This window comes from Harpia harpyja, chromosome 14 (assembly GCF_026419915.1).
Source record: "Harpia harpyja isolate bHarHar1 chromosome 14, bHarHar1 primary haplotype, whole genome shotgun sequence".
Taxonomy (NCBI): Eukaryota; Metazoa; Chordata; class Aves; order Accipitriformes; family Accipitridae; genus Harpia; species Harpia harpyja.
Genome location: NC_068953.1, coordinates 35,265,093 through 35,385,305, shown reverse-complemented (window position 1 = coordinate 35,385,305; position 120,213 = coordinate 35,265,093). Strand labels below are relative to the sequence as shown.

Sequence of the window (120,213 nt, the reverse complement as noted above, 5' to 3'; positions counted from 1 at the left end):
CTAAGTTTCTGTAAAGCTGTGATTTATTTCTTAGCTCGGCCAAATTAGAGACTACCAAAGGATATCTGTGGATCAATTAACCAGGATGGAAAGGAGTAAGTATATTCACTTACATTGAGAGCTGTGAAGTCCTTTTTCTATTTTTGATGCACCACATAAAGAATGTTTTCAGGAGTTCATAGCTAGCTCATCAGTTCTCGCAGAGGAAAGAATAAGCCCTAGGTTTTTGTAGTCTATTAAAATATTTCTGCTGAGATTGTTTGGAACTTATCTTCCTAGAGAAACTGATTGGAAATACAGTTTACAGTACTACTCTTGCAGTAACAATTGACTTCAAGTGGAATTTTGATAGCATGTTTCCTTTCTTTCTGTTCAAACATGAACGAAAGACAGTGTATCAGTTGGAATAAATCTTTCAAGACTGCCTGAGGCATCAGAGCCAAGCTCTCCATTATGACACCCCAAGCATTTCCTCCATGTAGCCTTAATAAAAGGAGCAACAGTATTGTAAAAAGAATACAGCAAGAAATTGGAAAAATCAAACCAGTTATTCCTAAGTATCTGAGGCCTAACTCCAGAACTTGTTTCTACAGTTTAGATGCCAATGAGAGGGGAAAAGGTCTGCTTTACTTCAGTAGTAGTTTTTAACATTCTTTTTGTTTTAGAGAGGTACTACAGTCACACTGTTCTCTAAATTTAAAGAACAACATGTATCATGTTAGACATTTGTGACAACATTTAATAATTTGTTAAATAGCAATTTAAGAAGTCACAAATTCCAATCCTTAGAGGAAAAGCTAGCTCTTGTAGTCTTCCAGTTATATAAAAGATTAAAATGTAGACAAGTAGTAAGTGTGCAAAGCTACTGTTAAAGTGCAACAAAGCTATTGGATTATTTTAAACCATGATAGTCTTGATATACTTGAATTCCAGTGATGCGAGTTTGAGTTCATGTGTTTTTAACTAGCAAATTTCATCAGTGTTCTGTTACCAGTTCAGTAAGATTAATTATCAACAATTGTAGAGCCCCTCATGTAAATGAGAAACAGGCTTACTATGGTATATGCACATAGATTGCTGTAGTGACAAAGTCTTGAATAATCGTTATGTAATGGAACAGAAATCTTGACTGTCTTTATGCGACAGAACAGTATTTCCAAAAGTTAGTATTTCTAAATTTGCTTGAATTTTAAGGACATGCACACTCAGGTATTCCTACTCTGTGTAAGGTTTTAATTTAAAATTAAATTTAAACTGCGGTAGACTTCATTGTGATTTAAGCTGGAACTGTTCAGGATCCATAGTTTGTCAAACTGGTCTGTATGCAGCCTTCTGTTTGACAGCTAAGCTGAACTGACATCTGGTCCTCTAGGGGAAACTAAGTTACCGATAGCCAGATTTAACTAGCTGTCATTCTTAGTAAGTGTAAAGTTCTTCAGTGGATTGTATTGAATGGGAGAGAGATTTAAGGTAAATACAAGTTCAGCTGCAGAGTCAGCAAGAATGGGCAGGATTATATATTATGGTGTGCTCTCTAGGAGTCAGAATTCTGACTTCATATTGCTGACCAAAATGAAAAATAACGTAAAGCAGAACTTGAGGACATGCTCCCACATAGAGTAAAGCACAAAGTTTGAGATGGGGTGCTTTTTAAAAAAGCATGCTGTAGTTCAAACAAAAACCTGAGTAATTCAAACTGGATGATCACAGTGATTTTTCTGTATTGTTATACTGAAACAGACTCGACAAATAAAACTTTTGACAGGTTACTGCAGTACAGTTGACACAGTAAGGTGGCACTCAGAAATGTTTACCTTTCCTCACGCAAAAATCTGTAAGTGCATAAAGAGTTTTGAAATGTGATGTTACCAGTCCCGAGTACTTGATACCATGACCAAATCGCCGTGTGTTGTATCAAGGCAGATTTTATACAGCAGAATAAAACTGTGCCAACCTTTGGTGTCAAATTTTGTAGATGATGCCATAGCAACCCTTCATAAAAAAGAAGAAGAAAAAAAAAGGTTTCCCTTCCATGTAGCAGAGCAGCATGCAGGAAAGTGACAGCCTTGTGGTTTGGGATGAAAATTGCTATTTTTTTTTTTTTCTTTGCAGTGAGAAACAGGTATTCATAAAGATCTCTATTGTAGTGTGTTCCTAATTCAGTGTTCAAAGCTATGGGTTGTAAGTCACTGTCTTTTCCTGTGGGTTAGTACTGTCAGCTAGTTCATATTGTGCTTCTTTTAGTGTCAACTTTAAAAAATAACTTGGTGTATCTTGTCGACGTACATTACGCAGAGGGTCAAACTGTGTTTTGCATGTATTGCCATGCATCCCTCATTTAATAAATAAGCCTGACAAATCAGCTACAAATGTTAATCACTGAGGAAGTGATGGTTGTCAGGTACTGTGCTTTTGCTAGGAGGATCTTACATGGTGTGGTTACCACCCTTAGTGGATGGAACGACCATACGGATATATCCTATAACAGAAATTTATCACTCCTTCCCTGAAATTTGTGTAAATCATACAGTTACCCAAGCTCTATCTGCTGTGGCTTCGTGCCCTTTCCCATTACATGAGGAGTTTAGAAAGCAAGAGCGCCCACTCTGAACCTTGTGACTCAACAGGAGGGTCCTCCTTACTCTTCGTATCTCTTCCGTTAGACTCAAACCATTGACCAAGTCTAAGATTGGATCCAGCCGCACCTAGGCTCTATAGAGTTTAGAAAGCAAGGGGGTCCACTCTGAACCTTGTGACTCGACGGGAGGGTCTCCCTTATTCTTTGCATCTCTGGTGTCTGTGTGAATCATTCTAACTCAGTTCTAACTCAATTTTCCTTTGTATGTTTCTTCCATGCAGTAATTAATAAGGTGAACCTTGCCCTCAAAGTTACTGAACCTTGTCAAACCACTGTTAAACTGTTAAATTCCATCAAATTTATTGAAATCTGTCAAATTATTATTTTACCTCAATAAAACATACTGCTACTTCTCTCTTTTGAGTAGGTTGCATTCCACTCATCTGTGACAAGAGGGTATCAAAATTGCAGTTTTCAGCCTTAATCAGGTCTAGCATTTTGTGACAGCAATGCAGGGATTCCCACTTTCAGGGAACAACAGAAAGCGAACAGGTTTTTTCTCCTAAGACTGTCCTGGTGGAGATCTATGCCTTTTCCCAGTGCAGCCTTTACAAAACATATCAACCATGTGTTTGGACTTAAACCAGAATACAGGAAAGTAGCCACAGTTCGTTGAAGCAATGCTACCCAAGAGGAGAGTGGAACTAAAATAACCCACATTGACTGAGTTTATACAATTTGTTGCACTTAAAGCTGAACCCATTGTCTTGATGCTTTTTCAAGCATCAACTTTTTTTCTGGCTTATTGTCTGGAATCATGTTAGCACTCCTCTCTGCTCTGAGCATTACCGAAGGACATTTTTCCCTGACTCTCTCTAGACCAGTTTGTGTTATGTTCCGGCAGAAATCCACATGGAGCGTTTGCAGTGATCCCCCATAGAGGGTCACTGCTTCTAGTGTCTGGTCAGTGATCCGCACACAGTTTTCCAGTTCAAGCGTCTTGAGGTTTGGGCAGTTCTTGAGCAGAAGCAAGATGCAATCGTCTGTAACATGGCCGCATCCAGAGAGGGTCAGAGATAGCAGGTTTGGACATCTGAAAACATGATCGTTACAGGTGAGATGAGGGGAAAAATAAATAATAGAGCTTGGAGAAGCTAGTATCGTTAAGAATAATATGCAAGTTAGAAAAATACCTCCTCTTCCATCAAGAGGGGCAAGAACGCATGAGTAGGTGGGGGTATATGTAGATCTTTTGCTCAGCTTTACTAATCACAAAACTTACCTTCTTTTTCTGTTGGTAGCAACATCTATAGCTCAATTGGCATAGTAGAGAAGGGGACATGGATGCCTATATAAGCTGCAGCTGCATTGTTTTTTCTTAAGGAGTTGCATGGTGCTGCGCTTGGAGAAGCGCAGCGAATGAAGATCCAGTAGAGATGAGATTCAAGTCAGGTTGAATTTGAGGACAATTGAGTGAAGAGGCTGCTGTGTAGACATGCCGAGCATGGGCAAGTAAGACACACTCCCACTCTTGACTGTACAGGGATTAATGGGTGTATTTCATCTCCTTGGATTTACTGAAGAGATGCCAGCTACAACCTAAGAGTGTTGATGCTTGAAGCCCACACAACTCTTAAACCTTCCTTGAAGTCACTGAAACTGATAAGAACTCTACTGTTAAACAACAACGCATCAACTTAAAAGAGCTTTCTTTTTTATTGCTCGGGTAGACCTGGGAAAATACAGAAAAGGCCTGTTCCAAGTCAGTGTGTTGATGACTTACACTAACTATCCTTGTGTAGAAAACTGGAGCAGACCAGTTATTGCTAGTTGTTGTACTGACCAGGCATGTTTGCAAGGACCCTTGTGCGCTAACTTGCAAAGCCTTTTGTACAAAGCGTTTGGTTTCTGGCTTACACCTCTGTCCAGGGTGAAGCAGTTACGCTATCCATCTATTTAGCTAAATGCAGCTTCATGTTTCTCTGTTAGCACAGGACTTTAGGCTCTGTTGTTGTGGGGAGAAATGGTTACAGCAATGCTCATGTTGATCTTGTGAGACCTTTGGACAGAACTATTAGCCTGCCTCTGTCCTGTAAGAACCGTATGGTGCCCGTGAGCACTTCCATATAAACATTTGTGCCTACAGCCTGTATCGGGGTTTGAGGTGTACAACAGCAGTGGGGGCAAACAAGGGGCTCTGCCATCACTGCAGCGTTTTCTTTTGTCCTTAAAAATTGGTACATGGTACATTCCTCTTTCTCTACACCCCACCCCCCCTGTTGCTGCTTGACTTCACCTTTTGAGCAGAGGTAATTACGTTCATGTCAGCTGCATCATCTTTTTTTTTAATCTTTTCCTTTATGCTTATGAGCAGTTAGGAGAACAAATGTTTTAAAGCAGGCAAGGTCAAGAAAGGCTCTGACCTGCCATCGCTTATGGCTTCACCAACAGAATAAAAGTACTCCAAACTCAGGGAGAAAAGCTGTATAATTGTTTAATTTCCATTTTTCTTTGCAGAGAATGCTAGAATTTTGTTCGGATGGAAATGCTTTCAACGGGTTGCTGCAAAAAAGGCAGGAACTTGTCTTAGGAAGGCTAAAATGGATGGGGGGGTGAGTGTCAATATAATAAACTGTAATTTATAAGAGTTCGGTTTAACTTGTGGAAATGAATCTATGTAAGGCTGAAAGGCACTTGCTGAATTTTTATGGACTTTGAGATTGCTTACTACCCAGGCTTTGCTTTGAATTTTGTCAAGCAACCAGTCTGGGCTTATGGATTCTGCAGAGGAAAAAGGCACTTAAAACTATTTCTGCAGAGCTGTGGTTTTGCATACTCTTTCTGAATCCTAATTTGTGATGGCAAAAAAATGGAAATAAATAAGAGTGGCCTCATGGTAGACATTCCAGTGCCAAAATGAGAGAATACTTCCTTCTGCGCCCTCCTTTGTAGTCACAGATGTGCTTCCCTAATGATACTTTGCTAATTAATCCACATTTTTTATCAGTTGTTCTAGAACAGTTACTTCTGAAATTTTGTACTTGCAACTTAACGTTCTGTTTTGAACCTACATTTCAGTCCTTGTTTTGAGATTGCACTGTTGCTGGTTCTCACAAAGACGCTGTGTCCTGTCAGTATCCTGTAGTTTGTTGGATTTTTTTAAATTGTTATTTCCACATAGAACTTTCTGCCTTCCCTGTTGTGGCACAAAGGCGTGCCATTTCAGGACAGGTACTGACACGCCCCTTTCAGCTCTAATCTAGGACCACAACCATCCTCGGTGTTACTAAACACTAGGATTGGCTCTACCCCATTTGCTCCTCCTTATGTAATTTAACTTTTTTTTTTTTCCTTAAGAGTGGCTTTGTAGCAGTAAAGCTGTCGTAAGAAATTGTGTGTGCCCAGAGGTGCTTTTCCACAGTGGTATTTCTTTTCCTTTACTGTCGTTTATAAAAAGCTTAGATAATAAGAGTTAAATTTCAGTACAAAAGCAATGCTTACTTATTAGAATGGAACAAATTTTGGTGTTTAGTAACGTGTTTAATGAACTTGGTTTTGTTGCACCTCTTTCCTCTAGCCCCTCCCCCCAGGACAATGCTTTGCACTGCCAGAAGGGTATGTTTCAGTTAAGCAGCAATTTACTAGGCAGTACTGCACTTCTCTATATTAATTATTAATTCTTAAAAAAAAAGGGGGGGGTGGAAATAGGCTTAAGGAAAGTCGATATGAAGTATATGCTATTGCCACTATAAAACCAACTTAACGCTGTATTAAAACTGCAAAGTCAAAGCACTCAATTACTTAATGCTCCATTTCAGATAAATAGGATGTAAATAACTGACAATTGTCTCATTTCAAGGCAGTTAACCTTTACAGTAGATGTAAAAGTTCACACCCGAAGAACGTACCTGTTGCAAACTTCTAGTAAAAAATCATTGACAGTGTTTTCATGCCTGTTACAGAAGTCTTTCTGGAAATTGTTTTTCATCCAGTCCTCAATGTTACACACCTTGACTCTCTCTGAATACCAGCAGATGGATAAGTATTTTAAAGCAGGTCCCAGGAGAAAATTATCCTTCTTTAGTTCCGCTGGAGAATGAAAGTGTAACAAAGACCACAGTAAAGGATCCTGAAACACTTCCAGCAACTTGTGACATGTTTTTGCTAAACTCTTCCTACTATTTTTGTCCAGAAAAGAAAATAGATGTAAAAGGCATTCCCGATTCAGCTGGGTTATATGCATAGCCCGTCAGAGCGTGCGAGAAAGACGACAGTCTCCTGGCCTTGCGGAATAACTGCAGTGCTGGAGGGGGCTCAGAATCACCAGAAGGCTGTTGCACATATATGGTTGTGGAATGGTGTTTATTTTTAGCGAACAACTGCTGCAGAAGCTAAGAACAGCAAAAGGAAAAGAAACATGCATGCATGAACCTCTTGTTCTGTTTCTACAAGGGAATGGAATGGGCATGTACAATAGCAGCACTTGACTTTCATGAAATGCTTCCTTAAAAGGGATTTCTTTCCTTGTAGGCTCTCCTTAAGTTTAGCAAAGTTAGTTCCTAACTAGGGGGTGGGGTGTAGCTTACAGCTGCAAGGAGTAGCTTTGCCAGCCTCTCCAGTTTGGAGGATTTGGCTTTCAGAGCGGAAGTTTGTTTTTGCAGTGTACAACAATTTTAGCCTTGATTTCACTGATTTTTCTAAGGTTGCACTTTTCTTTCATGTTCAATGACTGTTTACACTGGATAATGAAATTTCACAAACACCTTGTAAAATGAGTTGAAAAATTCCCTGGGTGCTTTAACATGTGTACACACACAGTTTTCAGCTTCAATTTACAAGCCTCAGACTTAGGGCAGTTTCCTGCACACTGTTGTTTGAATAAACAAAGCTAGCTGGTTCCCTGCCTTTTGCATGGAGGAAAGTAATGATACACAGGAACAGCATGTCTATGTTTAGCTGTTTGTAGGTTTGTGCTTTTAATAGATGTCTTCTATTAGCTTGACTTTTACAAGTTTTCTTGTGTTGTTTATGGTTTTGTAGGCTTAGTTCTATTACTGTAGACTTGGCAGTTTTGGTGGGAAAAGGATATACAGAATTGGTTTTATGAATAAAAGCGTGTGTTTTCCAATAATGAGAGAAACTGTAGCAGAAAGTCTCTCCTAGAAGAAAAATAAAGCTGCAGCAAATGGCAGGTTGGAATTAAAAGCAACAACAAACAGCCCTATAACTTTCATGTTTGTGAAATAAAAATGCTCAAGATTAAGGTAGTTTATGCCCATCTTCTGTCTGATGGTAATACAGGAAAATAATACATTCAGCTAAGTAGCAGATCTTAACATCAAAACAGCCCTGCAAGAATTTTTGAAGTGGCTTGCACAATTTTAGTAGCTGGGAGATTTTATGTACCTGTGCATTTTAATTGGGTTTGTTTCAATATATGATAGGGTTGAGTGGGACCAAAGTTCATCTTTTCCTTCTTACCCTGAGAATGTAGTTTGAAATTCAACTCTGAAAAACAAGATTTGAAATTTGTTTGCAGTCTGCAACAATTATTTTAGCTTCTATCTGTGCTTGAGTAATGTGTATGCTTACACACAGTGACTCAAAAAAATGACAATTATGGATCTGTTTAATTCTTTGGTGTTAGTAATTTTCTATTACACATGGTAAGCAGTGCTTAACAGTTGCCAGTCTTTTTGGTTTCATATCCTTTGTCATTTAATATTATCCTTGAAACGAGAAGGAGATTTCTGCTCCCCACCCACACTGAAAAACAGGCTATGGACAGTGGCACGAGTACTTTATGAAGCCACAAAAGGGACAAGAAAAGTAGATGATTTCACATACCAGGTAAGCCGGTCACTGGAAAACAGCAGCTTAAATGGTGTACCAGCAGTTGTTGTTCTTCGTTCTCATACTAGCATTTTCAACTCTTGTCCCTTCATCCTTTTCAGAACTTACCTTAATGTTTGAGCAGGTTTAAATAGTTAAGACTGCTCAGAGTTGCAGTACATACACACAGGAATATAATTTATTTAAAAAACAAACAAACAAAACCCCCCAAAAACCCCCCACAACAAATGAGCAAACTTGAATGAGAAGGTTACCATTGCTAGGATGGACTCTAACTACAATCTGACACGAAAATTAACAGCTGTTGGGTGACAAGGCCCTTAAAAATTGAACAGCAGGTCCTCTTCGGGTTTAGAGGCTAAGTTTTGGTAGAGGTCTTAAATAGTGGGAACCCTTCAATTTGCTTTATTTTGTTTTCCCCCGAACAAGGTAAAATACTCTGCCATCTGTGTGCAGAGGATTTACACTAATGATATTCTGCAAGCCTGTAGAAGGACAAGAGGAGTTTCATTTTCTAAGGAAAGGAGACACTTTAATGGCACATTTTCCATAAACACACTGTGAATGAGAGAGAATTCACATTCAACCTGGAAATGCTCCAGAAACACACAAGATGAGCACAGTCAGTTATCCTCACTGAAAATTACACACTAGATTTTAATGGTAAACAATTACAACTATGGCACTACAGTACTTGAGGATATCCTAAAGCACATTGGAATCAATTTTCAAGGTGCTGATTACCTCATCAGTAAGACACAGACACATCAGTAATGAAACATTGTTGGGGAAACTTTTGAACACCACGTGTTACACTTTCCATTGATTTAGTAAAATCCTTGTAAATGGCCTCCTGCTTTTCATACAAGTCCACTGTCCCTGCCTGTCTGAAAGTTTTAAACTCTCCTCTCAGGCAGACATCTGTTACCACCCGGAAAGCACCTTCTGACTATACAATGAGAAGGAGCTCTGTTTGTAAGTGCATGCCTTAGAGTGTCGCATAATGCTGCACTTAACAGCTCACTATACAACACACTAAAGCAGAAGTATTATGCAAGCTGGAGATTTTGCAGTTTTGTTTTACATAAATCTTGTCTCCAGTTGTATACGTGGCTAAACAATTACTAACAAAAGGACAACCTTTGATGAGACAAATTTTGGTGAAAAATATGCAAGTCTTTGAACTGTAGAGAACAGTTGTTCCTTGCAGAGCAATCACAAGCAAGAAAAAAAATTCTTGCCAGTTAGTGTGTACTACGATCAGCAGTAAGTAGAAAAGAAACATTTGGCTTAAATGAAATGAGATATTCCCTCTCCCCCCAAGCTAGTAGATAAATATAGGATATACAAGTAAGGTTAAAAATGTAATACTAGGCCAGGTGCAGTATATGTTACTGGTTCAGTGCTCAGTTACTTTTTTTTTTTTCTTTTGACACCACACTGAATAGAATACAGTGGATAAGCAAAGTTCTCCACCAGGAAGAGAAATACTTGTGTTGCCACAACAAACTGTTCATACTGTCCATCTGGGTTTGCAGTGGGAGAAAGTTAAATTAGGAAAGGATTTACAATGTACTTGTTCCAGCAAAGCATATGGCCAAGCCATTACCACCACATGCTGCAAGAACAAGCCTGACGTGATTGCATTGTGTTCCCATGGCCGTGTCTCAAATGGACTATGCTGGATAGATAGATACCATTGCCCAAGACCTTAATGTTACAGAGCAAATGTTACTGAAAGGAAATACTGAAGTGAGAACATAACTCTGACCCAAGAAATTTACTGGAGAAGTAGAAGCTGCTTAAAGTGAGTGAATGAATGTTGCTGAAGATTACAAATTTAAGTTTCTACAAGTAGAGAAAGGCACATTTACATCGCTGGTTTGCGAGAACACTGCATACACCTGACTACTGTAAGTTAAACTGCTTCTGGCCCATAGCTAGTTGTGTATTTTAAGCTTTGTATTCTCAAAACTAAAATTCTAAAGCAATCCAATCCAAGTAGCATGCAGACAAAACGCAGCTATAGATGGAATCTACTTAACTCCCCAACTAACTGTGAGCAGTAAGGCTGCCTGCCCTTCAGGATAATCATGTGGTAAGATACTTCACTTGCCCCGCACACCAATGAAGTCAGTCAAATACCTTTTTCTGCCTTGTATAAATGATGACAGCCACCTATTCTGATTAGAAGAAAGGCTCTGGCTGCAAGAAGCGGAGAAATGGTAGGTGACAAACTATCTACAATTTAAAGCAATGAATAGTTCTATTTATTTTTCAACTTGAGTAAAAGAAGACATCCTTATATATATATGTCACTTAATGTATCAAATAATAATCACAATAGGTTTTAACTAGTGTACAGTTTACATATTCATATACCATTAACAATGCTGAATGCTTTCTGCAGTTTTATATTAAGCCAATTTCTCTCTTGCCTGGTTTAATATGCTGTGAAAAAGCTATGAAGGAGGACATTTTAGAAAACATCTGAAGACTCTGATTTTTTTCATACTTGTCAGCGTACAGCTAGCAGGTAACCCACAGCAAGGAAAGTAGAGATACTCCATATGCACCAGGTTGAGCTATGGTACAATCTGTAGGGAAATTTTTATTATGTGCTATATGATGTCTTTCAGAAGCATTAACTAAAAAAGGGTAATCACATTTTACTTGATTTCTTATGTGTTTTCAGACGACTTATACTGTTATCACAACTACAAGGTGCTGTTTGATTGTGTGACTCTACATTCAGTAAATTCTACGCTCCCTACCATGCTTTTAAGATTTTAGGAGTGTCCAGTTCCTTGCTAGGCACACAGGGGCTAGCTAGACAGGATGGGCCGGGGGAAGAGAAATGAAATGCAGCATTTGTCAAATTTCAGATTTTTTGGGTGCTCCTAGCTTTTGCAATATTGGTTTTCCTGTCCACCTTTTTAAAATCATATTAGCTGACTTCCACTCTCCGGAACAGCAGTACAGCCAAAATGTGATTATTTTTGTTTAAACATAAGTCTTTCTCCATTACATAGCCAAGTTTTAGAAATTATATCAAGCCACCAGTGTTCATCAAGAGACTGTAAATAAAGATCCCGCACTGGGCCAACGCGTAAATACTACAGCTACCTGAGTCTGCTCCAGTCAACAAGCAGTCTTGGCTCATCATCTCCCATCAGGCAGGCTATGCTGTGAAACTGAGCATCTTCCCTTTAGTTTGCATTTAAACTGATAATTGTCATAAGCAAAGGATCTGGAACACCATCCACTTCCTTTCAGTTTTAAGTGAACTGCAGGCATTTAGTGGATAGGAGCTATATATTTAGACCTAAGACTGTTCTCACAAACCCCAAACTTTGGGGCTGTACTCCCAATTCCCACCAGGAAGGAGGGTTGGGGTCCCATTGCCAGGAAGTCTCCAAGCAAGTAAGTGTTCACAATAGAATTTCAGGATGACAGTGTAAACCAGGAGATGTCTAAAGCAATTCTGGTTCGGTTAAAAAAACATAAGTCTCAATACAATTTAGACATGTATATATTTTAAAATATTTTTTTTTAAATTTGAAGGGTTGGAAGGCAGAGTATATTTGAGGAATACTTGAATTAAACTGCAGTATTGATACAATTGAACCAAGTGTTTATTTACAATGAGTCCTGAAAGTCAGCAGCCTGAATACACACCAATATAGCAGCAATTACCTGGTCTATGTAATGATGCCACATCTCCTCTCTTCTGCAGACAAAGAATGATTGTTCAGAGGTCGCTGTTTAGTTTCTTGCACGAGGGAAAATAGTACGTGCAAACAATTCCTTGATTTAAAGAGATTAATTCCTATCTACATAACAGCTGTGAGAACAGCATGAAGTTGTATTGCTCTTCATAATCAGAAGCACATTTATCTTGTTTGTAAGGAGGACAGAAAGCTTCTCTGATGTAAATGTGCCTTTAGAAAGTGAGAACTGAAAACATTAATATAAAAAAGTCAAATAACTAAGTATTTCATGAAACTATATATATAAAAATTGAGTTATCACAACTAAAGCAGCAAATCAAAATCTGCTGAGGTTTTCTGGTATAACTAAAAAAAAAAAAAGTTAGTTTGTGTCCAAGTTCAGTAAGTCAAATGCTACCATTGACACAACAAAACTAAAACCCACAAGAGGAAATTGAAAAGTGCACAATGAAATTAATAGTCTTGGATCAAGTATTTATGGAAAAATGGAAATGTTTTGTCCGGTGGACTTGATAAGTAAGAATTAAAAGGAGGTATTAAAGTTTATCTGATCCGGATTTGGCTTGCCGTTCCACGTAGAAGAGGATGTAGGCCTTGGCCTTTACCACAGTCTCCTCGTCGGTCAAAGTTACAGTACTGTCATTGAAATGGAACCAACGGCCTTCATGAGCTGCGTATGCGGTGTAATGTCCAGAGCCAACGCTGTCAGCAGGGGGGAGGCGGGGAAAGAAAGGACAATCAGAAGGAGACAGACCACCTCATTCTCTGATGCATTTTCTATTAGGGCTAAGAGACTTCCAGGAACCAGAGGAAGAAAGAAACTGACAGCCCTCCACAACAGTTGGTAAGATGCTTCCCTTCTTAATCTATGGGGCTCAGTTCTCCAAATTAAAGTTTTATGTTAAGGAAAAGAATTGCTTCCTGGGGTGAGTTGAAAGGTTTTTTGATACAAACTTATTAGCATCCCAGTTTGTGTGCAAGCAAGGCTTCTTGTAACACTGTACTTCCATGTTTGCCTACATAGCTATAATAATTTCTGCTATGCTCTATTTTCAGAAATCATCTCCATTTAGGTCTAGAGTCACGTAGTCTAAATACAATCAAAAGTACTCACAGCAAAACTAATCCCAGAATACAAAGAAAATTTTTCAGGTTCATCTTAAACAGATCCATGACTTGGAGCCGTATTTCTTGAATCTAAGAACATACCAGAACTACAAACCCATCAGTTTTCATTACCCTGCCACCCCAAGATAAGGCCTGCTTTCACTTGCTTATACATTATAACATGCACTCAATGTTTCAAACCATCTAATTCCATTCTAATCATGACCAGCTGTCCATAGTTGACTTTGACGCACCAGTCAGATGCACTGTGGTGCTACAAGGGGTGCCTTGAGTAGTCAGATGTTCCTAAGAAAGAGTCCAGACCATTCCTCTACAGAAAGCAAAAGGAGGGGCTTTCTGGACAGAACTTTTGGTTATGTATCTTTGAATTAAATTCAGGTATCAGCAAGGTTTTGATTAATGGGGTTTAGTTTTTTTAAGAAAACACCTTTCACAGCTCATACCCATAGAGTGATTGCCTAAACAACAAGAACATGTTTCTTTCAGAATAAACAGTTGTCTTGTCCCTACTACCGTTACTCTCAACAGATCCGACCAGGGCTGGGAGAAGGAAAAAAATACAAAAACCACACCCAGCAACTTTACTTCAAAACATGAACACTAGCCAGCCTTGTGGCATGCCTATTAGCGTTCACTCCTGTAGGAGAGAAGGTAAATACAGGTAATTACTTTCACTGGCTAATCTTAAGTCTACAGTTGTTCCAAACATACACGCACCTTTCAAAGTGAGGAAAAAACATTTCTGCTTCATACTAAGGATTTCAAAATGATGCGCTAACTTCTGGAAGGCTCCTTGATTCACTCTTTTGGTTTAGGGCTTTCCATTCCTAGAGGAACTAGACTATTTTCATTCCGTCTCACACATCTAGTCATTGCCCCCAAAGACTGCCAGTGGGTATTCACAGGAGTAACTGTATAGATCTATCTGAAGTTAATTCAGCTTAGCTTAGTTCCATGTAAGTTTATAAATTACTGCTTATTTGCACCAGTAAAAACACAGACATTCACTAGGGACAGAAAAACATTAATTAACTCTGCATGTACTTCAGTGGGGAGGAGGTCTCTGCCAATAAACAGGCTTACTCCATGTACTCACCCTGAACCATGATGCACAACAACAGCCGCAAGGTCATACAGGCAGCTTTCTGGGCCACTGTTTTCAGGCTGTAGTTAAAAAGACAGAAAACTCTTCAATCTCAATAGCACCTACTATATAATTTGTAGTAAAGGCATAGGTCACTTACTTTACTTAACAAATTTCTACAGAAACTACGGGTGAGTCTTCATACCTCTAACAAGTAGCATTTCATGTCTAGGCCTCGTAAGGGAAACTCAACATAGGTATCAACCTTGTTCCTCAGATATGCTGTCCAGTGAAATCGTTTCAAGTGTAAGCATAGCACCTACAAGATTAAAAAAAATAAAAAATACATTCATTAGAGGAAGAGGTTGAACTTGGTGCTAGACATCTGCAGTTGCCTACGGGAGGGGTTTAGGTGTTGGTCTACTGTAAATGGTTGAATCATTATTTCCTTTGACATATTGTCACACTGTTACTTTTCATGCTTATACAAACCTTTGGTAGTTTCTGAATCCAGAATTTTTTGGTGGACTTCTGTTTCTTTTTGCATTTGTGACACATATACAGCTCTGTCTCATCAAGTTCTTCCAGGTCTGTAAAACTGCGAAGACAATCTAAAAAAAGAACAAGATACAAAAAACCAAAACACCCACACAAAGAAACCTGATGCAAGATGACCTCAAGTGATTTTTGTAACATGAAATACAACAAATACAGCAGTATAGAAAAGGTGTGCATATCTGCTGCAGTCATTCTAGTTGTTATATACATTTGTGCAGCAAAAAGCTGTGTAATAATGTGTTTTAATAGGATAACATTTTTTAACATCCATCATTCCCTGTTCCTGAAAACACAGCTATAAGCAGTTCAAAAGAAAAAAAGGCATTCACGAAATCGCCATCTTTCAAACAAGATTCTGTCCTGACATTCAGCACAACTATTTTCAAAAGAAATGAAATTACTTTCTAACAAAAAATATTCTGCTTTTAAAGGTGATTTGGTCTTAGGTACAAAGTGAACACAGAAAATAATGGGGTTTTGATTAATATTTCACAATCTGCAGCAAGTATATTCACAAATCTGTAAAAATTAACATTCTTTAAAACAAGGTCAGTAACGGCACTACTGCCCAACTTTGCAGGGTTGTGTTTATGTTGTTCAAAAAGCAGAACACCCAAGAGCCATCCTTACTATGCGCAAGGGGTGCATACTTCTCAGCACAGAGCCTTAAGCAAATGCCAACAGGCAACAATGCAGATGAGTGTTGGTTGGAAAGACTGGCATACATTAGAAATACTCTGACCACAAAGAAAAACCTCTGCTGGAATCCTCCTTGATATTTAGCTGACCTCTTGAAGCACTTTGCAGCCCCAGTTTATCAAAGTAGTATGTCAATACACAGTGACTGGGGTAAAAAACCTGCATGGAAAAATTATTTTGGCACCTTCTACCACAGAATCTCATAAAATTAGATGGCATGCACACCAAGTCACACCCTAGGTGAAAGCCTGGCTCCTCTGAAGTAGATACTCTGAAGAGTATATATACTCTTAGTCCTGGTAAGGATTTCATTATCCAAGCACTCTTACCTCGTAGTGTGCACATTGGTCCACTTTCCTGATTTTTAGTACGTTTATTTCTGAACTGACTTGGAATATCTAGTGAAAGGTCTAGAAAAACAAAGATTAAAAAAAAAATTAGGGCTGAATAAAACAATGCCCAATCTTTTCAGGTTAAAACTCTGGTTCAGTCATGTGACATCAAAATATATCAAGTTTCAGATTTATTTTTCTGCCTTAAGTCACCTGGTATTTTGAAAGCAAGAGGCACCTTACCTAGGAATGGGTCAAACTTTCTAGATTCAGTCCCACATATTAGGCAGTTGACTTCATTTTGAAGAATGCCTCCAAAAATTGCTGTGACAACAGTAGATGCTCCATTTCTAGACAAACCACATCAGAGATAAAAAGTCAGTCAGAATGTCTGAGCTTAATTTTCAGTATCTCTTATATGTTTACTGCTTACAACTCACCACTACTAGGCAGAGCGGTTTTGTCCATGTGTAACAAACAGTGACTGAGTTCACCCACCAGGCATTTCATTGACCCCAGAATTGTACAGTGCGAGTATTTAGCTGCTGAAATACTTTTGCTTTATTTTGTACCTAAAGAAATTTGAGCCGCGCATGCTCTAAGCAGATGCTGAAAATTTCAGTGTTGAAAGTATTCCAGTTGATTGCATTTCTATAGTGGAGAGCCGATGCCCACAGGGGTACAGTATTTTAACCCTGTAATTGAGGCTGTTCCTGAAACAAAAATTCTTCCTTCTTAGGTGGGTTGAGCATGTTTTTGTTTTAATTCTACACCCTTTGTTACAAGTAATTTTGACTTCTTAAAGCATATTCCTGCACTTCACTTCCAAAGACAGCTTAAGTTGCACTAAGATGTGAGAAACAATATGCATCAATCATCATCATTGTTCTCTATGCTTTCATTACTCTCTTAATCTCTTGAGCAGATTATGTAATGGACTTACTTCTCATAGTCCAATTAAAAAAAAATAAATTTTTAACTTCTTATATTATTACACAACTTCTAAACTTGCTAGTTTGTGCTTGCAGATCTGACACTACAAGCCTGCAGAAACCTGTGTTCCTTATCTGCACTCCACCTACATCTTTACAGTTAATTTGAATGCTTCTTGTTGAGCAGAAGGAAATGGCTACCCCAATAAACTGGCACTCAAGAAGAGAGTGTTCACAGCATATTTATTACTTTACTGTAGGCATTTAAGTGTATGTGACCTTAATTTGCCCTTGACAGAAGGCAACTTACTCCACCTCACCATGCATTTGAACAGCCATTCTCAAGACAAATTTACAGTAGATATGTGAACAAAGTTTAAATTCTCCTTGGGTTTTGACATTCAGAATGTTGACAAAACATTGTTTAGTTTAGTTTAGTTTTCAAATACACTTCAATTTTAAGAACACTTTTAAGATTCTTTTGTGGGATTTTTAAGCACCAGCAAAGCAATATAAATGTGGTAAAGAGCACAGTCTGAACTCCAGGCTTTCCCTAATGAAGCATCTGTAAAATCCAGATCTCTCAGACCTGCTTACTATGTCCTAATCAGTATAGGAAGGGAAAACTCACTCAACTCTTACATAGGGAATCCAAGGACTTAGGGACCAAATGTGCAGGCTGAACTGACTTAACATTCCTTCCTGAAGCAAATTAAAATGTTTTCTCTTTGTGACAGTTTCAGTCTGAGAGAAAACACACCGGGGACAGAATTCAGAAACAACAGTATTTTGAGAAGTACAGAAAGAGAAGGGAAACACATGGATTACCTCTATTTCAAGACACACAGTAACACGAAAAATCAAAATTACCAGGAAAAAAAAAGCAACAGCTTTAGCTGTGTTGAGTGATATGCAAATATAACAAGATCATCTGCAGGAAAATTGGCCAAATACTTGGCCATCTTTTTTGCCTCTGTACCATTCAGGCCATCTATCACCCAAAGACAATGAGATTGTCTGAACAGAAGAAAGAATTCTATATGGATATAGAACAGAAAATACAGAGTTCTTGGGTTTTATTTCTGAAAGAGTAATGAATTAAAAATGTGTTTACAACTTTTAGCCTGTATGCTCACTCACACCTATGAAAATGTTGATCTAAGACACTTCCTTTTGAACAGAAGCAGCACATCCTACAGGATGCTTATCCTTTATGACCTGTAGCTTTGTAATTCATAACATTACAGAGGCACTAAAGAACACTTAAACAAGGAACCATGAATTTGGAATTTCAGATCCACCACACACAGACCCAACACAAATCATTAATGTTTTGAAGAAATTAAAAAACACTTCTTACATGCAACATTTGTTGCTTGCAGACAGGCTAGAATTTTCTTGCAAAATTACTGAACGTGAAACACCATTGAAGCCACCCTGGAGTTCCAGGTGTAGATGGTCCAAAAGGTAACGCATGAACTCGTGGGCATCCTGTTGCTGGTATCCCCTTAAGAGAAAAGGAAACAGCAACAAAATCACCATATATACGGGTTGCTTTAGTGCCGACACACAGAGAGCACCAGGGTCACAGGAAGGAACCTTTGCTTATTTAGTAATACTGAGCAGGCTTTACAGAGACATACGTATTTTGTACCAAAAAAGTTTTCCAAGTAGCCTTTGGAAAGGTACAGCTATGTCTAGACAAACTAAGCAATTTTGGTCCTTTGCGGCTCGCTTGCTCTCTGCACATCTTTTTTCGAGGATGGAGAAACAGTTAAGAATATACATTTGCTCACATACTCAGTTAACATTGCTGCCATGTTAATTGGCCTCACCAAACTCAGTCTGTGCTGGTAACATCCTAGGTCTCACACACATTAAAGTACACAATGGTAGCAGTGATTTCCCCTCACTTACACAAAGCATTTCTCCTTTTTCTTTGTTATTGACTGTTACTTGATTAGTTCTGCAGAATTGTTATTAATCATGTTCAGGCAGCCCACTATTCATCCCTACTTTGAAACTACTATAAATTATGGTCAATATATTGACATCTCAAACCTGGCAAGGTTTCAAAAGAAAGACACCACAAAATGTGTTGTTCATGTGGGATTCAGAGTTAGTATTTCTGAGTGGTTTTCATTCAGCTACTGATCCTGCTCACTTTAGTAGTTCCAGGTGTTAGCTTGCCTGTTTGTTCCCCTCCCCACCAAAGCCAGAAATTTAATCTTTGGGTTTGTTTTCCACATACATCTTTCAGCAACAGTATGAAGTTTGAAATAATAATTAGCATGAAAGAGAGATTTCTTTCCTCTTCTAGGATGAGATCTATAGCCATGCTTAGAATTACACACCTCCCCTACATAACCCACACACCATTTGTTGGGAGAGGGAGGTAATGGTGGGGTATCCAGAGCCTCTCTTGAGCATTTGGATTTGGTAGGATAGGGCTCCAGTCTCAGATGTGTCATGCTGTCAGCAGCAATGCCGCTCAAAGAGTCACCATTATTATTTCACCACTAACAAACTTAATTGAAGGGAACAGAGAAGCCATCAGGGTAAAAATATGCCTTTAAAGTTATTTAAGCTAAATCACGCATCAAATTTAACAAACAACTATTCATTTGCCATAAGATGTATACTGAGATGAAGTAGGAAACCATACATAGTGAAACAGCAAAAGCTTTGTGCAACACTGACATAATTATGCAAGTCTTTGTAGGCCTAGTTACAAAAACCCCTACATAGCAGAGTTGGCTTTCCCCTCTTCCTCTTCTCCGTTCTTTTAAGCTGCTTTATCATGCCTCCCCTGCCCCTTTTCCTGCTCGCTACTCCACATAAGTAGTGGCAGTGACTGTCACATAGGAACGTCTGGGAAAGAGCAACAGAGATGGGGTTTTTTTTATGCTACTGCTCAGGGGCGGGAAAATGTCCATAAGACTCATGGCACAGTACCCACAGTTGAAGAGAAATGAGAACAGACTCGGTGCAACAGAAGTATGCAATGTAAGGCTGATGTGCTCAGTGAAGAACATAGGTATGTCCTACAAAAGTATTGCTAGGAGGTAACAAAATAAAAATAAAGCCTTTTCATCTTGTAGAATTACAGTAATGTTTTCTTCCAGACTAGCAGCTTTAAAAGAAATCACTTAGTTTGCATGTAGATCTTACAGCACCCTGAAAAACATGGGCAAAACTACCTACCTTTTACAACAGAAAAACTGGCACACAGAAACACTGCTGTGCTTCAACAGGCCAGAGTGCCGTACAGCCAAAAATAGGACTTATTCTACCAAAGTTGCAAAATAATTATACATTATTATGGAACAAAGTAGTAAAACAGAACTCAACTTCAAAGCTGCATGTTAACTGTGCATGCTATAGGATAAATTTGAAGTTGCTGAGATAACACAGGATTTGCTTAGTTTACTGAATACAGGTATCTTCAATTTAATAAACATATAAGCAATCATAATAAACAGCTAAAGATGAAATTTATAGAAAGTCTTTGCTTCAAACACCTTTTCAACATTAAATTCCTCATAAAAGATCTCTGAGGTATATGGCACACTTGCTCTGCAACAAATTCAATTAAATAACCTTTGGAATCATTCCACATTGTTGGTTGTGCTCATGTGCTTATACTTGCATACAAATACGTTAATTATAGAGGAAAGATTCTTTGGATTTGTTAGAAAGCATAAGTATAGATACAGATCTTTAAAAGAACATGACGATATGGACGATGCACTGTTTAAAATAAACTATGATCTTAAAGCCCTTCAGCAAAAAGCATAGTTTCTCTGATAGTCAGCTTGTGTAATAAAACTGATCTCCATCGACCCGAAGCAATTCGATTCGAGCCCACCTCTGACACTCCTTTTCCTACTGGCAACAAGGTAGGATATAAACAGGAACAGTTACTAGGAAAATAGAGCAATAAATTTATACAGCAGTAAATCAGCAAAATACACATCTTGCAACTCAGTGTGAGGCTACAGCTATCTCTGCTGCTGTCATTCACCTGCATGCTGATTTTATCCAACAGTCAAGGAGCAGGACTTCCACAGCAGCGTTAGAGCCCAGAGGCAATCCACTCGTGCTTATAGTAACTATAAATTACATTCTCTACTCCCTGTATGCTATAGAAGACAGAGGGCCATGGAGTGCATCAGCAGCAGTTTTTTCTGTAACCTTAGCACTTGCAGTCCGTGGAGGCAGGCACGACATGCCTTTAACAACTGAAATCTCTCTGGGCTAAAACAATTAAACTGTGTTTCCTCCCCCTGTCCCATCACTTTGGGCTTCATAAGCACAAGCCAAAGTGTTTGCTGTTAACATGCTACTGGCTCTGGCTGTCTTTCACATGTATGTCCATCCACCTTCTCCCAATCTCACAAGCAGCACACAAGGTAGAACTAGAACTGTAGCATCATTAGCTTTTACAGGGTACAATTAAGCACTCAGCAAATCCAAATTTTCTCCCTGGATCATGTGGGAGCAGGGATCTACCAAGCAGCTGACTCTATTCTCCATGTGATTTAATGAGTTCTCTTACCAACTAATCATGGACATGCTCCCAGCTAACTGGAAATAAAAAGGGGGAGAACCCCAACAAACAGCACTTTTAAAAGCTGTAACAGAACCCACAGTGCTGAAAATCTGCTTGAGGAACTTTAATGAACTCATTTCTCACTTAGTCTAATGAGAATTATAGTGAAGACTGTAATAGGGAAACTGGTCAAGGACATTATGGATGATGTTCATTTGCCTGTAATGTTTTGGTCGCTGCTTGCAACTACTGGTATTAAACTTCCTTGATTCTCATAAGCCAAGTGAAACATATTAGGCAGTGTGAAGAATAGAAGAAACAGATTTGGGTTACTCAGGTTACTCATTGAGCAGATGTGTTCACAGCATCTTTTCAGCACTGCTGGAGATGTAACAGATAACAGAACATCTTTACTACCTGAGAACATGGAGCAACTTACCTTCATCACAATATATCCTAACAGGTTTCAGTGCTCCTTTGAAAGAGGTTCAGGGGCCAGGACAGGGAGACCTTGGAGAGGAATGATACTTTGATTTACTTGGGTAACCTTCTTTTTCCCTTTCTTTTTATCGTCTTTTTTGTCAGTATGGGCACAAAATGCCTATTATGCACAAGATTTTTTTTCTTATAGCCCTTATTTCATGTGCAGCTGGTGACTACAGTATTTTGAGAGAATCAAGGAAGTTTCAGCCAGTATGTTTGCATTTAGGCCTGCAGGTGCTGTACCTTTTTTAATCTGACTACATCACTTTCTTATTGCAGCCAAGCTTGAGTTCTGTCAACACCACGCACTTGGCACTTGCCTACCAGTCATTATCTTGATTGTTCTGCCTTTTGGAGCACTGGCTTAAAGGTGCAACTACTACTATTTTAGTATTGGAGATATTTGTCCTCTCCGACACTGCTACACGTAGCATGTGGTAGAAGGGCGGGGGGGGGGGGGGGGGGGGGGAAGCACTACCAATGAACACAAAACTGTCCATCAAAGTGAAGATCCTTTTCAAAGCATATTTGTGGGCATATGGGAAAGCTGCATAGAGTGCATCCCGTGGATTCGGCAAATTTTAGGGTAGGACACCAGCAATGCAAGGCTGCAATCAAGAATATTGTTCTTATTTTACAAAACTTACCTAAAATTTGGCATGATTTTCCAAACAACGTAAAATAAAGACTCTGGACTAAATGCAGTTTGGCTTCCTTGCCATAAAGCACAGAGCGTCTTTCTGAATTCTTCTACCAATGAACTGGAAAGAAAGTAAAAGCTAGTGATTAATATGGGTTTGTGTTACAACCCTTAGAAGTTTACTAGCTCAATGGTAGAAATATCAGACATTACTTTGGTTAAGATTGTAATGATTGGGTAAATATCCTTTCCAGTACTTCAAAGATTTTATGTCCAAAAACCTACCCATAACGTCAGAGACACACAGGTTAGGAAAATTACATTTCAGATGTTGAGGAATCACCTGGAAATCCATCCATGCTTCACCATTTTACCATAGACTTTGCTAACATTGTCCCTTTAACAATTGCTCAAACAAGCTACAGATTGTAAATTGCTTACTCTGCCTTTTTTTTTTTTGGTATGTTCACTTGCAGACACATTCCCATGACTGTATTTTAGCTGGAATTAAGTAACGTAATGCCTGGAGTACATATAACTAGCACTTCTTAACCTTACTTTAAATGCAGTTACACTCCAGTGCTTTCTGATGTGTCTGACTGCTTCCCCCTGCAGCACCAGACCTATGTAAGCAAACTGCAAGTGACACAAGTTTCTTTTTTTGTGCAGCCAACTATTTTTCTATGGCTTTGTTTCCCCATGAATCATTTTTCTATGATTCTGCAACACTGAAAGCCTATAGTGGCTCTACTACCTAAGCATTTGCTGTTTTCTGTAAAGTTCAGTGCTAACAAGGAACATGCAGCTTACACATTGTTATCCCCCTGGCTCCTGGTATGGTAAGTTCGCCTGCCTGCTGTCTTCCCATTCCTCAGCTCCACAGCAGGCAACTCTTTGAAGTAACAGCAAAACTGTTGAATGTTACTACAGAAAAAGGAAAAATGAATGAAATCCTTAAAGGGCACAGAATAGAGTATTATGTATTCTGGAGCCTGTTTTTTGAAATGCGTAAACACAACTTCATGCAGTGATAGAGGATGGCAATCACGAACAGTTGAAGGTACAAGAAATACTGTAGCAAATACTCATCTTCTGTAAATGACTGAGCAGATCTGTGAATATCATCATCCCAACTACCTGAAATAATTACATTTTGGCTCTGCTTGCACTAAGAGATACCATGACAGACTGAAGTATCAGAAGGCATTCCCTAACAAACCAGACTGCATCTGCTGAGGAGGTTAACTCCATGTCTACCACCACCTATCAATTCTAACCTCTGCTACCACAGTCCCAGTAATGGACCATATGAAGCATGTGCCTCAACTCCTGCCAGTGAACCCTGAATGATGGAAAAGAAAATGGAGACCGGTTAGTCCTGCTATAGCCCAACTCAGTAGTCTCCGAGAGAAGCAGGCAAATTCAGAAATGCAAAAGGACAATTCCAGAGCAGCAGTAGTCTTGGCAGCAATGAAATGAAGCCTAACATCTCAGCACTGCAGAAACTGTTCTCCCACCCGCTTCCATGAGACCCCATCCCTCAAAGCACTGTCTCTGCTTTCACAGTGACCATAAGCATCAACATGTTTCAACAGCCTCGGCAATGAAAGGGCAGTCTCCTTTTCTGCTGAGGATACAGCAGGCTTCCTCTGGAACACTGCATCACAGGAAGTCCATCACACTACAACGCAACTTTATGGTACCTGCACACACCTGTTCCTGCAAATCCAGGTACTCTTATGTACAGTGGTAACTTGCCAAATTCACTTGCCTGACGCTACAGCACACAACCACTCTCACAGAGGCATGGGGAAAGCTTCAGAGGTACCTGAGCGACTGAAGGATTGCATTCATGAAACACGTATTCCCCAAGTTCCGAAGGCCTGTGGCACAAAGGGCAGTGGTGCTTCCCTGGAAATGAGAATGATTAAGTTAAAGAAAGACTTATCATTGCTCCCCCACTTTCTCCCCACAGAGCTGTTACTGGTGTATCAGCATAGATTTAAACAATAATAAACTACACTGTTTGAAAAGTGCAGTTTCAAAGCCAAAGCAACCACTTCACCAGCTCAAACTGCCTTGAAGCTCCATCTTGACATGAAACCCGTTTCTTACTCGTTCCTGTCAACAGAAAACTCTGCGAAATCTTTTCCTGTGCAAATAAATCTAGAATAGGACAACACAGAGTTAATCACAGGCTTTTATTGAAAAGTATTTGTGGGTATATATGTTAAATAATCACACTCTGATAATGTTCAGTGAGAACTGGACAGCAATTTCCCTAAAGTGCCTTTGAAAAGTGAAAATACCAATCCTTATCCATCTAGTCCCATGTCTAATATGCACAGCGTGGCAGCCTGCAGGTTGTTGCTAAGTCATCAGCCCTAGCCTGCTGTCTTAGTGGGGTTACGTGGTGGCCAGGAGGATTTTTGAAAGACAGACAGCAGCATTTATTTGGGAAAGAAGCAGTCAAGTTAGACTGTGCAAAGAAAAAGCAATGTGTTGAATGAAGAGAAGCAAAAATATACACCATTTACAGTCTAGGAGTTTCAACAGGTTAGAGCAATGTTACCCACAGATAAGCTTGCTTTTCACCAAATAATCTTCCAGGTGGGCTGGGAGGAGAAGGAAGAGAAATGTTGACAGTGTTGCATTTATGATTTCTAGAATCCGCAACACTTGGACACATTCCATTGTCTACAAAATATCACATTGGAAGTTCAACAACTTTTGGGGCGTTATTCATTGTTCTAATGGAATTTAAAAGCTAGACTACCTTTTAGTATTAGTATCTCAAAATGAATGTATTACTTGACACCAAAGACTGCATGCAAATCCAGGTTACCAAATATGTATTCAAAGTGTTCCAATAAAACTTATTTTCCTCCCCAAATCTACGACAAACAATATCTCTGGTGAAGAACTAATGACAGCAGGATATTTGTGTATATGTTGTTAAAAAAAAAAGTAGCATTATTTACATAAGCAGTTTACCAATTCGGTAAGAATTATTTACAGAGACACCTGTTTTCCAATAAAGGAAGAAAGCTTTTAAGTACAAACACCACAGTGCCCTTAGCATATTCTTTTCTCACTCTTGCCCAGGGGAAGACAGCATGGTATTAATGCAAACAGCAGTGCCCTCTCTTTTCTAGATATGGAACCAGTGTGCCAACAATAAAAAGATCATCTGTTGCTACGGGCAATATTTAAGTATTAATAAAACTGAGAAAACAGCACAGACTACGAAGAATAAAAGCAGCATTAAGTTCATGCTTTCTAATTCTGTCTTCTCCATATCTAAATGTTGCCTAGAATTTTCCTTCTGGTTTTTGCTGGCTTTGAGTTTTCCAGACAATGATGCTGTGTGTTGCCATAGCAAAAAAAAACCCCACTATTTCTCCGAGGCCTCCTCAATCACCCCAAAATCAGGACAGTACAGGAAGCATACACAGCTCATTCAGAGGACCCTAAACTGCCTGTATGCAGCACATTTTTAAAGTAACTAAACCCCTAGAGACTTTGCAAAACAGTAACTGGCTGCTTTGCTCCCACCCCACCCTCTTATTTCCATTCATACTCCTCCCTAGAACTTTTCTCTTCATAATCAGGTTTGTCATAGCTGAAGACAGCTATTACTTCAGCTCCCTTTGACTACGTTGCTGTCCTGCAGCCGCAAGGGCCAAGGAGGAATAGCTCTGCTCTACCACTCCTTCTGGCCAAGGGTGAAAATGAAGCAGTTGCATACAACTGGGTCTGTATCTTCCCTCTCCATCCCTAAAATCTGGGAGAAATTATGAAGATTAGAAACTCCCTCAACCCAAACTGTGGAAAACAGAGACTTTTGGTTTGGGGCATTCTTTGTCTGGAAGGAACTATGCAGCCCTTTCAGCTATCTAGCAAGGGCTGGATCATCCTCTCCTGGGTGGTGTTCTGCAGATGTGAAGTTAAAATAGCAGGAAGATGAGAGACGAGAGTGAGAAAAGCTTTCATAATAGTCCACAGTTCATTTTCAAAGCAAGTTTTACTAAGGTCTTCTAAAAATTTGTTAAGTTTTTTTACTTTTTCCTAACAATTACTCTCTTATCCCCCTAGAAAAAGACAGTGCACCTGCTTCTTTGCCTTCTGCACTGTAAAAACAAACAAACAAAAAGACAAAAACCCCTTGTCTGCTCAGAAAAGTCTTATGTCTAGCCCTGTGTTAATCTCAGTAGGTACTAGCTCCTTCCAATACTGCTGATCCTAGCAAGCTCAAACTGCCCTGAAGTTCCATCTTGACATGAAACCCTTCTTAAGCACAGGGAAGCTCAAAGTCTAGGTCAACAGAAATGCAGCAGAATATCAAACGTTCCTTTGTGAGATGGGGCACTTCTAGCTGTGTGGTCAGGAGATGAGAAAGACAAAGTGCACCAAGCAGAATTTGGGTAACCGACTGTACATATTTGAAGTCTAGGCCAACTATAAGCCTCCACAGGTTTAGAAAAAACCCTTAAACTCACTGTACCGGATCTGTTGTACTTACATTTACTTTTAATAACTTGCTGTTCAGAGATGAGTTTTCTAATAGTTTTCTTTTCCTATGTCTGTCTGATGGAAAGGCTGAACTGTTGGAAAATAATTAAAAGAGGTTACTTACTATAAAAACAAAATACTGTGTGAAATGGACAACACAAGCATCCTAACATTTAACATGGTGATTACACCTGCCATCAGTTGTCATTAAGACAGCAAAGAGCTTCCTGACTGCAACATATGCTTTTCATAGTCTTGAAATAGACACCACCTCCCTCAGAGTACAGACGCACATCCTATTTTCAACACTAATGTCCGAGTTAATGACATTAAGTTATGCATGCTACAGTACGCGCCCTGAAGAGTGGCCTTATTAGCATGCTACTTTTCATCTAAAATATTGATCTTTTCCCTTAATCAAAGGAATACTTAGTGCAGAATTTTCCATAAAATACTTCTGTCAGAAGAATCATCTAAGCCTTTAGAAAGACAATTTCAAAAAATCAGGACAAAGTTACAAAAAATCAAAAATATCTCAAGTGCTAGCACTTATATATTATAGCTGACTTCTCTTACTTAAGTAAAAATCATAAGGTTATAACATTTGTGTAATACTAATACAAAGTTAGAAGAACAATTAGTTATTCTTCTCCACATCACTGGAGATTACTGGCCTCTCAATTCTACCAGTTTATTATTTCTCTCTAATCTAATGGCAAAACCATAACTTCTTCCAGATTTGGGGGGGGGGGGGGGGGGGGGGAGTGGGGAATGGGGTGTTTTGTTTTTTTTTTTAATTAAAAAGCCCTCCAAACATTCAAAAGCTGTCATTACACACAACAGAAGCCTCCACTGTATCATTTACCTCCTAAAGAGTTAGATCTCCTGGACCTTTCCAAAATACTAATGTGCACTTCTCATTATGCTTAAACATCTTTACTTCTCATTACGTACCTGAGAAGCCCATCAAAAAGAGAAGGGAAAATAACAAAACTGTTAATATTACCTACAGAGTAAGTGAAAAAGATTGTAATATCAACTTTTCGGTGGAATAGCACCAGATAAAGGCAGAGGAAAAACATGTCTCTTCTGTATGATTCCAAGTTCATAAGCCTTCTTAATCTTTTTGTTTGGAAACCAAACTATGCAATTAGTATGAAGACTACTTCCACCTGCATTTTCACTTCAATGTCTCTGCTCCAGAAACCTAGTCTGGTTTTGACAAAACTATTATTTTGTTCTTGAAATTCTCTCCCACATACATGGAAAAAGACCGTAATTATTGGCTAGGTACCAAGAAAGTTAATAGGTATCTAAATTCCTTTATCACCATATGCTACTTCTAATAAGATTCACTGTATAAGAAACAAAACATATGAGATCAGTCAAATCCATTTGTTCTGCACCTCTGCTTCTCAGTGATGAAAACAATATTTAAACATACACAGTATCACACACATAGAAGCACCAAAATATATATATTAAATACGTATATACATAGAAATGCCACTTAAATGATGCCATATTACAAGTCCACCCAAAGCAGTCTGGATGTAAACAAACTACTTACTTTTCCAAGTTCTGTAGGTGCTCTCTGACCTTCTGTACCAGGCCCAGCTTGGTATCATTGACTACAAAATCATCACAGCGGTAACTGCAAGAAAAACATTTATCAGAATGTGCAAAGGATTTCAATGAAGTACTCCAAAACAATCATGCAAGCCTACGTGTGGCAAGCACTGAAGTGATTCAGTGGAAGATTATGAGGGGAACGGGGGAGCATACCTACATACTGAGCTTTGTTCTCTGAAAACTAGCCTATAGCAAGAGAAGGTACAGGCACTATCTTATTACATGTTTTTTCTTCTAGCTCAGTTCTTTATTAGGAATCGGAAGCATGACGTACTGCTTGTCCCAATGCAGAATTCCAGTTCAACAAAAGCTCAAACATACAGTGTAACCAAAAGCAGCATCAGTAGACAATCCATAGAAGACTCATCAGATTTATCCAAAGTCACACCAGAAGTCTGTGGCAACTCGCACCTCATGCTTTAACCACAAATATCACTCAATCTCTCATATAGTTTTTATATATACAGAAGCTCTTACAAAACTTAAGCTAGTATTTTATGCTTTTCCGGGGTTAAGCGTGCAAAAGTAAGTAACTGAGCTGAAAAAGAGAGAGGAGCTGATCCCCCCACTGCCTCACAGCAAATGTAAAGTGAAGGCAAATCAAAACGTCCTCTCAGCAGAAGCAAGGGTTACAAAAGTCTACAATCCTATAATGTCCTACAAAGATCTCACATTTCCCAAGAAGCAAAGATATTAATTACAATTTAATATTCAAACTCTGGGCTTCTAACACCTCATATAGTGCACAAAGACAAAGGTTACAGACCATTTCTAAAGAGGGAAGAGGAGGGTCCTTTAGGGAATGCTGAAAAAAACCCCCACACCTTATTTCACTATTTTCCTGAGTACATCTAAATCCACAGGGCACATGTCGATTTAAAGAAATGAGAGAGTAGCAAAGAAAGCTGTCATAAGGAGAACAAGATGGAATTAACTTCTGCTGCTTTGCTGTATTTTTAAATCCCCTGCATTTCTTGCCCTCACAAGAGCAAATACAGGTCCCAGAGTGATGTGGACCCTATTATCCATGCTCTGTCTTCCATTTATGAAGGAAAGATGACACCTGTATATAGGGGTGGGATAGTAGAAAGGGGAGGGGAAGGAAGGACAAAAATACCTTAAAACCAAGAAACACAAATGCTGCAGTCAGTAAGGAAGCCCAGCCCTGCAGAATCCACACCTGCACATCAGTAAACCAAGAATTCCATGCAGCCTGCTCGAGTCTCTCTCAAAGGAGGCAGTCAGTAGAGTGGAAGCTTTACTGCTATGCACAGGAGCTGCAGATGACGTTTCACAGTACTCTTGCAGGCTTAGCCAAGAGCTAGCTCAAGAACTAGATAACCCATATTCTGGCATGAGAAACAGGAAGGTAAGAAAAGACTTAACACCACTTGTACCAGCTCTTTTGAGAGCACTGCGACAAAAAGGGAGCAGAGACTTGTCACAACTTCCCTTCACCCACATCCCACAAAGGTAACTCAGCTCTGAGCAGTGTTTGTCAGCCAGCCCCGTGCTTACTATGAAGCATCAAATTGCAGCTTCAATTTCTGCCAGGCAACTGAACGCTTCCTGTGAAGAAAGCTAACTTACTTTGGATATGTTTAATATCAGAACAGTAGCTATTTCTCTCCCTTTGCCACAGGACTGACTCAAAAACGAAATACATCCTCATCATCTCAGGTTACTCCTTTGCTGGAGCAGATCCGTGCTTCGTAAATTAATGAAGCTATCAACTTCAGGCACAACTGCAATTTACAACATTCTTTGTTGCTACGTCTGTGATGTAGTTCAAAGGCAACAGTATTGCTAGTGTTAATTCAAACACTGAATTCTTGAAGAGACTACAGAGTTGAGAAAGTAAAGGCCCTTGCCACCAAAAGGAGTCTGTAAGACCAGTCCGTCCAGGATCTCTGTTGATTTTTGCCTCCAAGAGGAGAAATTAATACAACACTCAAGATTTCCAAACACTGAACACAGCAGCTGTGGATACTTACACAAGATCTAGAAATTATTGAGTTAGCTATTGCCAGATTTTTTTTTTTCCCCAAAAGATTGCCACAGACCTAGTTAGTTTGGGAGGGGGAAGAAGTCTGTAAACGTGCTTATTTTTCAGCCATGTTTTAAATAGTCCTATTCAGCTTTATCAGCCACCTACAATGAGCTAATGAAGTGTTCCTACGTTTGCCACTCTCACAGGACACCACACCTCAAGGACAACTATCAGAGCAAACTACCCAGGCCAGCTTTGCTGAGAGGTAAATAGGGTGCAGGTGGATACAGTATAGTCCGACTCCTCCTCAATACCAAATGTGTCCACACACCCAGGTATACTAGCACAATTTTATTGCTACTCTAGTTGTGTAGCGACTAACATTTACAAACAGGGAATGAAAGCAGACACAAGCTCACTGAAAGCCTCTAAGCCAACTTATTGCTGCAAGACGATTTAATACTTGCTCCCGTGCCCTAAAGATCATGTTAACCTTTTTTTTAGTCTGATCTCACATACCAGTTACATCTTTACATAAAACTGCAAGTTAGCACTTTCCCCAAGATGGAGGAATAAAACCAAATACATCATTAAACGTCAGGGTCCTTGCAACAGTGGAAAAGTAATTTTAAGATTCACTTAAAAACAAGACAAGCTGCTTTTATTTCTCTTTTTAATGGGCAGGTTTTTTAAACTACCTCCCTTGGAACACTGAGGGTTTAGCACTACTACTAGAAATAACAGCACTACAACCAATCTATTTTGGATAAACGAAGTAAACAGCACAGGACATAGTTTATGCTTTAATAGCTTAAAGTTTGCTGAGCCCACACACCTTAAAGGTAAACTGCTGAGAGATTACTTCCTATATGTGAAGCTGACATTCAAAACAAATGTTTAATTTGTGATCGTCGGGGTTATCACAAATTAACAATATACCTTTCTGAATACAGCAGTTCTACAATATGCTTTTAACAGCAATTGTACAGAACAAATTCTATACTTCAGGGAGGGTCCCTCATATGGATTAGCACAATATCTTCCTCTCTATACACTTTCTATTTTTAGCACCTCTGCCACCTCTAAGGCCTGGTCTTTTCGGGCCTCCTTTGTTGCTAACGTGGCAGCAAGCCAGTGAACGTATGCACTGCTCTAGGGAATACTTATGCTTAGTTCTGGCTGTTTCAGTAGGTTACAGAATTTCATGCTATGTTTAAAAGCCAACTGAAGAATTACAGAACAAGAAAAATTAAGAAATCCAAGTTTCCTTACTTGTGCTAACTCCTTATATGAATAAACTAAGAACTCAAGTTTTACTGTCTTGATAAAAGGCTTTTTAATCTCTTTAATTTCCCACTGATTGTAGAATGCAAAATAATGGTCCTAAGCAATCTCATTTTCAGATGCTCATACACTAGCACAGTAAGTCTGTTTTTTAAATAGAACCACCACCACAAAAAGAAAGACTAAAAAAGAATTTTTTAAAGTCCTCGGCATTTAGTTATTTTTACATCAGCCTGCAGGGGCTGGGGGGCACACAGGACTGGATGAGGACATTTGCACAACCATGTGCCTTTAAGGAGGCTAATGGGTCAGAAATCTGACCTGCAAGTTGTGTATGGGATTAAATGAACACGGGAAACATATTATGCAAATACATAAACAGGGCAGCCTTTCTTCTTCTGTGCTAACCAACTGTCTTTGCACTAGCACAGAGAAAACAAATTTACAAGAGTCCTCTTTCAGGAAACATATTTCTGAAAGCAGGCTTCTTATACATATCATTCTACTTCTTGTGCACAGAAAAATGACCACTAACACAGCAGGAGAAAGCACCATATGATAGCTTGAAGACAAAAAAGATCTGTACTTCGTGTAAACTCTTTGTGCTTAGTACTTTAGAACTAACTGAAAGGCTGATTACCTCCAAAAAGTGGAATTCAGGGGTCTGTTTTTCTCAGTGCTTAGGGTCTCAAACATAATTCAGTCTGAAGATTTAGTATTGCATCTACTGTCTCAAAAGTGACCAAAGAATCAAGAGAATTGTACTCTCATAATAAATAAAAGATTAACATCCTCTCAACTTTTCCACTGTGAAGACTGAACAGGTGAATAGGACATAGAAGAAAGATCAAAATCCTCTGGAAAGCAAATCCCTAGTTGCCTAATACTTGAGGATACCTCAAGCATGCCTGTATTTTTCAAAACATTACCAAATTCCTAAATACAATAAAAATCTCACCTCAGATTAAAAAAAATAAAAATTAACCACCATCCCACCAGAACTGAAACATTTTCCTTTCAAAGCTATGTTGAAAGCTTGTGATCACGTAAAAGAAGACATCCACACCTAGACTTCCACGCTGAAATGCAGTTACAGGAGACTGCTTGATCTCATTTTGGTTTACAGCAAGACTGCATGTGAACTATAAACAAAATTCAGTAAACCACAGTAGGTTCAACAGTCACATAGTATTTCTTCCCTTTGGGCTGACAAGAATAGCTAAGGCAAACCATGGACTGTGCTCTCATGACTGCATGAAAGGTTATGACAAGGCCAAGGAAAAGCAAAGGATTAAACGTCTTCTGCTTCGAAAAGAGCCCATACAGGCCTGTTCACTGCTACTATCAAGCAAGCTAAGGAACACAGTAAATTGGGATCCATAGGATAAAAATGGAACAAGAGTATTCTACTCAACTCTGTGCAGTAAACAAAATGGCAAATAGAAATATAAAAGCCAGCACTGCATCAAAATACCTCCATTATTTTTACAGTAGAAGTAAAATTCAATTAAGTCTTAGAATGGTATTTTCTTGACTTTCAAATTATTGAGGATGCCCACATTGCTAGCATAAAATATTATTCTTTAAATAAAAATTCACTTAAAAGAAACATCATTGCATAAACATAGCACTGTCTACTGGATTCATGTCTACACTGAAGAAGCTAACAAATAACACTTCAAAATTCAATCTCCAGAGTAGATAGTTACGACTTGAATTCACCCAACTATTTGCTTTAACTGGCAAGCACTATTTGATAGCAGCCCCTGCAGTACTGTCTGAAATAAAGGGGCAGAAGTTGGCCTGAATTCTTTCTGCTTCATCTTTACACATCTAAGCTCATTTCCACTGAAAAAAATGGGTGCAGTAACAAATCCAGGTATCTTTTTCTGATTATCAGGTGGGAACAAACTGAAATATCCTAAATGAAAGCAAAGATACACTGCTTTTGAAACTTGTTCAGCTTCACATTAGCATGGGAGAGTTACAATTTGCTAGTGAATTATACGCAACAGGAACTCCCCAAGGCAAAGCTCTCTACAATTAGTTCCAGTTCATCCATAGATGACTCAGCCTTCTACTTCGATTACAGCAGAAAAGACATCACATGCTAAACTGCTTCTTATCTGTCCTACCACAAATATGCTGTGAAACACCAGTGAGCTTCCTAAGTGCATGCCTACCTGATCCTCATAAGCACAATTTGCTTCAGTAATAGATCCCACAGTCCTCAGTTTGGCTGTCATCATTTTGCAATGCCCATATTGGGTTTGGAATAAGGTCAGCAGAGTGCTGTGACTTGCTAATATAACTCATCAAGCCTCAGCAAGTTGGGCATACTATTTGTCATAGTAAATGGAGCTATAATCAAGACTTCAAATACCCTGCTAAAATTCCTCCACACATTATTACCTTCAGAGTGACTAGACGACAGGTCATACTTCAAACAAAACAAAAAGCCACAATGTAGAACTCGGTGGTTAACAGCATTAATTGGGAAAGTGGAATTAGCTTCCCACAGCTGTTCCAATGCTGGTAACCTGTATCACTTGGAAAAATTTTGTGTTTTCTAACTTTTTCACACAGGGCAGATAAAAATACTGGTCATTTAAATAAAATGTAAATAGAAGCAAAATTGCCGCACATCAAAGCTACTCAAACCTTTCTTCTATGCTTAACATCTGTACAGCTGCATGCACCAGCTTGAATAATTTTTTAGTTGCTACAAACAAAATTTCTTAAGGTGACACCACTTAACTGTGGTTTTACTTGTAGGGGAAAAAAAATATTTGTTACGGAAGTATTCCTCATAAAACCAGATTACCCAAACTTCAGCAAACAGATTTTTCCCTGATGAAGTACACAAAAGATACCTAATTATTTGAATAGAACACCCATCAGTGGAGCTATATACTCAGTAATTTTACAAGACCATAACACCGATTTCCCTGAGATCTGGACTGTTCAAATTCTGCACTGTCACACTGCACAAGTAACAACATACATGGGAAACCATGAAGCTAACAGGAAATGGGGAAGCAGCTATCAACAGTTTTGCTGAGGGGTGAAGAGGATGGAAGATGCTGAGCACACAAAAGCATTGTTTTCAATAGACTTCCAGTCTTTGCTCTCTGAGGAACAAGGAAGATAGGGAACTTGACATTACCAGCATAACTATTAAACCTTCCTAAACAGTACTCATATCTCACTGTAAGAAACTGATAGAATAAGTCAGTCCAGGCCATTCTTCTGTTAAAAGAATCACTTCTGTGATTCTGCTATGTCATCTTGCTAGAGAGTTGACGCTGCTTCCCAACAGCATCCATCATTTTCCCAAACTCATACAGGTTGCACCAAATCTCCAAAAAAAGCAGCCTTTCTTTCAGAGTGAAGAAAAAAAATTAATATTGGAAAAAAAACCAAACAAAACACACACATACACACCACAAGTTCACATCTCTTGGGCAGGATCTATAGTGTATTACTTTACTTTCTGATATTCTGACAAATAAATGGTACGTGAAAGGCTCACCAATTTGATGGAAGGAGCAACTAAAACCAAACAGCAGTTTTTGCAATTAAAAGGTTAGGTTCTCAACATAGCCCAAAGCAAACAGAAGCAACTCCAAATCACATAAATAGCATTTATTTTAAAAAGTTACTGCTAAGTCATTTGAAATGCGGGAGTTTAGCCACAACCAGTGCTACAATACACATGCAGAAGCAGAGGGTTATTTCACAACTGTTTTTAAACAGCCAGCTCCGGAAATCAAGAGATGAAGTGCTCAAAAATATGTGTAATATAATGCTTCAGAAGAGTCTAAAAGTTTCCACCTTCTAGTACATAAAAAGTTGTCAAATTACAGTATTTAAACCCTTACCAGTATGTACTGTAACTACTGCAATCCATACACACAGTATGCTGAACTTTCTCTTGTTTTTCTGTTTTCTTATGATTGGTCATAGGAATCTGTGCATCTTCATAATGTTTTTTTGCATGGCCATTCACATATCTAAGATAAATGAAAAACAAAAAGTCTTATACTTTTAAACAGTTACTTAACCAACATTCATTGAAAATAAGAAGAAAAAAGGCAGCCTAATAAGCATCCAGTATTTATACAGGCATTAAAATAGGCAATTCATCTGTGTGAAAACATTGGTTAAATTTTCTAACTTTTTACCCCTTTACTCTCCCACGTTGTCCAAATTAATCTCTCCATCTCCTTCATAGCAACCACAAACTGGCATCCTTGTACCAAACCCCAAGATCTGGGCCCTGAACAGCCTGATGCACCTTCACACCTGAGAAAATCATTAGCTCCCTTTTTCAATATCTGTAATGTGGTTAGCCCTCCATATTGCTTTCCCATATATTTTTTCTTGCAGCTCTACTTTTTTCTCTACCCAGCACTCATCATGTTTGTCATTACTTTAACAGTGTGCTGACCCCTACATAAAAGCACAACCATTTTAAGCTTTCCCATTCTGCATCACAATTTAATATTAGAGCATTCTACATTTTATAAAGTTCATGAATTTGAAAGGCTCTAGGGCTTGGGGTCACATAACTGAAAAAGAAATCTAAAATCCTACAGCTCTTTTGCTGACATAATGAGCATTTTCATGCTCAAAATTTGAGATGTAGGAAATTAAGCATCTTTAATTAAAAAAGTGTCATTACAAATGCAAGAGCCCTAAGTATCAGCTGAAAATCATTAACACTTAGACGTGCATGGCCAGACCTCAGGTGAATTCCCTCCTCCCCCATTTCTTGCTTGTTGAACTCAGAAATGCTAACCAATAGGAACTCTGCACATGCTCCACATGAAGGTCTTTGTATTCTACACTTGTTCTCCCACATGCAGGTGTAAACAATTCTGCTAACGCAGCTGTGTTAGTTAAGGCACTGAAGCCACAGGGTTACCAACATTGCTGTGCTGGCAGAATCCTGCAGCAATTATGTCATAACCCGAATGAGACAGTTGTGCTTGCGGGAGTTGGTTTTCTGCCTAACAATGCAAATGACAGGTTTATAAAGCTATGCTCCCACCAGAAATGCTCTGCTGCTGTAACACCATCAGTAACATTCCCTATGACCCTACCTGGAGGATGTACTTCAAGTGAAGATCTGAAAAGCTCTCTTTCTCTTCCTTTGATTTCAAACATTATCTGAACACAAGAACATGCCATGTGCTTTCATGATCAAAAGTGCTCCCACTACAAGGTCTATATTACATTCTTCTCATTCAATTGTTTTCCATCCTAAGGATGGGAGCAGTTTGGAAAGCCAAAACAAACTACATAAATAACTGACTCGACGTCTACTAACTGCACACAAGAAAGGTCACATGTGGACAGTAATAATGGTTTTTTTAAATTAATAACAAGTAAAATATTCCAAACTATTTATTTCACACCGTCACATAACATGAAGTAGCTCCCCCTCTCTTAGCTCTCACCAAGTATAAATTTATAAAATAAATTAATAACTAAAAAGAGATAAAAAGGGGTTTGTGCTGAAAACTCTGAATAAGGGACACAATTAAAATTGTGGCACTAACTGCTATGTTAGCTCAAAGAAACAAAACCTGGAGTTCATTGAATCCACTTTGAAAGACAAAGTCACTAAGTTTAATGATGCCTTTCCAGAATAAAAGCACACCAGCACAGACGCTATCCTACAGCTGAAAACATGTTCACATCTCAGATACTGTCTAAATGTCAACACTAACTGCATTCTCATTAGTATGTGCATCTCAAACATTTATGTAGCAGCAAATAACAGCATTGACTGTATCATGCCTCTACAAATTCTTTTGGTGTACTTAAACTAACACAGACAAAAAAAAGGTGTACTCCGAAGGAACTCTGATGGTAGCTAGTCCTTATACGTTATGGCAATAACTTCATTCCAAAACTACACTACATTTAAGGTATTTTCTGTCTAAGGTGGACAGTTGCTGTTTTTCTCAAAATAAGCTGCGCCAACTTTGGATTTGTGGGTTTCCAAGAATTCTTACTGGTTTAACCTAATTACAATAGAAACATCCTTTACAGAATGGACCTTTACAATAATCCACTGAATGAGCAATTCTCCAGGCACTTTGTGAGCTGAGCAATCACATTCACCATATGCTTTTCTTTGGGGAAAAAAGTGATGTTGAATATAATCTCTGGACTCTCATAAGGTAGCAAAGAAGTGTGTTTAGTATAAACATACAATGTTAAATGAGATCATGAAAGGTTTATATCAAGAAATTATATATAAGGCATTCAGGAAAATTTTGAATGAACTGCCTCAGTCAAGCAACAAAGGAAAAAGATAAAGGTCTGAAAAGATTTGCACACTAACACGTTGTACTCACCTTCCACAATGGACACTTGAGCACGTCAAACAGACCCATGGACTTTTATTTGACCGGCACACTATAAAAGATTAAAAAAAAGAGTCAAATGAATTGGCTCTGATATTACAGTTGTATAACACATCCTGACCACTAGCAATAGCTCTGCTGACTCCACCTTAACAGCACAATTATATAAAAGAGCCCGTCATGTTCATTAACCTATATTAGGGACTAAACTGACCGAAGAGCTATTGACACTAAAGCACATTAGCCTTCTGGCTTGGGTTTTAGTCACAGGCTACATGTTTACCTGTTACTTTCCAAGAAAAAATTAAATTTTTTTGTTTGTATTATATCCACATGAGGTCTACTCGATTTTGAAATACAATACAGAAATATCAGAAGCACAAGTAGCAAAAACACTGGTAAAGTTTAAAAACCTTTCTTTTAGCTTTTAATAAGGCAGTCCACAGAACAGGAAAAAAAAGCCACAGCACTTCTGTTTCATAAGACTTGTTATACAAGAAGCCATTTTAAAGAAGATATTGCAAGAAAGCCTGGCAATCTGATAAGAAGCACACAGAATTACTTTGCAATGCCTGATAATACACACCATTTATACAATACGTATTCCTATGCTGCAGTGCCAGTAAAGGCTTTATCCATAAAGATTTTACCCTTTCAGTCAAGCACAAGCAGCTGAAAAATTAAAATGTAACACAGTGCTGTGCTTCGCAATCCATTCAAGACATCAGAAGAAGTTATCTAAGTTTTTAGCTGTCTTCTAAGACTAGAAAACTTAAATAACAAACATGGATGTTTTTAAGCTAAAGGGCTTAAAGTGAAAAAACAACAGATACTAGAAAATGATGGAACACCATCCCAGGGTAGAGTCACAGAAACAGGGTATTCCAACTCCTACCCCAAGCCAGTAGCAAAGCCTGCAAATTCAGATTAGAAACAAAATCTCAGTAAATAACCCAGGTAGGCAGAACACAGTAAAACAGGCAAGCAGAGAAAAATTGCCATTAGTCAAGTCAAGAAAAAGTATATGCATCTTTATAAACAACAGCCATTTTGGAACTACAACTAAATTGATATTGAACCCTCAAATTTTGAGAGGAATTCCATTTTGGATCATGTCATTGAAGAAGGGATGCTACGATATACAACACTAGATTTGAATGAGGTAAAACTGTTAACAACTATGCATTACCACAGAATTTACAGAAATTGCATTACACTTTCAAATGCCCAACTAATATGATGAGAAAAGAAAAATGAAATGCTAAGTGCACTTCTGCAAGGGGCGAAAACAACAATAAAAAGACAACTTCACTTATCCCAAAAATACAAAAGGGTATGATGCCACCTAATTTTTCTACACGCTATAAATAACTGCTGCTTGGAGCAGCCAGTCAAGAGTCACAGTAGAAAAACCAAGACATCAGAAACATGAGGGTCTGTAAGGCCAGGGGAAGAGGGACAAAGAGAAGAGGATTAAACCTAGTGTACACGTAAATTATTTATATTGTTATTTATTGTGGAAAAGCTTGAGAACAGCCTTCCCTGACTGGAGTCATACCTTAGAAAAAGGAACTGAGGAAACAAGCATGCACAGAAGCTGCTCCAGGGCAGGATCACCTGAGCAGGCTAATTCAGGACTTCTAGCAAAACTCAAAAAGAGGTTCACCAAGCTACAAACCATGGTACATATCCAACTGTTAGATCAAAGACTATCAGAGAAAGCCAAGCTAACAAAAGTCAAAGAAGTTTCTTTATCAAATTAAATGCTAATTAAAAAGAAAAGGCAAGGAGGGGGTCAATAATTAATTGGGAAAGAAGTGACTAGCTTAGCTGTTTAGAAGAGCTAATATACTTTTCCACCATTAGATTTCACCTTTTTTAAATCAGACAGAAAAATAAACTAGCCAACACTGCTTCTTAAAGAATTGTTTTCTGGATTTGAATTCATTATTACAAATAGTTGTTGTTTTTCAATTCACAGGCCCAATCCAAGGAATGTTTAAAACTAAGAAATTTACTTTTACTGTGTTCACTGGAAAAAAGCACATTCCATAGAAATATTATTTGAAATAACTACTTTAAACTCTTTAGCAAAGACTCCAGAATTGTTTTCTTCAACTGCTGCAATTATTACTTTACTTGAGAAATACATTTTCTCACATGTCTCAGTTTTCTGGTTTTGGTTTTCCAAAAACAAATTTTCCTATTTCTAAAGTTGATGGGTTCCCGCAACTGTGATGGTAATCTTGCAATAGATAGAAGACAGCCAGGTAGAGCTGTTTTGGCTTACATTTCAAGTTAGAAAAGTGGAAGAAGTTAGTCTAGTTTGACCAAAACATTATCAAGAAAACCAACATTTGGCACTGGCAAATAGAAGAGAAAGGGAAGACATTAAATAGCCATCATCAATTAAAAATGGGCTAAATGGACCACTGCTTAACCTGATACAATTTTATTTTCCTGAATTACACAAACTGAAAGGTAAAAAATTGACGATAAGGAAAGAGAAGCCAAAACCATTCATGCCCTTAAACACAGATTAAGTGCTGCATGAACAAACCACTACCCTACACTCTCCTCGCCAGGAACACGAAACAGTCTTCCTAGACATTAAAATCCCAGCAGAAATCTCTCACTTTGCAATAACATTTTTGCTTTCACTATGTTATCATCTGTGGACAGAACAGGTTCTCAACCAGTAGGTCAAAGCATTACAATGCAAACTATTTTTCTTACTTTCCACCATGTACCAGACAATTATAATTTTATATTCAGGTATTTGAAATACCTGCACTGCTTGCTTGTCAAGTGACAAATTATACTGAAGTAGTGCTCATTCTGCAGAGTTCACACCAGGTTTAAGTGTTCTGCACAAAGCCAGCATACAAGTCCACCAACTCTGCACAATGCCAAACAAACAGTGTCCACTAAAATTTTCCATCTTTCGTATCAGGGAATAGGAAAAGATGGCTCATTTGTTTGCTTTAACTTTTAGGAAGAACTTTGCTCCAATTGCATCACATTAGAAATGTGTAGTTTATCTTCTGCACAAATATCTCCTCCCACAAAGAACTCGAATAACATGGAAGTGACTCCCACTAAGATTAAACACAGAAGCCAATATTAGATTTGTGACCCACAGTTGCTCTGTTCTGAGAGGATTATACAACTGATTTTTTTAGAGGTTGCTGAAGATTGTATTCTGTATTTCTCTGAGGTTGGCTTGGTAGATACCTTCATTAAAACTTGGCTCTCTAGGTATTCCTCAATTCAGATCTTGAAGCAGTTACCGTCTGTTACTTACTGTTAATAAATTAAATTAGGCTGGGATCTTCAGTTATTAGTCAGGACTCTAACAAGACAGACACCATGGAATGCACAGCAGAAGGGCAGTCACTGCCCTGAACTGCTTATAATCTAAATTAAAGGTAGACAGTTTGGCTTAATCTGTAAAGAAAGTGCATGTTACTCCTTTCAGATATGGTACTGACACAAAGGCACTAGACTTAAAAGTAGACCAGAAACAAGAGAGACAGACAGATCCATAGCAAACCCCTTCTCAATTCAGAGCACATTACACAGCCCTGGAACTTCGCCCTTAAAACAGACTTGGGTGTTCAGGACTTTCAAGTCAGACAGTTACATCGAATCGTGAGGAAAGACTCCCAGACCCAGTTGTACAGGTACATATGTGTTCCCTCAATAATCAGTATTCCAATTGGGATTTGGGGTTTTATTTTTTTTAGTGCTGTTTAGAAAAAGAAGAGGAGGGGTGCACTACATTAGCACCCCCTACTTTGGAGTAAAGTTATGTACAACAAACATCTTAACCACATTAAAAAAACATTAATTATCTGTGTTTGTTACACCTTATTTAGTGGTGTACAGGCTAAGGAACACTGGCTGCTTTCTGGGCTTGAACTAAAGTGGCTATTGCAACAGTTACCAACTGCCTCATTTTGCTATATTTTTAGAATAGCTTCAAGTGGTTAGGCAAATATGATACTAACATGTCAAAAGAAAAGGGAAAGCAAATCTGCAATGCCACAATGTTGTCTGAAGTAGTAAGTAATTTGCCATTTTACATCAGTATTGGCTTATTCAGAAGCTTAGAAACATAATTTTTCATCACGTAATAGGAAGGGGAAATACTATCTTTTACTTTATCTTTCTCTAAGAGAAATCTGAATACTCATTTGTTATACAGCCTACAAAGCCCTCTGTAAATGAAGAGGAGTATCAATCCATCCCCAAGAGAGCAATCAAACACCACTACATACAGACTCATACATAACTATGGGAACATTCAGAGATGTCCCTCCAGCTTCCACTTTCTGTAAATCATCCTGATAACATTCATCAAGTTACGCCAAGTAGAATGAGTAAGATATGGTTAATCAGTTTGGCACTCTCATCACAGGCGCCCCACCCCATCTTACCCTCATGATCACTCAAACGTGTACTTACGAATCTTGACTTTTTTTTTTTTTTCTTACTGAAAACCAACTCCAAGTGCAGTCTTGTGAAGCATGAACGCTCCTGGCAAACACTGTATTCCTTACAGAAGAAAGCTGCAGATTTCCACTGTAGGAAAGTTACAACTATGTAGAAGTATACAAACAACCCGTGAAACTAATAGTATTGTTTAAATAGCACACTGCATAATTTAGAAACTGGCAAAAGAAAAAAGAAGCAGGAAGAGGAGGAGACAAACAGGAAGCAGTTTCTGTAAGGCAGCCAAGTTAAGAAACCTGCAAGAAACAGTGTCCACCAAAGAACTGGCAGTAGCGCAGCCATGTGATCAACACAAACTGGCGACTTCACCAGTCACAGGAGCACAAGTGACCTGAGGCCATAGCTACTACAGAACTGTGCCTACATCCAAGTTTTAAAACAGTTCTTCATTACATCACTAAAGAAAAGGCCAGAAAATATCAGCACAATAAGAGCAATACTTTGGTCCTTCTGTTAAGAGCACATTGAATGGAAACAAGATTAGCATCATTAGACTATTTCCAGTAGTCTCCACAGCCTTTACAAGATGGCCTAGATTTTGTTCTCAAAAGGAGCTGTACCAATACTACTATCCTACTTGTATAATTGTATGGTTAAACTACAGTAACATAATGACCTGCACAGAAATGTCTTTGGACTAAGTGACCTTTTTTTCTGTTCAGTTTATGTTGACATAGCAGGTCAGCTATACTGATATAAGCTAAACTGAAAAAGGCCACTGTTAACTCCACTCAGCATCTGCACAAGGAACAGTATTTACATAGTTGCAGCTGCACTGGTATACTGATACTGTGCTGAGCAAATTGTCCTACAAACATAAGTACTTGGTGACAAACATATACATGCTACATATGTATAGCATGCTGTATGTGTAGCATGTATACACATGCTATATGTATCCACGTGTGAATATACACACATAAATGTGCATATAAAAAAAGCAATACTGTTATAACGTATTTTAGAGAAATAGACTTACTTTTCCTTTCCCATACCTTTAACTTAATTTTGCCTAACAATCCCTCAGTGCCCTGGTTAATTAAGATTTGATAGCAGGACAATGTTACTCTACATTTTGCTCCTAAAAGAATCTGACAAATGCAGCAAAAAAAGAGCTGGGCAGTGTCCATTAACAACATGTGAAGAAAAAAGAAGCAACAATCCGTATATCAAAATGTGAAACCCCTGCTTTATGAAACATAATCCTTCTGTCTGTGACACATGCCTAAGGAACCAGACTTAAAGGTGCCTCCTCCAAAGATCTGGAAGTAAAGGTGAGAGAAACTTGCAAGCAAAAATCCTGGGAAACGATCACAAGTGGTGGGAATACAAAAATCCGCACAAACATTTAACCAAAATGATGCAAACCCTTTTAGTAATAACATTTCAAATGCAAAGTTTTCAGTCACAGGATTCAGAGCATTTCTCAGAGAGCCCACTTCCATTTTACAGACTGAAAAATGCAGAATGAGAGATCAAATAATTTACCAAAAGAATTTTAAGTTTATCAGCATAGATCAGAACTGAGCCTACTAGCCCTGAGTCCTTTATGTCATTTTACTTGCAGGCAAGAGTAAAACATCCCAAAACTCAGCACTCTACACAAACCTTTTAGGGTGACTTGCCAAAACAGCTCTAAATTAAACACCTAAAACTTCCCATATGCTATATACCAGGGGTTATCGGGCATCTGAGAGTGTCATCTATGAAAGCCAGTATTCTAAGTAGGGAATTGCTGAAGCCTATGAGAAATATAAAGGAGACAAACTTGTTGGATGTGGTCCCTCCTCTGGGCTTACATGCTGGGGTTGCAAAAAGGCTCTGCCCACCACTGGAATTTACAGCTGTAGAACTCCCTCTGGATGCCCGCATGAAGTCTTTTTGAAGACTGAATATATCAGCTGAGTTTTCTCTGCAATTCCTATTCATTCAAGATGTGAATGCCTCAAATTTAATGCACATACCTCCTACCCTTGGAAGGCCTTCCTTCCAGACTACTCCTAAGTGCTGAGGGAGGACTGACAATTACTTCTGCTAAAGCCAGCACTTCCCATAAATAAGCAGTTATTTGGGGGAACAGCAAGACAAAGCAAGAGAGAGCATGACTTTCACCACGCCTAGCATTTACAGCTTTTATCCAGCCTGCAGTCTCCCCAGCAATGAATGTCCATGCATTCTATATTCAAAATCCACCAGACGAAACATTCAGTCGTTAGAATTGAGACTGGAACCAAGGATTTTCCACTTAAAATGAACTAACTGTCCAAATCACAACATTAGAGAGACATGTGCATTCTTTCCTTCTGGGCCACAAACTTGGTTATAAACCAGCATGGACAATAAAACAGCTTCTCAGGGTAAAAATTATAAGTCTTACTCGTCACAGAACAGTCCAGACTACAGGACACTCTGGCACTGAAAAAACATTTTATTAGCAGAATTAAAGCAGCCTAAAAAAAAATACAGGTATCCTCCAAGCTAAGTCAGTATTTTTACATGTAAAGATTCATAACAGGCAATATAAGGTACTTAGTACTAAGTACACATGTATTAACATATCTGATCATGTTCCTGCTTTTTGACTTCAAATTCTTCTGTGTATTTAAAAAGGCAGTTGCTACAAGTATCCACACAAGCTTTATTATCTGACCCTATTGTCCATTTACATTCAGGAGGAATCAAAAATACTCAAATTAGTACCTCAACTAAACATGTTGGTAAAATCGTAAGGCATTGCAGGCATTAACATATACAGAAGCACACTAAATCCAAGCAGAATGTTAACATTATTTTATAATCTAGGAGTAGGTTCCAGAACTTAAATACTGAGTTAAACATCTACAGTTGTTGATCATTCGTTGTTTTTTTTGTTTGTTTGGGGTTGGGTTTTTTGGGGGGGGGGGGGGGGAGTGGTGTGTTTAAACTGTATACACATCTGGTAAGTATCTGCTCTACATTTTAAGAACTTAAGGCTAGTCAATTCCAGATGAGTAACTGTAATGAAAACCAGGTGACTGAAAAAGGAAGTAAATGTTACAAGACTTTTAAACTTTTGAGTAGGCTAAAGCCCCTTTCTAAACACAGAATGCAGGAAAAAGGAATGTTACAGGCTTTGAAAACTAGAGACATGTTCTACACCTTACGAGCCAGCTGTTTTACTGTCTAGGTTTTAAAGAGTATTCCCATTTGTTTTCAAACTTCATTTCACATAAAGCTCTTCTTTCTATCCTACCCTCAGCCCCATTACAAGGAGTTCATAAATGGACTGCACTTGTTCTAAACTGTTTGATATTAGAAAAATAAATATTCTATTTAACAATATTTTACATCAGTTTCATTTGTTAGACATCTTTATTGCCTATTTTAGAAAAACAGCATTCTAGTCAAAATGAAACCAGACAGAAGGGGAAATGGGTTTTAATTATACTATTTAAAATGTTTTGTTTCAAAATCAGCTAACACCCACGTACTAGGCAAAAAGATAAGAAAAGATGAAATTTAAATTACATTTCAATCAAAGCAAGAGAATTTACAAGAAAGTAAGTTTCCTGGTAAGCATTACTAACAATACAAAAATGTTAACCATTCTTTCAGTGCTTCATACCCTCATAACAGAGATGCACAATGAATAGAAGTCTCAACAGTATCAAGTCTTAGCCTGACTCAATTCACATTCAAATGTAAGAGAATTCAAACTCTGAAGAACATTTAAAAAAAGAAAGGAAGAAAGAAAGAAAGAAACAAACCTACCCTAACTTTACAGCTATGGAAAAAAACCAGTTATTTCTTCTATTATCTTTCAACCAAAACCAGAAAGATTAAGTTTTTAGTGAGAAAACAAATAATAAGTGACAGTGAGTGAACTTATGAAATCAACTAATATTTGTGTTCATGGATAAGGATACATGTGGTTTCCTCCTCTTTGTCACTAAAAAAAAGCATTGCTCAGTCTCACATAAGAAATTTCACAGATGGTTACAGTAAACCACTCTATTGCAATGAAAGACCATATATAATTCAGACATTCTAAACAACAACTGAGTATGAATATAAAACATGGGTAGGTAAACAATTTTTCATAGAATAAATAGGTCATTGAAGTCCCAAACACATTCCTAACATTGAAGAAAGTTTGTCAGAGAACAACATGATTAGCTTCATCTGCATGTAAACCTCCCCAGTTACACTCAACCACATTGGCTTACAGTTCGGTATTTTGATTATGCAATCAGAATTCCACACTGAAAGACTTGGAAGTTAAAAAAAGTATGTGTTTTTATTTGCCTATATTCTTAGTCTAGGAATGGAAAAGCAGACAGGTAGGTAAGGAAAACTTCTTTCAACCAGTGTAAACACACATGTCAGTTCCTGTGGACACATAAAGCATGCTGCACTGCTGCTTTTGTTATGGTAAAGAAATAAGGTCACTTAGCACTACCAATCTCACACATAGATGCTTAGCGCTCTGGCTACAGTAGTGCCATATGTTTTGCTAATTTCATCTTTCTACATGTCAAGTCAAACTTCAGGTCAAGAAATGTCAGCAGTTGATCTTCCTGCATATACCACATAAATCACATCCTACCTGAAAGCAACAGGAGGGAAGGAGGGAGGGAAGGAGGGAGGGAAGGAGGGAGGGAAGGAGGGAGGGAAGGAGGGAGGGAAGGAGGGAGGGAAGGAGGGAGGGAAGGAGGGAGGGAAGGAGGGAGGGAAGGAGGGAGGGAAGGAGGGAGGGAAGGAGGGAGGGAAGGAGGGAGGGAAGGAGGGAGGGAAGGAGGGAGGGAAGGAGGGAGGGAAGGAGGGAGGGAAGGAGGGAAAATTAAGATGTAACACATCAGTAGCAGGAATTATTGCCTCTATTTCATCTTTACATTCTAAAACCGATTTCTAGTGGTTTGGCTACTTTGATAACTAACTAGTATCCAAATTTAAATACATACATACACACACACATATACTTACATATTTTTAAATTAAATGCTTTCTAGTCCTCACAGCAAAACAGATACTGTTTCTCATTATAGTAGCAGAATGCCACGGGGAAAAAAAAAAAAATTAGTTAATCTTTATGTTAGAGACACACAAATATTCATTTTCAAACAGCAGCCAGAAAAAACACAGCAAAGCCAACAGTGTAACGTAATTTTTAAACCCTTAAGGAAAGGAATCTTCTTGAGTCAGTTAGCAATGAATCGCAGGTCAAAACATTCAAGCTGGAAATAAGAGGGAAAAGAGGAGAAAGACAGCAAGAAGGCTTCTTGCTTTCTTTATATAACCTAGTAATTAATCTACTTATTTGAGTCCCCACTATTTCATTCCTACTTCCCCAATACTAGCAAAAGACACATTACTAACCATCCCTGTGAACAAAAAGGAAAGAAATCAAATGCTCAGTGGACAAAAACATTACCAAATGAAAAACTTACGAACCAAAGTTTAAAAAAATCTTTTTAAAGGGTCATGGCTATCTTGAGAAAATGCACCTGTATTTTGACATGGACAAGCAGACGCTCACATTCACACAGAATCCTAAATGATGTACCTATGAATTACCTTGAAAAATCAGTATCTGCCTGTTTGGTATTGATAAGGACCTCCAACCCCCACCCCCAAGCCTGATAGTACCATGTCACTTTTAAGTTAAAAAGCTGTCTGCTTGCAATATTGGAGGGCAGGCTAACTTCAAGAATAATCACCTTATTTTGCCAGGTTGCCTGTGAGTATTGTGATTAGATTCCAATGGGTAATAAAATCTGTCCAAGAAATTTCATAACTACATTTACAAGATCCAAAATTACACAAGATATTCCAAAGGGGGGGAAAAAAAACCCAACCACTAGAGGACTGCTCTGACATACCAGTTAAGATTGCTGAATGCTAAGTGTATTCATCGTGTCACATACAGTTTAAAACACCCTCTTATAATCAAAGAAATGAATCATTAAGGACACAAAATCTTGCACTGCTCCCATAACAAGGACACCATAAAGCAATGAATATTTTATCAGATGTGATTCTAATTCACTCTACAATAAAAACTGTTTCCTCCAATAATCTCAAAATAAAAATCAGAAAAGCCTTAACTAGTTTTCAGATCTACATTTCTGATTAAGTTGCACTTTCTAACTTCCATGTATTATTTTAATTAATGGCCTTTAACCACTTTTTACCTAGGTAACAAACGTTTGTTAAAACAGAAAACAAAGCATGAACAGGTTACTAAATGGAGTGGCACTGATCAAATGAGAAATAGCTCAAAGCTTAATTTCATTCCAAACATTGGGTCTGAAACTTTCACTCTATGAACCTCAGACACAGATGCAACAAAAAAATTAACTAGTCTAACTGTCAGCCTTAGCACCTTGCAACAATCAGAGAATCAAAGAATAATGCATTGATCTTGTTTAACACCTGGACATCTTGAAGGTCTTGGGAAAGGCAGGTGAAAATTATTATCCTGTTTACATTTAAACCAGCTGTAATGAGATTTGCACTAATCTGTAGATAAATCAAGAGTCTGCCATGCAAGTGAGTCTCTCTCCTACACACTTGTGTGTGCCTTATGTATCCCACTTCCACAAAGCCTCAAACTATCCTGTCTCCTTACCATATGGTATACTTGGAAAAATATTTTCAAAACATTGGTTTTTAGCTAGATCATAAATACTTTTGAACAGTCAGTAATAAAATTTGTCCTTCAAAGTTTATATTCAAAATCATCATGAAGATTAGATCTAGTTTCTAAACAAAGGCACTGTATTAAATGTCTGACTACTTTCCTCTGAAGCAGTCTCTTTCCTCAGCTAACATTCAAGTTTTGTGACTGATTGTGATTCTGTTGAGTAGAGAGTACAAACGTATTTTTGAAGAGAAAATCTAGGAAATATTAATCACCATCAACTTAAGTTTATTGATTTCTAAAAGACACCAAGTATGTGAAAACAAAGACTCCCCTTTTTTGTAATTAAAAGGACAATTAGGTCTAGCTTATGAGACCGAAACTGAGACCCTTACCCCATCTCAATAAGCGTGCATCTTCTAACAGAATCAGTTCCAAAGCACTATGCTCTATCACACAGGCAAAGATAACTACTGCCCCCATGGTTAGCTCATACATCAGTAACCAATTCAAATGGAAAAAAAAAAAAACATCATCAACAGTTTTAAGGAAAACAAGGCTGAGTCTGAAAAAAATCCAAATCTAACAAGCTTTACTTAAAAAAGACAGCCAGGGAATTAATTTAAGGAGATATAACAACCTATAAAGTCTGCAGAGTTACTAACAAGCATTCCTGCCTTGCAGTGACCCAGAGAAACAGATGAAAGACTACGCAACTTTGAAATTAAGTGACTGAATTAAAAAAAAAAAAAAAAAGGTAAATTTTTTTACATACTTATTTTGTCATTTACATTTCAGAATAAATCAGGTAGTTTCCAGGCCAAATTAATTTTCCAGATGTAGGGTGACAAATAACCCTCACACATACAGACCATTAGGTCCACACACTGTCCATGAGCTTACCCTGAGTCTACAGCTGACTGAACAGAATTTTTCACAGGAAGAAGGCCCTACCTACCCTTCTCCAGTTTCACTGAGTTGTCTCTGCTTCTCCTTTACTCTAGTAAGAATGGAAGGAAAGAGGAAATTAGGATCTCTAGTAATAAAAAGGAAAAAGCAAAAGGAGAGACAAATACTCATGGAGATGGAGAAGAAACACTAAGGAGGAGCTGAGATGAAAAGGAAAGCCAAGACAGTTAAAGTCTGTGTACCTGAGCTTTTACAGTGTATTTGTTTTGGCACTGACTGCAACAGTCCAATGCCAAAAAACACAGTGTGGCAGAATGCTGTTACCTACCCCAGTGAAAAGAGAACAGTGTAACTGATTTAACTGAGAAAACAAAAACAAAAACTGAGGGGGAGGGGGGCAAACAAAAAAAAAAACATCAAAAGCAGTCTGACCCAGTTCAGTCATGCTCTTGAAAGTTCTACTCGGCCGAAAACATTTGCTCTCACATATAAATGAAGTATTCAGTGATATTCAAGGTTATTCTGAACTAAGTGAATTTACTAAGTAATTTAGTACATTACTTCAAACACAGAAAAAATGTCATTAATTCAGCACGTGGATTTCCACCATAATCATCGTTCACTAGGCCTCAAACAGCTTCCTCATGCTAGCTCTCCTCTGTACTTTTTATGGTCCCAGCGTCATTTGCAAATGCCACAATGTATGTTTCTGACAAACTGTGAAATTACAGCTCTTATTCAACAGAACTTAGAATGCAAGAAACAGATGCCAGGCAAATATATTTAGCATTTACAGGAAATACCAGTCTACAGCCAGAATTGCTCTTCAATATCTAACAAAATTATGTTATTTAAGAAAAAAATGTATTCAGGTGACAGTGATCTGGAAAGCAACAGTTTTAAGCATACTTCAGAAGTACAATTCTCCTTTACAAAAATAAAAATATAAATCACCAAATCTCCCTTTCAGCAGACACAATCCTATCTGTCTGCAGTTGTTCTTCTAAGGAAAGAACTTCAAATTATACAGTGAACAATCAATGAGTTCAGTGAGAACTAATGAATCCTCAACCACACAGAAAATAAAAGTTGGAAAAACACTTCAGACTTGCACAGGTGTGCTTAGAAGATTGCAATCTCACTTAGGTGAGGCATGAATCCCTGTGGTTTCATGAGCCTATGAAAAGTTGTTGAGAAATACCACATCTGAGCTGTTCCAGAGTACTTTTCATAATTACATGATTTGCACAACAGTGCTGAAGGTGTGGCACATCATACAAATTCAACTGATTCAGTCTGTGACACTTTGCAGTCTTGCCAACGCCTCCAGCTACTCTGCTTCCAACTTCAGCAGAAGCTTCAGAAATTAAAGTGCATTGAAAGACTGCACTGTAATTGGAATTATCAGACATCTGCATACAGTATTTCACGTGACAGCACTGATTAAAAGCCATTTTCAGTTTCTGTACAATTTCTACATTATATATTCATCTCCTCTCTTCTCAAATGCCCCATTACAGTAACAACAAAAACAAACTGCCTCTGGATCTGCAAAAAGGCATTCTGTGCTCTCTCTTGATAGTCTTAGAGCTCCTCAAAGCAAATGCGTGCCGCTTTCTGCATCGCTTACTGTACAGAGCACGCTTGACCGGACTAAATACTCAGGGGAAAGCATGCCATTTTCTAAACAGGAGTGCTTAAACTCTCAGACTTCCAAACTACATAACAGTAACATAACAGACATTCTAGAGACACTTAAAAATGAACATACATCATTACTCTTTAATTTGGAGCAAAAACATTCATACTTGGATCAACACACTTGTCAATGCTTCCTCTCACTGCTTTTTTAAGAGTCTTCCTTCATCATAAGGCCTCCATAACAACTCTGTCAGATAGCTTCAAGGGGAACTGATTTAGGCCAAAAGAGCAATTCAGGCTGGTGCACATGCTCCTCTGATCAATTCCCTAACTTCAGTAAAGCTAGCTTCCAAATATCGTCAAATGCAACACCCCTCCATTATACGATGACACAATATTCAATATCAAATAACAATATTCAAAAATGCCTCCATATTACCTTGTGAAGTTAATGTTGCAATCAGGAGAGTTTTTGTGGAGAGGTGAGAAAAAGGTACTTAACCAACAGGCATCACTCAGCATGACAATTCCAGCTCCTCAAATCGCAGAAACGCAAGATAATGATAAAAATAGCCACTGGCAGTCTCAACCAAGAACTCGCTCTCCAACCTATTCTGCAATGTTTTGCTATCACTGGCAGGTCATGTGACTGCCAGAAAGCTTCCTGTATCAGTATCTTCACTTACTCTCCTTTTCTGGAAAGGTCAGCAGCAACGCGGAACAGGATTGACGACAAGTTCTGAATCATTTTGAGAAAACGTGCTTGATGAGAGATGCCTTATTATTACAGACTGCAGAAAATTACCTTCTAAATATTTTTCTCCAACTGAGGCAACACCAACAACAAAAACAACTAAGCCCACAGAACCTTAGAAAACAGCATCAAAAGCAACAGAAAATGCATTAAATTGACAAGATATACATGGCATTTTCTCTCTTTAATTTTATATTACCAAGTTGCAGCAAAACCAGAAAATAAGAAATGGTATTTATTGTGAATTGACAGAAACAAGTATTACACATCTTTAAAAAAATTAATCTCACTAAAATGAGCACCAACAAGAAAGAGACAGTACTCTATATACTATTAGGGAGCTAATATAACAATAATCACATATCACTAGCTGGAACTGAAAAGGGAGGCACTACATTTTACTATACTAGTAAGAACGCAAAATTCATTTTTAAAAAGAACAATTTTCATTTGCTTTAAATTAACAAGAGCCTGCTATTTGTTCGTTGGAATGTTCTAAATTCAATGCACCTACCTTTTTCTCTATCCACTTGTTAAGAATTCAATAGTTATCTATGTGAGTATTGTGACTCATTATCTTAATTTTCTTAAAAAGCATAGCAAACAGAGACACTCCTCTAGACATGGTATCCTCATCAATCTGTTCAGCTCCCCAAAGTGTCCAGCACCTTCTTCCTGCCTCCCAGCTGTAATAAATCAGTTGATTGCTCAGCAACTGGCTCTCCCTGTAAGTGCTGCTTTGGGAAAAACACCTCTGAACAACAAAGAAAAATTTGTTCTAATTGCTGAACTTCTTTGTTGAGGAGCAGCATGCCTAACAGGGTCCTGTAGCTGTAAAGTGGCTAATTTTTGAAGTTGGAAAGTCATATTAATACCTGAGCATATATTTTTAGTTTTGACAATTTTATCTTTTTAAAGTTCTCCAAAGGGTGGTTCCCTACTGCTATATGCTTCTGGTTGACAACTTTGCTTACCCTTGATACTCTGAAGATAAGAGATGGACCTACGGAGTTAGACTTCTTGTCATTAATTTTTTTTCAGTAAAGAAACATTAGGGACAACAGATTTTCCTGTACTCCTCCTTTCCTTCTAATCATTCTCCACATTATTCCACTGTAAAGTGTACTCCCTCTAAAATCAAAAGCATTACAGAGTAAAATAACTGGTTTTGCCAAAGGAAGCAGCGGCACTACCACACCTTGGCTCCAGGAAACTGCAATCAGGGAAGAACTCAAGTAAGCAACAGCCTTCCCACACGAAAGTACCGATACTGCGAGACAAAGGACAACCATCTTTCCTTTAAAAAAAGGAACACCTTAAAATATAGCTAGGATTTTGGCGCTCCCTGATCAGTCATTCCCGAACGAGGCTTTCTCTCTGGTGCCCATAGGCACAAGTCACACTTCTGCTCAAAGTGGGGCCTGCTTCCTATGTTAAACGCACTTGGTCATGTCTACTTTCATACCGAGCATTAACTAAACACATTACAGTTACAGCAAACAAAAACACATACCAAAAATGACAGCAATCATCTGCAGTTATTTGTGCAGAAGCGTGCGATGATCCATTAGAAAGCTAAATTTAAAACACCTTGGGCATGGCACCTTCATAGGAAAAGCCCCCAAACAAACAAGATCATGAGAGGGACAGTACTGAAGACGGGATAAATTTCAAAGACGGTAATTTGCATTATTAAATCAGTGAGCAAAGTACTAAAAAAAGATGACCTCTACACTCCTAGGGACCCACACAGCAGAGGAGCTGAGCATGACTCCCAGACCCCCCACAGACCACCCTCACTGAGCTGCTCCGTGGATTGAAGGGGGGGGCCCACGCGTCACCTTCAGCCTCAGCAGTCCAATTACAACTACACTTTCCAAAGCTCTTTCAAAAATGTATATTAAGAAAAAAAAGTCATCTCAGACTGATTTAAAGAACACACTGACGCTGCAGCAGCCACCGGCTCCTCTCCTCTCCGCCCCGGTCCCCGCGGCCAGGCTTCCCCTGGGCAGGGCTAAGCACGCAGCTCCTCCGGCAGACAAAAGGAGCCAGGAGCCGCGATCTCACATTCCTCCGCGCCCGGCGGGGCTGGGGGCGCCGGCCCCCGGCGGAGACAAAGTCTGCTGCCCGCCCCGGGCCGGCCGGCCGGCCGCGCTCCCGCGCCGGACAAAGCTGCGCAGGCAAGGCCAGGGCCGGGGCAGGAGCGGGGGCTGCCCCCCCCGCCCCCGCCCCGAGACATGTGGCGGCCGCTCCGCGGGGAGCAGGAGTGGAAAGAGCAGCGCAGCGGCATCCCCCGCCGCCCCCCAACGCCCCCGGAGAGGGGATCCCGCGGGGCGGCCCCCGCCGGGCTGGGGGGCCGGGGCAGCCCCCCCTCCCTCCCTCCTCCGTACCCCCGGGCCCTCCCCCGGCCGCGGGGCGCCCTCCCGCCGAGGGGGCAGCGACACCCCGCGAGGCCCGCGCCGGCCGCGGGGAACAAAGGAGCGGCGGGGCGGCGGCGAGGGGCGGCCGGGCCACCTCAGGCCGGGAGGGCCGGCGCAGGCTAGGCCGCGCCGGGCGCACTCACCGCTGCAGCACCAGGAGGAGGGCGAGCCCTGCGGGAACTTGGCCGAGTCGGGTGCGATGCAGACGCTGGAGCCGAGGTGCGGGCACTCCATGGCGGGCGAGGCGGCGGGGGGGGGGCGCGGCGGGCGGCTCCTCGCGGCGCTACAGCAACGGCGCCCCGCGCACAACAGCCATCTTAGGGCCAAGCTCGCGATCCGCGCGCCGGGCTTTGCGGGCAGCCGCCCTCCCGTCCGCGCCCAGCGACTCCCTCAGCCCGCCTCGCCGCCGCCCGCCGGGCTTTCCGAGGAGCCGGCCTCCCGTCCGCCGCTCCGCCCGCCGGGCTTTCCGCGCTGCCGCCGCCGCCTCCCGTCCGGGCGAGGCGGAGGGGCGCGGTGGCGCGCCTTGCGGGCGAGCGGCCGCCGGTTGCTGTCGCGCGTGGCGGGGGAGGCCCGGCGCGCCGCGCCCCGCCCCGCCTCCCCCGGGCGCGTGCTGTGGGTGCCGCGCGGGGCTCGCTCCCGGCGGGGTGCTCGGTTCCCCGCGGCAGCGCCGCGGTCGCCGCTTGAGGCGGGGGGGGGGGGGGGGAGAGGGAGAGAGAGGCCCCGCTCTTGCAAGGCCGGCGTGCAGCCGCTGGGGTCGCTGAGGGGACGCGCAGGCAGCAAACGGCCGTCCGGCGGAGGCCTGCGGCGGGCTGTTATCTGGTCCTGGCGAAGGCCAGCGGTGTGGCGGAGCTCTGTCCCTCCCATCTCCTCGTCCGAAACGTTTCACAGCTCTCTGCCGCAGGTTTCCGCACCGAAAGGCAGTGCCGGGCCCGCGCTCTCTCCTGGTGGTTACTTGGGGCATGAATCGCAGACCCGAGCGCAGGCTGGAGCAGCCGTGCGGCCGCTGCTGGGTCTGCCTGCGACAGGCACGTCCCACCCCACGGCGGGCCGCAAGGGTTCCCGTGCGCTCCGCTCACAAAAACGCTATAGCTCTGTGTACGTGGTAAGGCAGGTGCTGCGTTCAAGCCATCGGTTCCTTACGATGCACAGCCGATGGCGTACGCTTACTTCCTGAGCTCTGTCTTAAGCAGCTCCGTGGTTTAACTTCTCCCCAGAGATAACGGGAAGTCGTGGTAGTCTTGTGTCTCTGCTGATTAGTTGCAAATACCTTCGCCTCACACTTTTTTTAAAGAGTTACCTGGCCTCGAATTTAGCTTGTTACTGAGTTTCCCACTCTGTGGCTGTAACCTTTAAGTTCAGGGGCAGTAGAAGTACAGATGTTGTATTACAGCTTTTCCAGACAACGTAGAGCTAACAATTGTACAGCTCAGCAGTTTGCGTGCTTATGCTGGATCAATACAAATGTTGTATTGAAAATACTCAGTTCCTTTTCAAACGTAGGAAGTAAAGTCCACCACCGTAATACCTGAAAAAGTGGGGATTTTTTTAATCTAAGGAACTGTGACTCTTCCTGCATATTAGGAGTTTTAGACATTTTCTCTTACCATAACTAATGGGAGAAATACAATTTTGCCACTAGTTTTGCCCACTGTGTGATCTGCATATACACAGGAAAAGCATCTATCTCCATGTATTTTACATGGCACAGCACTATTTCATAGAAGATTACTTTAGAAATTGACAGTTCTGTATGGATTTTCAGATGAGATAATATCAAAGATGTCTTTGTGGTCACAAATCTCCTTGGCAGAACGCTGTTCTTTGCCCCCTTTGTTCTTTTTCACTGTGTTCACAGGGGGGAAAATTGAGAGCATGAAAGATCCAGTTTTCCACAGCATCAGAAACTACTTCGACTACACTCAGTGGAGTTTGTATTTCTAGCTGTGTAGTTAGAAACAGAATTAGTTCATAGATACCCAACTGTGAATTAAATGGCTGCAAATGTTATCTTGACACAAAATTATGGTGCTTCCTCACATATCCCCCGTCCTTCAAAACTGTCAGTTTGATCAATCAGGTAAGTAACATTCCCAACATATATTTTACAGGTTCTACAGAAAGCACGTATTTGTATAGTTTTCTAACAAATACTGTATAAATAGAGAAAAAATGAATTGGGAGGACAGAATTTTAAAAATTGTTTCATACAACACAACTTTGATATACACCTAAGAATCACTTATACAAGTTTAAGGAGCAAAAAGGTGGTCAGGTTAGCATGTTTATGTATTAGCCAAGGGGTCCTTTTGTTTATTCTCTACCCTCTGCCACAATGTATAACAAAGACATACATTAAATTAAAGCAGCAGTTTGACTGCAGTTGCTTTCTCTCTTTTCTAACCAATGCATACATTTAATTCTCGTCATGCCCCACCCATCCTTACACACAAATGATGAGAAAGAAACCTCAACTGGATCTGCCCTTCTCATTTTCCCCTACGTAGCAGTGTCACTTGGCCTTCTCTCAGTAGTATTTTGCAACCATAGTTTAACCAAAACAGTCAGTTCTTATCTCACTGTGTGGATTGTTAGTAGTATATTTAGTCTTTCAGAAGTAAAGAGCTGGTTAACAATGATTAAATATGGTAAAATAAACATGTTTAAATACTTTTAATTATCTACTTTCATTTTAGCACTCCCATTCATTACTTTACTGTTGATATAATATACCTGGAGAGGAGAACCAATTCCTTTCCTAAGTAAACAAAACCAGGGTGTCTCAAAAGAACAGTATGGCCTTGCACAGTCACTGGAGTTGAACCCCTGCCAGTATGAACTACTACATCTCTACCAAAGGCAATGTATTGAAATCAGTAGAGCTACAATACCTTATATTAGAACAGTTTTTATAAGCATAGCCATGTTGGAAGACTATCTTCTGGCAAGATAATACTAGATCCAAGTACGAAGTAAGAGTCAATAGGAGATGGCCATCTTGTTTCCCCAAGCCCCTCATGGACTTAATAACAGTCTGAACGGGGTAGCAGATAGGAACGAGTGTTACTATTTTGGTGGGGATGGGGGGGGGTGGAGTGCTAGTAGTATCTTTAAAAGAAGATGAGGATGAAAAGGCACGATCCATTGCAGTAAAACTGTAATAAACATAGCGGACTGTGAAAGACATCCTCAAAAACGTCTAGAGATATAAGGCCTATGTACTGCTTTCTCTTGGAGTTCCTCTTTTTAGTCCAGAAGGCTGCAAACTTGCAGACTTCTCAAAGAAAAAAAAAAACACATGACTTTTTGGTTTAATTTAAGAGGCCTTTGATCACCATCTATTACCTTTATTTTAAGATGCAACTGTTCAACTTGCAATATAACGCACAAAGAAAAATGTCCTTTCTCCCCTGCTGTGAAGTTATTAAGATCCCTGTAAAAAAAGGTGCTTGGAATTGCAGGAGGTTGGGAGGGACTACATAACTCTGCTCAGCACAGCATTTCCTAGAATGACAGACATCAGTTATAACTTCTCTGGGCAGCATTTAGCTGTGGAAAAACTACTAAAGAAAAAGGTGTCAGCTTACCAAGATAGGCCCTTCATCTTCCATCCCTGATGTTTCATGTTTAGGAGCCAAACCCATCCACACTGTGACACCTTGTTCCTTTGCAAGATAATAATGGAGTTTTATTCCTCCTTTCATTTGTGGGTTGACAGCCATTTAGTGAAACCCTTTTAAAAGTGTAATTTTGCCCAAACACTTGCATGTTTCTCGTTTTAGTTGCCATGCTCACAGCAAATGTGGTAGCCTTTAAATTTTTTATCTTTGGTTGCCAAGAGAAATACTCAAGTAAGGATGATTCAATCTGTTAGGGAGTCATGATGCATAGCAGTTAGTTATCACATATGTGAGGATGCATAAGGACAATTTAGAAGAGCAATAAGTATATTTGTAATGCAGCCTCTTTGCCTACTGAAAAATAATGGATCAATAATGCAACTCTATGAGCACTTGGATCTCAAAAGCACTACTACAACAAGTTTAGTTTTAAGTGGCTTGCAGTGAGGCATACACATTGAATGCAGAGGAAAACTGGAGTAGAAGCTCTGGGTATAATTTTCCTTTTCAGTTTGCTTTTTCAGTGCAATTTCTTGAGTACAAATCCCTTGATTTGGAACTGGAGTCCCATCTCTTGCTCCCATCTTTCCTCAGATCAGAGTAATTTAGATGATAGCTAAAATAAATTCTGTAGGCATGCTCACAATGAGTGCAATCAGTGCAGAATAGGAGCCTGTGAATTAGCATTATAAATAAGAAATTTCTATTTAATATAGCACATCATCATCTCTACTACAACAGAGCTATTTCACACAACATCCTCTTGTGGGATATATGTAGTCATCCATCTATGCTATAGGCTCCATCTAAAAGCATCTGAGCTTAGACTTTGGCCCTGAATTGGTAGCTTGCATATATGCTAACAATTTACAGTGGGGAAGTTTGCTTGGAGGGTTCTTTAGTTCTGCTGTATTTCTCAGAAATAAAATCTGTGGTCTTAAATATTTGAAAACATTAACTTGCCTCCCTTGTGTATGTATTGTGATATGGTCTAATGATGCAGTAGCAGAATTTTCCATGTGAACTTGGCTTCCTTGAAAATCACTAGATGAACATCACTCAATGGATCAACTGAAGCAGATTGTTGCCTTAGATGATTTCCTCATTTGCTATAGAAACTGGAGAGCATGGAATGAAGAAGGGACAATGCTGGAGGAGTGGAATGAATGCTAACCTGAAGAACTAGAATCTAATTCAGTCTTTGCCAGACAATTCTTGCATGCCACCTGGCAAGTTATTTAAACCGATTTTTTTACTAAGTAGATCTGTTTGCTTAAGTTAGAAGTCTAACCTCCTTCTCAACTACAGCTGAGGAAAAGAGGCCAGCTCTGCTCAGAGCACACATTTTGGAGTCCTCCTATCTCTATGGCTAAACATCCATCCTCAATTTCTAGATTAAAGGCATAGAGAGAATATAATGTCCCATGGCAAGTTTCTTCTTTTCTAAGTGGTAAACTCAGAATGTGTGGAATGAGATTGGCAGATGCCCTGAACACTCAACTGAAAAGGATATTAGCAAGCCTTTTGCTCTGAACGCACAAAGCACTGAAAACACTACATGCCAATGCAGACCTAGCAGAAACTTGATAGATTGGGCTTTCACCTCTTATTTCCCAAAGGTGTAAAAGTGAAACATTCAGATATGATGGCGATAACAACGGAAACTACACAGAAACCCACCACAAGGAAATGAATTCTTTACTTAGTGCAGATGCAACTCTGAGGCAGACAACTGGCATGGAAAATATCAACAGAAAGCATCAGAATATATGTAAGTTCTAATACAGGGTCTCAGCTTAAGAAAACCTTTACTAGAGGCTGGCCTAGAAGCTCTGCGACTTATATACCATCTCTGCAGCAGACAGAAGCTTAGCTGCATGCATCTGTGTATGAAACTATGCTACAGCACACTAAATACCACAAGCACATTTCCGGCAGCATGTTGTCTCATTAACAAATCTACTTCCATTTCCTGCACGTCCTCTGAAAATAAAGGTCCCACACTTTTTCGGTGTTTGATCATAACACCACAAGTGACTCCCTTTACAAGGTTCAAGATTCTTCTCTAAAAGGCAAGATGCCCAAGATGAAGGACAAAAATTTAAAACTAGGCAAATGACCAGAGCAAGCATCTGTGATAGTATTTAGAACATAAGATTAAAGAGTGTAAATAGGCATGACTCGCTTCAAAGCACGTCCACGACACTTCTGTACACATACCTTGAGGGGGCGGTGTGACACAAAGTATTGTGCAAAGGTACCGGGTAGTGCCAAAGGACAGAAGTGTTCTTCATTCCCCACTGCTTACACTACGTGAACTTCTACTTCCATTGGATTAATGGTTCTCTTCAGTGCTAAGGACAGATCCCTCATTTCTTAATGAGTTGCTTCTTGTGGGGAATAACGTTGACTATAGCAGTACAATTGTATTAGGCCAATATAGATTCCATCAGAGCATAAGATTACCCTTCTTTAAGTCTAATTCAAGTATGTATCTGAGGTCTACAGAGCAGCTGTGATCCCTAAAACACACAGAAAAGAAGGAAACTGGCCAAAGAAATTGCATGCTATCGATAGGATCCATGTGGCCTGGATTGTGTACAAACATGCACACACACATATATATGGGGGTTTTTTCCTTGTATATTTTCCTCTGCCTGTGTATATATATATATGTTTCTCTAGAAGAATGTTCCTTCACACAATCAGAACTACGGATCAGATTCCCCAAGTGGTATACACTGGAGTTGTTCTATTAACTTGAGTCCAGACTAGCTGAGAAGCTGCCTTTGTTTCTTTCAAATGAAATCAACAGGTTGTTTCACTCTTCCTCCAAGCCCATGAGTCAGAATGGGCCAAAGGCACAATTTGTTAATGTGTTACTGTCACATGTCCTTTTCCACAGTTTATGTTTGCCCAAAGAGATCGAGTGTTTTCTGGGCCTTGACTACAAACTGGTATTCCATGAAGTCTATTGTAACAAATTTGATTTTCCCATTGCTGAGCATGCCTGCAAAATCCAGTTCCTAGAATTAGACATTTTGGAAAAGGTATTTTGAGGTGATGCAGTCCTCTAGACTGGATACTCCTCTGCAGGAAACAAACAGCACGGTAGTATTAAAAGTATCCGAAATAATCTTGTCATTTGCAACAGTGTTAAGAATGCTAAATGGGAATGCAAAAAGTGGGAAATCTGCTGCAGCCTGATCTCCCAGATGAGTGAGTTGAAATCCTGAGGACGTGGCTCTAGTTCCCTGTATTCTGAGAGCTGTAGCTGGGGAAAAGAGAGCAGTAGTAGAAGGAAGAGAGTAGTCCAACAGACAAGCAAAGAGCTGTAGTCTTTTCACCAGAAATTTCCATTTTCAAGAAAAACAACAAATATGATATGATTATATATATATATGATTTCATATGATCTTCTAGTGCTTTGATTTCTGAAAGCCTATGCTAATTTTACATCACTTTTCCAAGGATTCCAGAAGCATCCTATCGAACAAAGGCAAAGCTTTAACTCTGATCCAAACTTTGCTTTGTCTGCACTATCACAGCCTGGTCACAATGCAAGGTATAAATAAAGATGAATGTGACTATTCTGTGTGGTGGTTTTTTTGAACCAAGGGAGATGTGAAAAATAAATGCTACAAATAAACTGAATGGTTTTTAAATTTTCCACATTGCTTTCTTAATGTGTTATTTGTACAGATGAAGGGTTATTTTAATTCATGCTTTAAACAAATGCCTGAAAGTTCTCATATGTCTGGCAGCTTTCAACACCACCTTCATCAATTGTTATACTGTCCTCCAGAGTCTGTTCAGTAATGCAAGTGCATCAGGGTGACATCCAGCAGTATTATTTCATCTCACTGGCATTTAGCTTTTACTGTAATCAGTTATGTAAATTTTATATTATATTATTTCCAAATGTAGTCTTGAAAATATAATAATGATTCTGTACTTGTGCTTAAGCTACTTTTAAGATCAGCAGTCTTTATTTAATCCTATCTTAATCAAAATAGAACATTTTATAGCCAACATAACTAATTTCTCTTCATCACAACTGAACAAGGCTTACTCACTAATTTTTGGCAAACAAGGGGACTACAGGTATATTAAAAAAAAAAAAAAGGCAGCTCAGTTTACATACTGTGTCAGAGCACAGAGAACTCCCAAACATCCTGTTGAAACAAAACCTAGTACTACCTATTTGCCTGGAAAATGTGATAGCTGGGACCAGCCTATCCACCTATCTGTTTGATCAAGGAAGGAGAAACTGTTCAAAAGCACTTGAGTAATTCCAGAACCTAAAAATCACTAGTACTATTTCTTATGTCACATGGGGCAAAACCATAGATGGTTCTAAGCCACAAACACTGCATGTTTAAATGACACGCAGGTTTTCAATTTCACCGCTACAATCAGCTTGTTAACAGTCTAAGGAAAATCGACAATAATCCAGTCACAAAAATTAAATGAAGAATTACTCAGATGATAATCTGGGAGGATTGGGAAGAGAATGAGATGGTACAGAATGATACTATTTCAGATAAAACTCAGGAATCAGAATGTGAAATCTATTTGCCTGTGAAAAGTACATGTAAAGAAAATATTGTAAAAGCAGTGTTTAGATTAATTTCTAAAGTTCCATTCCAAACACTTAAAAATGGTATGATAGAAAACTCCCAGGATGAACTGGGTGAACTAATATGACTTTTTTCACCTCTAACATCTGTTATTTCTGTGTAGAATATTACTACAGTAAAAGTATCATATGTATCTGTGAACTGTAACTGTACACAAACAATTTCACTTTTCCCTCTGTATTAAAGACTGTTGATAGCCAAAATAATCTACAAGCTATTTTTGCTTCTTTGTTTGCTGTAAGCTACAAAGGCATCCCACCTGTCTCTCTGCTGCACGTACTTGCTTCTAGTTTTGTACAAAGAATTTTGTACTGTACTGCGCACATATTAGATCTTGGTTCTACTTTACTGACCACAAGGAACTGTAAATATTAACACAAAAGGTGCCAATGTCTCCAAGCATTTTGATTCTGAAGTGTTTTGACTCCAAAGCAAAGTATCCCTGGGAAAAACTTGCCATTGTACACAAAGACAGTATATACACTTCGCTGATAATTGCGTTGAATAAGACTTGTTAGCTCACAAATAGCAGCATTTTATCTTGATTGGAGATCAGCTCATTACCAGGGAAATAGGAATTTTCTTGACATGTCACTAGGATTATATTATTTGTTATTACGTTATTCTTCAGGCTCAGTTATTCACAATGTTGAGTAGCAATCTGAATTGTGAAAAAGGAGACCATTGGTTCAGATTTCCTTTCCTCGCTCCCTTCGCTTAACATCTGCTAATTCAAGGACTGAACAAGGCCTTCCGGAATTTTTCTGCTCTAGCTGGAAATTGCAGCTGAGATGCCAAAACACAGTGAGAGGGAGATACCCAGCTTGTTCTGAAATAAGAAGCCACTGGGACACCCTATGAGCAGTACTAGATCTTTCAAAGTGGTCTTGCTAAGCTCCAAACACCAAACTGATATACTCATTATAGCAAAGGGTGAATGTGCCAATGGCTATTCAGTGCCTTCATCAAAGAGGTTCTATGAACTGCTGACACAGTGAAGAATTTTGAAGAACAGAGATGTAGCTGAGTTTTTGGGGATTTTGACTTGCTTCACACTAAATATATTTTTAATCATTTAAATGCATGGCATTTTGTAGATGGGGAGGATCAGGAAGTTAGTATGTAGCGTGATACAATTCACATTCAAGAAAATTATCTGAAGACCTTTTATAGAATTTTAAATCTGCAATGCCTATTATTTTTTTCACTCAGAGCCTTGTACAATTAGACTCAATATAACTAAGGCAACTGTTTACAAATATTTACGGGTCTACATTACTACTTCTCTACCTGGTAGACTCTAGAATTTACCCAGGCTGATTTCTGTAATGCCTGTGTGGCCAAGAATTTATGGTGCACCATGAAAAATGATTTACTGGCACTCCCTCAGGAAGTGCTTAGTAACTCATCCACGCTCACATAATGCAACCATCCCCAAACCACTGTGACACTGTACCACATTAACACGCATTTCTGTATGTTCGGAGATCTGTGTGTCTAAAAGAATCTAAGGTGACACATAACTGCAGTAAAAGCTTTCCTTACTATAATTCTCTTTTGTTAAAAGTGTGCTTTAATAGCAGGGACCCAATAGATGTTGCAGTCAGTAAATGAGTAAGCTTGGTAAGACCTGCTGCATTTTGTGGTCCCTCCTTGCCCCATCACTAGTCACTTAAAGATAGTTAAGCAGCAGCTGCATACCTACATTCTGACGTCTTCACTGATTCACATATCCCTATCAACAATATTCCATATTTCATTTGAACCACTTCCCATGGTTCAAACATACAAGCAACGTAAAATAGGCTAAAACCAGATGACTAATCACCATCTCTCCCTTCTGCATGTTAGCAGTTTTGTAAAGTAGCAAACAGCTGAAAAAATGATGCAGGGATCTCATCATAGTGATCCTTTCATTAAATTATTATTGTTTCAGTAGAAGATCACTTTGTATGTTCCATCATGTCCTAAAAATTACTGAAGCCTAAGCAATGTGAGACTTGACTGCTGTACCATCTCTATCCTAAGCATGGTATTTAAAGTAGGTAGAGACTGCCAGGCCTGCATTTAGAGCATAATGAGATTTTACTCTTGTAAACATGACCGAGTATCCAAGCCCAAGAAAATTATTGAACTTGTGTGGTGTGTAGTGTAGTGTAAAAAAAGGGCTTTTAATTCAGGACAGCTGGTTCTCCTTTGTCTCACTTAATGCCACTTCATGCAAGCCCAAGGGAAAATGGCAGGTTCAACATCTTTCAGGCCCGTAAGGGCCAAAACTCTGAAATACAGGTTAACCAAGACATGCTTGACGAAGGTAGGATAATTTTCTCTTGATGGGTAAATGTAACAGCTGTAGTAGATCAAAAAGCTGATCTAAATAGCCAGAGCATTTAGGTACTCATAAGCATGGCATGTAATCATGAATCTTGCTCCCAGATTCAGGGCTTAAGCTTTACACCATTGCTATCAGTATTTTTGCATGAAGATAAACCTTCTCATTACAGTCTTTCTCTAAGAAAACAGAGGTTAACAAGCCTGACTTCTCATTACAGCTTCTCATTCACATAGACAACACTGCATTTTGCTATTCCTAGGATAAGAGGCTGGGGCGGAGCCACTCCAGCCATGAAGACAGGAAGGAAAGAAAAGAAGTGAAAACAGCAACCTCAGTTGCTGGGCTGCTGATCAGTCTGACTCCAGACTTTGCCATACCCATCCCATCTCCTTCTGCCTAAACACCAACCATAGCCGCAACCAGACTGGTTGTCTGGGGTTGTGGCATAGGCATTTCTGCTGCCAGTAGGCTGCTATTCCAGGCAGCTATTTTGCTAAAGTCTAGGGTCAACCCTTGCTGTTAACTGCAGAAAGAAAACTGGTATGTCACCTTGTCATGTGGGAAAATGAGCAAATATTGTTGATGGTGCTGTAAATTAGCAATATGAAACCACAATATATCTATGTACAAGGAAGGTTAAGACTTATGACTACCTGCAGACTTCTTCCTGCAAGTATGTGCACTGTGTACTTTTTGTATGTGTTCTTGGCACATGCTGCTTATATTGTTTGCAAATTGTTCTGTTCTCAGAGAGACCTACAAACGTTTCAGAGTTTTAGCAGTTTGAGGTTATATTTACTTAGATGGCTGCAAGTCATCAGGGATTGTGGAGATGCATCACTAAGGGCTGAAATTAAGGGATGATATTAAAAGTGAAATTAAAAACCCATCTGACTTACCATCATGTGGACAGGTTTGTGCACCTAATGTGGGCAAACTCTTCATGCATTGCCTGTCAGTGAACAAGTCATTCCCATTCCCAGCAGCACCTCTGTAAGCAAATGGTTTGCAGCAGTTCACAGTTCTGTAATAAGAGAGGCTATTCAGGAATGCTTACAATCTACAGTCCTGGGTTATGCTGGTCCCCTTTTATCCTCTTTGCTATGATAATGTGGTTATTGCTATGTATGAAATATCACATTGCAGCTCTGGACACAAGACTGCTGCAGTGAACAAGCTGGTGGGAGAACTCCAACAGCTCCATGTTCCAGGGGCTGCATGAAAAACCCCCTCGTGGGGAGGTTTCAAACCAGCAGCTGCACCACTGGTGCATTGCCTTCCCAAAGGGAGTACGGGCCAGAAGACGTGGACTCCCTGCATTCCTGGATGACAATATTTTTGAAGATTTTTGGAACATATTATTATAATATAAGCAGAATACATTTCATTTAAAACACACTCATTTTTCATGCTTTCATGCAAAGAATTGGCCCCCATTTCCTTTTCCCTCTTCCGCCACTCCTAACTCCCTGGCTTTTGCAGTCACTATTAGGAGATTTACATTTCTGGAAAACTACAACACTGACTTCTTTCATGTTGACTTTTAAAGCCAACATATGACTGGCAAAGTTTACCAGCAAGACAAACAAGCAAGCTTTTTATGTCTCCAAAGCTAATAAAATACTGCTTGGAGCACAGCTTGCCTTGAGTTTCTGCACGAGCAGAGCTCATTCTGCAAACCCAACATGAGGAGACAGCTATTTTAATCATCCTGTAGTAGCTTAAGCATAGGTTCTCCTGTTGATTTAGAACAGTCTCAATGCAGAACACTAAGCCATAAATACATCTGGAACTGAGGCTGAAGAAGAGTTAACAGTCGTGTCTCTAGTTTTATTTTAAAATATAGCTTTAGATCTCCTGATGTGTAGCAGACATCAGTGAGTCACTCCAGACAGCTTAAAGATATTTTGGAAAAACCTGTAAAGTGAGTTTTGGGGTTTGTTTTTCTTTTTCTTTCTTTTTTTTCCCAGTCACAAGCAGACTTGGCTTAGTTATTTGGTTTTGTTTTGTAATAGAAGGAGAACTAGAGTTGCATAGAAGTTAATGAGCACATAACATCCCTCAGCCACATAGACACTCCAAGAGAAACAAAAGGACTTCTGGTCTGACTCTAGCCAGCCATCCTGTGTCGATGAAGCTAGTGGAGCGGTAACAAGGGGCCTTTACATTCATCCTCTGTGCAGCAGCATCAACTGCAGTGAACTTCTATGCTCAGAGCAAAGAGCACAATTGAACCAGTGGAAGGAGGAAACAGAGCAGTGAGGCCATTTTTCTGAGCTTCCCCAGTTCATACTGCTTTATAGGTCTTGTTGGCTGCAACGTGGAAAGTATGCAGCATCTACAGATATTTACAAAGGGTAGAGACAGAAATTAAGCAGAAGGAAGTCAGTCACACAGTCAGAAACTGAAATCCAGCATGGGGACTCCTGGTACCCTGTCCAGATCACTCCCTTCTACACTGCCAGCTTAGAACCCAGACAAGGCCAGAACTGACGATGTAAGTATCTGAATGCCTGTCTTCCCTATAGCAAGACTTTTGTCTGGCTACTCCTTCGGTGTCTCACATTTAAGCTCTTGAGCCAACACCATGACCATGTATGGTGAATGAAGCAGACAGAGCAGAGGCCAGCAACAAAAATGATCCTGTTATTCTGAGGAGTATTTCTGGCAGGATCCAGAAGTGCGAAGCAATGAGAAGAAAGCTGTGTTCCATCTTTAGCAGAATGCCTCAATTTGCTGTACTCTGCTTCTTGACTTGTTTGCTTGACCCTTTTTTTAACCACACTTTAGGGCTTTCCAGTGTGTGCAGACAGGACAAATATAGTGACTCACAAGTGTATACCTATTATTTAGTTGTTATATAAAGCCCACCTGAGAGCACCATGAATTCACATTTTAGGTTTGCTGGAAACTTTTGCTGGAAACTTGTTCTGGTCTGTTACCACCTTGCAGGGATCCTTTCTCATACCCCACACACAAGCAAATCCTCAACATGTTTTTAAATGAGTACAGAGAAGCCCTGTTAGTCACAGCAGTGACCACAGAAAAAGTTTTGCCTTTGAGATTCTTTTATTATTTCATACAGCTTTACTAGGTAACCTTTCGTAACAGAGGATACCATTTGTGCTTTTTATGTGGTGGCAGAGGTCACCATCCTGCCATGTGACAAGGAAATTTATTGGAGCCTATCTGAGATACCAATTCTTGTTGCACATTATTCATATAGTCATCACTTCTCCATTCCCCCATTCAGTGACTTAGGTCCTCAGCTCCACTCTAACAATGGGGAAAGATCTGAGTCTCTGATAAAATGGAACCTAGGACAGTCTGATAAATCAAAGATTGTAAGGAAAAAAGTGAGGGATCTTTCTCTAGAGGGGTAGTGCCATTATTCGGATAAACGCAACAGATGAAGAGAGCTAACACTTAATGCTTCTCCTCTATTTGCCTTACAAACCCCATTTTAATATGCTTCAGAACACATCACAGTGAAATATTCTCAACTTTATGCCCCATCATTATTGCTCAGTTAGTACCACAATACAGCACCTCAGAAGAGAGAGTGCTCTGAGCCAAAGACCAAAACAAGATGCCTCTGCTTTACAGAGGGCTCTGCAAATTCATGCATCTCCACACATTAGGCTGGAAAAGTGGAAAGGTACTGCTGAGTGAGCTCCCCTCCCTTCTGCCCCCAGCCATGAGGTAAAGACAAGTTGCATAATGTAAAAGGACTCTCTCTGCTTTTTTTCCAAGGAGGAAACTAAATGGTCATGCCCAGCACTCCTCCCAAAATTTCCATATTATTTTCTGGTAATTCTGCAGAGAATCTGGTACCCTACTGAGGCGTGCTGGCGAGGGGGAAAAGGCAGCCTGGAGAATGTACTGATGCAGAAAATGGGAAGCAGGAACGTGGGCACATGGCACCCCAGCCCTTGAGTTACCAACGGTTGGCATTGTAATGGCTGGCTCAGGCTCATTAAAGGAGCTTCTTGTTGAATTACTGGCAGAGAAGCAGGGAAGCACTCTGCTGTGCAGAGTGCTGACTCCCTGGCCATGTCTTCAAAGCCCAGGATCCTCACCAGGCTGGCTGCCCTATTAGGGACGGGCTGCATTTGGTTTAAGCTGACCAGTTCTGTCCTCAGTGCTCCCCATCTACACCTAGGCCTTCAGCAAATTTTGCATCTTCCTGTTTTCTTTGCCAAACCCTAAAAAGGCAAACATTTCAACATTGCAGGGATGTAGCACAATATTAAAACACAGATTTCAATAGTAATGACTCAGGCTTAATGGCCTGGCTGCAAAGCTCATTTTCCTCCTGCCAGCTCCCTCTACCCTGCAGTTCACATTTCCTAGAAGGTTGAATAGGTTTAGGATCCGACAGTGTATTCAAAAAGGAGTACTTTTGACTACAAAAGGCTAGAGAGGCTAATATAATTATTTCCTATTTTCAAGCAAAAAACAATCCCAAATGTTGTTTACTGAAGATAGACAGCCAGCAGTTTTCCATAATCTTTGGGAAACTTTCCACAGCCCCACTGCAGAATGCTGGTGACTTAGAGAATGACGCACCTAGGAGCAGTGTCAGTCACTCCCCTGAATGGGCCCTGGGAACCCACTCAAATACGAAGTGATCCTCATGTCCTGAAAGTTATATAGAATAAGCCATGCCCTTGTAGAGCACACAGCAACCATGGCCAGTTCCTACACCTACAGTTCATTATAAAGCAGCATATCTACCTCAACCCTGTGACTGAGAACCTCTGTTAAGTCATATTATCTATTAGCACCAAAAAGGTTAATGTTTAGCTTTGTATATACTCAGTTTGTTATTCATTGTGTATATTCCCCACATGCAACTAAGCAGATACTTGACAGGTCTTTTTCTCAGAAACCAAATGTAATGCCTTGAAATTAACTGGCAATATGTCGTGGTTTAACCCCAGCCAGCAACTAAACACCACGCAGCCGCTCACTCACTCCCCCCCACCCAGTGGGATGGGGGAGAAAATCGGGAGAAGAAGCAAAACCCGTGGGTTGAGATAAGAACGGTTTAATAGAACAGAAAAGAAGAAACTAATAATGATAATGATAACACTAATAAAATGACAACAGCAATAATGAAAGGATTGGAATGTACAAATGATACGCAGTGCAATTGCTCACCACCCGCCGACCGACACCCAGCCAGTCCCCCGAGCGGCGAATCCCCGCCCCCCACTTCCCCGTTTCTGTACTGGATGGGACGTCACATGGTATGGAATATACCGTTGGCCAGTTTGGGTCAGGTGCCCTGGCTGTGTCCTGTGCCAACTTCTTGTGCCCCTCCAGCTTTCTCACTGGCTGGGCATGAGAAGCTGAAAAATCCTTGACATTAGTCTAAACACTACTGAGCAACAACTGAAAACATCAGTGTTATCAACATTCTTCGCTCTGAACTCAAAACACAGCACTGTACCAGCTACTAGGAAGACAGTTAACTCTATCCCAGCTGAAACCAGGACAGTATCCACCCCTTATTCTATACCATTGACGTCATGCACAGTTCCCATACCTTTAGTTACATCCTGATCAATCATCACTTTTCCATCCCTTTAAGACATATGAGCAATGATATATATATATATGTATACACACACAGAGATATCATTCCTTTAGTTCATGGGTCATGTTCATAAAATGTTCATTGAGTTCATTTAGTTTCCGACTCTGGGCTCCATCTGTCATACCAGTCTTTCTGGGCAGGAGGGATGGTGCAAAGTCCTCTCAGTCGGTAGAGCAGAATTGGGCTTCAGTGCAGTGTGACAAGCAGGTGACATTTGGCGCAGCAGGAGGATGGTGTGCACCGTTGGATTGTTGCATGCTGGAGTCAGTTCTGGTTCCATCACTACTGCGCTTTGCTCAGTTTTATCACAGTTCTTTTCTTGCTTGATCTAAGTGATTCTTACTATAGTACTATGGATATAGCACATAATTATAGTAAGGATAATATACAGTAGCAGGGTTATATAGCAACTAATATACAGTTTAATTCTAGCTGTTCTCACCTAAAATTAAATCCCCTTGAGGCACACATCGGACTTCCCCATCTTTTCGCATCACCCACCAAGTGCACCCAGGCCCTTGAGCAAAAGCAATCCCACGAATGGGTTTACCTTTGCCTGAGGCAGGAGTAACCCAGACTGTCTTCCCTAACATATTTTTTATGTGCACTACAGGGACTTTATCCCCTTCTACAGTATGTAAAAATTCCGACTGGGCAGGGCCACCCCGATTGGCAGATCCTCTGGTGTTGACTAACCAGGTGGCTTTTGCTAAATGTGTATCCCAATGTTTGAAAGTTCCACCCCCCATTGCTCTCAATGTAGTCTTTAACAGTCCATTGTATCGCTCAATTTTCCCAGAGGCTGGTGCATGATAGGGGATATGATACACCCACTCAATGCCATGCTCTTTGGCCCAGGTGTCTATGAGGTTGTTTCGGAAATGAGTCCCGTTGTCTGACTCAATTCGTTCTGGGGTGCCATGTCGCCACAAGACTTGCTTTTCTAGGCCCAGGATAGTGTTCCGGGCGGTGGCATGGGGCACAGAATATGTTTCCAGCCATCCAGTGGTTGCTTCCACCATCGTGAGCACATAGCGCTTGCCTTGGCGAGTTTGTGGGAGTGTGATATAGTCAATCTGCCAGGCTTCTCCATATTTATATTTCAGCCATCGCCCTCCATACCACAGGGGCTTTAACCGCTTGGCTTGCTTAATTGCAGCACATGTTTCACATTCATGGATAACCTGTGCAATAGTGTCCATGGTCAAGTCCACCCCTCGGTCACGAGCCCATCTATATGTTGCATCTCTTCCCTGATGGCCTGAAGCATCATGGGCCCACCGAGCCATAAATAGCTCACCCTTATGTTGCCAGTCCAGGTCCACCTGAGCCACTTCAATCTTGGCAGCCTGATCCACCTGTTGGTTGTTTTGATGTTCTTCAGTGGCCCGACTCTTGGGTATGTGAGCATCTACATGACGTACTTTTACAACCAGATTCTCTAGCCGGGATGCAATATCTTGCCACAGTGCGGCAGCCCAGATGGGTTTACCTCTGCGCTGCCAGTTGCTCTGCTTCCATTGCTGTAGCCAGCCCCACAGGGCATTTGCCACCATCCATGAGTCAGTATAGAGATAGAGCACTGGCCACTTTTCTCTTTCAGCAATATCTAATGCTAGCTGGATGGCTTTCACCTCTGCAAACTGACTCGATTCACCTTCTCCTTCAGCAGTTTCTGCAACTTGTCGTGTAGGACTCCATACGGCAGCTTTCCACCTCCGATGCTTTCCCACGATGCGACAGGATCCGTCAGTGAACAGGGCATATTGCCTCTCATTTTCTGGCAGTTTATTATACAGCGGGGCCTCTTCAGCACGTGCCACCTCCTCCTCTGGCGACATTCCAAAATCTTTGCCTTCTGGCCAGTCCGTGATCACTTCCAAAATTCCTGGGCGACTGGGGTTTCCTATGCGAGCCCGTTGTGTGATCAGTGCAATCCACTTACTCCACGTGGCATCAGTCGCGTGATGTGTAGAGGAGACCCTCCCTTTGAACATCCAGCCCAGCACTGGCAGTCGGGGTGCTAAGAGGAGCTGTGTTTCAGTACCAACAACTTCTGAGGCAGCTTGAACTCCTTCATATGCTGCCAATATCTCCTTTTCAGTTGGAGTATAGCGAGCCTCGGATCCTCTGTATCCCCGACTCCAAAACCCCAGGGGTCGGCCTCGGGTCTCCCCAGGTGCTTTCTGCCAGAGGCTCCAGGTAGGGCCATTCTCCCCAGCTGCAGTATAGAGCACATTTTTAACATCTTGTCCTGTCCGGACTGGTCCAAGGGCTACTGCGTGAACAATCTCCCGTTTAATTTGTTCAAAGGCTTGTTGTTGCTCAGGGCCCCACTGAAAATCATTCTTCTTTCGGGTCACTTGATAGAGAGGGCTTACAATCAGACTGTAATTTGGAATATGCATTCTCCAAAACCCCACGACACCTAAGAAGGCCTGTGTTTCCTTTTTATTAGTTGGTGGAGACATAGCTGCTATTTTGTTAATCACATCCATTGGGATCTGACGACGCCCATCTTGCCATTTTATTCCTAAAAACTGGATCTCCCGTGCAGGTCCCTTGACCTTACCTTCTTTTATGGCAAAACCGGCTTTCAGAAGGATTTGGATTATTTTCTTCCCTTTCTCAAAGACTTCTTCTGCCGTGTTGCCCCATACGATGATGTCATCAATGTATTGCAGGTGTTCCGGAGCTTCACCTTTTTCCAGTGCAGTCTGGATTAGTCCATGGCAAATGGTGGGGCTGTGTTTCCACCCCTGGGGCAGTCGATTCCAAGTGTACTGGACACCCCTCCAAGTAAAGGCAAATTGTGGACGACACTCTGCTGCCAGAGGGATTGAGAAAAACGCATTAGCAATGTCAATTGTAGCATACCACTTGGCTGCCTTTGACTCTAGTTCGTATTGAAGTTCTAGCATATCTGGAACGGCAGCACTCAGCGGTGGCGTAACTTCATTCAGGCCGCGATAGTCAACTGTTAGTCTCCACTCCCCATTAGACTTTCGCACGGGCCATATGGGACTATTAAAAGGTGAGCGAGTTTTGCTGATCACTCCTTGGCTCTCCAGTTGGCGAATCAACTTGTGGATGGGAATCAGAGAGTCTCGGTTGGTGCGATATTGCCGCCGGTGCACCGTCGTGGTAGCAATTGGTACTTGTTGTTCTTCAACCCTCAGCAACCCCACAATCGAAGGGTCTTGAGAGAGACCAGGCAGGGTAGACAGCTGTTCCGTGCCCTCCGTCTCCAAGGCAGCTATACCAAAAGCCCATCGATACCCCTTTGGGTCCTTAAAATACCCTCTCCTGAGATAGTCTATGCCAAGGATGCACGGAGCCTCTGGACCAGTCACAATGGGGTGTTTCTGCCATTCATTCCCAGTTAGGCTTACTTCAGCTTCCAATACAGTTAACTCTTGGGATCCCCCTGTCACACCAGAAATAGAAATGGGTTCTGCCCCTTCATAACTTGATGGCATTAAAGTACACTGTGCGCCGGTGTCTACTAGAGCCTTATACTCCTGTGGGTCTAACGTGCCAGGCCATCGAATCCACACAGTCCAATAGACCCGGTTATCCCTTTCCTCCACCTGGCTGGAGGCAGGGCCCCTCTAATTCTGGTCAGAGTATCCAGTATTCACTTCTCGTAAAATTGGCTCAGAAGTCCCTTCAAGAGGATCAGAAATAAGATCAGCCCTTCTACTCTGTTTGGAAACCGGAGCGGCATTTTTCCTGGTAGAATCCCCTTTTGTGGTGTTTTTTCCTCGCAGCTCACGTACCCGTGCATTTAGGACCGAGGTAGGTTTTCCATCCCATTTCCTCATGTCCTCTCCATGATCACATAAGTAAAACCACAGGGCACCTCGCGGTGTGTACCTTCTATATTCTTTCTCTTGGGCAGAGGAGCGCTCACTCCTAATAGCTGAGACATTGGTCCTTACAGGTGGGCAACAGGACATCTCCTCTTTGAATTGCTGGAAATCCTCGGACAGCTTCTCCACAGCCGAAATGCAGGCTTGTAGGGAGGAGGAGAGATTCTCTTCGTATTGACGGAGTTGGCGAGCCACTTCATCCACTGTCGGTGCCTCTTCGTCTTTCCAGGTCATTATTGCCAGTGAGTTGGCATAGGACGATGGTGCGCTCCGTACAAACTTCCGCCACATGGGTCGTGTGCATTGGACTTCGTCTGGATCTTTGGGTAATTGTGGGTTGTCCGGATCATGATGAATTGTCTCTAGCACAGCTAATTCCCTCAGATATTGGATACCTTTTTCCATGGTTGTCCACTTGCTTGATTGACATATAACATCTTCCTTAAAGGGGTACCTTTCCTTCACACTTGACAGGAGTCGCCTCCAGAGGCTGATGGCTTGTGTCCCTTTTCCAATTGCCTTGTCAATGCCACCTTCCCTGGCAAGCGATCCCAGCTGCTTGGCTTCCCTACCTTCTAATTCCAAGCTATTAGCCCCATTGTCCCAGCATCGGAGGAGCCAGGTGATAATATGCTCACCTATACGGCGGCCAAAATCTTTTCGCATATCCCGCAGCTCACTCAAGGATAGGGACCGGGTTATTACCTCTGGTTCTGCCTCTTCCTCCTGTTCCCGTGATGACCCTGGTTCGCCTTCATCCTTCGCTAAGCGAACTGATTTTTTTGTATATTTCTTTTTCTGTACGGGGGCAACTGATACTGGTGCAGGTTGGTCCACTGGTTCAGTTGCAGTACCGCTCGCCGGGTCTTGGATAACCGCAGTGTCTGTTGCCAAGGTTTGGGTAGCTGCTGTGCTCGTTGCTGGGGCTGGAGGGACCTCAGTGCCCGTTGCCGAGGTTTGGGTAGCTGCCGTGCTCATTGCCGAGGCTGGAGGGGCTGCAGTGCCTGTCGCTGAGGTTTGGATAGCCACAGTGCTCATCGTTTTGTTGTTAGGTCCAGAGACCTTCTCTTCCCCTTGAGGGTACTGAGTGGTGTCGAACAGGGCTCGATAGGCATGGGCCAGGCCCCAGCACGTTGCAGTAATTTGTATCTCTCTGGAGCTGCCGGGGTGACAGCATACCTTTTCCAAATATTTTACTAGTTCTTCTGGATTCTGCACTTGTTCAGGGGTGAATTTCCAAAACACTGGAGGTGCCCACTTTTCTAGGTACTTGCCCATACTACCCCACACACCCTGCCACTCATAATTATCCAGCCTTGGGGCAGATCTCTGGGTGATTTTCTTAAATAGTTGTTTAACCTTAAATGAGAGCTGAACCACATTCAGAAGCATGCTAATTCCTAGCAGTAGGGCTAGGACCGTGCTGGTCCCAACATCCCAAGAGTATTCAAATTTTTCAAAATTCTCAAACACCATTGTAACTGGACTGAAGGAGAAAGGAGAGGGGAAGAAAGGTATCCCACCCATAGACTGGTTTTCCAAGGAGGAAAGGTAAATGGTATAATTATTAATAGTTTCCCACAGATGGCTTCCACAGTATAAAGGTGACAATGCTGGGTGCAAGTACCGGATTAATCCCACAGCCGACGACTTTATCATACCATAAACCAGTGTTATACAATACATCAAAGCGAAAACCTTAATCCACCTCCCACGGATGATAAGCAGCAGAAGAGGGACTACATACAGCAAGCGAGGTGATACATAACAGAACTTTAAAAACCAGAGCAACAACTCTAAGAACACATAAATCAACATAATGACCAGCAACTATTAGACCGATATAATGAATGCTTATAACAAATTTGTTTTAACAAGCTCTGGTCAGGTTTGTCGTTATCTCAACCCTTCGTGCCCCACGTTGGGCGCCAAAAAGGACTGTCGTGGTTTAACCCCAGCCAGCAACTAAACACCACGCAGCCGCTCACTCACTCCCCCCCCACCCAGTGGGATGGGGGAGAAAATCGGGAGAAGAAGCAAAACCCGTGGGTTGAGATAAGAACGGTTTAATAGAACAGAAAAGAAGAAACTAATAATGATAATGATAACACTAATAAAATGACAACAGCAATAATGAAAGGATTGGAATGTACAAATGATACGCAGTGCAATTGCTCACCACCCGCCGACCGACACCCAGCCAGTCCCCCGAGCGGCGAATCCCTGCCCCCCACTTCCCCGTTTCTGTACTGGATGGGACGTCACATGGTATGGAATACACCGTTGGCCAGTTTGGGTCAGGTGCCCTGGCTGTGTCCTGTGCCAACTTCTTGTGCCCCTCCAGCTTTCTCACTGGCTGGGCATGAGAAGCTGAAAAAATCCTTGACATTAGTCTAAACACTACTGAGCAACAACTGAAAACATCAGTGTTATCAACATTCTTCGCTCTGAACTCAAAACATAGCACTGTACCAGCTACTAGGAAGACAGTTAACTCTATCCCAGCTGAAACCAGGACACAATATATTTGGACTTTTGACTCGCATGCCAAGATTAGAAATATTTCTAAATAGTGATAGTTACAGTCACTGTAAATACAGCATTCAGTCTGCTTCTTTTATGGGTGCTGCTTAACCTATTCTAAGCATCACAGTTGAGTCTACTGTTTAAACATAAGTTGAGGTTTCCCAACAGCTGGGACCCAAGGCCAAGCTGCTTTGCAGTCATATTTTACTGTAATAGGTTAAATTCAACCCAGCAGTTCAAGAGAAATGAATCCTGCTAAAAAACATACTCTGAACAAACCAATATATGCACTCAGAGGGAGTTTTAGTTCTGTGCCTGATGTGATCTTACATGCTCCTGTAAATCTGTTTGAGAGCTGACTTCAGGGAAGACAGGCTCTAAATCCGAATACTAGGCTGAACAGAAAAAAAGGTTGGGGAAATTGATTTGAATTTGTGCAAGTGGCCACACACAATCGTGCCTGGCCTTCTCATATGGCAAATCCTTGAGTGCTGCTCTGCTCAGTCTGCCAGTTACCAGCCCATTTAGCATATGCTTCAGAACACGCAAGAACCCTTGAATTTGACTTCACTGGGCTATTCCGCCACAGCAGAAATTTCTTCCATAAGGGCATAATATTTTTGGGAGGGCAGATGGAAAAATCACTAACATACAGGGAATTTCAGAGAGGTAGAATATAATTTAGAGGGCAGGGCATTGGATTTATGAATTCCTGCTCTAACTCTGTGGCTTGTAATGACCAGTGATCAGTATCTTGGTTTTGTGCATCATCCCCAATAAGAAGGATTTTTTAAAAAGTAGTTCTTACCTTCCAAACTTGCTGATGTAATGAAAATGAGGCAAGAACAAAATGAAAACACAGCAGAAAAAAATCTACCATTATGCATTGTGCCTCAGGACAAACATTCAGTGCCTTTGCCAAGAAAGAGAAGGTTATCTACTGTCCCCACAGTTTATCTGATAATGTAAGGTTCCCTACAAAGCCTGATCTCTGCCAATAAGGAGTTAATATGCATTTATCTTTAATAGCTAGCTACCTAGTAATGATTTTATATCTTGATGTATCCCTTCAAAAAAATTAAATGGATACGTCCATCTCCTCCTAGTTGTTTTATTACATATTTATTATATATTCCTATTCTGAGACACCCAATATATTATTAACAAGTTGGTTTTTAAGGGCTCCCTCTCATTCGCACGTTTTCTGGGATCTCTTTGTCCTCATCTAGTGATTCCTAAGGTGCGAGTCCTAGTTATACAGCCAAGAAGACTAAATACTAATTTCCAGGGATGAAATTACAGCTATCCCTAGTTCCCACTTTCCAAATGCCTTTTGAAGAGTCATCGGATGCCAGCAAGATCCAACCTTTGGAACAGAGCAAAACATCTGCTGTTTTTGCAGGCTAATGGTTTGTCACTGGATGACAAATGCAAGACTCAAAATGAATTTCTGGGACTTCCACTAAAATTCCTTTTTGTACCCACTGGAGTGCTTCTGGGTTTCATTTTTAATTGAGTCACACTGAAGTGCATACAGACATATGCATGCCTGTGCAACACTGAGCTATAGGCCTCAAGCTACAAAAGTGCAACAGTAGAAACTACGGCACTTAAGCTTAGAAGGCAGAAAACAGATCTATGATCTCATCAGAGTAAGCTGTAGATTTCCAAGAGAGCTCTCCCATGGCTGCTCCTGTGTCTCCAGCTCCTGCCTGCCTGGCTGGTTGTGCCTCACCAACCAAGATCAGAATTCAGCTCCTGAAGTCAAGATATGTAGATCCAGGGCTTTGGGTTAGTCTCTCCTGAATTTAACGGACCACAAGCCCCTCCAGCTCTCTTAGATACGCTCCTATGGCCAAACATAAGTGAGGTTCAGGCCTTTGCACTAGGAAGGAAGGCAGAACTGGGATGGCCATGTGTGACAATTGACAGTATGCAGTCCAGCATTTCCATCTATTATTGCATCTACCGATTCTACTGCTCTCCCTCCTTCCTTCACTCTTTGGTAATCCTCAGCATATTATTTTGTACATCTAAACTGCTCATTGAAGAGTAACAAGTGGTTCAGCAGCTGTCTGTGTTTTCATAAAAAAGAACTTGGCTATCACGAATTGCTTCTGTCATTCTTGGATTACATGTAGGAAGCACTTGTAACCAGCCCTGTGACTGGAGCCAACTGGTGCAGGATATTCCTACGGTTTTCACCTCGCCTGTGCACAGCGCTGCAAGAAGGTGTTCCTAGCACTAACGTTTGGCTGTGAAAGGCAGACAGACAATACCTAGTAGGGTTAACTACTCTCAGCTTCATCTGCTTGTCAGACAACTAACTGAAAGTATGTGATCTTTCAGTAGGGTAGATACGATATAAGCAAAGATACCGGACAATTTCCTGCATTGCATAGTAATTTAGAAATGCAGTTTTGAGAGACTGAAAGGCCTGAAGGAAGATCACATCAAGGAAAGATGGAACTTGCCTGAGATAAAAATACCACTCAAAATCCCATAACATGGAAATGGCCAGTTTAACAATAGAGTGACCTTTCTAGGGGAGCCAGTGTCAAAAAGATGACAATGAATATTAAAGCTCTGAACAACCTGTTTTATCTACACAACTAGAGGCTCTGAGAGGGTGAACTTAATGGCAGTGTGCACTAACATTTCAAACATAGACATCAAGGTTTATATTCCAGCATAGCTCAAACATGGAAACAGGACTCAGTTTAAAGATTTCTGTCTTGGGTCACTGATGCAAACTGCCCAACACCCAAGACTCCTCAAGCATTGTTAGGGTTTCTGAGACAACTAGACTACATCCACCTGTCAATGCTGTGCCCTTGGCCTCCAAAATTCTTCAGACAGTCCTGGGGTTAGACCTTTTGCTTACACACAGCAGGTTACTAGTAAACCAGCATGGGTTTGAATCATTTGTGTCACAGCAGGCTGCAATGGAGCCTTGCACCCACCCACTCTCACTGGGCCTCACTGCCAGCAGTCACCCCAAGATCCACCAGCTCACAAACCCGGGGGGTGGATGGGTGAACGGGTGAGACCCCACTAGATGGCAGTACGACCCAGACTGATTTTAGTTATCGCGCACGTTGAGTTCTTTTCTTATTTTGGATCCAACTGACCTTCTTGTTTGCTTTCTGTTTACAGTATGCATGGTGCTCCACAGTCTGTTTGTTATGGCCACTTATCCATATGTTTGCTAAAATGTTTTTTAAAGAAAAGTAGCCATGCAGTATCAGCATCTCCCCTGACCTTTGACACTGCTCACATCAAAGCCTTCTTTTCCATTTTATTTCAGCTTCATCTTTGAAGCTAAACACACCAGGAAGAGGGAGTGAGGGTGGTCAGTCAAATCATCACGAAATTTGCAAGTGAAAACTCCAAATGTACTCTCTTATGAGAAGACCTTGTCTCATCCATTTAATGGGCTGGGATTATCAAATATTTAATAGTGTCACTTGTGCATATTGACTGATCAGCATCCAGGCTAACCAGCTTGCAATAAGATAAACAAAAAACATTCCCATTAACTTTGCAGAGAGCTCTAATAGGCACTAAAAGTTAACTCTCGTATACCTGCTCAACGGCTCATTTGTAGACACTCCCTGAAGAACATCTGAAAGCCCACATTCCCAGTCTGATTTCCTGCTAGAATAGATGACTCTTCATTTGATTCCTGCATAACTGGGATGATATGACCCTTTCCCATGCTCCAGCATGGGAAGCACTTTAGGAATTAATTTGCAAAAAAAATCCACAAGATATAACAAGGTATATACAGTAATGGCTGTACAACATTTATTCCATGGGAAAAACACAATAGGGAATGTATAGTGAAGATAGGAAAAAAAAAAAAAAGAAATTTTGTCTGAGCATATGTTGGATGATGCTGTCAAAACTGTGCAAGCAAGGCCAAAACAATCATAAAGATACAGGGAGTATTTCTAATTTCTTGTAATCTGGAATTGCTGGAAGTGTATCGGCTTCATTTCCTTTTTCCAAAATTCTTGAGTCCACCATCATGAAATGTGTCTGTCTGACAATGGCAGAGTTTGATTTAGTAAATAAATTTGGCAATTTGCATGTCAGAAACACAGCTATTCCTGGAAGCCTTGGATCTCAACTGCAGAACTAATTTAACTTTTTCCATATAGTTTGGAAAAATAGCTATTCTGGCTCATTCATAATATGAACAGCTTTCATAAAAAGACCTACACAACCTGTTTCGTATATTGTGTAGTCATTAAAGGTCTTTTGACTTATTGCAAATGGTGACAGCATCACTTGTTATCTACATTGTTCATTTCTTTTTCTTGTGTCTCATTCTCATACCTACTGCGATCACAGTAAAGGGCATTGCCATGATGAAGGAATTCTTGGAACAACAAATACAGAGTATTTATTAATCCAAAAATGAAGGACAAATGAGAAAACATGAGCTAATAAGAAGTAGTTTCCCAATATGGGAGCCAAGTGTCATTGTTGTGCCTGTCAATCTGTATTTGGAGTTTGGAGTTTGTTCTGTGTGTGGTGTGCTATGGGCTGGACAAAATTAGTAAATGGGCATGGGCTGATTTTGAGGAGAGAAGCAGTTGGGACCCCAGAGGTCTTTGCTTTTGTAATCAGATTAGTAGAACTCAAAGGTAAGTGAGATAGAGCAGAATTTCCTTTGCTGATGAACTGCAGAACATGTGCTGGCCAACTAAATGTGTGTAGCCATTTTCAAAAGAAGGATATTTACACATGAAGATCTTTACCCATGTCTGTCTACTTGCAATTCTCGACCTGTGTGTCCACTGCAACTGCTACTATACCAAAAACACAACCATGAGCAAGGAGCTGCTTTTTTTAGCATACTTAAGCCTGAGCACTGCAGAAAGCAGCAGTAATAATCTTGACTGGTGGTCATAATAGTCTCAGTGTACTACATTCAACAGAGCTCACATACGTAACTCCTGAAGTCCGGCACATGTTCAGATGTATCATGGAAAACAACAAAAGAGTAAATTTTCAAACTAAATTAGTATTTTGCTAATCTAAGTTATTCAGGAAGATAGTCTGCAGTGAGATCACTTCATATGCCCTGAGGCATAGGAGAAACACATAGCTCTTGAACAGATGTAATAGAGGGCTGACTTGGTTATGGACTAGGGTTATATCACTGCCCAGGTCTAATCATAAATGTCCATGACAAGTGTGTTCTTCTCTGATTTTCCTTACCTAATGGTCATTTACCCTATCATTGTCTAATTTCTACAGCACTATGCTTTGGGAAGCAATGTCCCGCCTTTTTTTCTGTTCCCAATTCTACACACAGAGATTGGGATGAAAAATTGGTACAGAAGAATTTGACTGAAAATAACTGCTGATAACAGTGCCCTTTGAAATATACCTCAATAGAGGGAATTACCTGTTTTTAAAGCAGTTCTGTTCATACACTGTGAGACTGAGGTAGTGTTTAATACTTCATTGTGTTTGTCATGTTGAGGTGCCACAGAAGCCAAAGTTTCAGTGTAATTTGGAGAAAATCAGCCTGTACTGCAAAATCCTGGTTAGCTAGATCACAGCTGGATGGTGATAATATTTTGGTATCATTGCTACGGGGAACTCTTGTAGCATAAGCCAGCCAAGCTCCACTACCTTCTCAGCTGAGAACAGCAGAACTGAAAGTTTTTCAATGAACTGCTCTAGAGAAGAACAAGGTAGAAAAACTGAGGAACAGAAATAATGGAGCTGCTAAGCAAATCCATATTCAGGCCAGATAGCACCCTGCACTTGATCCTGCTTTTAAAAAGGATTCATGATCCTTAATTGCATCGGGTGGGGAGTGCTGCCTGCTAACTGGGGCAGGGCCTCAAACTGTGGGGACTGTAAGCTCAATTTTTCTCCAACATTGGGACATTAGGCAACCTATCATTCACCCCTTGTATTCCTTTGCTGCAGCTTTAAAATGGGAAATCACAACTAGGGAGAAACAGGATATGGAATCATCTTATATTACAGCATAATTGCACTTCTGCAGTTCCATTCAACAGGGAATCCCATAGCAATACTGAGTCTCCTCTGAAGCCCATGGTCCTGCTGGGTGGTTGTGTTTTGGTTTTTTCTCCATGATCCACGTCATCTTTCATCCTCCCTGTTCTTAGCTCTACTTACTGCATACTGCATTGTAAACATGTATTTTAATATGGCAAACACCCACATTCACAGAAGACATTTTTCAGCATAATGAGTTCCCTTAAACTTGTCCTGTGCACTTTCCAGGATGACTATCACATTAGTCTATATGTTACTACCGGTTTGACAAACACCACTAAAGTTAGGAGACAGTGCAAGTTAAAGATTGATAAACCCACACCACAAAATTTCAACCTGACCTGTCGCACTGGGGATCTGAATTTACTTCTCATAAGCCCCACTGATCTATGAAAACCCTGCTCTGTCTCTGCCTTGGACTGATGCTGAGATGAAAACCGACTTGCTAGCAACCTAAAATTTCTTAAAGATAGAATAAAATGGCAAGCATTGTGTGGTTTGTGCAGAATACAGGCAGATAACTGTGTCAAGGAGCTTTTTTTTTTTTCTTTTTCTTTTTCTGTGGCTTGGGTTTTGCAAGCAAAGAGCTTTCTATCCAGCTAGCCTTGAAAGCACAAGCGCTGCCTGGAATTCCTCCCAAGGATGTGAAGCCAAACTATAGCAGAAACTGGGGAAGGAGAGGTGTAGATTGTGGAAATGCAAAAAAGAGCTGAGGGAAATTCTAAGAATCAGAGCATACTTCAACACGGTGAACTTTTCAAGAACACTGGCAGAAAAAAGGAAGGAAGGAGATATGAAAACACAGTTTGGCAGATAACTCAGTCCACACCCTCCTACACAACAGGACCTTTTTGTAGAGGAAGTAATTTTCAACTGTTACTGATACCAGCCTTAGCAGCTTGTCAGACAGGTTGCCAGTTACCTGAAGGCTGATGACAAAACAATTTCTTCTACAGAAACATACAAAATTATATTTCCAAACTTGCGGCAGGTTAGGGAAGGTCCTGCATGCAGTAACAACTGTGTGCTGATAGCCCACATGCTTCAATACACAGCATGCCCGTCTGTACAAACATGGTAGACAGCACGCCTCTTTTCTGGACAACAGCACTTAAAAAGCCATGTTAAAAACATTTTCACTATACCTCATGCCCTCTCCCTCTAGATTACATCTGGCTGAACCAAAACAAGCAGAATTACAATCTAGGTTTACAAAATACTAAGAAGTATGAGAGAGCAACTGTACTCAACAACAGCTGCTTTCTAAGAGGCTACAAGACATTAATTAGCTGCTGCTGCTCTCTGCAGCCTTCCTCTGCCTAGCTTGGGAGGACACAGCTACAGAAGAATAGCAGCAATAGGCCAGAATCATGCTCTACAGTAGGTCGCTACCTGGGATCTAGACAGAAGTGAGCCATGATCCAGTCAACCTTCCTTTCCCTTTATCAGCCTCAAAAATGATGGTTGGAAAAAATAAGCAAGTCTAATAATATTGAGCAATTAAATAGCAGTTGATAAATAAAGATGCTAAAAATAAAGTCTGACCAGTCAAAACGAATACATGCTACAAAGCTGTTACTGAGATGTAGTAAGCAGTTAGTAACAATTATAAATAATAATGTACTCAACTAAAACCAATAGCCTCTCCAATCCCACCTTCTGCTCCTCAGCGATCCATAGTGGACTCAGTTTAAGAGGTTATTCCTCAATCACCTTCAGAAGAGGACATTAACTTATACCCTGTGCTCCTCTTTACCCCTGTCCATACATGTCCTGAACATAACATTAGACTCTGGGGCTGTTTATTCATGAATTTTCACTCCTCCCCACTTCATGTGTTCTCCTGGTTCCAAGAGCTTTCAGCTTAAAAAAAAATCCCTTCCTAACAAGTTGGATGGTTTTCATGGCAAGTGTCCATGGTCCCTCTGAGTTATTAACAGTCCCACACACAGCCTCACTTCTCTTCCCCTCCCTCCAGTCCTCACAGTGGCCCATTATGCTAAATCACACTGATCCAAAAATGGGAGCTGAAGGAGACACTCTGAAATAGGCTAGAAAAACTCTACTGTGGTATGGCCCATAAGAGGACAGCTTTTTTAAGCATTTGTGTCTCTGCTAAATAATTTCTGAGGTTCCACATTTAAATTCCCTCTCCAAGAGCTGGAGTCTGCCCTGTGAGGAGCTCACTAAAACTGAGGTAATGAAGGGTATGATCAGTTTTCTGAGGGTGCTGTGACCTAGAGGCAGGTCTGATTACATCATTTGTTTTGGGTTGAGTCTCAGGAGCTTTATAAAAAGCAGTCTTAAAAGGAAGGAGAGAGACAAGGGGAGAGAAGGGCAATAACTCATTAGCAGAAGCTCTGTGTGCATTCTGCTATTTGCTACATATCTACAAGGGACTTTCTTCAGAGTGCAAGGAACCTGTGAACTGTCGGAATATTATAAGTCTTTCCTTGAGATGTCAGCCAAGAGCTTCAGTATAGTCACAGTCGCTACTGTGCTTATTTTCTTCCTAAAGATACAACTCTCAATGCAAGCGCCGTTGAATGGTAAAGTCTTTCAGCTTTCTATTTTATTGTCACTTGTAACTTAGGGCAGCTAATATATGCAGAAAACTGGCATCTTGTAGTCATTACTATTTCATGCATGAAAATAGCATGCTCAAAGCTGTATATTGTTGCAGTCTGCAGTTCTTTGGAGTTAGTATCCTTATTTCAATTTCTCAGAATAGGCATTCTGATACATATAGGAAAAAGAAATTTGTGCTCTGATTTAATATGCATTACAGACTTCGTGCATGGTCAGTATGTCTTGCTTTGTGATCTTTTTGTTTCTCATAGAATGAAGCAGAGACTGGCCCTTCTCAGAGTTAGTGGAAGCATCACACCTTTCCCTCTGCCCTGTTTATTTTTAAACCAGAGGAAAAGAATGCAATGCCTGTGAAGAAGCCCATATATTAGACCTCATTCTCTTATATTTAAACAGGACCAGTTTCAGGAGGTCAGCCCTCACTCTCTTTTTAGGAGTTAGTGTTCATCTATTCAAGCTGATTATAATCAATTTTCATCCATTCTAGCTAATTATAATCCACCTAGTCTGATTACAGGATATGAGGGATAATCATTGTAAAGTGTTGTGTAAGAGGACTTACTCAGCACATATATTCATGGGATGAAAATCCTGAAGGCTCAAGTGTAATCCAGAGCTGTCAGTTTCGTAAACAGCTCTGCCAAGACAAACATTTTACCAGGTTTTTCACATGAGCTACATAAGGGGTGGAATTCAAACTTTTAAGGTCACCTTCTTATTTTGGGCATATAACCTCTGAAAAATGGCTATATTCTGTAGCAGAATCTCCCACTTGAACGGCAGTTTCCTAGAGCTTGGTGCTTTCCAGGTGCTTTCTCTGACAACACAGAAGCTTTGGAAGTGAAAGGATGTGTCGAAAAGACATGTCTCACGATATGTCCTGAAGGGAATGCTGGAGAATTTCTATCTTAGAATTAGATGCTCAGTACCAAGAAATGGCAAGAGCTACAGCATCTGCCTGTCTCTGACGTCTACCCAAGTCAGAGACACAACTAACGTAGATTGTCGTAACTAAAACCATTCCCACTTTCCCAGCTCCCAAGTGACATTGGAAACGTATTTGTACACTGGATATTGACCAGTGAAACACAGATACACTGGCTTTAGGACCCTCCTCTGCCATGCATGGACATGTATCTGTGTTACACAGAAGCACTCACCCCAACATGAACAAAGAGGCAGGAGAGTGCTCACAGGTACGGAGCTGTTGATAGTTCCCTTCTAGATGTGAATCAGACACTCTCTTGACTCTCCTCCAATTTTGGGAGACTGTGTGACAGTCTGCCTCATCCTTATTTCATTATCAAGCAGAATAAGGCTAATAACCTTGCTGATAGTCTGAGGATGGCAGCAAATCACTTTTGCAGCTCTACATGTTCATTCAGACAAAATCAAGAAGATTCTGCCATCTAGTCATCTATTCATCTCCTGATCTAAGTTAGATGAAATAAGTGTTAAATGGGCCTCAGCCCTACCTACGCTAATTGCTGTTACTGTGCTCATCAGTAAAGTCATAATGGTAGTGAATTGCAGAACATCAAAATGCTCACAGGCTAAGGAACATTTCACCTGGCAAAAGACTTTAAGCTTTCATTTATTTTTGTTTTGATTGGCACAAACACCCAAAATATTGAAAATCTTTGAAATTGACCATTTTAAGGTTGTTCTAGATTATAAAAATCATAGTTTTGACACTTTGTACACATTTTAATGGGCAGTGGGAGAATGAGCAGAAAGTAGCTATTGTAATTAACCCAGTATTTCTTCAAACCCTACTCAGATGAGGATGTGGCAATTTCTAAAACCTGTTGACAATCAGTTGCTATCTTCATGCAAGTTTTCCCTACAGAAGGTGCTGACCAGAGGACACAAGCACCCCCAAAAAAACTCAGTAAGAGATAATCCCCTGCAGAGAGAAGGGGAGAGGAGAATGAGGTTTCTCATCTTGAAATCTAAGACAGTACACAAATTCTTCTATGCAAGGAACCTGGGGACTTCAGCCAGGATGATTACACAGACCTCGTTTTGAAAATTCCAGTGTAAAAGAACAAGGCATACTGGTCCTAACGAACTGGAAGCAGAGAGCTTAGTGTTCCCAGCACATATCAATACAAAAGAGCTAAGTGCAGCTGTTTTGCACATCCCTACAAATTAATCCCAAACATTTCACACAATATTCTTTGGAGAAGAGCTGTATCTGTGACCACGCTTCAGAGTACAAGAAATGCAGCCAAGAATCATGTACTGAGCAGACATGTGCATGTAAGAATAAATATTTGCATGCATGCATGCACACACACTGAGTGTTTGCAAGACTTGTAACTCAGGACTGTTTTCTAAGCAGAAATAAAATTAAATTTGCGGAGAGTAAAGATTTGCATTAGCCTGATAACCAAAACTGTTCAGGTCTGTCAGGACAAGCACCTGGAATTACACAGCAAGCTGAATGACTGTAAGTAGGTTTCAGGACCGAAAAAAAAAAAAATTTAAAAAAGCATTTAATAAGTCAAGACATTTCCAAAGACATGCAGAAACACTGTCTCAAGTTCAGTTCCTTAAGCAATGGATGAATATTGATCATTTAAACACTCACTCAACCCCCCCCGGGATACCCTGAGTTATATGGGTTCATGTATCATACTCCCTTTTTTCAAAGTCCATCTATTCCTATCTGTTTCAGTTGGCAAATCCCAGAGCCACTGTACAGAAGTGACTGTCCATCATTTCTCAGTGTAGCAATGGCAATCCACTGATGTTTTTCAAATTCCTCAACTAGGCACAAGGTGGTTCATTATAGCTACACCCCATTTATATTCCTTAGTTGCCTAACCAGAAAAAAATCTGGGATGTACCTACATAGAGAGTCTGTGGCTATTAAAAAAAACCCCAACAAACCAAAACCTGACAAAAGTTTCGCTCCAGGATTTAAGTGACCACAAGAAAGCCACCTCTATGGGCAGGATCACAGGGATAATTATAATTTGGGTGAGAAGGGTTCATAATCTTTGAAAGAGTCTATGTTTTGTTCAACATCTGGGGCTAGAAAGACAGATAAAAGTATTGCAAAATTCAGTACATGGGTTTAAGTGGCAATTCGTTTCTTTACAGAGCAAGATCAATTTCAGATATTCACAGTAATATTTCTTTTGTCTTTAAACAGGGTCAAAATGGTCTTATATTGGTAAGTACTAACTAACTTTTACATACTAAGTTGTGGCTTTGTTCTGTATTTTAAGGACAACATGCCAAATGTATTCTGGTGAGAACCTACTAGGTTCACTATCTTTACCCAGGTTTGGATCTGGCCTGTTGTCTTGAAATCTGTTATGCATCCATCAGGTTTCATACCTGGGTTTCTGGGTTCTAAATTGCCTTGCAGAATGACAGGAACTTCAGCAGACTAAGATTGGCCCTACAACTGCAGAGGTTCCCCAAAGCCCTGTTTCCCCACCAGTCACAGACCAGCAGCACATTTCAGCCTAGTTCTGCGAAGAGCATATCTCTCCCTACCCACATGGGTCTTCAGTTTTAAGTAGAGTCAGAGTTCAGCAAGTCACGTGTATTGTGTTACTGGAGACTTAGCTCCCTGAAAATCCCAGCACTGACAAGGTAGAATAAATCATATTCAGGAGAGGAGTGTTATTTTGTATACTAATCCTCTAAGTCAGCTACTAACCCAGAAGGATCTGATGGCTGCTCAGGAAGAATAATTATCCAGAGATTTTCTTTTAATTGATCAAATCCTCTGGCCAGTTATTTCCTCATTCAGAGTAGTGTTTTATATGCCACGTGCCCACAGACAAGTAGGCAGTACTGAGAATCTCAGCAAAAAATGCTTCTTCTTAAGCCTTTGGTGCTGCTCCAAGACAACACAAAGAACCTCTGAGATTGAACTCGCTGCTAGTAACTACTCCCTTTGGCTGTGCTCCAGTTTACCTGACTTGCTTCACATAAGCAAAAGGAAAACTGTCAGCTGCATGTCTATAGGTATTAATGTAACTGCCAGTATGCACACATATACTTCACATCCTCATTAGGGAAAAAAAGCTTTGCACAGTTTGAATAACAAAAGCCTGCATTTTCCACCTTGACAGCAGCCATCAGATGAACCTAACCCTGCTGGGTAGTAAGGAAAGCAAGACTTCTTTTACTACCATCGAAGTAGAAGTTTTACCCTCCTTCCCAGGGTAATGCTTGTTTAAATTAGTTACTTCTCCCTTTCTGGGAATTTGGGTACCAGTGTTTATTTCAGAGTATGTTAATCTTAATGCCCAACTTCATCAGTTCCTGTTAAGTACTGCCATACTGCAGTCTGATTTCTAGCATGTACAGGAGGATAGAGGGAAGGTTCACAAAACAGATTCTTATTTTTTTCCTTCAACTACTGATTTTCAAATATATCTAGAAAAACACAAAAAAGCAACTTCAAAAAAATTAAAGTGGCAACTGAACTTGTACAGAATAGTTCTTTTCATATACCTGGAAAAAAGCAGAGGTAGAACATTGGTCTGCACAGAGAAAAACAGCAATTAGAGAGACTGCAGTCAGCCAGAAAAGAGCTTCTCCATACTCTCCTGCTGATCCTGGTTCCTTACAGCAGCCTACACCTTCCACCATTTACCTTTAACCCTGCAACACTTTGCAATGCCTCACACTAAAATTAAGTCAACAGGACAGGAAAGGAAGTCAAGCCATTATCATCCCAGTGCAGACTGATGTCAAGATGAGGGTCAAGGTACAAGATTAAGGGTGGAGGAGAAATCCGGGTGCTGATTGTCAAAGTTCTCTTTGTTTAGTACAACAATATGTAAAACTGAATGTTGATACAGCTCAGGGCATGGTGGTGAAGCAAGATGACACTGCGTGTGATCAGGCCTTATCTCTCCAGTGCAAGCTTTCCAAAGAAATGAGCATTTGGCTTGGCTATAATGGAAACTACTGCTTGTCATGGTTTAACCCCAGCCAGAAACTAAGCACCACGCAGCTGCTCACTCACTTACCTCCCACCCAGTGGGATGGGGGAGAAAATGGGGAAAAAAAAGTAAAACTTCTGGGTTGAGATAAGAATAGTTTAATAGAACAGAAAAGAAGAAACTAATAATGATAACACTAATAAAATTACAACGGTAATAATAAATGGATTGGAATATACAATGCAATTGCTCACCACCCGCTGACCAATGCCCAGTTAATCCCCGAGCGGCGATCCCCCCACCCCCACTCCCCCCAGTTTATATACTAGACATGACGTCACATGGTATGGAATACCCCGTTGGCCAGTTGGGGTCAGCTGCCCTGGCTGTGTCCCCTCCCAATGTCTTGTGCCCCTCCAGCCTTCTTGCTGGCTGGGCACGAGCAGCTGAAAAATCCTTGACTTGAGACTAAACATTACTTAGCAACAACTGAAAACATCAATGTTATCAACATTCTTCTCATACCAAACTCAAAAACATAGCACTATACCAGCTACTAGGAAGACAATTAACTCTATCTCGGCTGAAACCAGGACACTGCTTCAGATACAATAAAGGCTAAACCTCTCCTCTATTTGCCTCTTCCTTAGCCAAACTGTAGCAATGCTATTTGTTCTTCCTGATTTCACTATTCTTGTATATAGCCCAAGAAAAAGTGCCTGGAAGAAACAGCACAGGCCAGCGAGCTGGGGCATGAGCCCTCAGCCACCTCTGACACAGGCTTGCTTTGTGTCCTCTGATGGGCTGCTTCACCTTCTGTAAAATGGACAAAGTAGATGAAGCGTATCATGAGAAAAGTGTTTTCAGTTAAAGAACTAAAAGAATTGTTGCCCCATAGCTCAGGATAGCATGTGCATGCAGCTTTTGGCAATGTTGCTGTGTGGCTGGAAAGTGCAGGCCTGAAATCCTCTGCCCCAGAAGTAAATTGGTAGAATTGGAGATCTGGGCTTCAATTCTTCAGATTCTGGCTTTCTGCTTCTGTAATGTAAGAGGGCTGGAATGAAATCAAAGAACCAGAATCACTCCTTGATAGTGGACAAGCAGCTACAATGGAGGAAACTAGCTTTACAGCCAAGTTTAAATTAATAGAGCCAACAGAATTATTAATGTGCTTTAACATGTGAGGGGACAACTTCACACTACAATATAGACACAACAACTGTTGTAACAGACCTCAGGTTAATTGAACTTGCAAACTCCTTAGTTTTACTGTTGCCAAATACTCCAATGCAGTGAGGTGCTGAGAACTTGTGCTAAGACCCCTCCACTTCCCCTTAGGAAATGCCAGCTTCAGTGAACGCACTAGAACATGCCCAAAATTTCTCATACAGCACTTGAATGGAGTAGCAGGGACAGCTACAGCCCTTGGCAATTCCTCTATCTTACAAGCTTCCCTCTGGACACATATGTGAAAGATACACACATATTGGATATGTGTACACAGAATGGTATGACTGAGCTCTGCCTGTGCTCTGAGCGAAATGGAAACCATGGGGTCATGTTACTGTGGCAGGGAGCCTGGACTCTCAGCCTTCAGTGCTAACTCAGCCTGGGCTAACGGCAGCTATACAGCTTCCAGCTGGCTGAAAACAGGGCAGAGTGCTCTGCCTGGCTGCAAAAATACCACAGACATTCCCCGTGTTACTGACCCAATGCATTTTACTACATTAGTTTGCTTCAGATCAAGAGAACTTCGACACCCCGTGAGAAGCTCGAGCAACATGAATATTAATTGGTCATCAGAGCAAAAGTCTGTTGGTAACACTGGTGTCTTATAGGCATGTTTTCTTCTTTTTTTAAGTCAGCCAATGTACACATGCTGGGAGCAGACACCATGGTTGTTCTTAAAGGAACATGTCCTGCATCACCCAGCAGCGCTAGAGCTGCAAGGCTGGCTGAAAGCTTAGGCACAGAAAGCTAAAAGCTGCCAAAGGAGATGATACAATGGACGCATGCAGCCATGGTGTTGGGGGTATTTTGCTCAGCTCACCGTGCAGCTGGGCAGCAAGACTATCCAAAGAATTATTACTACTTTATTTACAGACATCTTTTATAAAATAGACATGAGGGCACAGTCAGGCTTAGGGTTATCTACAGCGTGGTAGGGGAACATGGTCTTGGAAACTCAAGTACTAGAAGGCAGCCCACAAGCTGAATTTGAGCAACCTGAGTTTGCACTCCCTACAGCAGGGAGTGTTCATGGCTGCACTGGGCGCAGTGGTAGCAGGAGAGGTCCTACTTCTACCCATACCAACAGCTCTGTACCTTAATTTGCTCACTCCAACAGCTGAATAGTAGTGTTGGGTGGGTAGGACAGGCCCACGGCACAATTATTGCTCTGCTGACACAGTCCTGACAGGACCCTCATAGCAGCAAACATCATCTGAAATGCCTGGGTCATTCCCTTTGTCACAAATGTTGTCACAAAAGAAGGGTATTAACTACTAAGATATTTTTGCAATATTTCTTATGTTAATACCTTTTGGGACTTGTAGTACAGGCCAATCTTAATACATCCACACGCTATTCTTTATTCAGTAGTGATCAGACAGAGCCTTTGTAAACATAATGTGATTTCCACTGAATTTATCTGAATGTGCTGGCACAGAAAAAGGAAAATCTGGTTCACAATCAATCATTCATTTTCAAGAGAGCTAGCTGAGAAATGCCTTCCAGCTGTGTGGTTTATCTACCATGGAAATCTCAATTTCACATATGCAAACCCAAGCTGCAGTGAGCTCAGCTCGTTGAGACAGGAGTTTTGAGGCACTGAAATTAGGAAGACTATGTGACAAAAGGCAGAATTTCTAGAAAAACTGGTTTTGTACCAAAAAAGGCTTTTTGTTTGGTTTGCTTGGTTTTTTTTAATTGAGCAGGAATGAGAAGCAAAAACTGCTGTAGCTTAGAGGCCTGTGAATGGAGTTGCAGATTTATGTCAAGGAAAGGGTAACTGCTAGTAAAGATCAAGGTACATAAAGACTGCAATAACTACAGCATTTTATAGAAAAGACAAAAGTTTCCCTTCTGAACTGCTGATGTTGGTGTGGAAGTTCCCATACTCTGTTGCCAGCTCTTAAGGGCATTCAATTCATCCAAACATAGTACTGAAAAAGTGAGTGGTACTTCATGACATGGTTTCCACTGGCTGGGACTAGACTTCTATTTTATGCACCAATTAAAAATTATTTATTTAATTATCAAGTCTCCAAACCTACAATATGTAATATATTGACATCTTCTTGCAAACTCACTATCTTATCAGTGCATGGAAACCCCAAGCCTTTTAAAATTACTGAAGTCTTTTTACAATAAAGGTTTCTCAGCAATTTTTTCTGACACTGCTGTAGTCTTAGCTCCCCGGAAAGTGTTAAATTTCAGTGTCATTGACTTGCACATCAAGTTTCAACCTCAAGAAACTATCATTTCCTGGTATATCCTGATATATATTTTTCTGGGAAATGTTCTTGAATATGTATATCCCATAGCGTGGAATTTATGCTCCTCTGGATGGATCTGTTATTTGCCAAAAACTATGTAGACGACAGTATACAGTCTTCTATAATATCAGCATAACATGTATTAGCTTTTAAAATGAATTTCAATTTCAATAACTTTAAGATAGTACCATGAAGATCTAAGAGGAGAGAAATTAATGTGATTGGCAGCGAACTGGAGTCAAAGATTTATGTTACAGCAACATCAAGGCCTACTTATACTGGAAAGCACTGACTGAGTCTGAGTATCCACACTGCAAACAATACCATGTGCTAACCTATGTCTTGAATAATCTTAAAGAGCTTTAACAAGGAAGTAAGTCTCTCTTTGAGCACCAGAACTGAACTTGCCAATTCTATCACATGCACTATGTTTAAATCACATTCACCTCCACTATCCATAACCTTGGAAACTGTCTTTCACGTTAAAAAGTGAGTCTCTAATAATATTCTCCTGATTGTTAATTTTCCTTCAGAAAAGATCTGAACTTGCTTTGCCACTGATGACCCGATCTAACATTAGATTCTGGCATTCACGATTCACGGAAGATGTTAACACACTGGAGAGACTTCAAAGAAGCCACAAGGAACATTATAGGTTTGGAAAAGCAGCCTTCTAACCAAAGACTCAAGGAACTCAATCTATTTAGTTTAAGAGAATTGAGAAACTATGTCCTCTATTTATAAATACTTTAATGAGGAACAGAAGTATTCTAACAGGAGGCTCTTCAATTTCTAAGCAAAGGATTAAAAGCAATCACTATCTAAACGAAGTCAAAGCTAGACAAACTCACAGTGAAAAGCAAGCTACCAAGGAGAGTAATTATCCATTGGGCACTAATGAAGTATCTTTTACCTGCAATGCTTAAAGGCAGAGTATATTTTTTTTCCCTTCTGAAAGATATGGCCTCATTGAAGTAGAAATTAATCCAGGGAGGTCCAATGGCTTGTGTTATACAGATCAGGCTGCGTGATCCCAAAAGACCTTCCTGCCTTAGAAAGAATTATGATGAATCTTCAGAGTAAAGAAGAAACACAAGTTGCAAGTACCTCTTTTGGTATTTAAATCCAAATGGTCTCAGCTTACAGCTTGTGAACAGCTGCTAGCTATTAATCTGTAATTAAATCAAAGGCACAATTAAAAATCTCTTGATAATATCTATTCTTTGTAGATCCTACCTAGGGCAAAAGACTGTGATGAAGAAAAGTTTCACCAGAGTTTGAGCAAGTTATTGCAGGTCAAATTGTCATAACACCTTCCATTTTTGCAAGTTAGCTTTTCACTGTGCATTATGCAACATGGCTAGATAGAGCCAGACAGTTTGTATGGTAAGGAAATTATATAAGGGTCTGGCTTTCTATGTACTGAAAAGTATGGAAACTTTCCTCTGTCAACATGAAGTCACTTCTTTCAGCAATTCTCTTCAGAAGGCTGGAATAGCTGCATTACTGTGCATATGCCTGTTACTTCCATAGGGAAAAGTAATTCATGTCAGTAAATAATCCAAATACTGTCACAGATCCAAACTCTACTTGTCACACTTGTGCACTCTGAAGAGAGACAATACCATCATGAGAGGGCCAGAGGCACTGTGGCTGGCTGTGGTGCTGCTGCCTGCAGGCCTAACCTGGTGAGCTACCAGGCCTGCAGTTCCCCAAGAGTGTAACATCAACAGCAGTGGAGATTGTAAAAAAATAGAGGGGTGGTAGAGTGTCTCTATGTGAGATTTTTGTTGGCATTTGGCACTTTTCTATCTAATGGCACACTGGAAAGATGAAATTAAGTTTAAAAAAAAAAAAGTCTTAAAAATTCAGAAAAGGCTCCTTTTCCAAATTTTGGGTGAAGGCTGAAACAGGGGAGTTTTTATATTAATTGCATAGTTAAGTCTTGACAAATGTGTCTCTTTGATAATTTACACAGGTCCTGATGGAGAGAAGGCCTGGCCAAAGAAATACCCGTTTTGTGGAGGAGTATTCCAATCGCCAATAGATTTCCACAAAGATATTCTCCAGTATGATTCTAATCTCTTGCCTTTAGAATTCATAGGCTATAATGTGCCCTCCACTGACCAGTTTACATTGACCAATAATGGTCATTCAGGTAAGGAAGCTCAATGACAGCAAGGGATTGTAAAGGAAAGAGTTGCTGGAGCTTGTCATTTTTTATTTCATGGGTGAACTACTTTGATTATCAAATGAAATTAAACTGTCATGATGAAGCCTTCACATCAGCATACCTACATCTAGAGAACAGGCTAGGGAAACTTGGGAATGTACTAAAGTACAAATGGATTCGCAGTAAGCCAAACTGACTATGGTTTTTAAATAAACTGTAGGCATGTCAGAATTAATTCCTGAGCTTTTCTTATTACTTTGGTTGGAGTGCTCTGAAACAGAAACAGACTTTGTGATTATGTTAAAAAGAGATGAACTGATAAAATATGGGTGCAATGGGTCTCTGACATTCCAGTCTAATCAAAGCAGCTCAGCTGAATTATGGGGGGGAAGGGGAGAGGGAAAAACAAAAATCTAGTAGCACCATTCTGTTCCTTTGACTTGAGATAGAAACCTCTTTAGTGTAAGATAGTACAGATAGATAAAAAGACAGAAAAATAATTAGAAATAGTGTTCAAACATGCCCTCCATTGTAGTACTAAACCAAAGGTCAGTACAGTAGGTAAACGCAGAGAAGATGCAGTCTCATAAAGGTCTACTATATTGATACAATATACAATACCAGCAAGCTAGTCTCACCATTTTTTGTTCCTTCCTGAAACATCTGAAGACATAGAAATAAGAACAGTTATAAGGCCTTCCTTCTTTGTATCCTCCTCTGTTGCATAAGCATCAAAAGAACCTGCGTTATAAAATACTCTCTGCCTTTGGTCTTCTCTGGCGTGCTTGGTTAAAAGATGCCTGACATGCAAACATCTCTTTTTTTCTCACTCTTTCAGTGGGGTAAAGCTGCTCTGTAGAACATCATAAGCCCACTCTTCAGGCATGGTTCCTGGTTTTCCTCTTGATCAATTTCTTCATCAAAACCAGGTTGCTTTAGACTAGGAATGGCTGGAACACCCTTTCCTTGTGAACCTTCTTTTCCTAAGAGCCTTTCTTGATCCTGAGTGAAAGATTGTACTGTCACAGTTGAATGTATTAGGCTGATGTAAGTGACAGGCAGAGAAGGAAACATTGTCATTGTGGACTTTAATGCTGCCAGAGAGCAGGTGGAGACAAAAGAACACCACCGAGAGCCTGTCCCTCACATAACAGTTGCACAGGTAAAAGCAAATTCCTCGTAGAGCCTACATCACTAACATTGTCAGATCTTGCCCCTAAAACAAGAAGTTCAACTACTTCCTAATGAAAGCCAAGACAAAAATAGATTCCCCCCCCCCTCAGTAAAAATGGGAATTCACTTATAAGGTCAGGGCCCTCCTAGATAGCAGGGGACATGCGACCCACTCAGAACTTAATTGCTCTGAGTAATGAAAAATTAGCCTCTGTTAGAGTTATCATTACACCATCTGCTGCTGTCTTCTCTTATGGCTAGAGAGGAAATCAGTAGGATGCTTAATATTGTGGTATCAGTCATTCCTACATATAATTAATGGTACTTCACCAGCCAGCTAATCCAGACACAATCACCTACTTCAGCTAAACTGAAAGCAGTAGAGCTCAAAAAAAGCTTTTTAGCACTAGCATAAAAACACATAGGCTTGCAGCTGTTCCTTCATTAAGGTTTTGAGCCTTGTTTCCCCTGCAAAACATGTCTGGAACACTCCAGAAACAAGTTGTATTCACACTGGAAAATAATAAAGATAAATTGCAAAGAAATTGATCTGTTCTTTACATAAATCGTTGCTTTATGAAGTACCAAACTTCTCAAGTGAACAAGTCAGTTTCTGCTGAGTTGAGAATTACTACTGTAATTTCTACACAGAAAAAAATAACCCAGCCTGTCTTCCACACTGGAGAGCATAAGTGAGCAGAAGGGAGTGTAATGCATACAAAGGTCTCCCTCCAGAATGTCAAGAGAGGAAATGCTAGTTCTTAAGGCCTGTGATTATCTTGCTGCTTGACATCAATGATCTGGGTTTCAGGGGGAGCGGGGAGAGGGGGAAGCTTACTTGGTTTTGCCATATGCTCCTAAAAGAAGGTGAAGAGGCAGAGGAGTTCAATATAACAAGAGTTTAAAAATACCATGAGAAATATTAATTTATTAAGCCATTTTCAACCACTATAAGGGGACTGACAGAAGGCACACGAGCCTAAGTTTTGCTTCGACACGTTCAGTAACTGACTCTTCAATAGGACTGAGATAATTTTGCATTCTTCAGGGAGAAGAAAGATTTCCATTAGCAACAATTCTCACATTCAATTCCTTTAGTTTAAGAAAACAGAAAAAGGGTATATTCTAAATTCTCCTGAATTACCTAGAAAGGGTTAAAGACAACTAAAGTGTTTATCTCCTACCACAGACTGAGATGGATTTAAGTTAAGAATCTGCTTTGTTCACGCTCCATACATAATATACTTAGACACAGTATTTTTATTTGCCCTGTGCTTGAAAGCCATGGTATCATTTGCTCCCCTCTGGTTTTGGTCTGCTTACAGTGAAAATGTATCTGTCGCCTACTATGTGCATCAGAAACCTCCCTTTTGAATACACTGCATCTCAACTTCACCTACACTGGGGCAACAGAAACAAGTCAGAAGGCTCAGAGCACACAGTCAGTGGGAAGCATTTTGCAGCAGAGGTAAGAGAAGCTCAGATCAGGGAAAGAAACAAAGAAGGCTGGGCAGGTCTCACTGTTTCAAAGCGAGATCTTTATCTTGGGTATATGACTGTAAAAGGCTGCAAGGTTCTAATCCAAGTTCTCATGGTCTGGGTATATACTAAAAAAAATGCATTGTGCACTGCAAAAAGGATGGACTCTGATGTACTTTCATGAATACGCCACAAGTCAGGGAGTTAGAATTCAGGTTCTAAACTCAGGGCTGGCACTGGGTCACTTGAGTAATTTCAAGCAAATTGCTAGATATTTGACACCTTGGTTCTTCTCTGTAAACCAGGTATATCTTTTAGTTGCACAACATTGCTTCTCTGTCTACTTTTACTCACCTTCTATCCAGTGAAGAACTATCTGTTGTCTTTTCTAATCCTAAATTATGGATTTGGGAATAGATTTTGAAAAGCAGTACCAATTGGATATTTACCCCAAAATGATTAAAAGAGAAATCAGTCAGAATAATTTGCTTGCATAACAGCACTTGAGGAATCCATTTCTTCTCTAGTTACATTTAACACCCGGTTTTGCATTTTAAACATTGGAGAGCCCCAAGAGTGCTAAGGTGTTACTTTTTCAGAAAAATTTACTAGTACCACAGTCAAGATGCCTTGAAACTGAAGTTATCCTCTTCCCCCTGTCATTGCGGGGCATTGGGGGTGGGGAACGGAGCGTAACTCGACTACAGCAGGAGTGGTAGTTTCAGGACCTTTTGCTTTTCTCTAAAAGATGTTACCACTACACCCAGAAATCACTGAAGGTTCCCATTGTATTGTCTTAGCCTGAGGTGGCTACACTGGTCCTCTTTAGCTGTGAAACAGAAATGTGAGCATGCCCCAGAGGTTACCATAACATAGTATCTCCTTCTTTGTAGCTGCATGTTGTACATTATAATTCTGAGAAATATCCAGATATAACAGCAGCAATGGACAAAGCGGATGGACTGGCGGTTTTGGCTGTTCTTCTTGAGGTAGGATGCAGGACCTTTTTTTGTTTGTTTGTTTGTTTAGAATATGCTTTCAATCATTAAGTCATCACAGACCTTTAACATATAAAACTACCTAGATTGTTTAACAGTGCTGTGGCTGAATTAAGGTTCTTCCTTTTCTCTTTCACAAAAAAGGGCTAGATTCCAGCAGCACATACATAAACAGAAACAAATTTTAAGAGAAGAGGAATTCTAAGTATTTCCTCATGGTTTTCAGTAAGTTAACTTCAGCTATGTTAAATTCATTTTTGCATTCATTTACAAACTAAGGATTGGCAGAGTTTATCAAACAATAGACAACAGTGAATTTCAAGCTCACTTACTCAAAACTGCCCATTGTAACATGAAGCAGTTTTAACACAGCAGAGAGGCATAGGCAGACACAAGCCTGGCTTTGGCGACTATATGTAATTAGAATTTGACCACAGTCTTCAGGTTGCAAACTTCCCAGATTCTTTGAATCACAGATTACAGTAAACAAGTAAATTCAGTGCCCTTTTTAAGATGACAGGACAGCTTTCCAGTTTTCCCCTCTAAAGCCCCACATACAAGCAATTAAAGATAATAATGATCTGAAAGAAAAATTTTTAGAAGCTTGTACATATATAATTCTCCTTTTTCTTGAGGATTAAAACTCCTCAGTAAGAAAGATAACTATAAAGATGATTTTTAAAAGTGAGGATTTCCTGCAGCATAAAAAAACCTGAAAACACCCAGGTTTTCGCATTTCCATCAAAAAAGTGAAAATGTTCTAGTTAGCAGAAAAAGGTCTAATTCTCATTAATATTATCCAAGCTCGCTTCCTAGCAGCTCTAAGACTTTGACAATAATTTTGTGTTAAATTTCAGTTCATTTGGAAGTTGCAGCTGTGAAAAGTGTCAGAGTATTGTATATTATGCTAGGGAATAATACTGGGATTCTGGTTATTTCTAAGCAATGGTGTTTAAAAATCAAATAAGGGAACAATGGAGATTAGGTCTTTCAAAAACTTTCAGACAGCTGGTGGCTATTACAGTTGATCTAAGGACACCAGTTTACTATGTCTGGTTGTCAGAGGAGTTGCTAAGCACCAACTCTAAAGAATTCATAAAAAAGGCATTGATTATGAGACTGAAAAGCTACTGGTAGCAGTTGAAAAACATGGTCTTGTTTGATAGTTGAGTTATAGCCCTTGCCAGATAGTTGAGTTATAGCCCTTGCCAGTGTCCCTGTGGTACCCAATAGTGTCATTCTTTATCTTCCTGGACTGTGAGGAGCAGCAGACTAAGAAGTGTTTGTGGGTGGAAAAATGCAGCTTTGACTAGAAACCAGTAGATGACCTGAGAACCCTGTCAGCTGAGACCTTATGCCTGCAATGTTCTCAAAAGAAATGGTTTATCTTCATCTGCACAGCATGCTGAACAGGCAAGGGGAATAGGGTCCTTCAAGCGCTCACAAGAGGTCTACACTGCAGTTGTTAGATAGCATTATGACAAAGCAGGCCTAATAGCTCTGGAAGCGAGTAAGAGTGTTATTGAGGTTCTGAGGATAGTGTTAATGTTTTGAGTAAAAAGAGTATTTATGCCATTCTAGTACATGAATATCTGGACAGCGGAGACGCTTGCCTTATGGCAGAGGCCATCAAATACTGCTGTCCACTGTGTGCAGAAGCAAAGACTCATTCAGACTGCGGTGATTTTACAGCTGTTAACAGTCTGCTCATTACAGATTGGACCCTTCAACCCATCCTACGAAAAGATCTTCAGGCACTTCCGGAATGTGAAATACAAAGGTGAGTGGCTATAAACCTGCACTGGATTGAGAATGGCTAAGAGTATCAGATGTCACCCTGAGAGGGATCGAACCAGCTGAAGAAACAGTCCAGAAATCCCACACAAATCTGTCACAAACTGTGAAAGACTTATAAATGCAGTGCATTTCTGTGAAGAGTGTATGGCTAGCATGTACCATGTGTTTCTGACTGGGCCTTATTTCTTGCACATGGTGTTTTTTGGTTAATATGGCCACAGTTTATGTTACAGAATTCTGATTTGGTATCTAAAACAAGATTCCTACACAGGAAACCTAGAAAGCTGTATTCCTTATTAAATTGGGATCATCTCTGTTAAAATGTATTTTTCTTTTCCTAGTGATATGACCAAAAACATCCTACTTACTGAAAAGCAAATTCACTTCACTGATACACTACCTGTGTAGTAATGACGCAGCATTTAACATGAATCCCCTATTTTAGATCAGATGGTCCAAGTCCCTGGTTTCAATATTCGAGAACTGCTTCCTGACAGACTGGATGAGTATTATCGCTATGAAGGATCCCTGACAACTCCTCCTTGCTACCCTAGCGTTCTCTGGACAGTTTTCCGACACCCCGTTAAAATTTCAGAAGAGCAGGCAAGTTTAAATACAGCACATGTTTTCCTGATTGGTGTCTAAAGAACAGTATATGCATATTCTCATTTCCTGGATTTCTCTTATGTTCCTGTAAAATCGAAAGATGATCATTGCTAAAATCCCTTAAGTGGGAAGAAGAGCACAGAACTGACATAAATCAATATCCTGTGCTGTTTCTAGTTAGCATGTTTTCAGTTGACCAGAATCAATAAAGGACCGACAACTGCGTAGCAATTGGTATAGTATCAGCTTGAAAAATCACAGTCAAGTAAGATTACCTTCTGTTTTCACTATGTACTTACTTCCTGCTTTGAGTCTTTCCATGAGTCACTTCCAGAGCATTTTTGTTCAGGCTTCATGGCTGAACCCTATTCACTAAGTATTTTAGTGCTACTTTGATCCTGACTGACTTAGGTATGATAGGTTGGGTAGATGTTAAGTTTCTAAAAAGCATGTGATGTGTTACTTGTCCATCTTGAATGCCCTGGCTTTTCTCCAGCTTATGTTTTTTGTGCTCACCTGATTAACTTTTTTTGTTCTTAGGTGGCCACTTACATAGACTATAAACTCCCAATCACTATGTTCTGATTCACCTAATTGTAAACACAGGGGAAAAAATGTTATTATCAAAATCTCTGATCAAATTACTGCATGCTCCTTGTTATGAAAGTCCATTCTTAACTTTGTCCACTCTGCCAGATCATGTCTTTACCAAAGCAGAGAGGTCTTTCATAAAGTAGTTTTTAGTACTGCTTAGGAGTTAGACCATGCTACGGAGAACATGCTGCAAAGGGCCACCATGTTTCCTCCCGTCCAGTTTTCCTGGTGGATAATTACCAAGTCGGATTAATCTTACCAGGATGTAAACAAAATATAGGTATGAGTTTGGAGATGTCACACTGTTTACACATTATTCTGTATTTGGACTCACAGGTCACGCAAGACTTAAATATTACTTAATGTATCCTCTTCCCTTTGACTACCCCTTTGATTTCAAACACACACTCTCAGTAATCATACACTGGCAATGCTTCTTCCGTATTCTGGGAGCTGAACAGGGTGCTTCCCTTTATAGTTACTGGCACTGGAAACAGCCATGTACTGCACAGAGAGTGATGACCCAGAACCCCTGGAAATGGTTGATAACTTCCGAAATGTTCAGGAATTTCATGAAAGACTGGTTTTTATCTCCTTCCGTGAAGGTAAGTTGTATGAATGCTTCTATGCAAAGACACAGTGCACAGTGATTTGTGTAAACTTGAAATACTGAAGTGGCAGTCCTGTTGCACTGTACCACTACAAAAATCTAGCAATCTTATTTTCCCGCAGTTCACTTTGTTCCCTTTTCTTCTCTTACTGCATTGTTGCATGGGCAACTGTATGAGAATAAGGTATTCAGAGAGTATATAGGAAGGCTTTTTTTCCACAATGGGTATCAGGCAAGCCCTGCAACCCTTCTGACCAAAGACAAGGAGATAAAAGAAGGAAGACATGTTTGGCCTTGTCATGCTTAGCAGAAATACTTGCTGTCACTCCAAACACTAAACAGTTCTCTACAGCTGAGCTGTTTCAGTCAGCATAAAGTGCTTGAGCTGGCCTTGTCTCACCAGCAACATTTGCTGGTTCTCAGCAATATCAGGATTGTTTTTATGCAGACCACACATCTAAAGGGAATCACAGCTTTGCCTTTCAGGGAGTCTGGTTTTGGGAAATTACATAGAATCCTTGAGGAATTAAAAATCAAGAAACAAAAATAATTCATAACACTGGATTGTATGATCCAGTGTTACAAGTGAAAAAAAAATTTGCCATCTTATGAGGAAGAACGGATTTAAAAGCTTAATTATACAGTGTTACACAATGACAGTGCATAGGTTTGGGGGGCGAGTTGTGCACAAAAACCTGCACCTGTGGTGAGAAGCTTAGCTGTGCCCCACAATAAGGCATTCAAGTATACTGTTTGTGCAAAACGTATTGTTCCAATTTCTGTGTTGTCTTGCAAACAAATACCCTTAAGCAGTTGTGAAGCTGGCACATACACTGAAGGCAGATGAATCTAGGCAAGCCTCTACACTATTTGAAACTGGGAGTAAAAGATTTTTAAAAGAAAAAACAGACTTCACAAAAAAGACTGGCCAAGCAGTGAACTTTCAAATTAATAAAACGTGTTAGCACATCATTTCAACTTTGCCTGCTAATTTCTTCACTGTTTAGATGAAAGAACAGAAAATACAGGCGTTGTCTATATTGGGGAATTTCGCACAATAGCCACTGCAGGGAACAGTTCTCCCTGCAGGCATACTGCAGTAGCTGTTCTTGCCATTCCCCTCTGCAGACAACCCCTTTCATAATATATCTTTTCTAATATAAAGCTATAAAGGAGAAAAGTGAAAATTAGAGATCAGCCAAAACAAATCCCAGCCAAAACATTTCTCTGAAATCAGAGAAGATTTAGATTTGCCACCAAAAGTTGGCTGGTCTCTTTGTCAGATTAGCTGCATCAAAACTCCCAACCAGAACACTGTGGAGCATCAGCAGCATGTGGCCCTTATTTGAAGCAAATCTCCCATCTTTGAGATAAAACCCAGAGACAATTTCAGAAGTCATTCTGTGGCTGGGGACCATCTCAGTTCTCATGGAAACATTTTAAAATCTTTCTAAAGCTTCCCATAAGTGGAACACAATTCTACCACGAAGTTTCTTTTGAGTGCCTTCTCTGGAATTATTGCACATAACTTAGTAATTATTTAAATAAGCATGTTGATGCTACTGTCCTTGCTACTTAAGCACATTTCTCTCATTGAGTTCTAATGATTTAGTTATTCATTTCTCTGTATTTTTACTGGAGTAAAAAATATTTAACAGTTCTGAGCTGACTGACTATATGGGTTGAACCACAAGCCATGACTTCCCATTCTCCAGCTCTGCATTAAATCTCTGCATTTCATAATCTCCAAAGCTTCAGCAACAAAGGCTACATCTCCTTAACTGCAGCATCTCCTGACTTTTATTTTATTAACCATTCTATCTGCAGTTAACATAGTGGATCCTTAGGAGAAGGCTTATGGACCAGGTATATGAAGAAGGGCAGACTACAGTGCTAAAGGCAATACACAGTTTTCAGTGCAGTTCAGGGATCCAAAATACCTCAGGTTCTCATTTCTGTACACTCAGCAGAAAGCTACTGACTAGAAAACCAACTATTTTAACTTGCAGCACAGAAGGAGGGGCAGCGATTTAAGAAGAGATGGGATACTTCCCAATTTTGAGGTGCAGAGAAACAGCGTAACATATCCTTTTATTTAAAGTATGATTAAGGAGCTGAAGATGTTACACCTGATAGGTTAAGTCATCACTATATGACTTTGTACTTTTTACTGAGCATCTTGAAAGGTGCTCAGGTTCTCAAGGACCCTCCTGTGTGTACACAGCTTCCAGTTTGTAAATAAAGGCCTAGAACAGTGACTTTCCCCCGAAATAGCTGAGTAGTTTTCATCTCCCACCCTCATTCTGGAAGCTAGAAATGCATTCATTCCAGATACCTCAAAAAAAGGTCCCCAAGCCTGTTGAGACAAGCTCTGTAAGCATCCACAGTAGTTCTTTGCAGTCAAGCAGCTGAAGCATTTTTCTGCTTTCGCTGTCATTTCTCCATTTGTCTCCTTGTTTCTTTGCTGCCAAAGGTATCTTACCATCTTTCCCATTACTAGCACCAGATAGCTAAATATTTAAGTCTAAACTAGCTTAGTTTAGTTATACCCTTCTTTTATTTAGCACTACCATTTCTGCTTTTGAATTACTGCTGAAAGAAGTTACTCTGATAAATTGTCTTTTTTCTCATTTTAATTTGTTTATAGTTTGAAGCCCAGTTTCAAGGTCTGACTAAAACAAAATACTGAGTACTGTTGGCTACCAAAATTTTGTGTCAGTCTGCATCAGCTCACGTGTTAACAAAACATAAGATTTTTCCCTTTCTTAAGAATCATTAATACCTTTCTGCTATGCATGATGAAGAGTCTCCGCAATCTCTGTTCATGTGTAGTTCTCTGCACTAGGCAATAACCTAAATCTTACTGTGTCAGTCAAGAATAAGTAACAGAACAACCTCCCTATCAATTTATCAGCTAAGAAAACTGATTTGTTCGTATTATATTGGTAACAAGTGGAAACCTTGTTTCTCGACTGTAATATGACCTGCATTAGACAAAAGTTATTTCTGTGACTATATACAACTCACATAGGGCATACACAAGTCACGCTTGGGATTTTGCTGGTTCTGTTCCTTGATTTCTCATTGTATACTATATAAAGCCATAGTCATAATATTCTATTCCATGTTCAAGCCTCTTATCAAGTCCCTATGCTGCCACTTGCAGAGTATAATGGTTACAGAAAAATGCCTCAATTTAATCTCATTTTAAAATAAGAATTACACTAGGAGTTCTTTTGTTGCTAGATTCTAACCAAAATATATAAGAAAATTACAGGTTTACCAAATCATCAACAGTCCTTAATAGCCCCATGATTAATATACAAACTGGTATTAGTTGCACAAACAATATTTTGAGTAAATGAAAAGATTGCTAAATAGTGAAAAAGGGAAAGAACTAGAGTATGCCAATCCTTTTTCTGCTTTTATGGATTGGCCAGCTAGAAAGATCCCTCTCCCCCATGGCATTCTTATATGACCAGGAAGAGGGTTAAAACTTTCTTCCCAAACCTCCAATCTCAAACACCAGCTGCCAGCTAGAGAACTAGTTAGGTCCAGAATGGCTATTTCAGTAATCCTCTTCAAATCTCTGCTCAAGTCAGATTATGTACAATGATTTTAAACAGCAGAATCAGGATTTCCAATACGGCTGCCAAGTTTTTGAGACTGTAAGGCTTCCTCTGCAGGGTCTTTCTTAAATCCATGCACAGACAATCTACTATAGCAATGCCACTGCAGAAACACTTACTGAAGTAACGGAAGTTCTGGAGTGAGCAGGTACCTTATGTTTAAGACCGGTTCACCACGGAATCCTAGAGATCCAACTTCTACGTTTTCTACTCTCTCAATTTATCAGAAATGAGAAATGCAGTTTTCCATCTGTTTCTTAAGCTGACCTTTCAGCACCTGACTACCTTCTCTCTGTAAATCACACTCAATACTTAAAAGTAAAAGGTAGAGAGTTACAATCTGTGATCTCAGTGACTGAAAATCAGATACTATGCTTTTCATCCAGGAATCTCTAAACACTTCACAGAAATAGTGTAAGCATTATTATTTCCATCTATGAGGGAAAATTTGACCCAGATGTGACTTTCTCAAAATTGTTGCTGTGAACCAGTGCCAAACCCAAGAATAACATTTGGCTCCCATGCAGAGATGACACCAGCTATAAAAGCATTTTCAATGTATCTTTAAACTTGGCATGACTTAACCAGAGTTGAATTGTATGGGTTATTGCCCATCCTGCTGTTCTCACCCAAGAACCGGTCTCTATGGCTATGAAAGGCATTGCTCAGCGCTACTTTAATAGAAACCCCATTCAGTCTAAGTACATTTAATTACAAAAGCTCATTGACTCTATCAGTGAACCATAGAAAAATGTTCTACCCATTTCAAAAAAGGTATTCATCACCCCTGTAATCTCACATTCCACCTACTATGGTCACAAAGGCTCCCTCACAGGTGCAGTCCCTCACCTCAAGGGGAAGAAAAAAAAAAAAAAAAGGGTTCTTGTCAAAGCACAATTAAAGTGCACCTGGTTGCTGGCTGCAAGTGCTGAGCCTGATGCAGCCAGCTGTACCACAGGTAGGAACAGAGCACGCTTACTAAGAAGGGGAGGAGAAGCCATACACAGAATCATGGCTTGGGTCAGGCAACCACAGAAATTTGTGAAAGAAATCCTGTTGTGCACACTCTAGGCCACTACTAAAGCAGGTTTTCAGAGCAACTTTTCTGCCTTTTCAGTATCAAGACTGAGGGCTGCTATCTTCACCTGAGCACAGACACCACAAGATGGGGCCATTGAGCTGTGTTTTGTATCAAAAATGCAACGGACCACACCATTCGGTCCTCCGCCTTTTGATGCCAATAATTAAAATCTAAATTCATGCTCACTATTAACAAGTACTACATTTCAAAATGTCTCTAATCTTAAAGGATTATTCAGCAAAACTCAAACATGTTTATAATGTGTTTTGCCTGTCAGCAATCTATTCTAATAAAATCAGCTTCACATACATGCAGCTGAAATTTATTACGATGTTCAAACCTTCCACTGCCCACAAGTTAAATGGGAACTGGTGTCTAGTTCTGATTATAGCACCATGCTGAAATACTATCTAACTAAATTTGCAAGAAGGTCTTCTCATCAAACAGAAACGCCCCCTACCCTTCCTCTTCAAACTACAAGCTCTCTTTCTACAATTATCTATTTGGTGTTATATTTTGTTGCCCATTTGATGCACCTTTACTATAACAAAACTCCCCTTTTTTTAAATACAGGTTTTTTTCAACTCCACAGATTGCAAGCTTCTTCTATTGGACTCAAATTTAATAAAGCATCTAGTGGGTTAAATGGGATACAGTTAAACTCCAGGTTTTACATTTCTGTTTTCTCAACAGCTTATTTAATAAGAGAAAATATTTAGATGGAATACATGATACCTGTTAGCTTCCCTCTCGGACGGTTCTGATGTTCCTTAGAGAGGAACAGTCATTTGATAAAATATTAAAAAAATGTGTACGTGAATTATGAAAATGCAGTTAAGAAAAGTGTGCTCACCTTCAGGGTCTTTGGGAAGGCCAAAATAAATAAAAATACTTTCATTACCAAAAATATAGGAAGGTCATTATCAGAGACGGCATTATAATGATAATGCTCAACATCTCAATGCAAACATGAGATCATTCAGTTCTTCACACTAATATCCTGAATTCATTCTTACCTTCACAGATGCCTTTAAGCGATGTTCTCAAGAGCAAAGCATATCACTCTTCAGCTGTCCACATTAAACGGTGTTCCTCTGCCTTGAAAAAACAAAAGGCATCAAATTTAACATCCTTAGTTGCCTGGGTTTAGTTGATCAGTTTTGCTTATGCCCTCTCATAGATTATAGCATTGAAATCCAAAGAGTTTCTGATCTCCTGTGCCTGTGCCTGCACGTTGGCTTTGTGACTTCAGCAGGTGTCTAAATTCACAGCACTGTGAACTGTGGCTCCAGTTGTGGGATTAGGACCTTCCAGTATACATCTATGCAAAGTTATCCATTCCGTAATTGCAAAGTGGTATGAGCAGGCTGTAGGAAAGTTGCAGATGCAGAATGCAAATGTTATGACAGATTAGAGACTAACATTCTCCTCTCAAGTAAATGAAATTAACTGTTTTGTATGCTTTCCCTCTTTTCCTAGGTTTTGTTGCTTCTGTTGTGATAGCCTGCATTCTGGGAGTTCTCATCATTCTTGCAGTAGCCTTCTGGCTACTGAAGAGGAAAAGGTAAGATGTCCAGCTGTTTGTCACATCACAGGAAAAGAAGTCAAACCAAATTTTTCTTCTGACACAACGAAGTGCTTGTGTGTCCAAAACCTTGCACATTTTTAATAGTGGTAATGTTTGATCTTTTATACGATACGATCTCTTCCTACAAGCTTTGATTTGTTTTTATCACTGTAGATGTTACTTCTCCTGTATCATATACTCCAAAGTAATCCTATTTTATTGCCAGCAAAATATACTTATATGGCTAAAAGGCCTCTACTTGCTATGATCTTTGTGCCACAGTGGCCACCATTCTGCCACTGTAGGAATGGTTGGGTTTTGTGAAAAGCAACTATATAGGGTTGTTTTTCCACAAAATAATAATTACTGGAATAGTGCTCATGTAAACCCTTAAAAGATACAAGGAAAGGAAATAGGGAATTGTATGTGAGTACCAGGGAGAACACAAAACCACTTTCTACTCTAGGTATTGACTGCTCCCACTAGCAGTTAGGAAATGAGACTCCCTTTCCAGGCTAAGCAGGACAAGCAGGCTGGGTCGATAACAGACTTACCCAGTTTTTCTGTTTCTCAATTGCCATTTGTTCTTTTTCTTATTCTTTTTGCTAGCATTGCTGCTCCTAAATGCTTTTTTAATCCTTTCATTTTTTCCTAGAACACTAAGTGAAACAAAAGGGGAATGAAGTTTTAGAAAAAACTTCTCCCAAAGGTCACCTCATTTAAAGGGAAGAAATCTGTACTGACAAGAGATCATTTAGCCAGACTGTTTGCCACCAAAGCCAAATTCTGGAAAAAAGACTAAGATTACAAACTTTCCTACAGCCTGATCCCTTTGCAGTCAGCATTGACTCTGCCACACAGAATGCATTCTCCTGAAATATTCGTAACAATAAGCTACTGTGACATTTGCACTGGTACAGAGAAAAATAATCTCATGCATGCATAATTGACCATTTTAAGTAACCAATGGTGCTTTTCCTTCATCAGAATTACAATTGTTTAACACATTTCTTTTATTTTAGCTGCAAAAAGGGAGGCGAAGACAACAGAGGAGTCATCTACAAACCAGGCATGTACAAGGAAGAAGACGACATCTCCAAACTTTGATGCCCCTGCTCTGTCACAAAAGCCCCTATTCATTCACAGCACTGATTTATTTTGCATTGGTGGAACATGTGTCTTGTTCTTGGCTAATGATAAGCCTCAAGAGTGTTCTAAAAATGTACCAGCCAAAAGTTTTCTGTAGCCCTTGTTCTCTTGTTTTCCAGGGAGATAGGATCAGTGAATACTCCTGAGCTAAATTCCTCACCACATTCTTTCCATGTTTGCTGCTTAGTGAGTCTGGGTCTTTTAATTGATTTTACAGTTAATCCTAAACTCCCATTTTATGGTTTGTTTAGCACAGATTTTCCCACAGGTATTCAAGTCTGAAGACACTCATCAATCTACAAGGACTCTTCTCTGCTAAATCAAGGTATTGGTTTTAGCATCATGAATATAAACAAGATAAAGGGCTATGTGTATTTGAGATAAGAATTTGAACTAGGTTGTTCAGCAGATACAGTTTTTTAAAATCACAGCAAATGATACTAGTACATTCACCAGTGGCTTTGTAACAGAAATATTAGAGGAAAAGACAAGTGTAAACACAATGAGAGCCACATGGATTGTTAATGGGGTTCTCTGGAATCCCCAGGAACTGAGTGCTGAAAAACCACTACTGCTAGAGGAATAGCTCACTTTCCAGTTATTACACAGCTTCACAAATCTGTTACGGACATCAGCCTCTGGCTGTCATTAGAATTAGAGAAGGACCTTGTCTTATTAACCTGCTCTCATTTATAGTGTGTGCACGAATGCTGTGGAGATAATGCAGTTGCTGCTGCTTTTAAGCAGACTTGTCATTTAATCATGAAATCTTGATTGATTTTACAGTGTACATTACAACTGCAATTATACAGTGGACAGTTTCGCTTAGTTCTCTGAATTTAGTAAGTTAATTATTACAAAGTAATCAAAATTACCTTTTCAAATCTCATAAGCTAGATACTCGAGTCTCATTATGCATTTTTGAAAGTCAGAAGCATAAACCTAACTCTGTTTCCACTGAAGACAATGTGAAATGTCATTGACTTCAGGAAGAATAGGGTTTAGCCAGCCTAGCCCCAGATGTATACAGAATTCCTCTTGAATTTGCCATCTAAAGCGAGGGTCTGAAATGTTTGTACTTCAGTATACAGGCAGGAAGTCACTGAGCACAGGCTTATACCTAAAATAACTTCAGGTCTGAAAGCTGCTAAACACTACTGGGGAAATTCCAGTCTGAACTTTACACTTAGGTCCATTTTATATTCAGTACCCCCCCACCACATTTGTGATTTTAAATAAATAAATTATTACTGTATGTGTTTTCTCCTTTAAAGACGGCAGATGCATACTTACATTTTAGATTCTTCCCCTTCCACCCCCAAGAAAACTGTTTGATGTCAAAAGCAAGCTTTTGGGTGAAAAGAGAAATAACTTATTAATACTTACTGTACATGAAATTTAGGAGCATAATCTTACAACTAAGTACATTGCATTTGCCAGCATTTTTATCTCGCATAAACAAGCACATAAAGATCATCTTGTTGAAATGTTTGGAATTACTTAAAAAGCAGCATTTGTGTGCTATGGGGAACATTACTTACTCTTTGAATACAGGTGTTTAAAGACAAGAATAGATAATAAATTTTTATGATGTTTCTTTGGTTTCTCTTATTTCTTCTAGAAGAGTAACATTTTAATTAGTATTTTAATCTTCAGCTCAGCTGATTAGAAACATTGATCAATCACTTTCTTTTGCATGCAACATCCTTGGCATCTGTAAAAAGAAGCATAAAAACCTCAGCCAAATACTATATGCTTACTGCAAGGAAAAGTCTCACATAACCAGCAAAGAAAAAATTACACATTAGGCAAAAAAAAGTCTCTTTCAGAACTATTTCTTAAGCAAAAGAACATACTGAAGAGGGATTCACACAAATCATATTCCTGCTACTACCACTTGTAACACTCTCTAGCTGCATGGAGTCCTCCTATGAAATCCATGCTGCCTTTGAAAACGCAAGCACGTGGCAATTTTTGTTTTTCCTTAATACTATATTACCAGTTTGCGCTGCCAGTGGTCCCTGAGCTGAAAGAATCTAACTCCATATGTTTTCTGGGCTCTTTAGCCACTATCATTTAATAAACCTATTGAAGTATCACATTTTTTTAATACTTGCCAGGACATTTCTTTTCTCATTCTTACATGCACAACATGTCAGATGTCTGGAAAAATCAAGCATGATCAGAAAGACAGATGCAGTTAACACACTACCATAATAAATTAAATCAAGTTACAAAAATCACAATTCACTCCTTTTTAAATTGAATTACCCATTTTTGAGGCTCCAATAGCAGAAATGAAGCCTAAATAATTTAAGCCAGAAAAGAAGTGAAAGAGTTAGATGCCACAAGGGGTATAGAGCTCTCCTTCCATTTCCTTGTGATATAAGGAAACCCATTCCTTTGTGTTACAGTGCACCTACAGCATGACTATTCTCAAGCAGATTATTCTCAAGTCCAAACTCAGGAGTATTCACTTCTTGTAAGCAAATACGAATATCCTCACAGTGGTGCTTTACTGACTGCCCTACTTCCTGGTTTAGTCAAGAATTTCTCTTCTCAGGAAGAGGTTATCAAAATAGCAGCTACCAGGTTTTCTTTTTTTCTTCAGAAAGGAGAACTTACTTCAGGACATCCTATCATAGTTTATATAACAAAGTTTGAAGTCAGGTTGGTACAACTTTGTCTGAACTGGTTGACCAAGCTGTATTTGTGGTTAAAAAAACCGCACATGACAATTAAGTCACAATTAATAGTCACAAGACTATTCTGCTAGAAGGTGTATACAGTGGGATCATGATAAATACCTTACTTTTACATTTTGTCCACTGTGAACAGTGTAGGGGTACAACACATCTTGCACAACTAAGCGTATTTCAAAATTTACTCAGGAAGCACTGAGAAGCACCGAGTCACAAAAAGTTCTGCATTTGTCATATCTATTGTATGAAAACAAACCCTAAAGGATTACTTTTAATATATACACCTAAAATTTAATGACCAACAAAAGCAAATTTTAACTTCTGAGAAAGTGTATTAAATATAGAAGATTTAAAAAAAAAAAAAAAAGCTTCTTGACTTCAGCTAAAATTGAGGAAGAAAATGGAGTTGTTTTGCTATTGCAAAGCTTACTGTGTTGAAGTAAAATATTATTTTCACTAATTCTGTAGCAAGATCAATATATTAATTCTCATCTAAGTTTAAGACCTAGTCATCAGCTTTAAATCTCTTACCCATAGTTAAACATATACATTTAACATTGAATCATTTGTCTTACTATTGCAGAAAGCTGCAAGTGAACTAGTAAGTTCTCAGATGTGTGGTATCCATGAGGAGGTTTGAATTGTGCATTTCAAACAGCTGCCGGACAAAAGCCAAGTTATGTAGTAAACAAATACTGTTTTTTTCCTCCCCCTAAATTCAAGAAGGCATCAGTTGCTCTAAATGTGTAGAGAGATTATAGAGGATATTAGGCACTATCTGGGATGCTGATGAGCTAAAAGGAAGTCACTGTCCCTGCATAACAAGCAGCGTTTCAGATTTTGAAGGGAGCCACCTGCAGTGAAGAAAGTCTAAGTCCCCATGAGGATCAGGGTAATAAAGAATGGCGGTATGCTACCTTCATAGTGAGGATGCAGAAAAGTCTGCAAAAATAAAAATAAAGTAGCAGGAAGTAAGTAAATCCAGAGTTCTTCACATGAGAAGAGATAGTTGGTGTCAAACAGCTAGGGAAGTGAAATGAAAAGGTGTCATTTTAAATAAATCAGAGCTTTTCAAAAACCCAGAGTCCTGTAATATGCAGTGTGTTAGCTGCAGCTGTCTGTCCCAGAGTTTCATCCATTTCAGCACTCAGGATCAGCAGGCCCAATAACCCCAAAGTGAAGGAACACAGCAAACTACAAAGACAACGGGAAAATCAATTGTATCCCATGGCTGGGTAGCTGGATACCCAGAATTGGACAAATGCTGGGTGGAATAGTGCCCTCAACTTTCACACTACAAATAAATCATCAGTGTGTACCTCTGCTCATTTTATAGTGGCCTGATAACCTGCCCCACTTTCTACTTCTCCTACTGTCAAGACCTTAAGGAAATGAAACTGATTGGTGAACTCATGAAACCCAATGCCATCAGGTGGCTCAGAACAACCAGCACCACTGCCAACCATTGCTTTTTTATTATTTTCAAGTTATTATTTCCAAGTAATCAAATTTTCTGAAATTCTGAAAGAAAACTGTAAATAGTTATTCTTACGCATAGAGTATATTTTGAAAAATCAGTTTATGAATTAATTGTGGTGTGGGGTTTTTTTAACCACAAATACAGCTTGGGACATAAAAATTTAAAAAGACACTGCGAGGTTTCTATTATTGCCTTGCAAGGAATAGTCAAATCTTATTAACTTTCACTTTATTTTATTTTCCTTGTTTGTCCTTCTACTTAAAAAAACACAAATATTTTTCTTCATCACTAGAAATGTAAACTGGAGCTTAACCTACCCCACAGGCCTCTTTAAAAGAAGGCAATATTTATATGTTCTATATTTCAAAAATGCCAGATAATCAGGAACATTACAGAAAAGTAAAATCTGACACCTTGTTTCAGTTTTGGCTGCCTATTCAACATGTAAATGTTTACAGACAGATTTCAAATTCCCTGTACTTTAATTAAGCCCAACAAAAGCAAACATAAGACTTTGTAAGACACATACAAAATTTCCCCCCATGTTCATTTTTCAGAGTTGATGAAAAAACACCGGTGACTGCTGGATGGCCTTACATGGTTGTACAACACTTGGAGTGGCTGTATCCAACTGCCAAGAGCAGTGCAGGCTGACACGACTAAGTATCCAGCACCAGGATACGCTGAAGTCTTCATTTCTTTAACATGAATGTTTAGTACATGCTTGGTTCTTCACAGAATAAGTAAGAAGTAAGAAAGAGATGGTGGCTTGGAAGCCTCAGGGAACCAAGCAGCTCACACAACCAGTTAAATGTTTTGGTGGTACCGGTTTTAGACCATTTGATTATATTAAGAGCCTTTTTTGACCGTCCCGGAGGCTCTGCCCACGTTCTAACCTAGAACCGTAACCCACTTACTGCATAGCTTTAGACAATTTATGTATTAACTACTTTTTCTGAAATTTATAAAGTTGTTCTGTAACTAACCTAACTCATTGCACCTTGTCCACTCATAAAAAGACTTTCTACCACAATATAGCAACTACGGTTTTAGAACATCATTCCTCACCGAGAAAAGACTTCTGGCTAGCAAATCAACACCTGATACTAGGATCATTCAAAATAAGTAATTTTATTAATAAAAAGCATTCCTGTGAATGTTAAGTTCTACTCTGCCATTCTCACAATTTGAGCTATTACAAAAAAGTGTCAAAGCCATTTTGAAAAAATGGTTTTGCAAGCCTTCCTATTTTTGACCAGCTAAATAGAAAAGCATGCGGTTAAACGTGGAAATAATACCCATCACTTGTACCTAACTCTTAATCAGCACATGAGTTGTGACAATACACTAAATTACTATGTAGCTTTTTAATGTGAAATTATGAAACAAAAGTTCCCCAGACAACTTTTAGCCTGTTACATGAAACTGCACATAGCTGTTTCTGTGGTATCGCAGGACTACAGTAAGGTATATAAATGAGCCACTGTTAACTCTCTCCTTTTCAGTTCTTAGTACAGTCATAGAGAAATATAGAGCAATTGTCCGTGGATGAAAATGGCTATACCTGAACTGCAGTGAACTGTATTATAATTCACATTAGCTGCAGATACTTACCTAGACGTCCGGAAGGAAAAAAGACCCTCAAACAAATCTACATTCAAAATGTGCATTTTTATCAAATCAGGTCTCATTATCAAAGTCAGTAAAATATATGTAAACGAATGTAAAACTACAAGTTTATGACAATTTAAAAGAACAGAACTTGGAAATTTTGCACATTTTCATTAATAAATCAGTTTTATTTGAGCAAAACATATATATTGCATAGTCTCAGAAAAAAAACATAGTTCCAAAAAAAGAACTCAAAAGTCCAATTATTTTGTTTTCTTTTAAAAACATAATTAAGAACTGTTACTAAAAATAATACGTAAAACAGTTTCTGATTCCAGAGAAGTGAAATGGCACCATCTAGTGACTTACCAATGAGAAAATCAAGTCAGGAAAGTTGTCACTTCTTTTACTTCCTCACCACAGCATATATTCAAGTTTGGAAACAATGGCAAAAGGAAATGTAAAAATAAACATGAATGCTGGAACACTTACTATGGAACAAGGAATTGAAAGTCAAGTGTTACTACTCAAGGATTATTTTTCTACCAAACTAGGTACCTGTAGTCTTCAGTATATTAAAATGTTTTTGAAGGCACATACAATATAAGTTTAATAGTCACATACTACTGACCCAAATATCTTCCCAGGAAAGCCAAATGCTTTTTAAGCAATGGCAACAACAGCTTATTCAGGAGTTTTCTATCAATTAATGATAACACACATAGTCATCAAACTTTATGAATAAAAATCGAGTAAGTTTGGATGTATCTAACTCTTGATATAGAGAACGAACTGCTTATTGCTTAATGATTGTCTCTCTGTAACTTTACATACCAAGGACTGGTGTTTGTCAAGGATTAAGCCTGTCAGAGACTGGTACTTAGGAGTGATGAGCAAGAAGGAACCATGAGCGATCACAAAACTTAATTAAATGTTTGATGAATTTACAATCTTGTTAAGAAGGCACAAGTAGAGGCCTTGCCTGAATAGATAGGGCCGGAAAAGATAACAACTCCTGCCTTTGTTCTTGTCCTTGTAGATTATTTAGCTTAAACTAACCATATGGTTCTATACTACTAATGAAAACTTAGATAATAAGAACACTAACAAGCACTGATGTATCAAAACATGTAAAGGACCATACTGTGCAGAATCACCTGAGGAGGGTCAAATAGCGGACAAGTGAGGAAGACTATGGAAGACCACCAGAGGACTCCTGAAGACCACCAGAGACCTTCAGTGGCCTGCGTAAAGGACATTTACATATGCTAATAGTTTCTTGGAAAACTAATGAATATGTATAACATTTCTCGGAAATCTAGTGAATATGTATGTAGAACATGTACTTAACCTGCACAATTAAACCCGAAGGTATGCACGATAGGTGGAGCGATCCCCCGCGCTGCCAATAAAGAATACCTACTTAATAGTTAATCAGACTATTGTGTTAGTTTCTTCGAATCACTCTTCACTGACAAAATCAAGGCAGAAGCTCCTCCTCTTCAATTAGTAACAACACATCATAATTTGCACAGGCACCATGATCCTATGTGTATATGTTCACTGATTCACATTTCCAGCAGACTGCCTGCAAGCTGCCAGCATAGAACATTTCTAAGCTATTTTGCCAGAACTAAATTTTAACTGCTTCTGTACAGATTGCATATATTTTATAACATCTTCTAGAAATTCATCCACTAGAAAAACACAGACAAAAGCAGAACGTTTGCTACTTCTTATATTTTTTTCCTCTGTACTTTTCTTAAAGGAATATATTGAAAAAAAACTTAGTCACTTTTTTCTCAACAAGAAGTCATATGCCCTCTGGAGGACTATCAAGGAGGGCTTTTCTTTTAGGAATTGCTGTACAAAAAGTTAAAGAGCGAAGGAGGTTGCGCAGTGGAGATTCTATACTCTTCAGACATTTTCCACCAATGTTTCCTCTTCTGTTCTTTGCTTTCTGTGTGTATTTAATAAACATGAAGAGTTTCTTGCTTTGCTAGAAAAGTTAAGTCTCTAGCAACTCAAAAAAAACCCCACCAAAACCCACCACTCTATAAACTTTTAAAGTGTCCCACCCTAAAAAGCGGGACAGGTTGAAATTATAGCATCAGAGGATTATCTTTTTTTACACACTGAGAGACTGAAAATACTTTGTGAAGAACATTACCATGATCTGAGGCTCTGCTGGCTTCTCGCTTATCCATAGTTCTATGGCAGGGCAAAGAATACTACCTATTCCTAATAAAAACAAGATAAATAACATTAACTCTTTATTGCAACAGCGTTGAAAGCCATTAAGAAAAGCAACAGACAGGAGAGTTGGCATTGCTCCATACTGCTACAATCTTCAGCAAGAACAAGTAAAAAAAAATCATCAGGGAAATCACAGAAGAGCAAGCTACCACAAGCTACTACAGGTATGGACCATATTCCAAGAACCCATGGATAAAATCCTTTCTGGTTAGAACAAGCACTGGGTCAAACAATTTTATGCACTAACTTCAACATATGCAGCTGGCCCAGATCACATTATTTCTCTATTTCTATGAACCAATTCACCACACAGATACCTATTTTAGCTTTCGCAGAGAACAGAAACATGTATTTGAACAGACTGCCCTTCCTCTTTCAAAACTGATTTCACTTCAAGCTGAAATTTATGCCTGCAAGAATGGTTTTCAGCTGACACACAGTAAAAATGG

General features: G+C 39.9%; 3 protein-coding genes across 6 annotated transcripts; 1 reads left to right on the top strand and 2 right to left on the bottom strand.

Moving 5' to 3' along the window:
• Positions 1-1,029: 1,029 nt before the first annotated feature.
• FBXL22 (F-box and leucine rich repeat protein 22) lies at positions 1,030-7,969 on the bottom strand. Its single transcript, XM_052807548.1, has 2 exons — positions 6,487-7,969; positions 1,030-3,671 (listed from the first exon to the last, which is right to left on the bottom strand). The coding sequence occupies exons 1-2, from the start codon at positions 6,819-6,821 to the stop codon at positions 3,326-3,328; spliced, it is 681 nt and encodes a 226-aa protein (XP_052663508.1). The 5' UTR covers positions 6,822-7,969; the 3' UTR covers positions 1,030-3,325.
• A 967-nt stretch (positions 7,970-8,936) lies between these two features.
• On the bottom strand, positions 8,937-55,682 carry USP3 (ubiquitin specific peptidase 3). Of its 2 annotated transcripts, none has more exons than XM_052807530.1 (15): positions 55,367-55,682; positions 38,357-38,417; positions 35,870-36,001; positions 28,653-28,736; positions 27,093-27,174; positions 24,399-24,481; positions 23,381-23,494; positions 22,578-22,691; positions 18,256-18,402; positions 16,207-16,313; positions 15,961-16,041; positions 14,867-14,985; positions 14,580-14,693; positions 14,387-14,454; positions 8,937-12,864 (listed from the first exon to the last, which is right to left on the bottom strand). In XM_052807530.1, the coding sequence occupies exons 1-15, from the start codon at positions 55,455-55,457 to the stop codon at positions 12,699-12,701; spliced, it is 1,563 nt and encodes a 520-aa protein (XP_052663490.1). In that variant the 5' UTR covers positions 55,458-55,682; the 3' UTR covers positions 8,937-12,698. The 2 variants fall into 2 exon arrangements, with proteins under 2 accessions (XP_052663490.1, XP_052663491.1); XM_052807531.1 differs by lacking the exon at positions 55,367-55,682 and adding an exon at positions 49,895-50,012.
• Positions 55,314-113,311, top strand: CA12 (carbonic anhydrase 12). Of its 3 annotated transcripts, XM_052807547.1 has the most exons (10): positions 86,169-86,409; positions 89,610-89,630; positions 96,838-97,017; positions 99,531-99,673; positions 100,578-100,673; positions 102,399-102,462; positions 102,925-103,082; positions 104,158-104,284; positions 110,479-110,563; positions 111,589-113,311. In XM_052807547.1, the coding sequence occupies exons 1-10, from the start codon at positions 86,319-86,321 to the stop codon at positions 111,671-111,673; spliced, it is 1,050 nt and encodes a 349-aa protein (XP_052663507.1). In that variant the 5' UTR covers positions 86,169-86,318; the 3' UTR covers positions 111,674-113,311. The 3 variants fall into 3 exon arrangements, with proteins under 3 accessions (XP_052663505.1, XP_052663506.1, XP_052663507.1); XM_052807545.1 differs by lacking the exons at positions 86,169-86,409; positions 104,158-104,284; positions 110,479-110,563; positions 111,589-113,311 and adding exons at positions 55,314-55,442; positions 60,460-60,611 and having other exon boundaries at positions 102,925-103,139; XM_052807546.1 differs by lacking the exons at positions 86,169-86,409; positions 89,610-89,630; positions 104,158-104,284; positions 110,479-110,563; positions 111,589-113,311 and adding exons at positions 55,314-55,442; positions 60,460-60,611 and having other exon boundaries at positions 102,925-103,139.
• Positions 113,312-120,213: the final 6,902 nt, after the last annotated feature.

Excerpts from the sequence above, each read along its gene's own strand:
- CA12 (XM_052807547.1), top strand. The coding sequence starts at position 86,319 with ATGTCAGCCAAGAGCTTCAGTATAGTCACAGTCGCTACTGTGCTTATT. Across the intron at positions 100,674-102,398 it reads TTTTGGCTGTTCTTCTTGAG|ATTGGACCCTTCAACCCATC; the intron begins GTAGGATGCAGG and ends TGCTCATTACAG. Across the intron at positions 104,285-110,478 it reads TTTTATCTCCTTCCGTGAAG|GTTTTGTTGCTTCTGTTGTG; the intron begins GTAAGTTGTATG and ends CTCTTTTCCTAG.
- FBXL22 (XM_052807548.1), bottom strand. The coding sequence starts at position 6,821 with ATGCATATAACCCAGCTGAATCGGGAATGCCTTTTACATCTATTTTCT. Across the intron at positions 3,672-6,486 it reads TTACTAGAAGTTTGCAACAG|ATGTCCAAACCTGCTATCTC; the intron begins GTACGTTCTTCG and ends TCATGTTTTCAG.
- USP3 (XM_052807531.1), bottom strand. The coding sequence starts at position 49,997 with ATGTATGAGCTAACCATGGGGGCAGTAGTTATCTTTGCCTGTGTGATA. Across the intron at positions 36,002-38,356 it reads TCAAGTGTCCATTGTGGAAG|ATATGTGAATGGCCATGCAA; the intron begins GTGAGTACAACG and ends CATTTATCTTAG. Across the intron at positions 14,694-14,866 it reads GGATTCAGAAACTACCAAAG|GTGCTATGCTTACACTTGAA; the intron begins GTTTGTATAAGC and ends TTAATCTTGTAG.